The 125,000-nt window shown below is 43.0% G+C and overlaps 10 protein-coding genes across 10 annotated transcripts in view; 6 read left to right on the top strand and 4 right to left on the bottom strand.

Annotated features, from left to right (window-relative positions):
- LOC134098470 (uncharacterized) overlaps positions 1-1,000 on the bottom strand; it is a 1,568-nt gene extending 568 nt beyond the window's left edge. Inside the window, exons 1-3 of the mRNA XM_062551522.1 lie at positions 891-1,000; positions 139-453; positions 1-53 (exon numbers count right to left, since the gene is read on the bottom strand). The exon at positions 1-53 is cut by the window's left edge and continues 61 nt beyond it. Coding sequence (XP_062407506.1) covers positions 1-53; positions 139-453; positions 891-960 — 438 coding nt within the window. The 5' untranslated portion in view covers positions 961-1,000. The remainder of the gene's footprint in view (positions 54-138; positions 454-890) is intronic.
- A 16,717-nt stretch (positions 1,001-17,717) lies between these two features.
- On the top strand, positions 17,718-22,360 carry LOC134098281 (NACHT, LRR and PYD domains-containing protein 1 homolog). Its single transcript, XM_062551301.1, has 5 exons — positions 17,718-17,721; positions 18,793-20,500; positions 21,405-21,485; positions 21,672-21,736; positions 22,353-22,360. The coding sequence occupies exons 1-5, from the start codon at positions 17,718-17,720 to the stop codon at positions 22,358-22,360; spliced, it is 1,866 nt and encodes a 621-aa protein (XP_062407285.1).
- Positions 22,361-27,418: 5,058 nt separating this feature from the next.
- On the top strand, positions 27,419-36,821 carry LOC134097983 (uncharacterized). Its single transcript, XM_062550934.1, has 9 exons — positions 27,419-27,512; positions 29,375-29,446; positions 29,736-29,885; positions 30,003-30,155; positions 33,657-33,746; positions 33,965-34,105; positions 34,186-34,338; positions 35,542-35,670; positions 35,991-36,821. The coding sequence occupies exons 2-9, from the start codon at positions 29,403-29,405 to the stop codon at positions 36,235-36,237; spliced, it is 1,107 nt and encodes a 368-aa protein (XP_062406918.1). The 5' UTR covers positions 27,419-27,512; positions 29,375-29,402; the 3' UTR covers positions 36,238-36,821.
- Positions 36,822-39,595: 2,774 nt separating this feature from the next.
- LOC134098188 (cytospin-A-like) lies at positions 39,596-44,336 on the bottom strand. Its single transcript, XM_062551175.1, has 8 exons — positions 44,270-44,336; positions 42,495-42,594; positions 41,868-41,955; positions 41,648-41,705; positions 41,146-41,242; positions 40,819-40,935; positions 40,120-40,179; positions 39,596-40,014 (listed from the first exon to the last, which is right to left on the bottom strand). The coding sequence occupies exons 1-8, from the start codon at positions 44,332-44,334 to the stop codon at positions 39,925-39,927; spliced, it is 675 nt and encodes a 224-aa protein (XP_062407159.1). The 5' UTR covers positions 44,335-44,336; the 3' UTR covers positions 39,596-39,924.
- Positions 44,337-44,857: 521 nt separating this feature from the next.
- LOC134098282 (uncharacterized) lies at positions 44,858-49,453 on the bottom strand. The gene is made up of 5 exons (XM_062551302.1): positions 49,265-49,453; positions 48,450-48,548; positions 47,055-47,534; positions 46,223-46,303; positions 44,858-44,871 (listed from the first exon to the last, which is right to left on the bottom strand). The coding sequence occupies exons 2-5, from the start codon at positions 48,487-48,489 to the stop codon at positions 44,858-44,860; spliced, it is 615 nt and encodes a 204-aa protein (XP_062407286.1). The 5' UTR covers positions 48,490-48,548; positions 49,265-49,453.
- Positions 49,454-53,268: 3,815 nt separating this feature from the next.
- On the top strand, positions 53,269-62,757 carry katna1 (katanin p60 (ATPase containing) subunit A 1). The gene is made up of 11 exons (XM_062550586.1): positions 53,269-53,416; positions 53,911-54,073; positions 54,182-54,324; positions 54,901-55,090; positions 55,488-55,603; positions 56,057-56,162; positions 56,510-56,668; positions 58,611-58,737; positions 58,979-59,110; positions 59,582-59,708; positions 60,898-62,757. The coding sequence occupies exons 2-11, from the start codon at positions 53,912-53,914 to the stop codon at positions 61,094-61,096; spliced, it is 1,461 nt and encodes a 486-aa protein (XP_062406570.1). The 5' UTR covers positions 53,269-53,416; position 53,911; the 3' UTR covers positions 61,097-62,757.
- A 930-nt stretch (positions 62,758-63,687) lies between these two features.
- ginm1 (glycoprotein integral membrane 1) lies at positions 63,688-68,399 on the bottom strand. Its single transcript, XM_062551304.1, has 8 exons — positions 68,260-68,399; positions 67,769-67,831; positions 67,564-67,660; positions 67,288-67,445; positions 66,873-67,032; positions 65,608-65,816; positions 65,002-65,165; positions 63,688-63,844 (listed from the first exon to the last, which is right to left on the bottom strand). Exons 1-8 carry the CDS (start codon positions 68,338-68,340, stop codon positions 63,688-63,690), a joined length of 1,089 nt encoding a protein of 362 aa, XP_062407288.1. The 5' UTR covers positions 68,341-68,399.
- A 1,685-nt stretch (positions 68,400-70,084) lies between these two features.
- On the top strand, positions 70,085-71,661 carry LOC134098285 (nephrocan-like). The gene is made up of 2 exons (XM_062551305.1): positions 70,085-71,004; positions 71,250-71,661. Exons 1-2 carry the CDS (start codon positions 70,085-70,087, stop codon positions 71,659-71,661), a joined length of 1,332 nt encoding a protein of 443 aa, XP_062407289.1.
- A 650-nt stretch (positions 71,662-72,311) lies between these two features.
- On the top strand, positions 72,312-95,489 carry nus1 (NUS1 dehydrodolichyl diphosphate synthase subunit). Its single transcript, XM_062550540.1, has 5 exons — positions 72,312-72,836; positions 74,343-74,474; positions 82,891-83,043; positions 88,690-88,789; positions 90,668-95,489. The coding sequence occupies exons 1-5, from the start codon at positions 72,470-72,472 to the stop codon at positions 90,756-90,758; spliced, it is 843 nt and encodes a 280-aa protein (XP_062406524.1). The 5' UTR covers positions 72,312-72,469; the 3' UTR covers positions 90,759-95,489.
- A 19,289-nt stretch (positions 95,490-114,778) lies between these two features.
- Positions 114,779-119,018, top strand: LOC134098289 (pepsin A-like). The gene is made up of 9 exons (XM_062551319.1): positions 114,779-114,807; positions 114,986-115,133; positions 115,653-115,770; positions 116,128-116,246; positions 116,930-117,126; positions 117,268-117,384; positions 118,177-118,306; positions 118,505-118,597; positions 118,715-119,018. The coding sequence occupies exons 1-9, from the start codon at positions 114,779-114,781 to the stop codon at positions 118,862-118,864; spliced, it is 1,101 nt and encodes a 366-aa protein (XP_062407303.1). The 3' UTR covers positions 118,865-119,018.
- Positions 119,019-125,000: the final 5,982 nt, after the last annotated feature.

Genomic DNA, 125,000 nt, shown 5'->3' on the forward strand with positions numbered 1-125,000 from the left:
TATGTTGAACTGCCCAACGTTTACACCACTGGTTGAGGTTATGGGACTGGGCACTACAGTGGAGAGTTAGAGGTCTTTACTATAATACTTTATTAATCAGATTTATCAATGACTTTTAAGTGCAATACTGGCAATCACCTCTCTGCTGGTCCATATCAGATTGCAGAGGAACTGGCACATGAACTGATCCAAATACTGGTATTAAGAGAGGAATTATTTCGACTGGCATAAGGACTTCATCAACATTTTCCTGATAAAGGTATCCCTGGTCTTCATCAGCATGGTCCTGATAGAGGTCTCCAAGGTCTTCATCAACATTGTCCTGAAAAAAAACTGCTGGGTCTTCATCAACATCGTCCTGATAAAGACCTGGGTCTTCATCAACATTGTTCCGGAAAAAGGCTTCTGGGTCTCCGGCTGCCCGAAAGTCTTGTATGGCATAGTTATGATCACCTTAAGACACACACACACACAAACACACACACACACACACACACACACACACACACACACACACACACACACACACACACACACACACACACACACACACACACACACACACACACACACACACACACACACACACACACACACACACACAGATGGGAATGTCAGTACACAATTACTGTACAATACTCAAAGCTACAGGCATCAAATATACTGATGACGTTGCCAATGGTGTGAGAGGGCTCTATATTAGCCCCATGTCTTCCATTACTGTGAGTTTATTGGCACTTCTAAGGCTGGAGTGCCTGGCACTGTACTGTACATGACCTCAGATAAGAAAGAAGCAACAAAACCAATGTAACTTGGAATGAAAGCATTGATTATCACTTCAAAAGTGCTTGCTATGGATATTAAATAACAAATTGAATGGGTTGACTCACCTGCCATATTTTCAGATTCCTTTTTGTCTTTGTAGAGAAAGAAATGTCTGAATAGACATATATTTAGCATAAAGTATAGATATTATAGATATGAATCGTGGCTGCTCTCCAGAACTCTCTAAGTGCTGCTCTTTGAAAATGAGATTTTAAGAAATGCCTCACAGCAGAGAATATTCTACAGGTAATGACATCACAATCTCAAGGTAAAAAAGCAATGCATGTTGGTTACTGTTGCTGTGGAAAGACCTGAAAAATGGTATATCGGCCTGTGACATAGAAAATGTGTGTGTGTGTGTGTGGGGGGGGGGGGGGGGGGTGCTGGTAGTGTTCAGTAGGCCAGAATGAAGGATTTCAATTTAATTATGGCCTTTTAAGAAAATGTATTTCTTGATTTGTAATTTTTGGGAAGTGATGGTACCAACATCGACAGACCCTGAGTTAGTTTTAGGCTTGCGTTTAAAAAAAAAAAAAAACCTTCTGGTTTAAGCCACTGAATTAGTTAAGTCCAGTTTTATGTACAACCACAAATAGCACACGTTGTCCCTGACTCTATACAGTAAATAATAATCCGAGAAATACTTGGCCTCTTAGCACACAAAATACTATTTTTTAGCGTGCAGTAGCCTGAAAGTTGTCAGTTCAATTCCCGGCCTTCAGTGTTGTGCCCTTGAGCAAGGCACTTAACCCCAAGATGCTCCAGAGACTATAGTCTCTTGTAATATACAAAGATACAAGGAGGTTTATTTGTAACATAAATAGAAATACTAACATAAAACATAGTTACATTTTGTTTGGCGTTCAGCTTTTTCTGTGTGAGTGTTTCTGTGCGAGTGTGAGAAGAAAGATAAAGAAATGTTTTTTTTTTTTTAAAAAAAACAGCAAGAGAGAGTACATTGACATGTATGTCACTTTGGACAAGAGAAAGTGTCTGCTACATGAAATGTAATGTAATGTACTGATAATAGCCTAACCCTTAACATATGGCAGTCCCCCATGATAGTCTCTTTTCTCATTCTCTTTGCTTACCCAAGCAGCTTGCCTCACACTTATTACAGCTCCTCTTCTGGCATTCATAACACTTCTCATTCATCATATTCACCCCTCTAGACCTAATGATGTTTTAGATATTTCACTTTCCCTTGAATTTGACATATTCTCCTGCACTGTATCCTCATAATCACATAGCCTATCCTACAGGAGGGTACACCTTTAGTGCTTACAAATGATAATAAAAAGCACTTCACTTTCCCCACCATCAGTTCACGTCCAACAGCCACACTCATAGTGTTAGTATCTGTCTACTCTGTACTGCGTCTACCTTTTCCCATATTCCTAACCCCTCTCTCCTGCGTCTTCTTCTCCTCTGCCCCCTTCTCGTCTCTTTTTCTGATCACCATGTGTTCAAATACATCTGCTTGCTTGTCAGAAAGTAAACAGACAAAAAAAGCGCAGCCAACAAACAAAACCGCTTTTAACTATTTTGCCAGCGATGCAGACAAACACAATCAGCTCGACGCGCTTCACACATCAAAGAGTCTGCGGCGCTCTGATGGCAGGAGGCAGTTAGAGCTGCCCCGTATCAGAGACAGCTGTCGTGAAAACAGATGCCAAGACGACAACGCTTTTGCTCCCTCAGTGTGTATGATTGGCTGATTAGGTGACTCCTCTAGCCCCGGCTTTGCTATTGATCTTAGACAACAACAGGGCTTTGTTTCTCTCGCGTGCACACACACCGCCGCGCTGCGCGCTCTTCCTCTCTCCGCTTGTGTGACTGTCGGACTCATTAGTGCAGAACTCCCTCCGCCGCCGCCGCCTCCCTGGTGATCCGACACGCTCGCGTCAGCTGCTGACACTTCTGAGCGGGCGGCTGGAGCAGCTGGTGCCGTAACTACGCTGTCGCTTTCCAAAAACGTCCCTCGTTTCATCTGGAGGATGTGATTAGCGTAAGCTTTGCTATCTGCTGCTCCCAAGATATGGCCTCTCTGCTGCCACTGGGAGCTAGGCCCTGCAACTGTCTTCGAATAGCCTACCAGTAGCCTACTCACTCTACGAAGGCAGAGCAACATCAAGACCACATAAACCAAAATCGGGCACCTGAGGTGGAGACACCTCGTATCGGAAAACTACCAAACTGTTAAACTGTTTCAGAGCCTTTAAAAATGATATCAGATTAGTAAACAGAATATGAATGGTTGCTGAATGAGCAATGTAGATATTGCATTAAAGATCAGCATTTATTTCTAAAACGGCCATTTACAATATTAATGATGAAGACCATAGTCTAAGTGAGCCCAAATTGGGGTAAACGGTAGTTTATATAGCCTACATTTCTTCGAATTTCTTTTCATTCCTTTAATTCAAATTTAAATTGTAGATCCTGTTTTTCACCTCAATTTTAGGAGTCATTCTCAATTCAATTCTGAATTTTGCACAACTCTGGTTGTTACAGTGCCAGCAGGTCTGCCCACACAGAGAGCAGAATGAACTCAAATTGTTGATGTGACAAAATTCAAAATATATATGTTTGGTTTACAACAGGGACTTCAATTTGAATGAGCAGGTGGACAGAAAATAAAAGTCCCGTGTAGGCCTATTTATTTTGTCTGTGGACTAAACACATGTGATATCAATAGTTAACTGATTTACCAGCTGAAGAGTTTTAAAGCAAATATTTGGTAAGATTGAAATTGGACCTGGGCTCAGAGGCAGTAATCATCAAGATTATGAACTCACAAAGAGCTGTTCAGAATTCATGAATTTGTTTTGCTAATTCAGGTAAACTCTGTAGGACAAAACACGCAGAATTTTTATTTTAAAAGGACCTTTTTTTTTTAAAAGGATTTTTTTTTTTAATATTACAGTTTTTCTCGATTGTTGACACACATTTTCTGAAAACATGCCTCATACTCTCAGAACTCTACACACATATCCAAAAACACACACACAATGGACAAAACTCCTCAATTCTCCTGCAAAATGAAACTTTACCTTCAAAACAATGTAGGCCCTACTTTCTCCTCAAAATGGTCTTTTGTTCTCAAAAGACACACACAAACCATCATATGTCAAGACATTTATAAGGACCAGTTGAACACTGATGTGCTCAGTGTAAAACACTGCGATGAATTGAAAACACTTCTTCTCCATTCATCATAATTACTTGGGCCTTTTTTTGTGTTACATTCAAGGCCGTAACCAGGATTTTTAAAATACCGAGGTCAGGGCCATCGCTAGAAATTTTGGGCACCCCAAAATTTGGGGGGTTCTTCCGAGCGCTCTGATCATTTTGCCAACGACATAGATTTGTTCATTGTATAACATGTTTTGTTCATAACTTGAACCAACACACTTTTCCACAATATTCTTTTTGTAAAGCCTCAAGAGCCTTTTCCCAAACTGACTTTGGTTATTTAAACTGGACCCTACTCCATCTGTGATTAAGAATGCTCTGCATCTCCTCATCAGTGTAGGGAATGCTGCATATAAACTGGAGGGTCATAGCTAGGGTTGGCAACTATGAGAAAATAACATAAGGAACATTCAATGTGAAATGGAGTGCAGGGGCGTGGAGATATTAACTTATTTAAGTTGAGGCCTGGTTATGGCAGACTTTGGGGTCATTGGGCTCACCTACACGTACCTACACCCCACCCCCCATCAAATCATCATTATGATGATCATTATCACAATTATACTATGCTATATTGTTAGACATGCACTTTCACTTCAAAGCAGTCAATGTTTGAAGTGCCAAAATTGTTCACAAAAAGTTTGTGAAAACTATGCACATGTTAACATGTCATACACATCAGAGGCAGGCATTGTTTTGGGATGTTCCCTCATACAAGCATATCATACTCTGATAGGCGAATGGAGAAAAAATGGATATGGTTTATAATGAAATTTCATTAGAATGCCTGAATGCAAGGATTCAGGGAACACAATACCAACTTTGGTCTATGGTAAACGGCCGTCCAGGCGAAAATCTGGAGATCTTTAAATGAAAGACTAAATCTTCTGACCATGTTCAAATTTGACAAAACAATACTCAATCCTTGATAAAGTATCTATTAACAAGTATTGTAGCCTACAGTCTCTGCTCTGTTTTTATGGGAGTTGCGAGAATCCACGTTGTTCTATTAAATGTCGTTAAATAGCCTAATTATAGCCTTCCAAAAGGTTGACGCAGAGCTTTGCCACCAACTTTAGGCTATAGTTTCAGTTTCTGTCACGCAAACGCGTACTCATACACGCATGCATTCAATGAACGTTCATACCACCACTTAATTGTATGGCTCTATGTTTAATCACATCAAATTAGCAAGCATTTCCTCCTGATTGCAGCAACGTTTGCTTTCTTTTTCTGTCGGTCCGCGGTTGTTTGCGCAGCAAATTATCAGGTGAAGCACCGGGCCTAATTTCACTATATGCCTCGCTGACCAGCAGTCTCCACGTTGCGCGGCCCATAGTTTGAGAAACTTTGCACAAGTGTCTAGCCTGGCTAACGCCTCCCACTTCTCAAATGAGACGTGGTCTGGCAACCAGACGTTCATTTTCTCGTATTTGAAAAAATGCCCAGATCCGTTCATTGGGCGCCACGGATGTCTATCAAATGCGCATAGCTCACCCAACTCGTTCGTATGCAACGCTAAGGGCTGCCGTAAATCCTTTGGCGTCGAATGTAGACGCAAGAGGGCAACGGAAACTTCTCGGATGTTCTGTGATTGGTTCGCCAACATCAGGCGAACATTAGGGCGTTAGTTTCCAGACTGGCTTAGCAGCGGGATTGAAATCACCGCGCAAGGCAGTATGGGAAAACCCAGGCTAACAAGTGTCACTACTAGGGTGTATAGCCTATGTTTAGGTTTTTTTGTGTGTTTTTCATTGTAGCGTGTGTGCATTGAGCAGTTTCTTAAAATACGGAACAAAGAGCGTTCCGTATCAGTTCAATACGGAAGAAGACTTTAACGTATAACCCTTATAAAACGAAACTTGAAGAAAAAAATACCGAGGACATGACCTCGGTGTCCTCAATGGTACTGTAGTTACGGCCATGACTACAAACAATACTACAAACAGTAGATAAGCTGATACAGTAAGTTGATATGCTTACCCTATCAATATTTTGAAATATCTCATTGTTTTCGATTATTTTTCTTTGTATTTGCCGTGATTTTATGGTGTTTTCTTCTAGGACTCAATGCTCATGATTTCAGTTTCCTGTTCAGGAGGGGTCATCCCTATGTTCCCCAGGTCCTATGTTCCCCAGGTCCTATGTTCCCCGCTCGGGGAACATAGGACCCTTTTTCAGAAAAAGGGTCCTATGTTCCCCATTTTTTCCCAAAAGGGTCCTATGTTCCCCGGTTGCAATACAAACAGGGGATCATAGGACCCTTTCTCTGAAAAAGGGTCCTATGTTCCCCAGGTCTCCCGGGGAACATAGGACCCTTTTTTTGAAAAAGGGTTCTATGTTCCCCGCTGTGAGAAACTGAACTTTACCAGTCTCACCCACTGCATCCCTCTTTGATTGTAAAATGTTTTGTGAGTGGTAGGTGAAAGACTCTCCTGTGAGGCAGAGTAAGTGAGTATTAGATAGATAGATAGATAGATAGATAGATACTTTATTGATCCCCAAGGGGAAATTAAATTCAATTAGGCTAATACTTTAACTGTGCATTGTTTGTGCTATTTTTGTTGGTAAAATTATCATGACCGCCCTACAGCGCAGGTTTAGTCAGATTTTTTTTTTTTTTTTTCCATGCGCAATTGTCAGTCAAGGATTCCCGGGACCGGGGTGCACGACAACTTGTTGGACATGTTGGACCAACTTTTTTTGTATGTTGGTCTTAAATGACCATATCAACCCATCCCATAACCACTCATTTCATGTATAGAGCCACCTAGTTAAAAATGAAAAAGCAAAATTGAGGCATTGTAATTGCAGGTATCTTTGGTTGACAGGTTCAAAACTGCACAGAAAATTACGACACCCTCTGAATGAATGCCAAGTTTTGTGTAATTGAGGTACGATACAATAAATTAATATGTGTACATTTAGCGACTGTACACTATGCACACGCACGCATAAACACATAAAGATACATGCACACACATGCAGGCACACACACACACACACACACACACACACACACACACATACATGTACATGTATACAGTGGGGAGAATAAGTATTTGACCCCATGCTAAAGTTGACTAAAAAGAGGAATATGAAATACCCTTTTCAAAATGTATCTTAATGCCTTAATTAAACAAATGAGTACAAATCCAACCTTTAAGGACATACATTTTCTTTGTGAATGAAGAATGTATCATAAATAGATAAATAAATGGTTTCCTTAAAACACAGGGGCATAAGTATTTGACTCCTATGTTAAATTCCCATAGCAGGAAGATTTTACATATGTTTTAATTTTTAAAGGCCAGTTATTTCATGGATCAAGTTTCCCTTTGCCTTTGGAATCAAAATAGCCCCACATCATCACATAACTCATTGAGCTTAATGCAAATCAAACAGGCTAATAGGCCTAGGCTAACTGAAAAAAAACACCATGCCAATCTCTAGGTATGGTGAAGGCTATGTGGTGATGTGGGGCTATTTTGATTCCAAAGGCAAAGTAAAACTTATCAGGATGCATAGTATCCTGGAAATAACTGGCCTTTAAAAATAAAAACATATCAAAAATCTCTCTGCTTCTATGGAAATTTACCATAGGAGTCACTATGCCCCTATGTGTTTCAAGGAAAACATTTATTTATTTACGATATATTCTTCATTCTACCCTCCTTCGGGGGTCCAGTTGAGTTGGCGACGGATCAAAACGAAAAACAATGGTTCCATGCTATGCTTGTGGGTCTACATGCGCACCAAGTTTCATGCACCCCGGTCTTTCAGTGGCCCGGGACTTCTTGACGGAAAATTGCGCATGTGAACCCCCCCCCCCCCCAAATCTGACCAGCCTGATCTCAAAACTGACCTACCCACCGCTTCACTGTGTGGCGGTCATAATAATAGACTGGGGAACATAGGACCTTTTTTAAAAAAAAGGGTCCTATGTTCCAACCTTTGTATGGGACCGGGGAACATAGGACCTTTTTTTTAAAAAAGGGTCCTATGTTTCCCCGGTCTCCTGGGGAACATAGGACCCTTTTTTTGAAAAAGGGTTCTATGTTCCCCAGTCCCATACTAAGAGGGGAACATAGGACCCTTTTTGGGAACAGTGGGGAACATAGGACCCTTTTTTTAAAAAAGGGTCCTATGTTCCCCGGTCCCATACAAAGTGGGGAACATAGGACCCGGGGAACATAGGTACGCTCCCGTTCAGGAGACAGAAGCCCTTGTGTTGGTAATCTTTAAGCTGCCAAACAAATAGTAAAATACTGTAAACTGTGTAGGAATACAGGAATACTTTCCCCAAGTACTTGAAACATACTTTATTTTTACAGTCCTACAGAACAGCCCACAGGCAATACTACATTGTACTGTATGGTACTATGCTGTATTGATACGCAGCATTGCAATGTTCTAGTGGCTCGGATCTCATCAGAGATTATGATATTTGGCCTCCCCGTCCTCCTCCTCTTACTCTGCCTCTGCCTGTACTACTACTGTAATACTAAAGCTCTGATTGCTTATTGTAAAACTGTGTGAGGTGTTAGCCCATCTGATGAGTCAGTGTGCATGGTAGGGCAGTTGGCTTTAGAATTTGAATGGCAGTATGTAATATTTTCTTTAGCTGAGGATTTGCCAAGGAGTTCTTCTGCCCCCTTGTGGCTATGTAAGCAAATGCACACCACCAGAGCAACTGGGGCACTAGAGCATTTCAACCTGTTACGTGGCATAAGAGATACTGAGTTGGCTGCCTATCTAGAACTCGGCGATACGATAAAGCACATGGATTTGTTAACAAGCTAGCGAAATCAAGTTTCCTGTTTCAAACAGGTTTATTGAGTTGAAATAGTTGCCAAGTTCCCCTTTCAGGCCACCAACACGGGCCCAGGTGTAGCAATCAGCAAGCCTGCAAAGACACACAGACAAAGACAGGGACACCTAGTGCCCCTGTGGAGCCCTGCGGACTCTAGAGGACAGTGGCACAGGCATGGTAGAGGGGCCGCGAATAAGGAGAATTCCCTAAATCTGTGCACAAGTTGCTCAATAGCCCCACAAGTACTTGCAGAGGAGGGTTGAAGGGAGGTCAAGAGTTTGGAATTGCCCTTAAAAACACACATGCATCATCTGTGACTGATATGATAATAATAATAATAATAATAATAATAATAATAATAATACCTTTTATTTACATAGCGCCTTTCAAGACACCCAAGGTCACTTCACAAGCGAATACACTATATTTGCTCACCTGTCTCGACTCACATATGAACTTTAGTCATATCCCATCCTTAATCCATAGGGTTTATTATGACATCAGTCCACTCTTTGCATCTACAGTATAACAGCTTCAACTCTTCTGAGAAGACTTTCCACAAGGTTTACGAGTGTGTTTATGGGATTTTTTTAGCATTCTTTCAGAAGCGCATTTGTAAGGTCACACACTGATGTTGGACGAGGCGACTGGCTCTCAGGATCCACTCTAATTGAGGTCAGGACTCTGTGCAGGCCAATCAAGTGTATCCACACCAAACTCGGTCATCCATGCCTTTATGGACCTTGCTTTGTGCACTGGTGCACAATCATGTTGGAACAGGAGGTGGCCATCCCCAAACTTCCCACAAAGTTGGGAGCATGGATTTGTCCAAAATATCTTGGTTAATGCTGAAGCATTGAGAGTTCCTTTCACTGAAACTCAGGGACCAAGCCCAACACGGGGATGGCCCCTTCCTGTTCCAACATGACTGTGCACCAGTGAAAAAGACAAGAAAAAGAAAAAAAAACCGACATGCAGTAGGCTAGGGTCAGCATCATAGACTGTATATATACTTTGATATGAGTAGGCTATCATGTGATTTCCTGTGAATGATGACGTGTAGCCTATTGCACGATGGAAATAATTTGAAGGAATCTAGCAGCAGTCTTGTAAATAGTGACCCACAGTCTTTGCAAAATCCTAATCTGAGACTGGCCTGTGACTAGACTGTGACTAAAACCTCAATGAATTGTCTTTAGATGTGAGAGGGTCTGAGACTGTAGTTTTTCAAAAATCTTTTCCAAATCTTTGCAAAGTCTGGCAATGTAAGGTAGGCTTAAGTGGCACGAACGAAGCTAGCTGTTTAGCTCAAGGTAGCTAACATTGACTAGCTGGGGTGTTAGCTCGTTGTTTCTTTGCAACTTGGATGCAATTTACGTGTATATTAAATTGCTCAGCCTCTGACCTGTGAAAGAAAATAAAGTGGAGCAAAAATGTTAACTGGCTTAGTTGTACTTCTATGGCACGAACGAAGCAAGCTAACTAACATTAACACTATTTACTACCTCGAGGATTCTTTGCAATTTAGCCAGAGAGGGTTAGCGGAGGAATGAAGGATCTTAGGTTTAGCTGCTACCCTAACGTCCGTGATATGAGGATCCCGTTGGCATTAACAGACCAGGCACATCCGAAGTTAATTACCAACAATGAGCCAAGTACGACTATCCATTTGCATAGGCATAGGCTATTCTTGGGTTTCATCAGGTCCATTTCCACAGGTGCCATGCAGTCTGCGCTGAAAGCCAAGGTGCTTGATTTAATACACCTGTGGAAAGGGACCTGATGAAACCCATGAGTAGCCTATGCAATTAACTTCAGGCGTGTTTGACTTATAAATGCCAACAGGATAGCTGTTTAGATGTGTAGATCTCGCATATGTATTGTATTTTTTTTTCTATTTCCGTACACAGGTGTTTGTGTGTATATGGCATGTCACAATCATAGATTTGTGTGTTATGTGTTAGATAATGTTTAGAAACTTTGCTCTTTGTGAACAGTTGAAATTTCCCCATATTGATGGACCCTACTTTATGCACTGTGTACAGTTATGCTGGTACACTGAACACAGGACTGAGGTGTGCTTAGAAATCAATCCTCATTTCTTTTTCTTTTTTCTTTTTGCAGGATCCTGAATTTAGTTTTTTTGAGAGGAGGGCGCACCAGAGCCTTTGAGGGCATGCATTGTAACGTGAGAGGTATGTATGTATCAACTAGGGGTGTCAACAATAATCGATTCGGCGAAGCAATCGCAATGTGGGGCATGCACGATTCAGCATCGATGCCGCAAAGTGCCATAATCGATTATGTCACTATTTATTTTCTGGCCTCGAGTAGCCTACAATAAAGTTGACGTTTCAATTAATGCGGGGGGGATTTCCAGAGCAATGTTGCAATGACATGCGCCGCCTGTACAGTGTTTCCCACACATTAGTCCATGGGCCAGATGAGATGTTGGTACCACTCAAGGTGGCAATCAGGGGGGCAAAGGTTGCTTATACTTTTTGAAAACATACATGTCTGTTGTTAACATTTTTGTATGATAGCCCTTCTGGAGTCACAGCTAAATTAGGGTTATCACCTGTTAAAGTTACGCTCCCCCATTGGGAAAAAAAACACATTTTGACACTGGTGCATGTCTTGGTATTGGCCTTTGTTAAAGACATATTTACATATTCTATTTCATTATGGTATCATTTTGAGGGGGACAATCTGAGCTTTCATTCAAGTCCTTTTGTGAACACTTTGGACAAGTACAGCCAACCCTCTTCAAACTTTTAATCATATCTTAAAGGGATAATCCGGAGTGAAATGCACTTTAGATCAATTTTTCGGACTATTGGGAGTAAATACGTTGAGTTGACACCAAAATCATGTCATTCGGATGTATTTTGAGAAAGTTCGAGCTCACCGTTTTTAGCCAAAACTCGTTAGCCTGGAGGTGACTCGGGCATGTCATTTCGCCGCTACAAAACGCTATTTTTATACCTCTTCTACTGTTCCAAACAACACTACACTTACGTGGTAGTGAGTAGAGGATCCCTAAAGCCAAACCGAAGTATCCCCACGCCTTTATGTGGTCGGATAGAGAGTCCAGAATGAATTTAATCGAGTCCATACCTTTCCGGAAATGTTAATAAAGTGTTGTTATAGCGTTGGCAGCTGCAACAGCGACATTTCCGGAAAGGTACTGACTCGATTAAATGGAAAGTAGTAGTGTAGTGTTGTTTGGCTAACGAGTTTTGGCTAAAAACGGTGAGCTCGAACTTTCTCAAAATACATCCGAATGACATGATTTTGGTGTCAACTCAACGTATGTACTCCCAATAGTCCGAAAAATTGATCTAAACTGCATTTCACTCCGGATTATCCCTTTAAAGGTATACTATGCAGGATTGGCGATTTCATCGCCGGTTTCGTTTTCACTTTTCGTTTTTGCTCGTTTTTGCTCGTTTTATGCTTGTATATTTCTCAGCAGAGCTTCCCCTACAGCTTTAGCGTGTATATTTTACAAAACTCCTCAAACGGTCAGTCTGCCGTGCCTTTTCATGGGACTACATGACACTTCCTGGAGTAGAGCATGGGTGCGTGCCCGAGGTCTCCTGAAGTTGCAAGTGTGGTTCTACCGCTACAGACCACTAGGGTGGCCGGAAAAAAACACCGGTCGACCGGTAATGACTCATTTAATCATATATAACAGTATGGAACGAATTGATTAACTGAAAAACTTTGCATAGTTTACCTTTAAAAATGGAGTGGGAGCATAAATGCATTGAATATGAGGCTAGTTTTTGCACTTCATGATGGGCCACTGATTTTTTGCCATCATTGAATGGTGATTTATGTGAGCCCTTTGCACTGAAAAGAATACTTATCACTGGCTGTAAAATACTTTTATTTGTTGTTAGGGAGTGAGTCTATGTTAAAAAATGCATTTGAGCATGAAAATTGACATTTTGTTCTTATTCAGAATTATTTTGCCGCTTCTCTCAAATCAGATGTGCGGAGCTGCGCGGCCACATTTGGCCCTCTGATGGTGATGATAAAAAAAATGTGTCCCTCTTAGTCCCTGGGCTAGACTAATTTGTGGCAGTGCACCACAGATTCAACACAGGCTGACACATGTGCGTTTTGTTATTCATTAATTTTTTTTACGCGATTTACAACACACATCGTATTCGTAAAGCTGCTTTTCCTTCCCCTGCTCTCCCTTTGTCTACAGTATTTCCACATTCGACTTGGTCTTAACATATCTGTATAATTTGCTATCGTAGGATCACTTAACTTAATACCCGAGTTAAGGCTTTGTGCAGCCTCGATATGTCTAGATAGCCTAGACATGTCTAACTTGCTTGGTGGATACCCCACCGGTGGCGACCTAAGCCTAGACCAAGAGCAGACGTCTTGATGTTATCCCTCAAAATGTCAACATTATTTTTTCTTTTTCATGATCCCATGCACCCAAACAAGGCTCTCTGTGCATGAGACAGCAGAACAGCCCCATAACATGATGCTCCCACCACCATGCTTCACTGTGGGAACTGTATTTTTATGGTTGTAGGACTTCCCTTTTTTCGGCAAACATAGGCAACATCCATGTGCCCAAACAGCTCCAGTTTAACCCTATGAGCCCTAAGCTGTTTTAAGGCCATTTTCACTACCTCTAGTTAGAAGCATTTATCCTGGTCATTGTAAGTGCCACATATTGTTTTTTTCAGCACAGTCTAGGCTACCAGATCTGCTACAATAACATGTATAAATACTTGCATTGATTTGATGTAGATTTTTAAATAATAAACATTTGAAAAGCATACTACACAAATTCTTACATTTTGATGTGTATCTCACCACAGCAAGCTGACAGCCCGACATGACTTGCATGTTTGTGTAGGCCTGACTGTCCTGAAAATGGCAATATAAGAACCATGGTGGAGGTATACTGTGGGGCTGAGTAATTTACTGAAATATGTGGTGTGTGCCTTCCAGAAATAAATGGCAATTTTTATTTAGTGCTGAGAAATTACTTTTTGACACTTTTTGCACTCCATATTTGTGACACTAGCTGATCTGACCTGACTTGTTTGCCTGGTACACACATGACGTGCACATATGATGATTCTCTATAATATTTTTTTACTGCATTGCAATGAACAAAGTAAACGCAAAAAAAGTGTTTATTTGTCAAACAAATTTGGATGCAATTGCAATATGAATCTTGAATTGGATACCATACAGGAGTTTGCTAGGATCTCAAATCCGTATTATGAACGTGACTTGCCATAGAGAAACACATGATGATTTTTTTCTCTCTAGAGATTGAGATATTTAGCATTTTCATGCACACCTAGGTTTGTTTTGCACAAATTTGGAACTCTTTATACTGTATAATGATGCCTTGCACACCTGTTGAAGAGACTGATGCATCTAGAAATTACAGTATAGCTTTCCGCCATAGTATAGGCCTCAATGACTTTCTTTCTGAGGTCCAGGCTGATTTCTTTCATCTTCAGCATGCCTGTAAAGGCAGTCCCCTGTCAGACAGGTGTTCAAGTGCCGGTAGGCCCAGGGGGTCAGGATTTGACTGATTAGCTTCGCCGATTAGCAAGGCACTTCCTCGTCGCCATTTTCCAGAAATACATCATGTCCGGTGCCGTTTTCCCATAGTTTTCCTCATGCTGATTGGTGGCTGTTCCACTCTCAGCTCATGCACGAGCTTAGTGTGGGCACGAGCTCTCCTTCTGTACCAAACGTCAATCAGTAACCTGGCACTTAATTGGCTAAGTAAAACGGCACCGGAAACAAGCCCCTTGAAACGCCATGTTGAAGCCTGAAAAAATCGTTCAATTTTGGCAATTTTCACTAGCCTAGCATTCCCATTGAAATGAATGGGGGCAGGACTTGTTCACTTTCTCCAGTTCTTATAATACCTCCATGGGTAGGCCTATTCATTGGAATCTTTAGGTAAACAGTCAATGCTGATTGAATGTTCTGGTGTTGTCTGGGCACTAACTGACTGCAAAGGTGTGGCTTGAAAGGTGACAGGCTGGTCGTGTGTGTTTAAAAGCACAAAAAAAAAAAACCATGGGGGCTAATCATTTTGACTCCAATTTTGACACAATTTGAGGTTAAGCATTCCTAATAGTAATATTAACACTCCAGAATGCACCAGATGCTACATCATAGCACTGGCGAATGTTTTATTTTTTACATTTTTATCAGGGATGAACATTGTAGGGAGAATTTTTGAGTAATGTTACAAAATTTCAGGGGGGCTGATAATTGAGGCCTCAACTGTATATCGCCTATTCCTCCAAGATGCTCAATACCCATAATACACCACCCCAAAACCACCAGAGCCACACTGCGCACCTACGCACACCTACAAATTACTGTGCGTTCAGACCAAAACCCTCAAAAGCGTCAAAGTCGCTGGTGAAGCTCATAGCCCGACGCTCAACCCAGTTCAGCGCTGAAAGCGTCAAAGCCATGACGTGAAACATTCGGACAAACCACAAGCAGCAATCCTGCGAGTTTTACATTCTGATTAGTTGACGCCGAACCGTGTCATAGCTAATTACCATAAAGTTAACTGAGGCTCAACTTTTTTTTGACGCCCGCGAAGCTCATGAAGCCACGCTCACGCCCAGAACGCTTTTGACGCCGGTAACGCCGACTCTCCATAGAAAATGAATGATTTCCGGCGCTCTTGACGCTTTTGACGGTCTTGGTGTGAACGCACAGTTATAGTGAAAGATGTTGAGTCTATAATGTATGTATGTACCTGTAGATTCTTAGTGTCTGCCCTTTTGTTTTTCTAATCAGTATTAGTGTATGAATGATTGTTTTGTTGTAGTGCCATAGTAATATTATTTTAATACATTATTTTTGTCTGTCCTTTTTCTTTCTTACTTTCACTCTAATTTAACAGTTCACACCACCAGAAGATGCAGTGTAACCAAGTCCACAAAGACCCCCCCAGTGCAAGCTGAAGGACACAAATGGCGTGACCGTTTGCATTGACGGACTCTTCTAAGAGTTGGTCGTTTTTAGGGTGTAACATGGCAACAGATCATCTTCAGTAGCCTATTATATATTTTTGGAATGCCTTTAAAGAGTAGATGTGATTTAAGCTATAATTAGTTATATTCCACCCTTCTATGTGCTTGTTAACACCATCTTTCAGTGGGACATGACCGTTTGCATTGACGGACTCTTCCAAGAGTTGGTAGTTTTTAGGGTGTAACATGGGGACAGATGATCTTAGGTAGCCTAAATCATATATTTTTTCCTCATTGTTTTTATTGTGGGAGTACAATTAATCACCAAAAGATTTGTTTTTATACAGGTTTTAGTAATACCCAAGGGTGCCAATAATTCTAGAGGGTACTGTCGCTATTGCTATTATTGTTAAGACAAAGTTGTACTCAGCACTAAGTTATACTCAATATCGCAGTGCAATACATTTGAATGTTAAACAGCTTGCTGTGGGTTTCACAGCCTTTTACATAGTAGCTGCTAGACTTTTGACAAGGTACTTTATTTGTTCATGTGAGTTCTCAAACACTGTCCACTTACCTATGTGGTGCACCCCTCAGCTTTAAGCTTGTACATCTAGTGGTTATGTTAGCTAACTGTATCTTAATGTGGTGCTATCAGAGCAAGATATTAGAAATGGTGTATGATGTACAGGGACTCGTAGTTTATTATGGTATTGCGGTCATTCGGTACAGTTACTACCATTTGCGTTGGCACCTCTGCCATACCAGAACAGTGTTTCGGTGCCCAACCAGTTATAATACATTGATGTGAATAAAGTGCATTCTTAAAATGAAAAATTGTCAACTCAAGGTGATTCTCTTTCACAGAAAACCTCGGAAGCCAAAGAAGTAGATGGGGGCTTGACTCAATGACACCCAAGCGAAAAACCCATTGCAGTAATCAACCCTACTGGAGATGAATACACCAATAAGTTATCTAAATCATGTTTTGCCATTTTGACCTCTTATGACTCTACCACTACACATGATTTGTGGAAAGAGAGGCACGCACACTCTTCAGTTCTGTTTAGTCTTAGACTTATGTGGTAATTTAAAAATATATATACACTCATGACAAACCCAGCTAACACACGACCATCTGGCAACGTTGCCTATAAGTTGCCATTAGGTCATGGCGACATTACCTTCTGGCAACGTTGCGGCAACATTGCCACAACGTTGCCTACAGGAAGTTGCCATAAAGTAAACAAATAACGTTGCCACAACGTTGCCGTTTAGTAATTTGATAACGTTGCCATAAAGTAAACAAATGACGTTGCCACAACGTTGCCGTTTAGTAATTTAATAACGTTGCCATAAAGTAAACAAATTACGTTGCCACAACGTTGCCGTTTAGTAATTTGATAACGTTGCCATAAAGTAAACAAATTACGTTGCCACAACGTTGCCGTTTAGTAATTTGATAACGTTGCCATAAAGTAAACAAATTACGTTGTTGCAACGTAATGGGCTGGTAATTTTGCTACATAGTAGCTAATGTTAGGCTACTGCAACATGGTCATTTACTTACCATCATACAAAAATAAAATCTAGGATGTCCCAGGATCACAACCTGGGTGGCCAACCCGGTCAATAAGCTGCTGTTTGTGTGTTATCACCCTTTTTATGCCCCATTATAAGTCTATGGATGAATATATTATGGGGTGAATAGGGTAAAAAATTTAACAAATAGATATTCCCACAAAAATTCCTCAGATGATTATTTACATTAAGGCAATACTTTTTTGTATTGCAAGTTTTTTTTAAATATCATGTACAAGTATGTAAATGAGGCATCATACACTTAAATGTACGCAATAGCCAAATGATCAATGTTTGGCCTGTACCTTATGGGTAAATACAGTAAGAAACAGCCTAGGCTGAGCCTAACCTATATATTTTCTAGGATCTTACACCCTGTAGATATGATTTAATATGTGCTATGACGAGTCTCACCTTCTTCCACAACATTGGACAATGCATCTCTCTAAAGTATTTGCATTGTATTGTAATGCATTGATTCTCAATGAACACCCATGTAGCTTTAGGTTAGTGTAACCCAAAATTGTCCCATGTTGACATTAATTTTTATATTCAGCATAGCCAGATCTTTCACAAAAAGTTTGTTGGGTTGATAGAGGTGCACTTTAAGCCCCCCAAGTCCAAGGTTATAAATGTATGCACATTTTGCATATTTCATTAGATAATGGTTCATCTACATGAATGTATAAAGTATTTCAGAAAACTTGCAATACAAAAAAGTATTATCTTACAGTGAGTAATCATCTGAGGAATTTTTGTGGGAATATCTATTTGTTAAAATTTTTACCCTATTCACCCCATAATATATTCGTCCATAGACTTATAATGGGGCATAAAGAGGGTGATAAAACACAAACAGCAGCTTATTGACCGGGTTGTCCACCCAGGTTGTGATCCTGGGACACCCTAGATTTTATTTTTGTATGACAACCTTTTACAGCAGCCCATGTCTGATTTCCCTAAAATAGGGGGTTTTGCCCCCTGGGTATTTCACTGCATTCTTTACTTAAGTAATCATATGCATGTGACAAATAAACCTCCTTGTATCCTTAAATGCCCCCCCATGCACTTAAATGCTTTTTGCAGCTTGCACTTACACCCCCCATATGCACAACAGGCAAAGGAACTGACAAATTTCACTACATTCTTTACATTAGTAAAGATATGCATGTGACAAATAAAACTCCTTGTATCCATGTATCCTTGTACTCCTCGGTGCTTCAAAATATGTCCCCTAATACCCCCTCAATATAGGTGGTCACCAACCAGCACCACCAACACGGTACTCTGGTGAGTAAATAATAGAATTGAGAATACTGACAGAATGATGAAATGTAGAACGTATATGCCTTATTTGAAATCTTTTTTTAACTTTATTTGCAGATCAATGTTTAATCACTGAATACAAAACAACTATCGTCACCTCCTGTGAGACTGTAAGAGAGTACAACTACCTCCCTGGTCAAGATGTGCTTCTGGAAAACCGTTACACTGAGCTCCTGATTATTCAGAGACACAGAGTTCCGAAGGAGAGAGAGGAGGAGCTCCGTTCAAGAGGTGACACCCTTCAGGATCATCTCCAAAACAGGGCCACTGAGGCACACATTGATCTCAACCAGCTGTTCAAGTCCAATGACCATGAACCGGTGCGGAGAGCGGTCATTCTCCAGGGTCATTCCGGTCATGGCAAGTCCTTCACTGTCCAAAAAATCATGCATGACTGGGCATCTGAACTCCTGTTCAAAGATTTTTCTCTTGTATTTCTTCTTAACTGCAAAGAACTTAACCTCCTCACTGGAGAGCACAGCCTGGTAGACCTCCTGGGGTGTGATCAGAAATTTACCCCAGTGATTTTAAAGATCCTGCAAGACTTCCCTGCGAAGGTGCTCTTTGTTATAGATGGCTTTGATGAGCTCAGGTTCTCATTGAATGAAATAATCTCAGTGCTTCCTAGTGATCCATCTATGCGTGCTCCAATCGAGGCCACACTGAGTGCTCTACTGAAGGGGAAACTTTTGGGCCAGAGCTTTCTTCTGGTCACCACCAGGTCCACTTTTGCAGACAAACTAGGTGAGCTGCTAAAAAAACCACAACGCTTCACAGAGATCCTGGGCTTCTCTGAGGACGGAATGAAGGAGTACTTCCAGAGGTTCTTTCATAATACAGAGCTCTCTGAAAAAGCTTACAATCATGTGAGAGCAAATGAAACACTCTTCACTTCCTGTGTCGTCCCCGTCATCTGTTGGATTGTGTGCACTGTTTTCAGAGAGCATTTCCAAGAATCGGTAGATGCACATGGAGCCTTTGAGACAACGAGTTCCATATTTATGCACTTCATCGAAACTCTGCTGAACTATCACTGTAAAGATTCGAGATGTTCTGACCTCACATCTCTGAGAAGTCTTTGCCAGCTGGCAGAGAAAGGAATGCAAGAACATCAGGTCTTGTTTGATGGTAAGAAAGTGTCTGAGGTGTTGACGGATATGCGTAACCCCTTCTTGTGCAAATTCCTGATGAAGAGGAAGGTCTCTCTTGAAACCATGTACAGTTTTATGCACCTGAGCTTCCAGGAGTTCTTTGCTGCACTTAATTTCTTCCTGATAGAGGATGAAGAAGAGGCCTGTGGGAAACTACAGATATTACTTAAGTCCACTACAGATGAAGTTCAATTTGTTTGGCACATCGAAGGAAATGGGAAGGATCGTGTTGTTCAGTTTCTTTTTGGTTTGTCAAATAGTGATGTTTCCCCATTTGTGAAAAGTGCCTCTTGGGTAGCTATTCAAACCCAGTTGAAAGAGTGGCTTCTGAGTGTAATAAAAATGAAGAGATACAGTATGCGCTGCATTAGTGATCCTATGTTGTTTACTCTGCACTGCCTCTACGAGATCCATGACAAGGACTTTGTCATGCATGTTATTGAAAGCTTGGAATGGATTGAGTTTAGCACTAATGATCTGCAGAGGACAGACTACTGGGTGCTGCTGTACTGCCTACAGTGCTGTCAGAGTGTCAGAAGCCTGAGCCTATGCAGGCTAACAGCAGAGAACCTGAGAATGCTGGCGCCTGGACTGTGCAAATGTAAAGAGCTAAGGTGAGTGCCATCGAATATTAGTTAGTTCTGATCGACTGGGCTATAATAAATATTGTATTGTGACTGATCTATGATAGTGTTGATTGTCTACTGGAGATTATGGCTTCCGGAGTCTTTTTGTTAATGGACAAATCTGTAACATTTTGTGTAATAGGTAGTTAATGCAGGCCTTACACCAAACGGATTTCAAGCAATTTCACTCAGTCAGAGTAAAATCATGAGTGTATGACAGGAGTTGTGGCGTATGTACTGTTTTACCATGTTATGATTGATGCTGGAAGAACTTACCTTTTGGTTTGAACAGTACCAACGTCACAGCTCCAACACACTAACAAGGGGGCTACAGCTGAAGTGCTCCATTTGCACAATACAAAAATAGTTTTAGAAGTCTATTTTTTTAGAAATCAATTTTTTTTTTCCTGAACGTACACGTCGCTATCACATTTGGTGTAGCCAGTTCCACTGATCATCATAGTGGAAGCTAATTGTTGCAGCATACAGTACACAACACAAACCGAACACTTCAGTTTTGTGCCTGGTGAAGCCTCCCTGTAAGACTAAAGAAATGTTAAATGTGTTTGACACAGGAAAAACATTGACCTAAAACACCTCAGATTTCCATCTTTCACTAACAGTTAAGATGATGAAAGTGTGCCACTGTCTCCAGTAGAACTTTGTTGGTTTCAGTCAGATTTTGGAGATTTTGGCAATGGTGAAATGTTTTGGTAAGGCCGGCATTATGTAATTGCTTCATGAGTTACTAATTGCTTGATGCCCACAGTGTATATCTCATATCTCATCTTTGTATATTGCCTGATCTTTGTGTAAAAGGTGTCAGATACATGGTACTTTTTTTATTGAATAAATTCTATCTGATGGTCATGAACTTATGATTTTCATGAAGGCTTGAAGTCGACCTGTCAGATGCTTATGTTGGTGATCTGATCTCAGCCCTGGGGGAAGGGAAAATTATCCATGAACTGAGGTATGTCAGTGGAGGAGAAAAAGTATTTTTTAATATAACTTTTACCGTCACTTTTCATTGTGTCATTATTTGCATAGTGGACACTTTCCATAGTGTCTCTCTCTCTCTGCCCCCCTCCTTTCTCTCTCTCTCTGTGTGTATGTTTGTGTGTGTGTGTGTGATAAACATTTATTTTTTCCTTTACAGAATAGAGAGCAGTCTGTCAACTGAGAGTGTGGAGCGTATCCTCAGGGCTCTACTCAAGCAGAAAAGTGTGAATATGATTCTACGTGGTGTGAAGGCTGTTTCTCTCGACATTGCAGCCCTGTCTGTACATCTAATCCAGACCACACATAAGTTGAAGCAATGTTCTAACAATCTGTGGTGAGATACTTTCTACTCATTCACCCTCCTGTTGAGGCTCAACAAATACTAAATGTCCCAAATCTCAGTGCTGCGGTTTTCAAATGTTGAGGCGGACCTCCCCAGGGGGCGCCAAAGAGCCTCAGGGAGGGCACAGCGCGGTTAGACAATTCAACATAAATTGTAAGCTGTCGTCTCAGGGGGGTCTCACATTCACCCAATTTGAAAACCCCTGTCTTAGTGTCTTAATGTCCACCATTTAGTCAGTTATGACAGGACATTTCAGAAGAAAGAAGGAAAAAGGTAAAAAATCACCGCTCATCCGTGTGAGGTGCAGGATTAAGAGTGACTGGATATCTAAGAGAAGAATCCGCACACTACAAGTCTTTGTGAAAATAGCTTTACTGATAGCTAGCTTTCGGTCTAAGGAAAAAGGCCACACTATTCACAAACGTGTTAATTGCAGAGACACATTTTGGCATAGTGTCTTCTTCAGTGTGCTTCAGGAGCCTGTTCCTACCACAGTTCTCTGAGGTCATGACATGTCTCATTTGACGTCAGAGAGAAAGGAAATAGTCAACACAAGGTCTGTCACATAATGAACTCAAAATTTTAGGATAGTTTACTTCACCGAGGAGCTTCAGTGAAGGGTCTTATCTATTTCTGGGTAGACAGCAAATAAGCTGAACCCTCAAAAGGTTGGTGTGTTTATTTAAGGCTGATTACTCCTCTCTCTTCTATGCTTTATAGGATTATGGAAGATTACAACACACCCAGACAAATAGACAGCATCTCTCGGTTTGTGTCTGTGAGTAAAGATGCCAAGAACCTCAGGTAATGTGCCCTATATATTTCCCTATAACAACAACTCATGTGTTGGTGACAACTTTTGAATGGAAGCAATATCTTGAACTTTGATAATGATCAAATAAGAGCTAAAAGGTGGAGAGGGTGCATCTCACGAAGTAAAGTGATCAGGAACAATACACAATACGACACCATAAGACATACAGTAGGACTCTGCCCACGTCCACGTTGTTTAACCTTTTTTCCTAACAAATTGCTATTTTGACACCACTGAGAATGATAACACCAGCCGTTCCTGAGAGCGATTACATTTAAAGCAAAACTAAAGCACTTTTCCGCTGTCGCACGCACGCCAATAACAATGTCCACAGACAAGGCAGAGTATGTTGCATGATTTTATGAAAGTATGATGTATTGCGACATCGAAGCAAGTCAAATTTGTAGTTTCTATACAAATTATAGATACACTACCCGAAGTTACATAGTGCGGTTATAGCCTATAGAGGACCGCAAAGTGAAAGCATAAGTGCCAGTCACCCTGTTAGGAGTTGATGACCCGCTGAATTGATTTTGGAAACATTATTTTAAGGTAGGAAAAACTCTTTAGTTATTAGTGTTGCTTTAAAGGAGCACTTCACCGTTTTTTTCATATTAAACTATGTTATTCCCATGGAGGTATTATAAGAACTGGAGAAAGTGAACAAGTCCCGTCCCCATTCATTTCAATGGGAATGCTAGGCTTGTGAAAAGTGCCAAAATTGAACGTTTTTTTCAGGCTTCAACATGGCGTTTCAAGGGGCTTGTTTCCGGTGCCGTTTTACTTAGCCAGGTTACTAAGTGCAGTTTACTGATTGACGTAAGGTACAGAAGGAGAGCTGGTGCCCACGCTAAGCTCGTGCATGAGCTGAAAGTGGAACAGTGACCAATCAGCATGAGGAGAAATGGCACCGGACATGATGTATTTCTGGAAAATGGCGACGAGGAAGTGCCTTGCGAAGCTAATCACTCAAATCCTGACCCCCTGGTTATTCCCTTAACTAAGACGAGTTGATACAAACCTCTCACGTTTCAATGTGTGCACTCACTGGCTCTGGCGCACGGCACAACTTTGATAGCACTTACAGTAGCTAGCCCAGTTCATTCATTATGATCCAAACAGAGATGAAGTTAGAAGCAACCAAACACCTCCATGTTACACGAGTAGTCACACGACCAAGTATGGTGAGACAAAGTAAAACGTGGTGCATTTCTAAGCAGGGAAGTTATCCAGTTTAGGTTTCACCTGGCTTGATGAGTCCGTGTCTGCTCATCCTGGCTTGGTCATTGAGCTCAGCTCAGTCACTTAGCCTGGATGTCTTAATCCTACTTTTGTGCAATGATCCCCAGGTATCCCTTGGTCAGTAGCGCAATGAATTTTAGGTAGTGTGCGATAGCAATTTTTAGACAATGCGGCAGACCCCTCCTTAGGTTGTTACTGTAAATGGCACACCCCTTGGTGCATTGCTCAATAAAAGATACGGGCATGGCGAAAGACTGGAGTCTACGATAGGAATAACTGTTGTGTCGTGATGATTATAGACTAAGAGCATGCTCACAGCTCAGTAGAGACAGAGACAGGAAGTGAGTGTCTGTGTGCGCTGTGCTTTAGACTGTCATGATAGGGCCCTTAACATCAATATAGTGTTTCATTCAGTCAATAGTCACTATGTGGGTAGTTGACATCTGGCCAAGAAAAAGTGCTTTTTTTGGAAAACATAATTTTAAAAGAAAAAAAGCAAATATTTATATAGTATGGAAACTGTAGTTTCTGAAAATAATAGTGGTCACTCATTTTGTCAATGACCTCACATGTTTTTTTCCACGTTTACACTCATCTGCACTGTGAATGTGTCCTATGGTGTGACATTTAAAAAGTACTAAGAAATGATATTGAATAACATTAAAAAATACATGAAACAGAATTGTTCACATTATTTAATCATTATTTTCTTAAAATTCTATTTATTTCAGATAAAAGTACTAATTACAATCATTTTCACCATGAATAGATGCACTTGATTGACTTTTTCCTATGAATGTCGATACATTTTTTTCCGCCAACCTTACAAAACTGTTTGAAATTGTACCTATCTAAGAGGAGCTATTATTGGAGCTCCCCTCATGCCAAACCTGGCTTTTTTTAAAGTATGTTTTGAAATTAAGGATGTTTTTCTGTTGTTTTATGTTTGTCACACTATAGGACAAAATGTCACACTAAAGGACAAAGATAGTTATTGCATGAAGTGAGTCAGAATATATGTAGTGTTTATTGTAACAGTGATAAAGGAGGACATTTGTTGGATAAGTGTTGCTTTTTCCAGGCTATTTTTTTGATGATAACCCATTGTCAGTCAATAGTAATAGTACTTAACTGTGTTGAACTAATTTGTCGACTATGAAACCACTGTGAAGTTTCACTTTGTCTATGAGTTCAAATAATAGGTGAGTGCAGATGCATGTAGGCTATACTCTGCTAGTCACAAGCAGGTTTTAGTAAACCAAGTTTTAGTGGAATCCCTGTTCCATATAGTCTTGTGTGCATGCAGATTCCTTCAAATGTGCTGCTGTGTGAAGTTGCATTGTTTGCTGTTAAAGGAAATGATAGATATTATTCTCATTGTTTTAAAGGATGTTACGCCCAAAACACACCCATGACTGATTAAGAGACATAAGAACAACCCTTTTGTGTCCAGCACCTGACAAAATCACACCATTAAATTAGTGAATGTGGACTGCCATGCCTTTAATGTCTATAAACGTTGTGCTTCTGACCATCCGTTTTTGATCGCCAAAAGAGGGACCACAATCCTCAATAGGGAAATTCCATTCTAAAACATTGCGTTACATTCATGAAGTCCACTCTATCTAAAACATCCCTACTGAAAAAATAGCAAGAAACCAATTTATGTTGGTAGCTGGTTTTAGCTGTTTTTTGCTGGTTTTTCTCCAACTATTGCTGGTCTTTGCTGGTATAACTGGTTAGGCCACCAGGTGGACATGCTGGCGTGACCATCTAAGGAAGCTGTTCATGCTGGTGTGACCAGCCTGTCGTGTGGGATACAGCTGGTGTGAGATGGTCATGCTGGTGACCAGCCTGCCAAGCTTGACATTGTAGGTGTAAGATGGCCATGCTGGTTTGCTAATCACCAACATAAGCTGGCATGACCAGTAAAAACCAGCAATGTAGACCAGCAACACCAACTAAAATGACCAGCGTGAGATGGTACGACAAGCAAAACCAGCAGAATTACCATCGTAAGCTGCAGGTATGTTTTTGCAAGACTTTTGCTGGTCTATAGCTGGTTAACCATCATAAGGTGGTCAAACAAGCTGGTCAACCAGCAAACCACCTTAAGCTGGTCAGGCTGTTTTTTCAGCTGTTAGAGCAGTTTTTAATCATACTTGACACAATTATCTACAATGACATTATATTCGTTGGTGGCAACACTGGAAGTTCCGGGGCAGGTTGGGCCACAGGTCCTGCAGGGAGGTTCTTTCTGTTATAAAAAAAAGTTTCAGATTTATGTACTTTATATTATAGTTATTTTAGTAACACTTCAGAACATTGTATGTCGTCTCTAAAACAGCAATAAATATTTGAATTTAAGTCATTATTAGGTGTCACACCAAAGGACATTTCCTGTCACACCAAAGGACATTTAAGCTTTTGTGGCAGTTAATGACCATGCTAATACTAACTGAGCTGTCATTAGCAACTGACATCATGCATTTGCATAATATTACATAGTCCTGCTGTTAAAAATACAAATTTGAATACAAAAATGGCATTTAGGGGTGTCACACCAAAGGACAATAAAACTTAACAACTTCAGTGGTCTGAAAACATAGTTGAATATTTGAGCAATTCTGAGAGAAATTCTCACCATGTTCACTGCTCCAGGGCTTCATTAGGGTCTTCAGTCACATGACCTTGAATGGGGTCTTTCAACTAAATGTAGTTGTCCATGATTTTGGCCAACTTAACATCAGGTTATTGCATAACACCAAAGGACATTTTTTTCTGTGACGAACTTTACGGAGTTCCTACCATTTTAGAAATGTATGTATGGGAAAAGTGATTGCCACTTAGTAAAATAGACACTTGCACAATTATGCCAGGAGCGTTCATTAACAATTTTAAGCATTATTTCCTCTATTTATAAAAGTTAACATTTATATAATTATGTTGTCTACCATCACACCATAGGACAATTTTAAGGTTTGGCTCAAAGTTCTGAAAAAACGATAAATGACTCAGGTATTAAAACAACAAATTCATGTAAAGCAAGAAAATGTTTAACCTTTTACAGTATTTTAAAATGTGAAAATGTGAAATTAATTGTGTTTTATCTTCTGTGACGGTGAAAAAGCCACGTCATGTCATCTACCCATATGCTTTGAGAAAATGTAACATCTGTGACCTTTCTGCATTTCAGCTTGACTCTAGGTTGGCGTCCAGCCATGGAGGACCCAGACCCCTGTCTTACCTTGGGACTTACCCTGCCAAACATGGATATCATCAACCTTAAAGAATATCTTCAAAAATGCCAAAATCTACACACGAAGTATTTTTTTTCTCTCTGTCTATCTGTCTGACTGAATGACTGACTTTGTGTATAATGACATCTGTGCCAATGTAAAATGTTTCTCTGTTATCTCTGTGTGTGTTCTGTGTGTGTTTAGTCCTCCTGCAGATGATGAGCGTGTGGTTGCCCTGTATTCCTCCTTGCCCTCCGGCGCTGATCTGAGGCACCTGCAGCAGAGAGTGAGATGTTTGACTCTGGGTCGGACTCTTGGGAGACTCTCCCTCCAAACCTTTCTCAGATTAAAGAATGTAACGTAAGAATTCTTGATGTGTTTCGTCAGTCTGCTATCGATCTGTTTAACTCCGTAGGTTACTTAAGCAATAAGCCCCGAGAGGCCGTGCGTTATACTGTATAATCGAACAGCTAAGGGGCGTTGTTAGGCACGACGCGAAGCGGAGTGCCTAAAACCCCCTTAGCTGTTCGATTATACAGTATAACGCACGGACTCGAGTGGCTTATTGCTTTTCTATAACGGTTACCACGTCGATCTAGAAAGATTTCATGAAACAAAGGCAGATCAACGAAAAAGTAACGATGTATTCATAGATAATCATTCTTCCGCCAAGAAATATATTCCCTCCATATGAATGGTTGCCAAGCAACAACAAGACGCAGCCACTGCTAGTTTTGTGCTAGCGCATTACTATAGAACGAAATGCGGTCAAGGTGTGTGTTTATCGTCTTATATACAACGGCATCGAACGCGATTCAGCCAATCACAATCAAGGACCGGAACTATCCGTTATAGAAAATTGAATATTTTGTTTTGTTTTGCCTGTGTATTCCGAAAGGGTTGTCAGTATGCTTCTGTGTTGAATTTCTGACAATATTTGACATGCTGATATTTCTCAGGTCAGGTATTTCTGGTCATTCTGTTGAGGATTCCAGTTGCTCAACAGTATGGGGTATTCTTAGTCATGTTTTTTCATTCCATTATGCACCTAATTGGACAAATCTGGACTGCAGACAGGCCATTTTAGCACCTGGACTCTTTATGTATGGAGAAATACTGTTTAAATGTGTGCAGAATTGATTTTGAACTGAGCACTAAAACAAGCACTAAACTGAGCACTAAAACAAGTTGGATAGGTTGGATACTTGAATAGGCCCTCTCCTCTTTTAGCCCAGATGATTCCATGATTTCCAAAAAAACTGGCAAATTGTGATTGGTCTAACCACAGGACCTCTTTTTTTCATGTTACCTCAGTCCATAAGACAGTGGTGTTCTCTGTTTCATGCGCCTCTGCACTCATTGGATAGACCTAACCAAACAGAGCAATGAAATAGCTTATAATAGCTGATATCTTCTGGTGTTTTTTTTAAAGTTATCGCTGTCAATATCTTGTACGACATCCAATAGCGAAATCTAAGACAACAAAATATGTATGGGGGAAATATGCAGGGTAGTCTATTTGGAAAACATTTCCCCTCCTTCGTTTTTAGAAATAATTCCGTTCAAACGGATGCTACAAACATGCTGGGGAAGGGTGTCGTACAGTAAACTCAACGAGCAAATGAAGATTTCAAACAAACGAGGGAAAAACATGTCATGCAAACACGCTGTTTTACCTTGATGAAGTGAAACCAGAGTTTTCCCACATATCCACTTTGGCCTAAATTTTCAGAACTAATCGTGTGATAATCAGTGACAAAACCTCAGTTTCATGTAATGAAAGGCCAAAATGCATGGAAATAGTATGTACCGGTATTTGTAGCCACGTTTTTGTTGCAAACAAAATCAACCTAAGCGTGCTCAGATGATAGACGAGGCACTGTTGCTCATCTGATCATCGTATAAAGCCCGTCCTGACAATTTGATTGGTCCGAACAGCTCTGGTTCGAGCATAGTTGCGCCACAGCGGAGCAATGCCAGACAGAACTTCCCGACCTCAAGTATTGTGGGCAGGGCTAACCCAAATAGTTTGATTCTATATAGTGCAAGGCCTTGGCGTAGTCTGGCGCAAAAGTTACAATAGTATTGCTGAGTTATCCTCTAGGAACATTATGTACAAACTGCACATCTGTCTTTGTAATGTGTGTACAAACTGTCACATCTGTCTAATGTGTACACTGCTGTAGTATGATGATGTGAATGTGTTTTGTTCTGGTCGGCAGGATCAGTGAGTTGCGAGGTGCACAGGGGATGGACTCCTCAGCTCTCTCTTTTGAAAGAGCCAACAACTGCAGGTGATAGTCAAAAAGTCTGTAAAATATTGCCTACTAATATCTGATTCATTGAACAAGCACTTAGAACAGTCTGCAAGTGCTTCTGATGTTACTGTAACAGACATTTATTTTCAAAATCCCAAAGTAAATCCTAGGTAAAGGAGATTCTATACAGTAGTATCACAGTAGTATCACACTAATGCTTTTTAGATCACTGGGGCCAAATAAGCAGCTCTCAAGTTACACAGAGTGAGGATACAAACATCGAAAGGAAGTCTGTGATTTTCAGGATTTTTTCTGTGTTTTTCAGGATGGACACCATAATCAGTTTTGGAGGATCAAGAGCATCTGACTCATATGTCTCAATTCGGCTGTCAGCCTCTTCAGATATGACCACTCTGGATTTCACTGACTTCATTCTGACTTTTGACACATATCTATTGGGACGTTCAAGGATGAAGTAAGAGCTTTCTCTCTCTCGCTCTCTCTCTCTAGCTCTCTCTCTCTCTTTCTGTATGTGTTTGTAATGGCCGTTTCTTGTACGTGCCTCCTACCGGATATGTGTTCTATACTTTAGCTGTACTGATGGAGGTGTGGAGTCTCCACTCTCCTCCCTTTGCTCTGTGCCTGGTCTGAAGACGGTGAAGATGGAGGTGAAGTGCATGACTCTGAGCCTGGCTGCTGGGAGCCTCTGCCTCATCCAAACCCATCCTAGTGTTGAGGAAATTAAGTAAGAGTTGTGTACTGTCACTATATGTACGTATGTTTGTCTGTTTGTGGTTTGTTCCAGCTTTCAGTTGTGAATCTAGCCTGGGTGTTCCCATGCTGCCTTGCGCGCGATTTGATTCACGCTGCTAAGGCAGCCTGGAAACTACCGCTCTATTTTTTGCCTGAGATAGGGGACCAATCACAGAACAGGAGGAAAAGCAAGACGATGATGAGCTATGCACAGACCCATTTGATAGACATCCGTGGTGCCCAATGAACGGATCTGGGCCTTTTGTTTTTACGAGAAAATGAACATTTGGTTCTCAGACCACGTCTCATTGAGAAGTGGTCGCACTAGCCAGGCTATTGTGAACCACATTTTCAGGTTACAATCAGTTTATTTTTAGTTTGAAATGACTTGTTGAAATGATTTGTTGTGACTTAGAACCCAAATGGAACATATTGCCTACAAATCAAAATATATACAGTGCCCTCCAAAAGTATTAGAACACATGCTTAAAGTTAAATATAAAATCGTCTTTTGGAAATTTATTTTAATGCCTTAAATGAAACAATGAGGAACTATTCAACCTTTAAGGACATTCATTTTCTTTGTGAATGAATAATATATTGTAAATAAATAAATGTTTTAGCTGTTAGCTAATTAGCTGGTTTCATTCTCATTGAGCTCAATGCAATTCAAACCAGCTAATTAGCCAACAGCTAATAACTGACATAAAGCATGCCAAACTCTTAGTATGTTAAGGGTATATTGTTGACATGGGGTTATTTGAATTCCAAAGGCCAAGGGGACTTTATCAGGGTGCATATTTCCATGAAATAACTGGCCTTTAAAAATACAAATAAAAATCCCCTAATTTAACATGGGCGTTCCAATACTAATGACCCCCTGTATTTTAAGGAAAACATTTATTTATTTACAATACATTATTCATTCACAAAGAAAATTAATGTCCTTAAAGGTTGAATAGTTCCGCATTGTTTCATTTAAGGCATTAAGATACATTTCCAAAAGATGATTTTATATTTAACTGTAAGCATGTGTTCTAATACTTTTGGAGGGCACATTTGGTAGATGTGTCTCCCCAAGATTAACAACCCATAGGAAGTGAGGTAATAGAGATTTTGTTTTGGACATGATCCATTTTTATGGACTTCTCCTAGACGATAGATCCGATTCATGTATATACGATGCCAAGATGCTGCTGATATTAAACTGCGAAACTTTTTTTGATATGTTGTAATTTGAAGAAATACCCTTCTACATAAACAATAAATGTGTCCTTAAATGTAGCCTATCATTCACCATGCATCGCTTAAAATGTTTTAAATTATACAGGTCATTGAATACCACGGCAATGATGATATTCACATGCCTATAATGGATTTTTTACATAGCGCCACCAACTGGCAACAGAAAGAATGGCAAATGCACTAATGCCTGTAACGAGCCAGTCTGGGGATAGACACGTAACAAAAGTTTTGAGGTTGAACACCTCTAAAAAAGGCAGACGGATGAAAAATAGCGCTCAATTTTAAGGATGTTTATTTACAAAAAAAGGTGAATATATGATGAAAAATAAAGAAAAGGTTAACTTCAGAAAAAATAGCAAAGTAAATTAGCAAAATAGCAGCATAGGCCAGAAACAAGGCCTAACGACGAGGCCTACGCCAAGGCCATGCCAGCCTCTCACTCTAGCGTATCTGGCAATGACGGCAAGTGCGGCTGGGTGGAACGGGACAGGCGAATGTGCAGAGCGAAGCTCCAAACAAAGGGAACAGCGCCCGTATACTGCGGCCCATCCAATCCTCAATGGCAGGAACAGAATTAATAACACCAGGATGTCCTGCAACACAGTTCACAAATACAGGACAGAGCAGGGCAAAGAGCAACACAAACCCACAGGACATAACAATGCCACACGATCAATTTTAACGTACTCCTCCTTAGACGGTTTGTCAGATTCATGTGAAATTGGGCACACCTGATGCCAAGATGTCACTGATGTTAAATTGTGAAGCAATTTTTGATATGATTTTGATATGATTTTAATATTTAACCACATAAACGTGTCATAAAATCACAGTGCATTGAATGAATGGTCTAAAACTTCTCAGGTTAATAGATATTATGGCGCCACCACCTGGCCAAGCAGTAAATGTGCCAGAAATGGGCAGTGCCCTAACTGATTGATCCGAAACTTTACAAAATATTGGATATCATTATTGTGATGAAATACACATGTGCAATTCACATGCCAAGCATAGCGCCACTATCTGTCCAGAAATATGGCAAACATTGTCAATGCTTTGATGGACTGATCTAGCCTGGGTTTTCACATACTGCCTTGCGCGGTGATTTCAATCCCGCTGCTAAGCCAGTCTGGAAACTAACGCCCAAATGTTCGCCTGATGTTGGCGAACCAATCACAGAACATCCGAGAAGTTTCCGTTGCCCTCTTGCGTCTACATTCGACGCCAAAGGATTTACGGCAGCCCTTAGCGTTGCATACGAACGAGTTGGGTGAGCTATGCGCATTTGATAGACATCCGTGGCGCCCAATGAACGGATCTGGGCATTTTTTTCAAATACGAGAAAATGAACGTCTGGTTGCCAGACCACGTCTCATTTGAGAAGTGGGAGGCGTTAGCCAGGCTAGGACTGATCTGAAATTGTACAAAATATTGGATATCATGATGATGATATTCATATGTCCTATGAACATGCCTGGCATAGCACCTTTTTCACTTCTGTTGGATATCACAATCAGATTTGTCAGATTAGGTCTATATCACATCTAAAAACCCAATATGTCTGTCTGGCGTACTGCCACCAGCTGGTCAAAGTCAGAATAGCTTTTGGAATTTATTACTATAACAAAATATTAGTTAATATAAATCTGATGATATCCACATGCCCAAACTTCTAACCTGGTCTGTTGCCACCAGCTGACCAAATAGGAAATGTGCCAGACATTGACAACACTTTGGTTAATTGGTCTGAAACATTCCTAAATATTAGATACTGGGATAAGGCAAGGCTGATACTGACATGTCTGGTATAAAAAACAAATACCACACTCATCAGATATGTGCATTTGACAAACGCATCCCATGCCAGTGCTTTGTTAGATTCCGATTAGATGTCACGGGTCCTGCCATTGCCACTTGCAGCAATATTTCTATATTTCAGTCCAGCTAAACCACCAAAGACTAGCAAAGACCTAGCCTGGCACACCCTCCCAATCAGGCTAGCGAAGACCATCTTAAACCAGCTAAAACTGCCACCAGCATTAACTGGGTTTAAGATGGTTTTTTTAGGTAACTGAAGGCTGAAGGTAGCCTACTGAAAGAGTTGTGAAGCGATTTGTTTGGAACTGGTTGTGTCAGTAATTATTATTATTCATTTATTTTTTTGGTAGCATGTACATTATCACACTGTACAAGTAGGTACACATTTACAAGGTTAGAGATGCTAACTGATCTGTCCTTTCGCTTGCAGGATTGTTCAGGTACAACCTTTCACTGATAATGAAGAGATAAGTTACCACTGCTCATCTCTTTGTTTTACTAAGGATTCCAACACCCAGAGGTAAAGCTCAGCATGTGAGCCAGCTCCATTAACATAGCCTAATATTACCATACTCTCTATGTCAGCTTGTTTTATACATGTGTCAATCAATCAATCAATCAATCGATTAATTAATCAATCGATAAATGTTTTGTGTAGATGGCATACTATTTAACATAATTGTGTTTATCAGTTAATAATGTTTAGATCACATCTTCTGTCATCTATTTGCCGTTTAGCCTGGACATTGGAATTGCCACAGAAAAGCCTCAGGCCGCAGCCTCATATATTTCACTCTTCCTGTCACGGTCCTCAGTGAAGAGCTTTGACCTCAAGGACTTTCTCTTGAAATTCCATTCTTTGGAATATTTAGATGAACCGTAAGCCCCCTTTTTATGTAATAGAGATTTGACTGATGTGTTACCGTTACTGATGTGATACTGATGTGTTGCGTGTGTAGTAGACGTTCACAGCTTGATGATGCCCTGATGTCTTCCCTGCACTCTCTGCCTGGTCTGAGGGAAATGGAGCTGGAGGTGGGCAGTCTGACTGTCCGCTGGGCAAAGAGGATTCTCTCCCTCATTCACTCCTGTCCCACACTTCAGAAACTACAGTAAGACTTCTGCCTGTTTTTGTGTTGTGTGGGTATTTGTGTTTGTGTGTTTATGCTTACGGTGTTTTTATTAGTGTCCTTGCTCAAGCACACAGCATTGCCAAGACCTGAAGATTCCAATATGAGTGCAGTACAGTGGCTATCTGATAGGCTACCAGCTATAGCTTGGAGCCATCTTAAACAATATTTCAAACCATTTTCTTTTCTAGAATTCAGCCTATTAAATTTATATGACCGTGAAGCTGAACCCCACTATTGAAGACTAATCTGCCAGTTGAAATGGTGGACCAGACAAATATATATATATATATGTGTGTGAATATAATAATGCCAATTTAGTCTTGAACTTCATGAACGGACAGATGATATATTTTAAAGGGGACATATTATACCTCTTTTTAAACAAGTTAGAATTGGTCTATGGGCTATTCAAAAGATGTTCATGAATTTCTTTGCACAAAATCACTCTCACATAAAGAGATTTCACCAGCTCTATTCTTGCCAGTTTCGGTCTCTTCCAAATTGAGCCGTTTAAGGGCTCTGTCACTTTTATGCAAAGAAGCTGTTGCTGGCCACGCCTCCGGCTGTGTGTACTGGTTACACTGCTCGTTTCACACGTGAAAATGACTGCAAACTGAGCCGGTATCCAACCACATATGATAGACCCTGGTGCCAGGGTTGGTCTATGCAAATTCCCTTAGTTTGACATCACAATAAGGGAGCCATCCAAATGGCTCACAGCAGCATACTATTCTTGACACCAAAGTCTTTCTACTGACCTACAGAAAACGGATGGATGTTTTTTTTTCGCGTTTGGAGTGTTTATAAGAACAGTAGAGGCCCAAATATGAACACAAAGGCCCGCAAAAAGTGAGTTTTGCACAATATGTCCCCTTTAAGGGGTTACCACAACAGGGTCTCGTGCATATCTCTACTGACGGAACCACTCTGTAAAGACAAGTTCCGAGACCATCTGTGGGGGTGAACAATGACCTACTGTACCTAGGAAGTTCAGCCCCAATAAACTCCTGCAGTGGTGAACAAACGAGGCATGAGTGAAAGATGACAAGCACATTTTTGTCTAAACCCAGTCAAACCTACGTAACAGCATTTCTAGTTGAATTATAGATTAGGCTACATTTGAGATACACGAAAAGTAAACAGGTTTGTCAATGCATTGGCTGACATTTGTTCTGCTTTCAGTGTGAATGCTAGCGGGTGGCGATGGACTCACAAAGAGTACATCGTGGTAGGTGGCTTTTTGACAAAGGAAGGTGTCCGTCTACTTAAGACAGCACCGAAGCATCCAGACTTCACTCTGAAACTTCATGGGTATGTTTGATTGGCTAAATTAGTCCAATTGCCTAAAAAACACTCTGTTTTTGACACACTGTAGGTGGTCAGACCACAGAGAACAACAACAACAACAGCAGATGTGTGCACTTTTGGATGTTGCTGTAATAATGGCAATAATTCAATTCAATAATTTCTATTATTGAACTAATAATCAAACTGTAATAGCCAAACTTTAATCAAGTTTTACATGATTGATATTACATTAACATAATTAACACAATATTATGATTCCTAATAACCAGATTTTTGAATGTGGTGAGTGTGATGACTATGCACCTCTTATTTTCCTCATGCAGGAAGTGGTGCAGCAACACCACCAGCCAGTGCACTGAGGCCAAGGACTGGCACCTGCGCTGCAACCAGCAGGTGGAGATTTCAATACAAAGAAAGTCTTTCCAGATGAAGAACACAAGTGAGCTGTATGACAGGAAGGGGATGAAACTGAGGGTGAAGAGGAGGAGACGAAAGAAGAGAGGCAGGAGGCGTGATGGACAGAGTGAAGAACACGACTGTTCAGATGAAGAGGGTGAGGAGGACGAGTGAGTGAGACGGCTGCTGATGATGAAGACCGTGAGGATCATGGAGGGCCGTGTGCAAAACGCTGGATGATGAGGATTGCAGAGCTGGAGGATCAGAAGCGCACTGATCTTCCTCAGTGCTCATAGAGTGTAAGAGCTTTGCAGGAGATTCTGCAGTGCAGGAACAAATCACTCCGACAGAAGGATAAAGATCTCCGTATGTGGCCACTTATCATGAAGGCATCAGGAATTTACTGCAGTTTTGTTGGTTTCCTCAGAAGTTTCCAAATGTACAGTTTAATTTCCTGGTGTTCCCTCAATTGCAACAAGAACTGTACTTCACTTAAGGAGTACAGGAGTTTGTTTTTTAGATAATTATGCACATAGTAATGACGACTGTTGAAATTGACTACATTTGATTGGCCTGAGTGCACGTAGTAGGTCATGTTCCAGAACTTGAACTCCAGACCTGGGGTGCGTTTCCCGAAAGCATCGTAAGCCTACGATGATCGTAAAGTCCCTCTTACGACCGTCTTAAGATTTGCCGACTGTTTCCCGAAACCATCGTAGCTTAAGAGCATCGTGAAAACACTCGTAGATCTACGAGTGATCCAGAGTGCTCGTTACTGACTAAGAGCGTCGTAACGCTATGCCTCAGTGGAGTCGCCAGCAGGATATGCAGGGGGATTACAACTAAGATTATAATGATCCAACTTACGTTACCATTCTTTATTGTATTTACTTGTGATGATTCAGATTTTAGCATGCAAAATAGCATTCATTCAATGGACATAAGGATGTTATCAAAACCGGACAGAAATAGCCTACAAACAAGTTAGGAAACGAGACGTCGCCAGAAAAGTTTGCCATTATCTTTTTGTGTAGCCTTTTATTTTTTATGTTTTATTAGGCTAATGAGGTAAAAACAGAGAAAGGAATATGTGGCTATAGTCTGTGCTGGGTCAAAATCTAAGCCTAGGCTATGTTATTTAAGCCTATACATTTCCTCATTTTCTTATCAACCTCTTTATTCAAACGTGACACCTCAAAACATTATTGCACAGGCAGCACACCGTGCTCTCACAAGTAGGTTAGCAAAGAACTGGCATGAACGATGTAGGAATAGGCTAGCCGAAGCCTAATATGTTACATATCCTATGCAACAAACATAAAAACGGGGCAACAATCTAATGTTAAATAATAAAAAGTATGTATGCCTGTGTGTGGTATATGGCCTAGGCTACTTGGAATGCTTAGGCTACATGCAGATGTCAAAGGTTTTCTATTCTCGTATTGATGTGAATTAATGTATAGATCCGAAGTTCAGACGGTAGGCTTAGCTGTGACGTGCAGTCACCTGACATCACCATCACTCAAATTAGGGGATATTTCAGAACTTTTCTCGTGGACAGCTCCCTTAAGAGCATCGTAAGATCAATGCACGCGCGTTCACGCTACGAGCATGTTCGGGAAACAGTCGGCAAATCCTAACGATCGATCTTAAGATGAATCGTAGAAAACCCTCGTAAGAGTGTCTATCCATCGTTATCGGGAAACGCACCCCTGACCTGAAGACCAAAGACACAGCCTGACCAGTGGTTTTATAAGGAATTCTATTCATCACCCTTTTGGATGGTTGCTTTCATCCGGGGAAATTACCCTGAAATTATTGAACAGTTTTTATCTTGGAATACATATCTTGGTCATTGAGTTTGTACTTCCTAGTGAAATGATACTGTATGTTTAATCTCAGATAGCCTAGGCTAGCTTAACCTACATGTCACCTACTGAAAGTTTGATTGTAACAATGATCTCAAAGCAAATGGTTGCCAAAAATGATTTGACATTTAATTCGGTCAAAGAAAATAAAAGGCATAGTAAACAACAATGCTCAGTGAAGTTCCTTTACTTACAATTAATTGCTGTTGTAATGTGACCCTCATAAGTAAATCATTTTGTTTTGTAAAATAAGCAAAACGTCACATTTTGTCAGTATGTCTTGAAAGCCTGTTTGTAGAATCTCCATAAATATATCCCAGCCCACCTCCACAAATGTCCTCTCCCACTCACATTAGTCTGTTTATTAAATGTGCAGTCAGGGATTGTGCAGGAAGTCACGTTTGTGTGTTTATATTTATATAATGATATGTCCTCTTACCAAACAACAAACATTATACTGTAACCAAGGACCAAATTAAACATGCCAGGGAGGCATCTTGCCCCTCCCTTCAGTATTCCCAGAGAAACTCTGCACGCAGGGCTTTGGTTTTGTTTGGGGGACAGGCTGCCTCCACTTTGCTTGATTTTGGAGCCTACTGTACACTGCATATAAACCTTTCTTTACACTGTGCTCACAGAATGGGCAGCTATTGGGTCGCGAGGAGATGATTGCTTAATGTGAACAAAAAAATGTTACAGGCATGAAGTTGTGTAAAATCGCTGACTGCTCCTTTAAGCGCATACATCACTTTATTAAATAAATACAGTCCTTTTACTATAAACCCTCCCAAACAATTATCTAGGCCTATTTATTTCCAAGCAGCACTATAATTTGGCTGCAGGACTGTATACAATGCCTTGTGCCATGATTAGGAATAATAGTTTTCCATATGTGATAAAAAAAAATATAATGATAATAATAATAAGGCAGGTTAATATTGCATATGAAAATGGTCATATGGCTCCAAATCAGGGGTGTGCTAGGTGTCCGTAAAAACATGGACAGAAAAAGAACAGCTTCCCATGGGACAGGCTTGGGCTTTTTCTAGAGGGTGATTATCTTTCTCTGTATCAGGAATATTTACTTTCGGTTGGATGTGTGAAATGTTTATCCTTCAGGACAGTGATTAAATAACTTAAAGGAACACTTCACCATTTTTTTTTTTCATATTAAACTACGTTATTCACTTAATTAAGACGAGTTGATACATACCTCTCACGTTTCAATGCGTGCACTCACTGGCTCTGGCTCGCGGCGCAACTTTGATAGCACTTAGCTAGCCCAATGCATTCATTAGGATCTAAACAGAGATGAAGTTAGAAGTGACCAAACACCTCCATTTAAAATACAGTTACACGAGTAGTCACACGACCAAGTAAGGTGAGACAAAATAAAACATAGTGCATTTCTAAGCAGGCAAAAGGGATAACTATATTGTGTGGCGGAATAATATTGGGAGCACTTAGACTCTGCGCAGTAATATCCTCACTCCAAAGTGAAACTGAAAGTGCAAGAGTGAGGATATTACTGCGCCACACAATATAGTTATCCCTCTTACCTGCTTAGAAATGCACCACGTTTTATTTTGTCTCACCTTACTCTAGGTTCAACTCGTCTTAATTAGGGGAATAACGTAGTTTAATATGAAAAACGGTGAAGTGTTCCTTTAAAGAGCCCACATTTCCACCAACTAATGCAGAACCATCACAGTGCATCAATATAAAGTGCCTTCAAGAGACTTCTTCATTACAGTTCTGTTGAGTAGTGTATCTTTTACTCCAGATGGAAGTCTCAGACTTCTGAACAAGAGTCCTTGCTTGCTTTGGTCAACAGTAGACAGTTCCCATATCGAGCCAGCAGGCTGCTCCAAAGTGCAACGAAACATCAATATAGTTTTACTTCACTTAGAGAAAAGAATGAGATAAGAGAATAGGGATCGGCTGAAGACGCCCGTCAAGTGGTGTGAAGAGGTTCCAGGGCACACTTGTCATGTCACATTTCAAAGTGACGGAACATACTCTCCACGTATTCTAGAACTCTCTGCCAGTCTGGTCCCCCCACACTCAACATCTCTTCTGCCGTCTGGTAAACACAAAAACACACACACAAACAAATGGATGAGTAAATAATGTCCAAAATAAATCAAATGATGAAATATGTAAAGGTATACAGTAGCCTGTAACTAACCAGTGTAGCTGCTACGCCCACGCTTTCTCCAGTCCTAAACGCCAGATCCAGATTCTCCCTCTAAAATCAGACACAGTTAGGTTAGGTATATTATGTATACCATCTGTTTTATATTTCATGAAAAAAAAGTGTTTTTAACTTTTTAACGTACTGTACATTTACGTTAGAATGCCGTATGTCTTGGGCCTAGTTTCCTGAACATACAGTATGTGATCTACCATATGCATGTCTGATGGTGTGTACCTTATTGTCTGGGCTGAGTGTACTGTAAGGTATATGAGTGGGAAGGTAGGTGTGTACCTTATAGTCTGGGCTGAGTGTGCTGTAAGGTATATGAGTGAGGATGTAGGTGTGTACCTTATCATCTGGTCTGAGTGTGCTGTAAGGTATATGCGTGAGGATGTAGATGTGTACCTTATCGTCTGGGCTGAGTGTGCTGTAAGGTATATGAGTGGGAAGGTAGGTGTGTACCTTATAGTCTGGGCTGAGTGTGCTGTAAGGTATATGAGTGAGGATGTAGGTGTGTACCTTATCATCTGGTCTGAGTGTGCTGTAAGGTATATGCGTGAGGATGTAGATGTGTACCTTATCGTCTGGGCTGAGTGTGCTGTAAGGTATATGAGTGGGCAGGTAGATGTGTACCTTATCGTCTGGGCTGAGTGTGCTGTAAGGTATATGCGTGGGGAGGTAGGTGTGTACCTTATCGTCTGGGCTGAGTGTGCTGTAAGGTATATGTGTGGGGAGGTAGGTGTGGTAGACTGCACAGAAGGCTAAACCATCTTCCCAGCTGGTGCTGAAGTTTGTGATGTCAATATTCTGGCAACAGAAAACCCACACTGTTTTTAACCACAGCACCACCACAGCAGCTTACAAGCAACTATACTGTGCATAAATACAGTACACAACGCAAGGTAAAGCACACACCTTAATACACCAATTGGCTATTCAATGGGCTATTTAATAACCTCTTCATGGACACATGGGGTAAAAATATGAGTTCAAAGGTTAATCATGTACACAGCTTACCTTGTAGCCCTGAGTTCGTCTCTGACACCAGCGTAGGAGAGAGTTCCGTCTAGAGCCACCATGGCGGCGCAGCAGCATACTGAAGCTATCGTCAGGCCTGGGGGAGGGGGGGGGGGGTTATGATCATTAATGCAGGACAAGAGGGGAGACATGCTGAGAGAAAGAGGCGGCTCCCATGACACAGACAGGGCAGAGAGGAAAGGGGATGAAACATGGGGCAACAGTTTGAGCAATGCTCTTGAGCTGAAGTTCTCTGGAAAAATACCCCAATATCAATGGAAAACCCCAAAATAAAGATACTCGGGAAGACTGCCCAGCAACATTTCTCCTGGGTGTCACTGTCTTTAGTAAGTGTGTGTGTGTGTGTGTGTGTGTGTGTGTGTGTGTGTGTGTGTGTGTGTGTGTGTGTGTGTGTGTGTGTGTGTGTGTGTGTGTGTGTGTGTGTGTGTGTGTGTGTGTGTGTGTGTGTGTGTGTGTGCGTGTGTGTGTGTGTCAGCCTCACCTTATTTTACCGACGATCACTGAAGACATATCAATGTTTTGGTCATCATCTGGTTTACCTGTGAGATACACATGCACATAGGAAACCATTTGAAAGTCCTAGCCTTCCTTAAAACACACAAACACACACACACACACACACACACACACAGACACACACACACACACACACACACACACACACACACACACACACACACACACACAAACATACAACACACTTGTGTAAAAACTGGACCAGCTGTCTTGGCGTTGCAGGAGTCGGTCCAGTCTCCTTCCTCTCCCCACTCCTCTCCCCGCCTCCTGGCCCTGAGGACAGAGACCCACCGCAGCTGTTTAGAGAGCGGACTCAGTCATTCAAGGCTCGAGAGAACAAACTGTGTATCTGAGTCTGCCAAAAGCTGCCTCAAATGTTTTGTTAAAACTCCCTGAAGGAGTTTGTTTGTGATAAACAAACAGGCCCAGATAAAATGATTTCTCAGTCAAACATTCTTCTCATTTTCCTCACATACACACACAAACACACTTGTTTAGACACAGGTGTACACCCAAACTGACAGGTAGCCCATCTCTGTTTATCTTTGGCCTCAACACACTTAAGCCCTCCACACATAGGCAGCGATATGAGCGAGAAACACGCCACTTTTAGACGTTCAGTTACATTAGATGAGATAGATTTCATGTTTCGAAAACAACCACACACACCACCACCGAAACCTTTCGCCGCCGCCTTGTAGATTTCGATTCAGTTATTTTCATCAGCAACTCTCAATAAAACAGTGTTTCGCCACACTCATGTCGATGACGGCTAGACACAGAGCAGAGGCCCTTAACTACAGCTGCTTCACCTGGTTAGCAGGTCCCACCACGTCCGGCGCCGTTTGGGTGACACCAACACCATCACCACCAGGGGGCGACTCCGATGGAAGGGGCAGCCGGGAGAGGCTCCTACATGGGACACAACATGGACAGAGGATCACACCTACACATCACATAAGAAGGAAATCACTGAGCAGCAACTAAATTGTTGTGTTATATGTTCCAAATGTAAAGCACTTTGTTCTGCATTCTGTGTATGAAAGGTACTTTACAAATAAAGCTTATTATTATTATTATTATTATAAAAAGTTGAGTAAACTACTGAAACTATAACTGGCTTAAGCAGAGAAAACAAACAAAAGACAAGAGCTGGACAAGACAGATTACACCTACAGTGTTCATGATCAGTAATACTTTGATACGTTGATGTTTGAATATAATCAACCCTCTAATGATGGCGATTGAAGAGGAAATGCTTTGATAATCAGACACACTCCCTCTCATATTCCACTGACTCAAGTCAACCCTGTTGTGGTTGTTACAGACAAATCAGTCATATTTTCCTTTAGCTGCAGTATGGGACCCTTATTCTTGGAGAAAAGCACCAATGACTATTTGGTGGATATTTGGACCACTAATTTAAATATGCAAAGGGTCTCCACGTTTACTTCATGTTTGCTTGATCCAAAGGCGGACATATTACAGGAATGTGAAGATCATGTTTGAAAGTTTAAGTTAAAGAAAAAAATAATAGAGAACATATACTGTAACAATAGAATACATACTGTAATTATTTGTCACACAAAACACTTTCAGCGATTGCAAATCACAGCTGTGAATTACAGTATTAGGGTATATTAGATTAAATACACATGAAAAATTAAGCGTAAGTTCTGGCAGGCAAGTAGTCAAGACGCTGCTAACCGCTATGGGTGTCAGCACATCAGCTGGTCAACTCCCCTCGCTTCTAAATGGCTACATCCAAACAGGGCGCCTTATTTAAATACCTTAGGTAAAAGGGATAACTATATTGTGTGGCGGAATAACATTGGGAGCACTTAGACTCTGCACAGTAATATCCTCACTCCAAAGTGAAATTGAAAGTGCAAGAGTGAGGATATTACTGCGCCACACAGTTGTATCCCTCTTACCTACTTAGAAATGCACCACGTTTTATTTTGTCTCACCATACTTGGTCGTGTGACTACTCGTGTAACTATTTTAATAGGGAAAACATGGAGGTGTTTGGACGCTTCAACTTCATCTCTGTTTGGATCCTAATGAATGCATTGGGCTAGCTAAGTGCTATCAAAGTTGCGCCGTGCGCCAGAGCCAGTGAGTGCACGCATTGAAATGTGAGAGGTATGTATCAACTCATCTTAGTTAAGGGAATAACGTTAATATGAAAAAACAGTAAAGTGTTCCTTTAAAGCTGCTTAGTTGTTCCTAACTGCTTGCTGCTCGCATTTATGCAACCCACCTCCTCCCCTTCTCCACCCTGTTGTGTATGGCATTGGCTGGCATTGTGAATGGCATAGGCTGTTGCTGCTCAGTTCATATGGGGGGAATAGTTTAAACTTAAACTGTGTGAGTGCCCCCTAATACTGCTGCTGTCCCCAGACTCTCTGCTCTTTCATGGTGCTCATGAAAAGTCTGGGTACTCCTCTGAACAAAGCCATACCGCCAAATTTAATTCATAATATATTAATTTACATTTCCAAAAGAAATGTTATTGTCTGTGTCGTTGTTGACTGTGTTGTTGTTCCTGACAGAACTACAGATTAGACTTGTTGTGCAGGGTCACCTGGATCTCTCGGAGAGCATGACGATCTTCCGCGGATCCTTGAGTCCGAACCCTGGCAGCGTCATCCTGTCGTAGTCCACCACTCCCCTCCCGCACGCCCTCGCCTCTCCTTCCCCCGCCGACCCCCCCTCCCCTGGCCTCCTCTCGCTCCTCGACTCCATCTCCTCCCTCATCTTTCTTCCTCCTCTCTCTCTCTCTCCATCTCCGTCTCCGTTCTCCCCATCCTCTGCTTTCTCCCGTCCACCGGTTTGGCTGCTCCCAGAGTCCTGCACAGGTATCCTGGACGGAGGCCTGGCCTCTGCCATCTCCACGGTTGCTGCCCTGGTCTGGGTGCTCTTGTCCAGCCGCGGCGGTCGGCTCTGGGCCCTGAGCCGCTCCTGTTCCAGCCGCTGGCAGGCGTCGGCGTGCTGGGTCCTCAGCGCCTCGCGGTTGCTCTCGGCCTGCCGCAGCAGCGTGCGCGTGGCCTCCAGGCGCTCTAGCGCCTCCTGCTGGCCCAGACGCAGCGCTCTGGCGCTCTCCTCGGCCTCCGCGCGCAGCCGGTCGGCCACCGCTACTGCCACCTGCAGGTCGGACTGGAACTGCAGCCACTCACTCCTCTCGGACTGTGCAGGAGACATCACACATAACACACCATTTGCAAACGCCTGATGTCCTGTCATGCACATGAATAGTGAAACGCATTCTATCCTGCTGTGAGGCTGTGGCGCCTTCTCTCAATTTGTGTTCAAAATACACAAATAAATATACATTATTTCAGATATGATCAGATAAAACGTACGCTACTTATCCTGTAGTATATCCTGTATACTGTGTGCACAGATACATATACACACACAGTATACTCAGATACATGTATGATATATGATATACAGATATAAATATGCCCACAACACAAAACTACAGTGCACCATGGTATAACTGAATTAAAGGTACAGTCTGCCATTCTTACTACAGGTTGCTGTTATTTGAGCTCAACAACCCCTCCATCCTCCTAAAGCAAAGCATTGATGGGCTGAAACAGCTTGAGGTTCACAGGGAAGCTACACCAGGCGCGTAACTGAAGCGCTCCATCCGCGAGTCGCGACGCGTATGCCGCAAAAGTTAATAATCACAAAAATCAATGGAAGTAGCTACACCAGACACGACAGTGGCGCGTACATTCGAAAAAAAATAGAACCGTCTTCTAAAATGGATTTTACGCGTCGCGAACGGAACGCTTCAGTTACGCGCCTGGTGTAGCTCCCCTGTCAGTCTAAACCATTCTGCTTGTTTCTCCTTTACAGTGCGAACACTACAAGGACAGCTAGAGGACAGTGTGGAGCAATCTGCTGAATTTGACAAAACGTGTCTTGCATTCTAATCACAGACTGCACCATTAATGGCTAATGTCAGGCAAGTTAGGTCAGCTGTTCAGGCTGTCGGTTAGATGTCAGAGACAGGGCTGATTTTCTATTAGCGGAACATGCAAATACACTCTTCAGACAAGAAATCAATACTCCTGTCTCACCCGCTGTAAGCCTAGTGTTTTGTGTTTCAGCTCGTGTGTGTGTGTGTGTGTGTGTATGTGTATGCTCCTGTAGTTTCATGATATTTCTGTGAGCTTGTTCTTAAGTACTATTACTCATGGTCAGGTGACGTAGGGAGGTGTTTGCATGGGGTTTTGCCAAATCACCGGTTCATCTCACCACAAACACACACTCCTACGATGTATGCATTCAAGTCACTTCTGATTAATTGGTCTACTGAAAGTGACTCCAAGTGTGCGTCATTACTGTACACTTCTGGCAGAGTGTCTGTACACAAGTGAGTAATGTGGTCTGTGTGTGTCTGTGAGTGTGTGCGTTTGTGTGTGTGTGTGTGTGTGTGTGTGTGCGACGCGCGGGCATGTGTGTGTGTGCGCAAGTATGTGTGTGTATGTGAGCACCATGCTGTGGTGGAAAAGTGTAAAATAACCTCTGACCTCTAGAGTCCTCTTGAGGCTCTGAACCTCCTCTATGAACTCTGCCCTCTCCACCACCAGTCTCTTTAGAACACCTAATAAACACACACACAAATACACAGCTACTCAAACTCACACATGACTAAAGTTCACACTGAACTATACAGACACACTCACACGTATGTGACACAGACAGACACATAGTAGCCCTTTGTGAAAATTTTAAAACTTATCCAGTCCATTTCACTTCTGCTGTGACTAAGGTCCTGAGCTGAAATGTCTGTTCAACGATTAGAATGAAACTTACAGTACATATGTGCAGTGGTGTATTCTAGTTATCTGTAGTTAGTATACTGTGGTGTAGTCTAGTTAGTTGTAGTTAGTACACTGTGGTGTAGTCTAGCTGTAGTGTGTGTACTGTGGTGTAGTCTAGTTAGCTGTAGTTAGTATTCTGTGGTGTAGTCTAGTTAGCTGTGGTTAGTATACTGTGGTGTAGTCTAGCTAACTGTAGTGGGCAAACTGTGGTGTATTCTAGTTAGCTGTAGTGGGTTAACTGTGGTGTAGTCTAGCTGTGGTTAGTGTACTGTGGTGTAGTCTAGCTAGCTGTAGTGGGCAAACTGTGGTGTAGTCTAGTTAGCTGTAGTGGGTAAACTGTGGTGTATCAACCCCAAATGTAAATACCTATCCTTGTCTTTTTCCAGTAGGTATACGAAGATGCTGTTTTAAGTGGGTATACTGCGTAGTCCTGCATATCACATAGACTACACCACTGTGTGTGTGTGTGTGTGTGTGTGTGTCTGTGACATAAATGAAAGTAATGGGACATAGCGAGTAAACGAGTCCTACCTAAGACCTCGGCCACTCCGTCCTGCCCGGTACAGATGCCCAGCGCTGCCCGGTGCTGCTCCAGCAGCTGCAGGAGTGCCATGGCAACACCCTCTGTCACCATGCCTTCCATGAGCCCACCCATTGCCATGGCACCGGTGACCACTCTCTCCGGAGGCTCGCCGATGCCGCTCCTGGATGCGGCCCCTAACGGACTCCTCCCGTCCGGCCAGACGAGGGGAAGTGAACCGACCTCCGTCCGGGAAGAAGCGCAGGCCCAGTCCGCGGACGGCTCCAACATGGCGACATCGGCGGCAGCGGCTTCTTCCGCCAGCAGGGCGTCCTCCGCCTGGCTCAGGGAGGCTGTCGCCGTGGCAACCCCGGATGCGGTCACCGTGGGCGACGGCGGAGCGGAGAAGGAGAGGGACGGCCGGGACATCCCAGGGAGGTCCGGCGCACTGGGGGAGGAGGGCGGGGTCTGGAAGAAATCAAAGTGCGATCCTGGAACGGAGGAGAGATGCGTGCTGAATGCCTGAGAGAGCCGCAGGCAGAGACAGATACTCCTGAGGCTACAGCACTTAAGCTGTTTACATGGGGCTCCAACATGCAGAGCATCTGTATGCGTTTCAAAACCAAACAAGGCTGGCGCCCGAGATGCTTACCTGACCTTACTGATACTAACACAAGCCCCACCAGTGAGCTAAAAACACTCTCAGCCATGCTGTATACAGGCAGCTTACTGCTAAACAGTGGAGACCACAGCCAATAAACACACCCATTACAGCAACACGGAACACACATCCAACCAGCAGGCAACCTAGCAGTCTTCTCTCTCTCTCTCTCTCTCTCTCTCTCTGTCTCCTTCACTCTCTCATACACACCTCTTCTCCCAAGGAGCCTGTGTGCCTAGCTGCTTGCCCTGTGCTTAAAGCTGTGTGAGTTTGCTGAGTCATCGTTTGACTGGCAGAGCATGAGCTGCTGCGGTAACCAGTCTGTGAGTGGCAGAGACTCCCCCTGCATCCCTCCTACTCAATACAAATACAAGTATCTCCCTTAGGGATGGAAACATTCACAGACGCTCCACTGATCAACACAAAGGGCAGGTGATATCCCATTGTGCATTGTGCCGTCCCACTCCTCAAACAGCACGCCACAGAAGGACAGATGGTATACAGTGCCTACATGTAGACTACAACGAATGCAGAAATGTCCTCTAGTCTTCTCAGTAGAATTTTGTACACAGCTTGTGTGTGTGTGTGTGTGTGTGTGTGTGTGTGTGTGTGTGTGTGTGTGTCTGTGTCTGTGTCTGTGTGTCTGTGTGTGATAGTGTGTATGCTGTCATTTTAAGCTTGTTGTTTTGTATAATACACACTTTGGATCATAACATAAGCATTAGGGGATATGACTTTTAGTTACCTGAGGGGCCAAAGCCATCCTTTCCAGCGAAATTACCCATGAGTCCCTGCAACAAAAGTGGTAAGGTTCAACTGGGTTCTTGCCTGGCGCTTGGCTGTCCTAAATACATGTACATACATGCGCAAACACACAAACATACAAATATAAAAACACTTCAGTCAATGCTTGATTGATTAACTTACACTTGAAATAAAAAAACACGCATGCCTGATTCTGCCTTTTATTCTCAGACCTCACTTGTTCAGAGACCTGCCAACATTGATACATAGGCTGGACACAAGCCTATTACCGCATTATTCATCAATATATCTGATGAATAATGCTTGAATGCTAGAAACGCCTAACACCAAGGGCTACAAAAATGGTAGACTGTGTAGCAGCCTTCTGGGGTCTTTGCAAACGAATTTCTTAATCGGTTATACTGCGTCTACAAGGCTTTAAGGCAGCTGCCATCGCAATTTTCAGGATAAACTCACAATCGTCCTGTGTGCGTGTGTGCGATAAGATCTACCTTCTTGGATTATTATCCGGGATCTATTTATAGATGTGTTATTCCAGATCATCCCACCCGCAGCGTCAAGTTTACCTATACAGTACAGGTATTCATGCTGAAAAATGCTGCTGCCATTGGCAGTCACAGCTACCAGTCGTGATTCTAAAATGCACAGGACACCAGGCAGAATATTGTTGGTGATGTGACGTTCGGGCTATTCAACTGTCCTCTCAGAAAAGAACGCACAACATAGGATATTTCAATTGATCGTTTGCGCTATCGCACATCTTCAGACTTAATTCCGTTCAAGTTCATTACTCACCTCTGAGGAGGGGAGGCTTTCACCTTTCCGCCGGACGTTGTGTGTGGGCGTTCATATTATATTCTATGTTGAATCTCTCCAGTCCTGCTCTCTCCAGCACTATAACATGAACAGGAAGGACAACACTTTCCACTCCTCAAAGTCAGTAGCCTAACCAGCTCAGTGACTAAACACACGCTAGTTGGCTACAATAGCACAGAGCACTCGGCATCATACGTGGACGCCTGTGGTGCACGCGCGCGAAAAGCCATCCCAATTGCAGCTCTGCCTGCCCTGCACGTCAACAGACGGTAACGGCATAATTTGGGCTGCGCCTATTCATCCCGTCTTCAAATATGTACCAGACCGTAAATACAATTCCTATTGACATAATCCACACTAAAGTAAAAAGCAATAAAATCCCAGATCATGCGGGCTTATGCCATTGTCAAATGGGATAATATGGGTTAAGAAGAGATGGATATGATGGATGCAGTGGATACTGCACGTCTCTCTGTGCCGCATGGAGACCTAGAACCGACAAAGATTTTAGGGCAGGATGGCATGCACATGTTGTGGCAGATGGATGAGGAGAAAGGCAAATTGTATAGGTTATAATTAATGGGGGGCATTCTCCCAGAATATTCTTACTCTTAAATCTCAACACTGAATCATGGAAGCCATCTTAAACTATGTTTTTCTGATAGCATATTGAAGTGGAGGATAACAACTCAAATTTGTATTTAAAGGTTTTTTTGTCACAACAAAACTGAGACACAAAAAAAGTGCTTTAATAATAAAAAGATAGATAAATAAAACATCTGCAAAGAACAAACTCCTAAATCAACCAGTGGTTCTCAACCCTTTTTGAGCAAACACCCCCTGCCCCCCAACAGCTTTTTTCCATAGGCCTACATGTGGATAAACTATTTATCTCACTCCCACTTATGGTATAATAAATTACCCCATCACTTAAAATGCTAGGCCTATTTATTTCAGTTACTCATTTTTAAAAAATGAAAAGATTTTCAAAAGAAATTGTGCCGCTCCCAAGGCACATGATTTGATGATTTTGGTGTTTTATTTTTTATTTTATGACCTTCACTTTATTTGATTTTTGTCATGCCTTAAACCCACTTTGGTGCAGTCAGTAGTCAGATAAAATAACCTTCACTGAGTTACATGATGACTATCTTTTTTGATCCCATTCCCCACATATATATTTTTGGTTCTGATCTGATCAGATAAAGAAAGGTTATGTGACTCATGCCTAATCAGAGAATGGTATTTTCCCTTCTAGACTTAACAGTAAAGTCCCTTTCCCACATAACTTCTAGAAGTTACCCGGACATATTTACCCGGTAGAGGCACGACACGGACGTTTCCCACATGAGCTTTATGTCCGAGTGAGATACGGGTAATTGTGTTCACACTAGACCCGAGTAGGAGCCGCGAGGGGTGGGGCAATGTCAGCACTTGCAGGGGGAGGGAGATGACGCTAAATAAATGCGTTGTTGTGCTTGTGATGCGACCTTACATCAGATCCAAAACATCATGAAACAACAGAAGTAGTTAGCTCGCTAGTCAGCGGGAGCTAGCATAGAGGAAAAAATAGCTAACGCCAGGACCACAGTATAAACAAAGCTCTACTTCAACCCTCTCTGGTATAAACATCCAACACAACAAATTAATAGAAAATAATGACACACCTGGAAATATAAACAGCACACAGAGGTCTGAGGCTCCTTCCCAACTCTTACAAAAAGCAACAATGCTAATTAACAGCGACGTTAACTATTAGCTGTTAATTGCTAACCACTGTAATAAACAGCTAGTTGCAAGCTAATCGACAACACTTCAAGCTATTCACGTTTGCAAGGATAATCCTGCCTGTCCCGCAACAAACACAACAACGTGATTGCAGTTTAAATTTTTATTGTAGGCCTACGTAGAATTCTACACACCAAAATGTCACTGTTTTCTGTAGTCTACTCCGGTGTTCTCGTCTGTGTTCATACTCTAGGGCAATGTTTATTGTTACCATGGCAATTTGTACTTTCTGCCTCGCTCTGCAAGCTGCAAGCAAGCAGGCTGCAAGGGCGCATTTCTATACGTCATCGGTACGCCCCCCATCTTTACCCAGAACTGTGCCGGCTGCGTTCCCACCTAAGCGCACCCGGGTAACATCTAGAAGTAGTACTAGGGGGCTAGTAGGGTGAGTTCCGGGTAAGAAAATACCGGAGTTTTGCGTTCCCACATACAGCCACCCGTTTGATATCCGTTTGACATCCGGATGTCTCGCTCATGTGGGAAAGGGACTTAAGAGAGCCACAGCCTGTCGTCTAACCAGAGCCCTATACTGGAACGATGCTGACCCCTTGTGGCAAGTTTCTATATGCAAGAGAATGCTAGTGAAGCCCAGCTGGATGAGATGTTAAATGGCTTGTGGATTTGGAGTGTGATGATCCTTGATGCAGAGTTTTGGATTAATTGGAGCCGGTGTAGGTTATTCAGAGCAGGGCAATGGGACAGTGCAGCTGAAGATAAAGGTGTTGAAATGCAAAAGCTCTATTTTCTCCACTTAAAACATGTCCAACATGTCCTTTTACAGTAAGCACCATAAGCCAATAAGAGAGAGTGGTGCAAAGGTCCATTATATGCATGTCATGATAGGCTAATTAGGACAATTAATGACAAAAAAGATTAAGATTAAGATTGACATAATTGGTTAAAAAGAAACCTTTTTGAGGCAAGCTTGTGAGGGTAGAAACCTCCCGTGGAGCAGAAGAGCAAAAGCTCGCTTGATCTTGATTTTCAGTATGGATACGGACTGTGGAAGCTGGTGAACACAGGTTAGCTCGAGGTGGGCACGGTGACCGGTGGTTAAGGGTGCTTGTCCAGAGTTGGGCGTGGCGAGGTCCAGGGTGGTGTGGGCCGATCCCTCTGGCCGGGGTAGGCCTGGCGGTCTGGCCCTGGGCGTTTGGGCTGAGTAGGGAAGTCCTGTGGTCCAGGTAGGCTGTGAGGCAGCGGAAGTCCCCCTAGAGGTCCAGACCAGCAAACGCTCCAGGGCCAAGACTTATTTATTTATTCCTTGGTGCGCCATGGGTGTCAGAGAAAAAAAGAAATACTCCAGAGACTCAGTCCAAGCCGCTTGAGCCGGAGGGGCCCCCGCCTAGCAAACAACGCCAAACTTGCCATTGCGCTTACTCGTGCGGTAAACTTGTTGGTGGGCACTGTGAGATTTGAAATTCAACTTTAGCCAAAAGTTATCTGAGCTTATATATTACAGCTGTATGCGATATTTGTTAGTTAATTATGTAAAGAAGATATAGTCTAGTTGATAGTGCATAGGCTAGGCTACTGACCAGGCGCCTGAGACCAAAACTGGGGACATAGGCCTAATCCCAAAACAAATTTCAGTTTGACTATAATCTGATTGACATACAAGGTTTATCTTCTTAAAAAACGGCCACATAAATAGTTTTTCTTTTATTTTCCGGGGGACAGGTAACCAAAAACGGGGACGCCTGGTCACCCTAAAGTAGACATGATCTAACAAAATGTGGTGTAACAACATGGAATGTGTCTTTGAAAGGAAAATGATCCATTTGGCCAATTGTGTTTTGTAGGCGTGAGTCTGTGTTAAGAGTTTAGACACAACATATGTTGTTGTAAACATATAGTGAGATATGCAAGTGAGATAAATAGTTACTCAGATCAACCCCAAAACAACCAAAAACAGCATATAACAGACTAGTGATATGAACCATATCACACAGGCACATCCAGAACTTTCAGACAGCAATAAATGCAAAGGCAATGTGTGTAGGTGTAGCCTTCATTTCGAACTGTATTTCTTTGATTTTGTTGGAAATGCAAAATGTATCCGGTAATAACCGTGCTCTCTACCAAGTCGTTAATAAGTCATTCCAGAGGCATTCTCTCCTAGAGCATTTCTTTCTAATGCGAACTGTTAAAGGCGTTATCCAACAGGATATGACGCTCGCTTTGCCTTCAAACCTCCAGAAGCGGGTGCAGTTCCAGAGACAGACGTAGCCTACGCTGGAGGACAAAAGTTCAGTAATTTTGTACATTCGTCAAGGAAACATTTTAGATGAAACCGCGTGCGCCCTGAACGACTTAAACTAGTAGTGTTTTGCAATACAACCAAAAGTAAGTCATTAAATGCATTTACTTCCGTTAACAAACTACTGCTCGGGCTTCCACGTTAACGTTAGCATTCCATGATGGTTTTCCCGGCTTCCGCGTATTGCGTTGTATAGCTTTGACAAGCAACAGGTCGAGAAGGCAGGAAAGTAGAGTAAGTTATTTGGGTTTGGGTTGTTGTGGTTAGTTAGGGTCTGAAATGCCGTTTTTATTTCCAACCAGGCTAGCACCAAAACTTTGTTAGCGAAGGAGCTAAGATTGTCGAACAAAACAAGCTAGATGAAAGCGACGCATGATGACGTCGACTACATCATTTGTGCAGTCCAGAAAGTTGGCTATTATCCATTTAGATACACTAAACAAGTTCAACTCTTGCTTCAGCGTAATTACAGAACAGTGCACAGGCTTTCTCAGGCTTAAAATGTAGTTAACTCATGTTGATGTTTGCTGTCTGTAACCAAACTAACCCCAGAAACTGCTCTCTCTATTTGCTTTACCAGAATGAGTTTATTCGAGATAAGTGAAAACGTCAAGCTTGCACGGGAGTATGCCTTGTTGGGAAATTACAGTTCTGCTGCTGTGTGCTATCAAGGAGTCCTCGAGCAAATCAAGAAGTACCTTTTCTCTGTTCGGGATACAGCACTTCAGCAAAAATGGCAACAAGTGATGTCCTTGATATTGGCTTTCCTCCACATATCCCTATTTGGGTACATAAGCCGTAGCCATGTGGATATATGAAGTTGTGATCTTAAATATTTTCTTTTTGTGCAGGTGTGGCAAGAAATCAACGAAGAGAGCAAACATGTGCGTGACATCATGAATACTTTAGAGAGCTTTCAACTGGACACTGCTCCCTCGAAACCCACTAACACTAATCAAGATAATGATATCTGGCCAGTCCAAGTGGAGAGAAGGTTGGTGAAAGGGTCTTGCAAGCGCACAAAGCATCCCAAAAATGACTTGAACAAGTTTGGCTAGTTTGTGCTTGGCTTTGTCTTTGCTTATTTCTGAATATTGAGCTTTGCATTTGAGTGTGGTTACTGTTTTCTCGCAACACAAGGATCAACACAATAGTATTTGCACATGCCTTGTGTGCAGGATATTTGAAAATGCCTAAGAATTCTACTCTAAATGCCCTTTAGACCATTTGTCCGACTTCAGAGGCGAGGAAACCCCTCAGTCTGAGAATGTTTTTGTCTGGAGGAAATGCCCTCTGAAGGCTGAGTCATATGATCAGGATTACTACTTGTTATTCTCTCTCTCTCCCTCTCTCTCGCTGTTGCTCTTTGATTTTTTTTTTTTGTTCTCTGCAGAGTTGATGCAATTGAGAGGGAAAAGATCTAGTTTGATCCCCTAGCAATATGTTATTACATAATTTGACCACCTTGAAGGACATTCTGTAAGACCAGTTGATCTCTTCCAGTTGTAATGATTGAAAGAGTACTGGTAATGTTGTTGTTGTTTTCCTTCTTGTGTCATAACCGCTAAAGGTCCTCCCCCTGTCCTGTGAGGAGGGCCCCAGCACCGTACAAGGACAACAAGCAGCACAACAAGCGTCTGAGCGCGGGCCCCCGAGCACAGCACCACCAGACACCACGCGGGGCCAACGGCGACCGGCCCAAAGCCGCCAAAGGGAAGGAGAAGAAGGACGCCAGCAAGGTCAAAGACAAAGACGACAAGGTGCTTTTAAGTGCTTTGTGTCATGTGCTACTAGGCGCTGGTCTTCAGGACAGTTGCTAGCCTTAGGGTTGCATGGTGCTGCTGTTTAAGTGTTATTTTTAATATTTTTTTGTTACTTCTCAACCATAGAGGTCTAACTTTTACGATTTGATACAGTTTTCCCATAGAATAGCCATGGTGCTATGGTGTTGACTCCTGATACACACCATCACTCACTCAAAAGAGGGTTTTGCCCTGTTGTTTACCAAATCTTTCTTTGTCAGTGCACACATCCAAAGCCTGTTTTTCCAGTTTTGCTACCGGGAGCAGAGCTCTGTAACAGGCAAACAAATAGGCAAGCATCCTGTTTCTTTCCCTGTAGAACAAACCAATGAGCATCCTGTTCTTTTCCCCACAGAACAAATCAGATGTCTCTGAAACAGAGGTGAAGAAGTTTGACAGGGGAGGTGAAGACAAAGATCTGGTGGACTCTCTGGAAAGAGACATAATATCTCAAAACCCCAATGTTAAATGGTACAGCGCTCTACAACAGAATACACAGGGTTCCCACGGGTCAAGGAATTTCTGGAATATTATGGAATTTTGGAACATCTTGTCAGGGGATTTTGGGGACAACGTCATGGAATATCAGGGAATTTTGTTGTAGCAGTTGAAAGTCTACTTTCCAAAATACAGTAATACTGAATACTTAGTTCAATTAATATTCATATCTGGTTATTAGCTTGATTGCTTGCTTGAGTAGTGGTGGTTTGTCCAACTTTGTTTATTCAATGCCTATTTATTAATCTCCCTCTCTGAAAAAGTAAAAGATTCTTGAATGTTACGCAACTGTTCCAAAGTCTTTGGTCGGTATAATGTACCTTTCATAGTAGTAGGCCATGGATTTTTTTATGTCAGGGTAAATTAATGGAATTTTAAAATTAAATTGTAAATTAAAATCACAGTAAAATTGGGATGTTTCTGCAGGGACGATATTGCAGACTTGGAGGAAGCTAAGAAGCTTTTAAAAGAAGCTGTTGTCCTTCCCATGTGGATGCCTGAATTTTTCAAAGGAATCAGGAGGCCTTGGAAGGTACAGACCCAGCTCACGTTGATCACTTGTTAAACCCTTTCAGTAATGATGGTTAAGTAGTATATTTATGCACAACATGCATGCTATATGGGACTTATCTTCCTTGAAACAGAAGAAATAATGCCCATATATATATATGTACATACTTTGCATATGTACTGTATGCACAACATGTTATGCATGTTACATAGGACTTATCTTCCTTCAAACAGAAGAAATAATGGTACCATACTTTGTCCTGTTATGTCCCCCCCTCTCTCACTCTTTCTTTCTTTCTCTCTCCCCCCCCCCCCCCCCCCCCTTTCTCTCTCTCTTTCTTTCTCTCTCTCTCGCTCTCTCTCTCTAAGGGAGTGCTGATGGTTGGGCCACCAGGGACAGGCAAAACCCTGCTGGCCAAAGCAGTGGCCACTGAATGCAGAACCACCTTCTTCAACGTCTCCTCGTCCACCCTCACCTCCAAATACAGAGGGGAGTCAGAGAAACTGGTGCGCCTGCTGTTTGAAATGGTAAGTGGACAGCCTGGATAGAAGGTTGGTGAAAACGGCCATGCAGGCGCACAAAGCATCCCAAAAATGACTTGGAACAAGTTTGGCTACTTTGTGCTTGGCTTTGCCTTCGCTGATTTCTGAATATTGAGCTTTGCATTTGAGTGTGGTTACTGTTTTTATTTCAACACAAGGATCAGCATAATAGTATTTGCACATGTCTTGTGTGCAGGATATTTGAAAATTTGGTCTTGGATATATTACTCAAACATGATATAGCTGTCTACAAATGAGTCGGTTTTAATAACAGGATGGTTGTAGGATTTAGTTTCTTAAACGGATAGTTCAGGTCCTTGATTGTGATGGCTGAATCGCGTCGATGCCGTTGTAAATATCACGATAACCTCACACCTTGACCGCATTTCGTTCTATAGTAATGAGCTACCACAAAACTAGCACAAAAGTTAGAGTGGCTGTGTCTCGTTGTTGCATGGCAACCATTCATATGGAGGGAATATATTTCTTGGCGGAAGAATGATTATCTATGAATTATTCATAATTCATAATGATTCATATTCATAAATATGATTATAATCGAACAGCTAAGGGGCGTTGTTAGGCACGACGCGAACCTTTAACTGTTCGATTATACAGTATAGCCCACGGCCTGTCAGGGCTTATTGCTCAAATCTTCACTTGGACACTGTTTAATATAGTATGACATCAAGCCTTACTATGTAAAGTAATGGCCAATATACAGTGCAGGAAACCATCTGGAGTGGTACACATCAGCTCAGATTGTGTTTTTTAATTATCGCACCTGTTAAACTCTCATGGTGGCAAAAATGTCTGAAATGAACTTGCAATGCAACTTGCTATAGGTAGTTAGCTTCAATTAACACCTGGATCTCCATATATGGGCAAAGATGGCAGCTTCATTTTTGTAGGCAAACTATTCTGTACACAAGGGTGCGATACTATAATTTGACATGCTAAAGGAAGCAGTCCTGTACCAGCAGTCCATTCCACATGTACAGTATGCAGTTGATGTATTTCAGATTTAATGTATTGGTTTGACATGACAGAAACATTAGAGAAATGTAGTATTTTTACAGTCCTAAATTTAGTCAAACAACAAAAATAAAACTCCTAATCAAGGGCATGTATAAGACATGTAGAAGTATATTACTTATTTTTTTGATTGATTGATATTGTTAATTTAAGTGTCAAACACCTTTTTTTTGGTGCCCAGCCCACATGTGCTTATTAGACACTGAATCAATAATTATACAAACTATCTCCATATAGCCATGTACACAGAGATACCCAACATAACATAACTAAACCACACAAAAAAATTCTTACAGAGAAAGACAACTTATCAGACTGGGTACAGAATACGTTGCCTCAAATACCAGGCCTTTTCTATACATTTTGCCAAAGCAAAAACATCATATTCAAACAGCCAAAACTCTCCTTCATATTGCCAAAATATATCAGGATTTTTTAACTGAATTGATTCAAACAATGAGTTCCTTAGGTTGCAGTATAAGGGACAATAAAAAACTAAGTGAAATTCATCTTCCTCCACCTGGAGATCACAGAATTCACACAAACGTAAATGTTCATGTGTACCTTTAAATCGGCCCACTTCCACTGCCAGACATAGTATATATTACTATATATACTATATATATATTATATATATTACTTATAGTATAGTTTAAGAGCATGTGTGGGATAAAAAAAGAGTTGATGTTTTTTGGTTCTGCTCCTAGCTAGTTCATTGTTCTCTCAATTAAGTAGACAGTTGTGGAAGTCTCAATGAGAAACATATGTACTGTATGTAGAACAGAAGAGGTGGCAAATGACCGTTACTACCATGACAATTACTACCGTGACAAATAGCTTAGTCAAAGTCATTTCTGTTTAAAGTCACTGTGTATTTCCCCCTTATCCACAGGCTCGGTTCTATGCCCCCACCACCATATTTATAGATGAGATTGACTCGATATGCAGCCGTAGAGGAACGTCGGAAGAGCATGAAGCCAGCCGGAGGGTGAAGGCCGAACTCCTGGTGCAGATGGATGGTACAGAAGTTACCGATACTTAGTAATCATTTAAGGATCTTTGTCTTTAAACAAGAAGAGGAAAGAAAACATTAAATGACATATCAATTATTATAATAATGTTACATTATACATACACGATAGAATGCATTTATAGACACAGTTGACTTAATCATCATACTGTATAAATACAGACCACTGTGGCAGTAATACACTAATACAGTAGAAAGGTGAACAATTACAATACGCCTTGGCTCCGCAGGTGTTGGTGGTACTATGGAATACGACCCATCCAAAATGGTGATGGTGCTGGCCGCCACTAACTTCCCGTGGGACATTGACGAAGCTCTTCGTCGCCGCTTGGAAAAGAGGATCTACATCCCTTTGCCCTCAGGTACAGATCTGCGTTCCTGTCTCTACAGGATGTGCAGTAGAACTGATATTTTGCGTTGCGTTGGGGTCACAGGCAGGGTGGTCGCTTGAAATCACCTTGTGTGTGAGAGAGGACGTTTTACACCTCATTAGATTGTACAGTGCACTGGCTTGAAACCCTCCTTTTGGCATTTTTGTAGCTTTTCGAAGTGAAACATTTACCTACTATTGTATTTTGACCATAAGCGCAGATATAAAGCACATCCATTGTTACATGAAAGGAAAGCTGATGAACATTAATCCAGTCCTTGCAAAATTGCTGTGCCATATGTGTTTTGTACAGCAGTAAGATGGATTAATTTGTGTAATTCCATTGTTTGAGTGCGTATTGCTTAGTCCCAAACTTAATCAAAGGCATGAACATTTTTTTTTTTTTAAGTTGTTATGTTAGTAATTAGGTAACTAAATCACTTGTATATGTGTGTGCCTTCAGCCAAGGGAAGAGTAGACCTCCTGAAGATCAATCTGAAAGAGCTGGAGCTGGCTAATGACGTGAACATGGGTAAGATTGCTGAGCAGATGGAGGGCTACTCCGGAGCAGATATCACGAATGTGTGCAGGTGAGGCTCTTTTTTTAGCCTGGATATCTTTTTTAAAAGTATATTTTTGGGGGCTTTTATGCCTTTAATCTGACAGGACAGTGTAGAGAGACAGGAAACAAGTGGGAGAGAGAGTAGGGGTGGGTTCCGGAAAGGACCACGGGGCGGGAATCGAACCCGGGTCGCTGGCGTGCGGTGCAGGTGCCCCAGCTAGTCGCGCCACGGCTGGGGCCAGCCTGGCTATCTTTTGAGATTGAACATTGGTCTCTGGGGAGTCTGCACTGCATTTCTACTGCACAAGTGGCGTGATCAATGGGCATAGTTGAAATGACTCTTGTCATTTTTCTGTTACTTTAAGTTATTCTTGTGAAATATCTGCACCTGCAGTATAATTTATCAAGGTGCACAGGCCCCCCACTAGCTACTGTGATTCAGGGGTGCGTTTCCCAAAATCATAGTTGCTAACCTGAAAGGTGCCCCAAAACTGTAAAAGATATTGACCAAGCTGACTGTGAGTGTTCCCCCTCTGTACCAAGGGGGCAGGCGAACGTGCGGAGAGCGTAGACAGTATGGCGGACGCCATGGTAAATAGGAGACCAGCTCCAGCTAGCCATTCCATTGAATCCAATGGGGCGTTAGCACCACTTTTGACATCAAATAACATTACAGCTGAAGCGTTTTAAGCCCTTGTACGAACCTTTTCTATAGTAATAGAGTAATAGAGTAATACAACACTGAGATTGGCGTCATAACCTCGTAACTGTCTTTTCGGCTGAGTAATAAACGTTTTTCCGAAATCAATGTTAAAGTGACGAAGGTTAGGTAATGCGCATGCGTCCAGAGAGAGTAAAGCGTCGCCATACGTCAGACCTCGGTCAGACTAAGTGCCTACGTCACATGTACGCCCCCTGAGCCTGCGCAGAGAGACACGTAGCCCAACAGAAAAACGGTTGAAATTTACTTCATTGGTCTCTGCTGTCGGCTACGTGATAGCTCTGCCTGGGTTTTGCCTACAAATCAATATTTCAGACCAGGAAGAGAGTGGTATTTATCGAGTTTTGAAGCTAAATAAATTATTTAATTAATTAACTTAAACTATATTTGAAGAGCATTCACTCACCATCATTATCTCACTTTTGACCGAAGTGGCTTTTAGAGGCTTTTGCATCTGAACTCTTCATATCTTCTGCTGTGTATGCTCTGCCCCCAGGGACGCATCGCTGATGGCCATGAGGCGCCGGATCGAGGGCCTGACACCCGAGGAGATCAGGAACATTTCCCGCGACGAGATGCACATGCCCACCACCATGGAGGACTTCGAGGCGGCGCTCAGGAAGGTCTCCAAGTCCGTCTCGGCGTCGGACCTGGAGAAGTACGAGAAGTGGATTGCAGAGTTTGGGTCCTGCTAGTGGAGGCTACTTTGTTGTCAAAGCTGATCGGCCGCAAGTTAAAGGAGTTTGAACATGTCTCTTAAGGGTTGTGAGATTTACTCTACTCCCAACAAACTGCGTGAAGATGAAAACACAGACTGGCAAGTCCTGTTCCTTCCTTTGAAAAATGAACAGACATGATACTGAAGGTGATATTTCTTTCATGAACTTCGCACATGGACACTCATTGCCAGCATTGAAGAGTCTGTATTCTGACTTTGCTCCCCAGTAGCTTTTGAACCATACTTTTTGGCCAGATGTTTTGTGCAGCTGATCACGGAGTGAAAACACTAAACCCAGCAGCACTGCCTTGTCAATGTTGAACACATGGACACATTGCACTTCAACCCAATCATGTGATGAGCTATATGAAGTGATGTTGAGACTTGAGGGACAATGAGACAAAAAAAAAAAAAGAATAGCCTTACCTTGACCAATGGGATCTCTTCTTTGGACAATTGGGAGCTATGCACATTCCGTTATTATTCATTGGTTGATTTTGTCCGACACTGACCACAGAGCTAAGAGTCGATCTCTCTAAACGTAGGAGCTCTTACCAGCACGGATCTTCTGCCAAAGCACTTGACAGCCGGAGGTTCACAACCTTTGGTTTTTAATAGTGATATCGGGATCAGTCCGCGCTTCAGCACACTGCCTGATGACGGGTCTTCACTGTAGTGTGTACTAGATATTTTATGCACCATTTGTCTTATGTATGCAATATATATATAACGGGCCATTACTATGAAGATGTGGACAATCGTGATAAACTAATGAAGTAAAACTGAATTTGAATAAATTTAAACTTAGTAGGAAAATTAAGGTTTTCTTTTTTTTAATCAGTGATCATACAGAGAAGCGACAAGTCATCGTATTTTGGTAAACAATAGCAATTTATTTTATTGTACAGAGTTCAAGGTTGTGAAGTGTCATTAACCTTTATATGGAGAACACCAAAAACATGCTGACATGCTTTCGTGGCATACATAAATACATTTATGGGTAAAATAAACAAGGCACCATAGAAGCACGAATGAATCAATCTGCTTATGGTTATGTGCGTGATGACTTCACCCAGCACCTTCTTTAGGGACTGGGTAGAAGAGCAGGTGCTATGAACCGCTGGATTTTGCACAATATTAAGCAGCGCCCGAAATCTACTGCAAAATAGAAAATGGAATAGACAGAACTTCTTGTCAAGGCCAATATTCCACTTGTGACAAAAAATATCCTCTCACAATGTTAAATTATGTTTCATGAAAATCAGTCTCAACGTCTTTGTGAAATATCCACTGATAGAGGAGCAAACCAAGGGTAATGAAAACCCCCACCCCCCCTGGAGGAGGTAATAATTATATTCATTGTTTAAAACTAACACTGATGCCAGCAACGCAATAAGCAGACAACCTATAGCAAAGATTCTAGAGAGCGCTGCTGTGTGGTGGTCTATGACCTAGAACCTTCTATACATCATTGGTCAATGCTGTGATTGCAGTGAATAAGTGCTCTGTTGAATAGCTTGCTGTTCACACGCCAGCGAGATGCAACTACTGCGATAATTTACTCATTCTTTGTACATGTACAGCCACTGATTTTTTTTTTTTTTTTTTTTTTAAAGCAAAAAAACATCCAGTACGTAACAGACAATAATAAAAAATAAAGCAGCAGACATGACAGCCCACATAACTGTAGCCAGAGTAAGACCCCTTTTTTTTGTTTTAGCGTTGAATTTTAACAATCCCTCACATTTCTTCACACCTCACGCAGTGCAAAAAGGTTTTGGAATCAAGATGATTCATAGCTTTAAATTATGAACTAAACTAAGCCACCTTGTTTTTATTTACAGCTGAAGTGTGACCACTAGTGATAGCTAGCATCACTGTGTAAAATGCTTCTCATGAATTTGAAATAGACATGCACACATCTCGTTACGGTTACGTCTCATACCACCATGAATCTTATTATACAATAACTCCTAAGAATTGGGAATTCAGTAATGCATGTTAAAAAACACAAATATATCAAATCAAAGGTGGGGGAACCAGATGGATAGCCATTTCATGGCTAAATTGCTAAGATGCGACTCCAGTTCACAAAATAACAGTATTCAATACGTATTTATCAGCTGTAACTATAAATGACATTGTAACAATCATCAGATACATCCCACCCTTTTTCCAATTTACAAAGTGTTTTCTATAGGTTTTTTTGAGTGTTATATTACCATTCCAAGTTGTGTCATAACAAAGGACCATAATTCCTGGTCATAAAGTCAATCAGGAAAATGTTGATCTATACATGTGTTTTTTAAAGTGCTACAACAAAGTCATTGGTTTCCCTTAGCTCTGTGTTTCCCAATCCTGTTGCCACACCCCAAGGTACTCCAAGCCGTGTATGAGCGAGAGAGACAGAATGGACTTCGCCTTGGCTCGATCTCTTTGAGTTAAGCCAAGTATGCTGGGAAAGACCCCAAACCATGCAGAGCTGTGGTGTTGGCCAACAGAATTGGGAAACACTGGCATACCCAGACGAATGCCGCGTGTCCCCCGTGGGCAGATCCACAGCTGTCCCTACGCCTGCTGCTTCTCCTGGGCCCCCGGCTCCGCCCCTGCCCCCACCCCCTCGCCCTCCCCCCCCTCCTCCTCCAGTTCCACTTCGATGTTCTCTAGCAGGGTGCATTTCTCATCCTCGGGCATCAGTGTGGCAGGATTCAGATGGAACACCCCCCTGAAAGTCATGCACAAAAAAAGGAATAAGTCAGGAATGGTTGGCTTCTCCCGACACAGCAAAGAAAATTCATACAAGTATCATGTTGGTCCTTATGTGTTTCACGGTTAAATCTCAAGTCCTTGGTAAATTCCCATAATTATTTGCCTTTTTCCCACCTAGGGAACCTTTACCAAGGTTTTTGTGGTGGTAACCATTACAACACAGCCCTGAGTCCTGACGGCTAAATAGTCCCGGTTCCCCTTTTGCACCAAAAACAGCGGTAGGTGGAAAACCTCAACCTCCTTCATCCACTTTGACTAGTACTTACGATTTCGTCCTCTAGTAACAGTATTAACAAATGCAGCAGTAACTCCTAGCTAAGGTTTCCTCTGCACTGCAGCTTAAATGTTGTTATACTCTTCTGTAAGTCACTCTGGGTAATAGCCTGTACAGACAACACAATTATCGGCCCCAGCAGTGGCGCGACTGACTGGGGCACCTGCACTGCACGCCACTGACCCAGGTTTGATTCCCGCTCCGTGGTCCTTTCCGGATCCCACCCCAACGCTCTCTCCCACTCACTTCCTGTCTCTCTACTTGCCGCGTCTTGGTCGTAAGACTGGCCACATCACAAGCGTATCGTGTCGTCACAGTGTCACAGGAGATTCCCCAAAAATGTTGGGTCGTTGAATATGTCACAATTGTCGTTCCCGACTTTGAATATTCGGACTCGACAATGGAAATTTGTCGGCCACATCTTGGCAAAATCGGGCTGAAATTGGTTAGTCTGTACAGGCCATTACAGTATCTGTTGAACTAACAAATGTTAGTTTTCTGTTAGTTAACAGAAGGCAGAAAAGGTTCGCACTCTGAAAAAAAAAACATAAGTCTTTGCTGAAAAAGATTTTACTGAGCAGACGTTTCAGCTATTCGGCTATTCTCAATGCTCGCAGTGGACAGCAGACTGCGAGCATTGAGAATAGCCGAATGGCTGAAACGTCTGCTAAGTAAAATCTTTTTCAGCATATTATCTCCTGATATCTTTTGGTTTGACGCATCTGTTCAAAAAGACCTTCATCTAGAGCGCAACAGTACTCCAACTTCAAACTAATAAATGGAAACGTAAAGCCACACTGATGAACGGGAAGGACGGACAGACAGAGAGAGGGACTCACGGGTGCTCGCAGGTGGGGAAGATCAGGTCCAGCACGCGCACGATGACGGCCGAGCCCACCACGCCCACCACGACCACCCACATGACCAGGAAGAAGACGGGCAGGGACTCGGCCCAGAAGCGCCGCAGACGCTCTCGCAGCTGCTCCACCCACTCACACATGGCCTGGAGGACATGAACAGACACAGAACATGACTGGGCAGAAACAACAGAGCATGACTGGGCAGAAACATCAAAACATGACTGGGCAGAAACAACAAAACATGACTGGGCAGAAACAAACCAGCAGAGGACGATCACACACAGCGAATTTGCAGAGGAAATGCGTTTATGAAAAGCTAATGCATCAGACAAGCCTCATGACAATGAAGCAACACCGCAGTCATAAGACAACAAATGCGTGGGTAAACACTGCACTTTAAAATCATTCAAAATAGTATGAAGCATTTATTTTGTTTCATTGAATTATTCCAATACATTTGCAATACATATATGAACATGCAGTTAAGTTCAGAGATAGTGTTGCCTGTGTGCAAAGGAGGAACAGTGAGTATTATGATTATGGTAACTCGTATGCTTTTGACCAAAGTGACTTTGAAAAGCTTACGTTATACGAGGACATGGACGCCCGGAGGGATGACTCTGGCAGCAGGTAATCAGATATAGCCTCCTTCTCCTCGCTGTCATAGAGCAGGTCAGGGTCCATGCGCAGAGGGGTCTCGGGGAGCTTGCCCGGGGCGGCGGTCTCCTCCTGGGTGGTCTCAGCGTGCTTGAACGGATAGTGGCTAGTGGTGTGCAGCACAACCTGGTCCTCCACTGAGGAAGGTAAAAATGTCAAATGTAAATCAGGCATCATGGCCAAGCATACTTGAGTATAGAAGGAATTTGGTCTCTGCATAGATCCCATCTGTGAATTAGGGAACACACACAGTGAGGTGGAGCACACGATAACTCGGAGCAGCGAGCTGCCTTCATACAGTGGCGCTCAAGGAACAGTGAGGGGTTAGGTGCCTTGCTCAAGGGCATGGGAGAGCAGTGCTCAACGGGACAGGGGTGCGTTTCCCAAAACCATAGTTGCTAACCGGTTAGCAGCTTAGGGCCTCACACCAAACAACTTTGACAAGATTTGGGAAAGATTCTTGACCGATTGGAATCTTTAAACTAATGCCCCCCATTCAAGTTTTACTCAAAAGACTACAATCTTTCTAGCCTGGGTGTTCTCATGCTGCCTAGCACGATTTGATTCACACTGCTAAGGCAGTCTGGAAATTACTGCCCTAATTTTTGCCTCAGAGAAGGGACAAATCGCAGAACAGGGGAGACAGCAAAACAATGATGAGCTATGCACAGACGCATTTGATAGACATCCATGGAATAAACGGATCTGAGCATTTTTTTTCAAATCTGAGAAATTAATGTTTGGTTCCCAGACCACGTTTCATTGAGAAGTGGAGGCGCTAGCCAGGCTACAATGTTTCAAGAATCCTTCCAAAATCCTGTCAAAGTTGTTTGATGTAAAGAGGCCCTTAGTTGGTTGGCAGTGGGAAATTGCATTGCAACCAACAAACTTAGCAACTATGGTTTTGGGATACGCGCCCCAGGTAGACATACTTCAAGAGTATGGTGTTGCTAACAACTATAGGTATGAGAGAGGGGGGTGACGAGAGTCCCTTCTTAGTCTGCATGTAAAGATCTATGGGGAATACTTTTATCTTAATCTGGTCAAATATTAGTGTAATAGGTGTGCCTGAGAAATTACTCCGAAAGACTATGTTGTCAAAACATTGTCAATTAAACACACTTGCTTAAGCTGAAATGACCATCTAGAAATGTGACTTTCTCAATGAATGACCGGAAAAGTGTGCTGCTCACCTTTCTTATTAATGGAAGGATTAGTCATGACAATATCATTCTCTCTCGATATCCAGAAGAGTTTGTTCTTGGACATTGGGTATATGTTGATGAACTGAGTTAGGGACTCCACGTTTTCATTCACCATCAGTTTCACTTCGCACACGTCTTGCTGTTGAACCTGCAGTGTCATAAAATAAAATGACACTAAAGATGCATTGCAGCACAAACCAAATGAATCTAGTCTCATCTAAAAAACGAAATCAGTAAACACAATCATCATCCAGATTAATATATTTAACTGTGCTGCTCAACTGTCCACTTAGCTATTTCCTGCTCATCATCAACAGACATTAATAGTTTTACTATCAAAGGCAAGGGTATGACATCTGTCACATTTCCATATTAACGAACTGTATATTCGGTAAAGTCTTACCCCTTTCCCCTCTAATTCGATGACTTCCTCATTCAGCACCAAAACCAACACATCTTCCCCACCGTCACTCCTCAGATGCAACTGGTCCACAAGGACCCGCATCACACAGGACGTGTAAAGACCCGAGACATTCGTGGGGCGGCTGTAGTTGCTGTCCACTGATAGAGAAATAAAAACAATGTAAAGATTGCTGTTGCTGGCTATGACACGGCATACAGGCAACAGAGGTAGACCAAAACGACACTAAACGTGACCAATGAGGCTAACATTACTTACAAAGTAAAGCTTGACAGGGTAGTCTGGTTACATCCGATGCAACAGGAATATCGTTAATGTAACTCTGGTTGGCTACGAAAGTAAAATTCAGACTAATCTGGGAAGAAAAGGTCAGATTAGTTAAAATACATAGCGCAAAGTTTATCCAGCCATAATAAACATTGCGACACTGATTACTAGTATGGCGATGGCATGTCATACTTACTTGTAGATTTTGGGTACTTTCATTGTGCTCACCAGCTGTTGTAACGTTGAGCAAAATATGTTCCTGTTAGACAAACAAATAGTAAGTTCTTTACAGCTACAACAGTTATTTATTATTAACGGTAATAAACCAAGCTGACGTTAGCCAGGGACTGTGCTAATTAATGGCTAAAGTACTTGTTAGCTGGCTATCTGACAAAATCCGTGATAGATCAGCATGACTCTGAAATGTCAATTATTTGACTCATACATTGTGTTATTCTCTAGGTTACATGTAATTAAACGGCGTTACATACTAGATTCATAAATGGCAATAACCTGCATGCATTTGCATCTTTCTAGCTAGCTGGATACCGCTATCTTGCAACAATAACGTACCGCTGGCTAGCTACCGTCGAGCAAACAAGATGCTACTAATGCGAATTAGACCCTACAGTAACACACACACACACGCTAACATAACAGTGCTGTGATATTTTACGAATTTCATACCGAATTGAATTGGGTAAGAGCTCCTTTGGTCAAATATGACAATGAAAGTAAAAAGAAAACTGATGTTATTAGGGACGCCATCTTGTTTCTAAGTTGTTGCGTGCCTTCAACGCGCTGTAGTGCGTATTCACGTGGGTCGTGTGTTCTGCGAGTGCGAGAACGGTGACAGCGTAGTGAGCGTACACAGGCAGAGGCGAACCTCCCGGGTTCAGAGAGTAAAAGTCCTGCCAAGTATTTCATCCACCCATGTAAACCAGCTCATCCTTAGCTGCCAGGCGGGTAGATCAAATAGGTATTATTGATATAACAGTGCACAGGTAGAAATAATATGGCAGGACTTTTACTTTCTGGACCAGAGATGTCCGTCTCCTTTTATTTGCTTCTACAAGAATGGGTAGCCTATTTGTTTGCATTAGGCCTAGGTCGTGCATATCAGCTGCGTACAATTTCTTGACCTGCCGCTTTACACACTGCCTTCATGCCGTTCGTAAACTAGGAGGACCCGGCCGCCTTTAAAAATCCTGTCCTCAGAAAAGAATGTATTCTTGAGACAAGCTCGGACGAATACTGTGTATAACAAGTGGCAGATCAACAAATTGCGCAGCTGTTTATGATTGGCATGCTGCTGCTCAATGTATTTAGCAGCATTAGGTGTGTTGACTGCATGTTTGTTATGGCACTTGGCAAACATTTTTTTAATGCTGGCATGGGAATTCTGATAATGGGATGGTTTCTGCTTCAGTGGAATGTGAGCTAGTACCTAACCCCAACCTCAACCCTAGTAGAATAACAATGGGGGTACAAGTAACATGCGTTTTTTGTTGTTCAGAAGATTTAATGCAAGGGAATGTCAATATGGGCATTTGTAGGCCTATAGCCTACTACGCCCTCCTTCTATTAGCCTATCTATAAAAGTGGATCCTTTCTCTTGGCAGCTGTCAGCTGCTAAGCTGCTGAATAATATTTTTATTCTATTTTAATTTGTAAGTTATGGTCCCCATCGCCTCAACATTTCGTAGATATTATTTAGTTGAACGTAACTGTTTACAGCCCCATATGCCTTAGATTTCATATGTGTGGTAGGCTGTAGCATTTATCAATGGACTTAAGAGACTGTGGGGGCATTGTATAGGAGCAGGAAATTGCATTTGTTAGAGAATGGGGCTGTAAATTGTTTATCTGCAAGTTTCTCACGTCCCTCTAAACAGAGAGACAATCTATTACCATTTATGCCAGTTCCTTGTCAGTGGCAATGTTGTTTTTTAACCAAGATAAAAATCTCAACCCATTGTTCCAAATAAAGCCTGGACGGACCTGGGTTGGCTCTCGCTTGGTTGAGCTATTTAAGCGCTGAGGTGCTGAAGATCCTCAGGAAGGCTGCATCCTGTTCGTACCTAATGGGAAAGACTTCTCATGATGTGGGTGTACTGGTTATTCACTAGTATTGTTGCCTTTCTTAGTATTAGCTGTGTATGCAGTCATGTGTGCCCAAAGAAATGTGTGTGTGAGCATACAAAGTCAGTGCAGTGTTTCAGAATACAAGCTGTACCCACTGGTATCTCATCGGATGTGACTAAACTGAATGTGGCCTACAACCATATCAAGGAGATTAAGGTACTGTTATCTCTACATTATCTTTGTGTTGTACAGCACTTTGAAAACCTTTTGCTTAAATTGTTTGCTTAATTTGTGCTATATAAATAAAGTGGATTGGATTGGATTAACCATTGTATATAACCTTTCCATTCAATTTTTAAATTGCTGTGTGTACTTTTTCTTTTTGTGTGGAATAACAAATGCTTATGTTGACATGTCCTTTCTGATAATGGGTAATTCTTCTCAGGGTAGAGACTTCACGGGTCTATCAGACCTACAGGAGGTGGGCCTCTCGTCCTGTGGCGTGGAGCTCGTGGAGGTCAACACCTTCCAGGCACAGTCCTCTTTACGGGTTCTGGACCTACAGAAGAACAAGCTCCGCCACGTGCCCCGTGGTCTCCCGTCCAGCCTGGAGGTCCTGCGTGTGGGCCACAATCATATCCATGCCCTGCAGGGGGCTGCCTTCGAGGGGCTCCATCGTCTACGAGTGCTGGACCTCCAGAGCAACATGATCACTACCCTCCGGGCCAACAGCCTGTCCGCCCTGGTGAAACTTGAGTGCCTGTATCTGGACGGGAACCGCATTGAGGTGGTCAACGGCGCCCTCCGGCTACCACAGCTGAACCTGTTGAGTGTGGCCAGCAACCGCATCTCCTCCTTGTCCTCTGCGTTCTTCGCCTCCCTGCAGTCGCTCAGAACTCTCCAGCTGTCGGGGAACCTCCTGACGCGGGTGCCTCACGACCTCCCCAGGGCACTCCTCCACCTTGGCCTGGACCGCAACCAGATCCGGGCCCTCCGGAACCGGGACATGTCCCATTTGAGGAACCTCACGGTGCTCTCTGTCTCGGCCAACAAGGTTTCGTCTGTTGACGGGGGTCTCCGCCTGCCCAACCTGACCTCACTGGAGCTGTCGGGGAACCAGCTAAAGGTGCTTCCCAGCAGGCTTGCCGTTAAGCTGGAGACGCTCGACTGCAGGCAGAACGCCCTGCAGGAGATCACCCATCAGCACCTGTCTGGGATGCGACACCTGAAACATCTGTTTCTGGAGAACAACACCATCAGGCATTTTGAGGCCAACGCTCTGAAAAACTGCCTCCAACTTACTAACTTAGCCTTGGAACAGAACCTCCTCACCAGCATTCCAGAGGGGTAGGAAAAAACATCTGACATTTACATCTGAATATCTTGTGATCTGTTACAAAATGTATCCCTGTATTCAATGTAGGCCTGTTGCATTCATGGTACACAAATGTAGTACACAAATACGCCAATTTTTGTAACAGGAAATGGTAACTAAAAGTGAATGGAACATATCGATGCATATCAGGCGTACCAAGATGATTTTTGTCTCTTTGTGAGCTAAAACCCTGTTCCCCATTTCTGCCACTATTCAGGCTCCCTGACACATTAGTTCGTCTGGACCTGAAGCAAAACCGCATCTCTGCCATCCGGGAAGAGGAAATGAAAACCTTGAAGCGTCTGCAGGTCTTGAACCTGCGGAACAACAGACTGTCCTCGCTCAGCCAGAGAGTGGTGTCTCACCTGCCCCGCCTGCAAAGGATGTTCCTGGGAGGAAACCCCTGGAACTGCAGCTGCGAGCTGTTCCGTGTGAAGCATGCGCTGATGGTGCGGGAAGTGGACATCGGAGAGGAGCTTTGCGTGGAGCCTGCGCCAACGCTGGGGGAACACTGGCGGGCATCTCTGCTGGAGCAACACCGATGTAAAGAGGAGACCGTGGAGGATGCAGTGGACTCTGACCCTGAGGAACAGACAGAGAATGAGGAGTATTATGACTACGATGTGTGACCACAGAATCAGCTTGTTGATTATTCAGTGGTTAGGCCAGTGGTTAGTGGTTATGAATCTGTAATGTTGTGTTGATGAATTGATACGCGTCTTAATAAAAATGTTTACATTCCATTTTCCTTATATTGTAGGCTGGCATTGCTCAATGCAAATCAAATCAGCCAATAGGCTAACTGAAAAAACAAAAACAAAATATACACCAAGGCTAGGTATGGTGAAGGGTATGTGATGAGTTTGGGTTATTTAATAATAATAAATAAACATCTGCCTGCCTCTATGGGAATTTAACATAGGGGCTCCAATATTTTAAGGAAAAACATTTATTTATTTACGATAGATTATTCATTCACAAAGAAGGTGTGTGTGTGTTCAAATGCTTATGAATATGAAGGTCACTGTAAATTATCTCCTTTAATCCTATGATTGAACGGGCACTGCACTACCAAAAATTATTTTAGAAACATGTTACAGTAATGTCAAAAAACTGCTAAGGGTGCATTTAAAAAAAATGAGTGTGTCTTGAACTGTCCCCTAGGGGGAGACTGTCAGCTGGGTTCCAAGTATCCCTTTCGTAATCAAATAGTGTGGTCATTGCCCAATCAGATTGCTCCATGTAACACTCCGAGTTCAGAGTGTAAAGGTTGGGACAGAAAAAATGGCAGCCGGCAAAATGAAGTGTTGGCAGTGAGAGTGATGGCATATCCCCGGTAGCTTGGTATGTGCCTGTCGCCCGAGGATTTGGAAGGCGACGGTGTAGTTATTTAAGATTATTGTATGAAATCGTTGCTCTGTTTTGAAGGACTGCATCATGGCACTGGTATTCGAGTTCGTCTGGCGGGTTCTACATGCCCTTCTCCACCTCCATAGAACGCTAGTCACCTGGTTCCGAAGCCATCTCTGGAAGTGGAATGGACGGATATGGAAAAGGGCTGTAGCCGCTCTACTTGTTCCAATAGCACTGGGTTTCCCGAACCACAAGAAATTGGCACCTACGACTGGCAAACGTGTCGGTCGCCGTTTTCGCTTTGGCGCGGACGGGAAGGCGCTAGAGAAGCTACCTCTACATGTTGGCTTGTTGATAGCCGAGGAGGAACCGCGATATTCGGACATAGCTAACCTGGTTGTCTGGTGCATGGCAGTGGGGATATCATATGTTAGCGTGTACGATAATCAAGGTAAGGTTGGTTCCAACTTCCAAATAATGAAGCGCATACCAATCAAGTCTGAACATTTTATGGCTTAGTAGACTAGTGTAACATACCATGACAGTCACGTGCACCCTCGTCAGCCATATGCTCCAATACTAAATATTAGCTAACCTGCAACGTTAGCGGTTTTCTAGTTTGATCCCTAAGAAAGCCGATGCCGCTTTCTCTATTTTCAGATAGCCTACTTTGTGCAGACTGTAACCTGTTTGAATTGTGAGTGGGGTGTGGTGAATGACACAGAATCGCATGGTATACTTAGCCAGATAACAGCCATTCTGTCTCAACTTTGAGCTCTTCCTTAGGCTAAACCTGTTGATGATGCATCATCATTACCGTCCTCTACCTTTTCTGGGTTGAATGGACAGTTGGCTCCCCTCTCCCAATAGCCCCTGGCACCTCTGCGTACGTGATATCCATGGGAATAGCAAAGCTGGGACTGATTGGTGTTCTTGAGCTATTATGTCAAAGTTGGGACTTGGGAGTAAAGAATGCTGAATAATAGTAAACGTTTTAAAATACAAGTTTGGTCTGAGGAAACGTTATCTTTAACAATGGGGTCTCCTTAGATCTCCTCTGGTTTTGGGGGTGTAGAAACTGGTTCGCCTTGTGATTTCGTGAAGTAATCTTGTCGTTTTCTGTTGTGGGCCAACATGGTTATTCAGTCATCGTCTTAAGGGACTTAACTTCTGGTTTCAAACTGTCCGTTGAGTTATGTTATTAGCAAAGTACAGGCATGCCATGTGAAATCTCTATCTCCTCCGTCTTAATTCACCCAGGAATGTACGACATGAATGCCAGTTTCCTCTATTCTAAGATGAGTTGTTGAATCTGAAGTCTTCCCGTGTTCCGCTTATTTCAGCATGTGACTGAGGACTTAGTAGAATGGATCTCAGGCTTGTGGGTAAATGAAGTGTCATGGAAGTGCTCATGTTATTCCACATCCTCCTGACAGTGTATTCATATCTATGATGTTATTCACGGTGTGAGGTGTTGGGAGTCTGCAGTCTCAGCTGAGCGGTGACTGGGACGCCACGTGACAGTGCCCACATGAGTTAATGTAAGAAACAGCTGGACGCATGGAACAGTTAGAAGAGCAAGGATGAGCAGATCTCGCTGACATTTCGAATTAAGTTCCTGAATGAGTGGGATTAAGACATATCGCAGTGTAGTAGAAACGCTTTCCCTATCTGAACAATCAGTCCTCAAGCTCTGAAATTTGTTCCATTGTTGTCAGTGTGTTCAGAATATTTAACATGTCTTTACTGTGGCTCAATCATTCCTCTAACATCTCTCGATCTCTTTCTCTCTCTCTCTCTCCTTTATTTTTATTTATTAGTCCTCTTCTGGATTGGTTGTGATTTTAAAGATGTAACTTGATATATGCGTTTGTAAAATAAAGATGTTTGTCAAATTCAATTTTCTCTCTCTCTCTCTCTCTCTCTCTCTCTCTCTCTCTTTCTCTCTCTCTCTCAGGTGTGTTTAGGAGGAATAACTCCCGGCTGATGGAGGAGATCCTCAAACAGCAGCAAGAGCAGCTGGGGGCAGATGGCTCCAAATACTCTGTCGAGTTTTTAAGTAATGGCAGTGACAAACAAGACCATCAAGGTGAGAACACACAGACACACAGACACACAGACACACAGAAGGTACAATAGACATATGCCTGTTTGAACTATTTGTTCTCACGTTACCCGGTACTCCCCAGTCCCCACTAATTAATGATCAGTTTTAGAATATCCAGGTTCCCAACTCTGTTTCAATAAAGCATCAGATTTGGGTGAAAGGTACAACTGAACGAAACATTGAGCAAAAGTTGTGAAATCATCTCAACACCACCCAATAGAAACTGGTTTTCTCATCCTCAGTGATGATTCAGATATCTTCACTACAATGGGCAGGGAAGGGACAAAGCTAAACCCTACTCAGGTTACACCGGAAAGACTTGATGGTTTGCAAGAGAATAAATGCAGTTCCAGGCTGTAATCTGTGTTTATGTGCATGCATGTGTATAGTAGTCTGGGTCATTAGCTGATCTCTTCCGAATGTCTGGGTGGTGTAGAAATGAAACGATTATATCCTCTGTATCTAATTGAATCCTAGATTATTTAAACCGCTTGTTTAATAAGGTCACATTTCATATAAGAGCATGTTTCAATTAGACTGGGTAAACCCAGCCCGATCTGCCGGCGATTGGATTTCACCCTGCAGCTCAGGCTGGAAACCTGTACGTTTATCTCCTGCTTCCCGTCCACTTTTGCTAGAACCAATCACAAACCGCACCCTGGTGGTCTGATTGGTTGAAGGACTATCCAATCGAAGAGAGTCATTTGAAATACAGTGCAGACTCCTCAGACTAATGTTCAATATCAAAAGATTGAGCTTAGTCTGGTGATAGCCAGGCTATGTTTCTATGGAGGATGTGGGGAAGTTGTATTAGTCAGTCAAGGCTTGCCTGTGTATTGCGTTGATACACTCCCTCTGCTGCAGATATGTATTGGCACACAAGAGCTATGCCTCGAGCCAGCCAGCCTGGTGAGCACCAAGCACAGAACATACGGGAGGCTTATTTTTGATGGCCTCACAGGGTTGTGTGTGTGTGTGTGTCTCTCTCTCTCTCTCTCCTCTCTCTCTCAGTCTTTGTATGAATGTCTGTACAAGTGGTCACCCTTATTGTTCAAGGCAATCGCTAAATATTTTGGAAATCGTTTGGAATGTTGAGTTGTGTTTGCTGGCTGGCTTGCCAGCTAGTGTGTCTGCAGATGCCGGCCTGTTTGTCTTGGGTCGATACCAAACAGCTGAGGGTCTTATTGAGATGAGATGCTTGAACAAAAATATAATCCTGCCCCTAACCAGATGAGGATCACATAAAACAAAATCTTAGACTTACATGTGCCAATTATATTCAAGGGCCTTTGTCCCTGGAGAAACTTGGGAGTTTGGAAGCTGGGAATTGAACCCGACTTTATCTGTCTACTAGTACTTGACCACTACGCTACCACCGCCAGGCAGTTTTATAGTCCGGGAAACCTTATTATAGTGAAAAGAAATGCTGTAAAACTGACTTTTGTAAGTATGACAAAGGAATTAACTCCCTAGAGTGTATAGGGAGCTCTTTACAGGCCTAGCTATACATGAGTTTGCTTTAAAAGGTAATGGTGTCCAGTCAGTATTTATAAAGAGGGACATATGCACATATGTCTTCAGTTGGAAGTGTCCAGCGCCCAGTTCATTGTGTGTTTGTGTGTGTGTGTGTGTGTGTTTGTCTCCATCTCCAGTTTAGTACGCCAAGACTAGATGTGCTTATCTGTATGGCTGTGTTAGTGAATGTTACAGAAGTTCATTTATCCACGCTCGTTTTCAGTCCAAGGCCTCAGGCAAAGTGTGTTTGGAGTTTGTATAGTGTCTCTTTCTGCCTAATCTGAATCTATAGCTGCTGTTGGTGTTGCATAGAACTATTGTTTTAGTAATTGAGAGTGTTTTAGTTTGTGAAGGAATTGTTAATTAAGCCAAGAGGGGTGTTTCCTTGTTTGACCGAATACCATTATCATCGAAGTGATGTATGAAGTTAAGATGAGACTTTAATGTCTCGGTAACATCAATAACACAGAGACATATAAATATAAATAAAAGCAAACTTCACATTCACACACACATAGCCAACACCAACCCTCCTCCGCACACACACACACACACACACACACACACACACACACACACACACACACCCTCCCACTCGCACCCAAACACATACACATACTACCCCCTCCCCCCACACCCACCCATACTCCTGCACCTGACAAGTTAATATTGCATATATGATATTGCATAGTCTTGCATAGGTTGGTGGGAGATTGTGTAAGATGTCTTTCACTGGAAATGGAAGAGTCATTTTGACCCTATATGTTGTCATTAATCATTGCCATTGCTTTGATTGCAGTAGGCTGTATGAATCCGTACTGAAGTTAAAGGGTACCAGTGTCTCTGTGGATCCTTACTGAAATTAAAGGGTGTCAAGAGTGTTTGTGGATCCGTACTGAAGTTAAAGGGTATCAGTGTTTATACAGTTTCCACTGTGAGCTGGCAGAACAGTTTTATAGGAGTCCGGGAAACCTCATTGTAGTAATAAACAAAAAACACCCTAAAACCGAAGGCCATAGGCCATAAGTAGAAAAAGGAATTGATCTAGTAGAGGGAGATACTAGAGCTATGCCAGATTTGATTTAAAAGTTAATGGTGTCAAGTCAGTATTGATAATGTGGACAAGAGTGAAAACTTACTTTTAGTTGTGTCCTCTCAAGTAGGACTGTGTGTCTCAATGAAATCCTGTTGAGATGGAAAATTATGCACATGTGTGTCAAGTTGGTGTGTGTGTTTGTTTGTGTGTTTGTGTGTTTGTGTGAGTGCATTCTAAATGACATTATCTGTGGGCTTTAACTGCAGTCTTTGTGTATGGGGGTGCGTGGAGTAGTATAAAGGTTCGTTAATTACAGTACATGCCAGTTGTTGTGATTTATTGCACTGCGTGACTCAGGGTTGGTATCTCTCACTTGTGGCTAGTTTGTTCACGTCCTTGAAAACTGCATCTAGGTTTCCACACCCAGTGTTGGTGAATTCATTGACAAAGCTACAAGTTTTACCAATCCTAGGGCTCTTAGACTGCCACTAACTGTTAAGAGCATGAAAGTATGAATTTGATAAACTGGGCTTTAAGCTGTAAGTTTAAGTTGTATAAAGCAGGGAACATTGGAGGAGGAGACTATCATACTTGAGTCCTGTAGGTGTTGAAGTTTCTGTTCTGTTTTGTTACCTCCGCTAAGGAGGTTATGTTTTCATCGGGGTCTGTCTGTCTGTCTGTCTGTCTGTCTGTCTGTCTGTCTGTCTGTCTGCGCGATAGCTCCAAAAGTTATGGGTGGATTTCGATGAAACTTTCAGGAAAGGTCTGAAATGACCCGAGGAAGAAACGATTACATTTGAGTGATCCGTGATTACGGGAGTGATCCGTATTACAGTCTGGATGCATGAGGCGGTTATATGTTCGCTTGGCGGAGGTTTGCGCTCTCTGGGTGCTTTTCTAGTTCTGTTCTGTTTCTGTCCCATCTTGGGCTTTGTTAATGTGTGTGCTGGGGACAAAGGAACCTTGACAAAGGCCGACAGGACGAAGCGTTGGTATCAATAAAAAAAAGAATGAGAGTTTGTGTGTGCGGTGACCAAGTGTTTATGTGCTGTAGGACGTCCCAGTATGGTGTGATGGGCTACCTAGAGAATTCACATCTTTGCTTCTTGTGTCTGTTAGATTGTGGCTCATTCCACCTCAATTCAACGGATTTTGGAGAAAATTTCTGCTTGACCATCTCAGATTTGCTTCAAACTTTTACCATCTAAAGAGTAACCATTTAAACTAACTTAGCCAAAATATTAGATCGGTATACCTAATACATCCAGAGAAAAACATTTTTGAACATGGTACCCCCCTTCTGATTTTTGGCACATTGGCGCCCTCATCTAAATCTGCAGCAAAGTTCAGATGTCATTATCTCAAAAAGTGTTCAAGATAAAGACTTCAAATGTTCTGTGAATGATGATTGCTACCTATAGATTCCACATATTCATTTGTAAGTCGTATGTGTTGACATTGACTGTGTTTCAATCTTGTGAAATCAGAAGAAAAATTGCAGATTTCTGTCTCACCCCCACATTGGGTGCCCCATTACACAATTTGTAAACAAAATGTTTGGCAAATGGTTATGTCTCTCTACAGAAGTGTTTAAGCTGTCTTTGAAAAAGTAATGAAGAGGTGTCTATATTGCTTTTTTGTTGGAAGTATTGTAACACAAAACTGAAAAACAATCAATTTGGATAATATTGTATCTCCCCATTACAGAGGTATGACAAGCTATACCAATGAATTGAACACATCTCCAGAAAGAGTATGGAATGGGCTTTCAGACTGTGAAATTTCAAGATGGTATTATGGCTATGGTTATTGAAATGTTATTTTTGAAATATTGGTCTACTATAACAACACATTGCTGATATCCATGAACAGTGACATCTAGTGGCATTAAATAGTGACAGCAGCAATTTATTTCGGAAATACAGGAAATATTTTATTAGTTCATCACTCAGCAAGTAAATGAAAATATAAATGTTTAACAGTATGAGACATAAACATCTGATACTTAGGAATAAGACAAGGATTATGAAATCATTAAATACAGTAATAGCACAAAAAAGCAACGCTAATTGTTGTAATAGACCAATATTAAAAAAATGTTTTTTAATAACTGCAGCCATAATACCATCTTGAAATTTCACAGTCTGAAAGCCCATTTCATACTCTTTCTGGAGATGTGTTTAATTCATTGGTATAGCGTGTCATACCTCTGTAATGGGGAGAAACAATATCATCCAAATTGATTATTTTTCAGTTTTGTGTTACAATACTTCCAACAAAAAAGCAATATAGACACCTCTTAATTACTTTTTCAAAGACAGCTTAAACACTTCTGTAGAGAGACATAACCATTTGTCAAACATTTTGTTTACAAATTGTGTAATGGAGCACCCAATGTGGGGGTTGAAAAAAAATCTGCCATTTTTCTTCTGATTTCACAAGATTGAAACACAGTCAGTATCAATACATACGGCCTACGAATGAATATTTGGAATCTATAGGTAGCAATCATTATTCCCAGAAAATTTGAAGTCTTTAGCTTGAACACTTTTTGAGATAATGACATCTGAACGTTGCTGCAGATTTAGATGAGGGCGCCAATGTGCCAAAAATCAGAAGGGGGGTACCATGTTCAAAAACGTTTTTCTCTGGATGTATTAGGTATACCAATCTAATATTTTGGCTAAGTCAGTTTAAATGGTTACTCTTCAGGTGGTAACATTTTGAAGGAAATGAAAAATTGAGGTGGAATGACCCCTGTGCATGTTGAGTCTCTCTGACTATGTGTGTGATGTTCTGCCAGGCAGTTGTATGTTCACTATGTTGACTCTGACCTGTGTGTGTGATGTGTTCACGAGAGATGTTGTATGCTCACTTTGTTGACAGTACAGTATATGTGTGTGTTTTTTTTTTTTTTTTTTCAGTGTTGTCGTCGTGCCATGTGGTGGTGTGTGTAAGAGACATGGTGTATGTTGAGACTCTGACGTGTGTGTGTGTGTGTGTGTGTGTGTGTGTGTGTGTGTGTGTGCGTGTGTGCGTGCAAGAGAGACAGGGTATGTTGGATCTCTTTGGCCTGTGTGTGTGCAGTGTTGTCGTGCCAGGTGGTGGTGAAGGTGCTGTCTCCTGTGTGTGTGTGTGTGTGTGTGCGCAGTGTTGTCGTGCCAGGCGGTGGTGAAGGTGCTGTCTCCTGACGTGTGTGTGTGTGTGTGTGTGCAGTGTTGTCGTGCCAGGCGGTGGTGAAGGTGCTGTCTCCTGACGTGTGTGTGTGTGTGCAGTGTTGTCGTGCCAGGCGGTGGTGAAGGTGCTGTCTCCTGACGCGTGTGTGTGTGTGTGTGTGTGTGTGTGTGTGTGTGTGTGTGTGTGTGTGTGTGCGCAGTGTTGTCGTGCCAGGCGGTGGTGAAGGTGCTGTCTCCTGACGCGTGTGTGTGTGTGTGTGTGTGTGTGTGTGTGTGTGTGTGTGTGTGTGTGTGTGTGTGTGCGTGTGCGCAGTGTTGTCGTGCCAGGCGGTGGTGAAGGTGCTGTCTCCTGACGTGTGTGTGTGTGTGTGTGTGTGTGTGTGTGTGCAGTGTTGTCGTGCCAGGCGGTGGTGAAGGTGTTGTCTCCTGACGTGTGTGTGTGTGTGTGTGTGTGTGTGTGCAGTGTTGTCGTGCCAGGCGGTGGTGAAGGTGCTGTCTCCTGACGTGTGTGTGTGTGTGTGTGTGTGTGCAGTGTTGTCGTGCCAGGCGGTGGTGAAGGTGCTGTCTCCTGACGTGTGTGTGTGTGTGTGTGTGTGCAGTGTTGTCGTGCCAGGCGGTGGTGAAGGTGCTGTCTCCTGACGTGTGTGTGTGTGTGTGTGTGTGTGTGCAGTGTTGTCGTGCCAGGCGGTGGTGAAGGTGCTGTCTCCTGACGTGTGTGTGTGTGTGTGTGTGTGCAGTGTTGTCGTGCCAGGCGGTGGTGAAGGTGCTGTCTCCTGACGCGTGTGTGTGTGTGTGTGTGTGTGTGTGTGTGTGTGTGTGCGCAGTGTTGTCGTGCCAGGCGGTGGTGAAGGTGCTGTCTCCTGACGCGTGTGTGTGTGTGTGTGTGTGTGTGTGTGTGTGTGCGTGTGCGCAGTGTTGTCGTGCCAGGCGGTGGTGAAGGTGCTGTCTCCTGACGTGTGTGTGTGTGTGTGTGTGTGCAGTGTTGTCGTGCCAGGCGGTGGTGAAGGTGTTGTCTCCTGACGTGTGTGTGTGTGTGTGTGTGTGTGCAGTGTTGTCGTGCCAGGCGGTGGTGAAGGTGCTGTCTCCTGACGCGTGTGTGTGTGTGTGTGTGTGTGTGTGTGTGTGTGTGTGTGTGTGTGTGTGTGTGTGCGCAGTGTTGTCGTGCCAGGCGGTGGTGAAGGTGCTGTCTCCTGACGCGTGTGTGTGTGTGTGTGTGTGTGTGTGTGTGTGTGCGTGTGCGCAGTGTTGTCGTGCCAGGCGGTGGTGAAGGTGCTGTCTCCTGACGTGTGTGTGTGTGTGTGTGTGTGTGTGTGTGTGCAGTGTTGTCGTGCCAGGCGGTGGTGAAGGTGTTGTCTCCTGACGTGTGTGTGTGTGTGTGTGTGTGTGCAGTGTTGTCGTGCCAGGCGGTGGTGAAGGTGCTGTCTCCTGACGTGTGTGTGTGTGTGTGTGTGTGTGCAGTGTTGTCGTGCCAGGCGGTGGTGAAGGTGCTGTCTCCTGACGTGTGTGTGTGTGTGTGTGTGTGCAGTGTTGTCGTGCCAGGCGGTGGTGAAGGTGCTGTCTCCTGACGTGTGTGTGTGTGTGTGCAGTGTTGTCGTGCCAGGCGGTGGTGAAGGTGCTGTCTCCTGACGTGTGTGTGTGTGTGTGTGTGTGCAGTGTTGTCGTGCCAGGCGGTGGTGAAGGTGCTGTCTCCTGACGCGTGTGTGTGTGTGTGTGTGTGTGTGTGTGTGTGTGTGTGTGTGTGCGCAGTGTTGTCGTGCCAGGCGGTGGTGAAGGTGCTGTCTCCTGACGCGTGTGTGTGTGTGTGTGTGTGTGTGTGTGTGTGTGTGTGTGTGTGTGCGTGTGCGCAGTGTTGTCGTGCCAGGCGGTGGTGAAGGTGCTGTCTCCTGACGTGTGTGTGTGTGTGTGTGTGTGTGTGTGTGTGTGTGCAGTGTTGTCGTGCCAGGCGGTGGTGAAGGTGTTGTCTCCTGACGTGTGTGTGTGTGTGTGTGCAGTGTTGTCGTGCCAGGCGGTGGTGAAGGTGCTGTCTCCTGACGTGTGTGTGTGTGTGTGTGTGTGTGCAGTGTTGTCGTGCCAGGCGGTGGTGAAGGTGCTGTCTCCTGACGTGTGTGTGTGTGTGTGTGTGTGCAGTGTTGTCGTGCCAGGCGGTGGTGAAGGTGCTGTCTCCTGACGTGTGTGTGTGTGTGTGTGTGTGTGTGCAGTGTTGTCGTGCCAGGCGGTGGTGAAGGTGCTGTCTCCTGACGTGTGTGTGTGTGTGTGTGTGTGCAGTGTTGTCGTGCCAGGCGGTGGTGAAGGTGCTGTCTCCTGACGTGTGTGTGTGTGTGTGTGCGTGTGCGCAGTGTTGTCGTGCCAGGCGGTGGTGAAGGTGTTGTCTCCTGACGTGTGTGTGTGTGTGTGTGTGTGCAGTGTTGTCGTGCCAGGCGGTGGTGAAGGTGCTGTCTCCTGACATGTGTGTGTGTGTGTGTGTGTGCAGTGTTGTCGTGCCAGGCGGTGGTGAAGGTGCTGTCTCCTGACATGTGTGTGTGTGTGTGTGTGTGCAGTGTTGTCGTGCCAGGCGGTGGTGAAGGTGCTGTCTCCTGACATGTGTGTGTGTGTGTGTGTGTGCAGTGTTGTCGTGCCAGGCGGTGGTGAAGGTGCTGTCTCCTGACATGTGTGTGTGTGTGTGTGTGTGCAGTGTTGTCGTGCCAGGCGGTGGTGAAGGTGCTGTCTCCTGAGGACGGGCGGCAGGGCATCGTGGAAGCGGCGCAGAAGCTGTGCCGGGCGGTCGAGCAGAGGGAGCGAGCCGCCAAAGACATCGACGTCACTGTGCTCGACTCGCTACTCAGAGGTGAGTTAGACCAACACACACACACACACACACACACACACACACACACACACACACACACTGCCAATCTTCACTGTGCTGTAGTGTCATGTTCACAGTTTAGAGACTGACACACAGATACAAGTAGAAGGCTTCTCTTCAAGCAGTCATCTCAATGAAGACTAGTGCACTGGGAAGTAATGTATACATTCAAGTCACCTGTATGGATGCAGACACATCTTGTGTTGGTTACTTCCCCAAATATCATATTTGGAAGTACTGTGCTCAAATTTGATATTGCATGTTCTTTCAAGTCATGACCAGTCTTCATCGTCAGCTGTGTGTTTGTGCAGAATCTGATATTAAAGAGACCCTATGCAACTTTTTCATAGTCATAAAATCGCTTAGAAATCGTTGTTTTGCTTGACTGACCAGTTTTATCGAAAACAGTAATATTTCCTCCCGCCCCCAGTGTCCCTATCCGCTATTGCAGCCTTGCAGTTTGTGCAGGAGGCTATCGCTCCTTGTTTACATCTGGAAGTCTGAGATGCGTAAGGAACAAGAAGAACCACGCTTGCAATTTATATACAGCCTATTTATGTATAAATATACACGCTAAAGCTGTAGGGCAGGGGTCGGCAATAGGCGGCCCGCGGGCCAGATGCGGCCCGCAAGCAAAAACATCTGGCCCGTGAGATCTTTTGAACCAGAGAATGAAAAAAAAAAAAAAAACTTTTTAAAAATCGGACTGCCAGTCTCAAAAATGCTCTTTATTTTGAAACGTAACTTTCCAGAACAGAAGAATTTCAATCAATCTAAATGCTAGCTATTTGTTTCATCTGAATACGAGTGAAGAAGCACACAGCGAGGTGCAGCGTGAACGCACAACATGCAAAAACAAATGAAGTCAGTGGACAGCGCTGGTTCTCAAATTCCAAGCTAGTCCTGTTATAGGCTTATGGTGATAATTAAAACACGACTTCTTTTAAACAGGCCTGACATCAAACACGCACATAGAACTGTGAAAAGTAAAACACGAGTTTCAAACATAGCGTGCGTGCTATTTAGGAACGCAAAATTAGCATGCCTAGTTTCGTGGTGCCGTCTTGTACTCCTTGCATGCAGAGACACCCTCGTTAGTTGTTACAGATCAGGCATGTGGGCTTTGCATTAATAAAATTAGGGAGGATGAAGGCATAGTTCTCTGTCCATTCATCATTAAAGATCCTGTTTTCGCTGTAAACTTTTCTCTTCAGGTTTTTTGATAGTGCCATTTTTGACAGCTAACAGCAACGCGTGGAAATGTTTTTCTGTTTTTTTTTTTTTTTTTTTAAACACACAGGCATATAGGCTAATAGCGCCCCCAATGACCAGTCGACAAATTTAACCTACATCAGCCTGCTTGAATGTCTCTGCTCTGACATTTCAAGAGCGCCTATCATTTTTACCTCCTCCGATATTAATTAATTAAATTAGCCATTGTTTTGGTTGTGAACTTGTGGCCCGCTATGTAATGGCTTGGAAAATATCTGGCCCGAGGCCAAACTTAATTGCCGACCCCTGCTGTAGGGGAAGCTCAGCAGAGAAATATGCAAGCATAAAACGAGCTAAAACCGAAACCGGAGATGAAATCGCCAATCCTGCATAGTTTGTCTTTAGTTACGCTGATTAATGAATGATTAATGAATTAGTATCATGCAGACAGGAATGACAAATGTGAGCTTAGCAGTGACCGTGGTGAGCGTCCATGTCAGGAGAGTAGGCTGTCCATATTCTGTTGTCAATACTGGCTTGAAATGGTGTCCTTGTAAAAATAGGGCTCGGGCACATGCGTTGCATTCTAGGAATATTGCCGCCATGTTGGTAGCGCACCGAACGTAATAATCCATTCATTCAGATGCAGAAGACAAGAAGCAGAAAAACTATAGTGTCAGTGATTCTTTTCCTCTTGCGATTGTGGGTTGCACTGTTACACCCCACTGCACAGCAACATAAGACCAAGAAGGCAAAAAGTAACAGGAACACACTAACAGGCGGGAGTAAATCCTTACAAGGCGCATAGTAAACTAAGAGGTGAGGCTGCCAATATGGCTGCCCGTGAAGTTTTCACGTCACGATCCTGAGCTTATGTCAAGTGGTGAGACGGATCATTAACTGCCAGAGAGGATGTCTGGACTGCTCCTGAAAGGAAACAGTTGGTTTAGCCTCCGCTCCCAAGGTGGGGCCATCTAATCTCATTTTAATGCAGGCAGTGAACTGGTCAGCCGCCGTGGCTTTCAGGACCCTGCGGTAAAAGGGACTGGGTAATCATCTCGACCCCTAAGTAGCTTGTCTCCACTCGGGTGCTTAAGTCTCTGAGTGCGGAGTCAGTCGTTGGCTAGTTGCCGCCCCGCATCTTAGCAACAGAGCCAGGTTGTGTCTTTTAAAGAGGAAGAGGGTCATTAGGTCAATCCTGTGCTGAGACCTTTCACACTTTCACCCAGAGATCCAACACCGCCCCAAACTAACTTTTCAGACTCCGCTTCTGCATACTGATTGGGTGGTTTATTACCTCCGCCAAGGAGGTTATGTTTTCATCGGGGTTTGTTTGTACGTTTGTCTGTTTGTTAGCAAGATAACTCAAAAAGTTATGGATGGATTTCGATAAAATGTTCAGGAAAGGTCTGAAATGACCCAAGGAAGAAGCCATTACATTTTGAGTGATCAGTGTCACCGTCTGGATCCAGGAGAGACGGTTATGGTTTAGCTCCGAGACCTTTCACACTTTCACCTAGAGATCCAACGCCACCCCCAGACTAACTTTTCAGACTAATGTTCTGCATACTGATCGGGTGATTTATTCTCCCTACTGTGGAAAACGGACACACTGAGTCATTGTGTTGTTACTTATTCTAGTCATCACTGGCAGTAATGTGCCTGGTAGTCATACTTAAAGCAGCAGTAAGCTTTGGCATGCAACAAGTGAGCTAACTACCTGCAAAACTTCAGAGACAATATTGCACAGCAGACATCCAGAAAATCTTAACATGTTTATAAGATATAGTTACTTTTTCAGGATTTTTGCATACTACATAGCCAGGGTAGCTGGTATTAACAACCGCTGTTATTTGATGACAAACTGACACTGTTGTTTGCTGACAAACTAATTTGAATATGATGCGACAGTCTGTAGTGTAGAAAGACACGCCTGGGAAATGTGTCGATGCCTGTGCACTGTTGCTCTTAATACGACTCTGCAATGGTTCAGTTGAGGTTACCGTGTCTGTTGACATTGACAATATGGGCCTTTTTGGGACCACCTGCCCAAGATTATCAGCATGCCGGTGCATACCACAGCAGCCAGCCGTCACACAGAGAGAGTCGGGTACCTGCCCTCCTGAGAGTACTGTTTCCACTGAAACGAAGGGAAAAAGGTTTAGAAACGCATTACATTACCATGAGCCATTAATGCTGGACCACAGTGCTGTTCTCTCCGAGGCTCCCAGAAAGGCTAATGGATGTGGCTGTTGAACCTGTGAGTGACTTCTCATTCGTTATCCCAGGTATCCTGTTGCAGCCAGTGCCACCGTTTTCGCTGGAGGCGGCCAAAAAGTCTGCCGAGTACCTGGAACACGAGTTGCAGCACGGCAATGAATTCATTGTTGTCTGTTCCAAAATGAGGAACTGCGAGGAATTCTGGCCTTGGCTGCGGGTAGCGTTCCTAGGAGACCGGGATCAAAGGAGGCTCTCACAGGGAGACTACACTATGGTGTGCAGCTGAAGCGCTCTATTCGCGTCGCCTCACGTCTGGTGTAGCTGGTCTCAGTCGTTACAGCAGAGGCTAATCGTTGCAGCAGACTCCAAGCGAACAGAACGCCTCAGTTATGCGCCTGGTGTAGCTGTAGCTTCCCTGTGAGATTGTGTGCCAGTGAATGGACCTTGTAGATCTCAAATTGGAATGCTAGGCCTAATGTCCGCTGCTTGATCTGCCATGCAGCAAGAGATGTGTGGTTGTTGTATCTCAGGATGGTAGGGGTATGTGCTTTATAGTACCCAAGTGATTAGGTCACTACCCGCGCAGCACGCATACTGGGGTTTGCATACTACATAGCCAGGGTAGCTGGTAGCTGTTATTTGCTGACAAACTAATTTGAATATGATGCGACAATCTGTAGTGTAGAGAGACACGCCTGGGAAATGTGTGAATTCCTATGCACTGTTGCTCTTAATACGACTCTGCAATGGTTAAGTTGAGGCCACTGTGTCTGTCATACTGATTTCATACTTGTAATGTAAAGGATCTGTGTGTTTGTGCTGTGATGATTGAAAAAATAATACAAAGAATTAACTGACACACGTCATGGCCGCAATGTTGAATTGAAGTTGAGTGCAGAATTCATGGCGAAAAATTCATCACTGACTTGGGTCAAGATAAGATAACAACAAGCCTTGCATTGCTCTTGGCGCCGGGTGATGGGGCATGTGTGTATGTTTGAACACATTCATTTCCTGTGTATTAGCCACATTGTGTATAAGCTGCAGGACAGTGTTTTATGCAAAGAACGTTTGCTAAATGAATGTGTGAGCTGCGGCTGATAGTTGGGGAATAACGGTAGCATGCGTCCATCCCATAAAAGCGTAATTTAGTTGAATGTATATTAGGGCTTTGACTTTTGGCCAAAAATCATATTCGAAGTTCGTTTGTTTATTAATATCAAACTTCGAATGTATTCGAATATTTGTTAATAATATTTTGACCATTATTTTTAGGCTACGCTATTGAAAAACACGCAGCATTCATTAAGCTGAATTTCCTTTCCCTGCTCTCCCTCCGTCTCTCTATCACTCATGCGTCTGTGTCTCTCTCTCACACACACGCGCGCGCGTACACAGCCCACTCCGTGCACACCGCGTCTGTCTCCATGAAAACAAGACCCCTTGAAGCTTGATTGCAGCGACATAACGCTGCTCGGGTGGAGGCACTATGCATACAACTTAACCAAACAGTATTTAAGTAGGCTATAGCCTAAACTCATTCTCCATGGCCCCCTTTCTCTCGTCCTCCCTCGTGCGCGCTCAATGGACACCCGTCCCTCGACATAAATCCTAAACATTCACAATCGTGAAAGCAATGACGCATAGAAGACAACAAGCTAAATTATCCGGTTAGCATGATTAGTATGCTGCACAGATTAAAACTCTTGCATTCAAGTTGACTGACCATCTCAATACCAATGTCTTCCAACTCCAAGACTTAAAGGGGCCTGTCCCAATGAGGAAGTTACTATTAGCTTACCTTGAAACTTACACACACGTGGGGAAACTGAATAGGCTAGTCAAAAACCACTCGCTAACATCACCTACAGGAGCCCAGATGACTAGCCTTTGCTAATGAGCTCATGATTCACGACTTTACCAGATGTGAGAAAGCTGCTGAATCTGAAAACAACGTTTGCATGCAAACACATGTACAAAGAAATGATGCTCATAACAGGTTCGAATATTAAGAGCTGCCTAAAATTCGTTCGAATATCATATATTTTTCAAAAATTCGAATTATATTCGAATAACGAAGTTCGTAGTCAAAGCCCTAATGTATATTAATGCTTGTATCGGGTGGGTTATGCAAATCTTAGATGTTGCCCAAGCTCCGGGTTCTAACAGTCTCTGCTCATTTGTCCGTTCTAGAGTCCAGGAGCATCCCAGACCCAGACCTGGTGCTGAAGTTTGGAGCGGTGCAAAGCACCCTGGGATATCTGCCCTGGCACATCAGACTGTCAGAGTTCATGTGAGTATTTCCTGCCTGTGTGTGTCTCCATGGGTGTGTGGGTGAAATGGTAGCCTACAGCTACAGTAACTGTACAATACTCCCTTCAGACAACGACAGACACACAGGCAGACAGTCATATTGCTACATAGTGCTAGCAACAGGTGCTTGCACCCACAGGTGCAAATTTGCCTTTCTGTTTTCTTGTCTCATTCATTTCAGACCCGACTGGTTATTTACATAGCGCTATTAACTTTCTTTTTTAAGCTTATCTCCTCGCGCTTTCTAGAGCCCCAGGTTTGATCTGCCGACCTGTGTTCAGAAAGCTGTTAATAATGTGCGACAACGTGCAGAGAAGTAGTGATTGTTTATTCTATGTGTCACTGAATAAACAATCACTACTTCTCTGCACGTTGAGTAGAAGCATGATTATGAGAGGCTGCACACTGTGTGATTGAGCATGCAGGTGTAGACACACCTGTGTTTGTGTGTGTGTGTGTGTGTGTGTGTGTGTGTGAGAGAGAGAGAGAGAGAGAGAGAGAGAGAGAGTGTGTGTGTGTGTTTACACATGTGCCCTCACGCCTGCTCTCTGCAGTGAGAGGAGTGGAGGTATGCCTGGAGGGTGTAATTACCAGGGCAGATTAATAGTTAAACACGGCGACTTGCCTTGCCACACACGCTCAAGTGGCCTGTCGCCTCCATTACTAGAGCCCCTCCTGCAGTGCCAAGCCCCTCTACAGGAATACAGAGTGCTGGAGGTGTCCTAGCACTCGAGGCAAATAAGCAAGCATCCACAGCTAGACTCTGCAGTCATCTGATAGAGCAGTGCAGCTGTGCAGTGTGTTTTGCTAACTATTACGAGTTATTATTGGGTTTTATCTGTTGATGTTCAGAAATCAGTGTACTTCAGGATCTCGGTAGAATCATCCATTGCTAGTGATATTTTTCATCGTGTTTCATTGCTGTGTTTGGGTCATGATCATTTTTGTATCTACCTTCATTAGTAAGTATGAATAATCTTAAGTAGGCTACCTCAATTCAGCAGGGTAATCCTCTTGATTAAGTAATGACCAATTCATTTTCTGATGTGAGGTATCAGTAGAAACTCAAATAAATCAGCACTTCAAATTGCCACATGCCACCACTAGATGGCAGCCTGATATCAGTATTGCATTCCCAAGTTAATGCCCTGAAGCTGCACTTGTTGAGATTGGGCTGAATTTCTAGTGGTTATGTAATTCACACAACATGACACTTTATTGACGCAGCTCTTGCGGCACAAGGGAGTCCATCAGCACTCATATGCGATGTGATGAAATGTGGATTACAGACGCGGACCAAAGTAGAATCATGCAGAACATGATGTTTTGGATGCGTTAATGGAAGGGACAGCAGCACATTGTTGCACTTTGGGAGAGTTATTGCATCATACACTCAGGCTTGCACACAGAGATGGCCAGTCTGTAGTCTTGTGTCTGAGCAGGTCACTAAATCAGCTGGATTGTTCTTCATTCTGTAGGTTGGATAAAGGGGGTGTGTAAGGAGGGTAAATAGACACTGGAAATCAGTGTATTCTTGTCCATGCAGTGTGATATGACTACCGACTACCGTCTCTGGGAGGCGGCGACCTTTGACCTTAAACGATTTCCTCTCTAGAAGTGATGAGAATGTCAATGTATGGCTGTTCTATTCTATAGCGCCCTAAGAATAGGTTAGCATTGGTATATTGTAGCCATGGAGATGTAGTAAATGTGATGATGCGTGATATGACGATAAAATGGGTTGTAATATGCTTGATGATGTTTAGCTATATATTTTTTGTTTTCTTTCTGGGCACCTATGATACTTATACTGTGTGTGTGTGTGTGTGTGTGTGTGTGATTCTTTCTCCGGCAACAGCTCCTTGCCCACCCACGCCAACATCTCCTATGAGGACCTACTGGGTGCGCTCCAGAGCTTTGCTGGCTGCGAGCAGAGGTTTGGCAAATGAACAGCGCCCTCCTGTGGGCGAGAACTGGGAAATCACATGCAGGGGCAGCGGAGGACAGTGCTGGAGGACGAACAACAAGAATGAGAGCGAGAGAGGAGGAGGAGAAGGAGTGGAAGAAGGAGGAGAAGGAAGAAGAAGGCCTTGGCTATGTGTGTTTCCAAAAGTGCTCTCTTCAAAGTGCAAAGTTTACAGTGAGAGCACAAGAGATCCAGCGCCTGTCTCCGACCCCTCTCTCCCTCATCGCTCACTCACACTGGGCTCCTCCGGGCCCCCCTGCCTCTCTGGGCCTGGGGCCTTGGGGCACCTCCCTCTCTCTCTGCTAATGTTTGTTCTATGTCTGTTTGTGTGCAGAAAAGTGTGTGTGGGTGTGTGTGGGTGTGTGTATGTGTGTGTGTCCTGTCTAAGTCCTGTCTTGCCCAACTTGCCCATGTGAACACAGTGAACATTGTCTTGCCCACAGGAGAGCCCCCTTCCCTCTCATTCTGCCCTCAACACCCCACCTAAATCCCACCCCACCTTTGCTGTCCTGCAAACTCAGCAAGTAAGGCGAGGAACTCAAGGCTGCATAATTTTTGAAGGGACACAGTTGGACACAACATGGTGTTAGTTTTCTGTCATCTCTCGCTCCCGAAACTCTCTCCTGACCTGACCATGGAGAGAGGGACGCGACATTGGAGGACGCTTGCTGCTCTCAACAGACTGGTCTCTTTGGGACTCTGTTCTTTATTGATTTTCATTTCACGCTTTCTTTTTGTTTCTGTGGCCTGGAGTAGTGTTTGTGAGCTGGTGACCGGATCCTCCTGAGAGCAATGCGCAGGAGCAGTAGGGTGACCATGAGGAAGGGATCCCACAGAGACCCACTAGGGGCTCCAGAGGCAGCTGCAGCACCAGGCTGGATCTGCACCACACACGTTAATGGAAACTGTTGCTGGAGAGAAAAACGTATTACAAAACCGCTGCTCTGATTAAGTACTTGTTGGGGGTTTTAAATTTGTGGTGTGTGTGTATGTGTGTGTGCGTGTGTGTGTGCGCGCGCGTGTGTGTGTGCGTGTGTGTGGGTGGGCGCACGCCCGCCCAGCAGTGACTGTGTGTATCACACTAATCTTGCCTAACTCCCAGGGTTGTAAATGTGAGGCATCTGAAATGATTACGCTAAGCTAGTCAGCAGATTTCCTACTTGTAATCTCTCATTCCCTCACTCCCACTCACTTTCTCTCTTTTTCTCTCTTGCTCTCGCTTTCTCTCTCTCTCTCTCTCTTTCTCTCTCAATTGCTGTTGCTGTCTTTGTTAAGTCTGCTGTAGCTTTGCATCGATCTGTCGCGCTGTCATTATTTCTCCGTCCAGCAATCCAAAAGGAAATGTTCCTGTCACCGTGTCCATCTTTGTGATTGTATGCTAACGTTTGCAGATCTGTCAGCAGAGATTTCTCAGTCTCTCTGGGCCTCTAACTCAAGTTGGAATAAACTAAGCATGCTTGTGCAGGATTTACACCAAACTACTGCCGTTGGGCCCCCATGTGTGCAGTTAAGACTTGCTAATGTCAAAATTGCTGGCTAACATGGCACTGGTAAAACGAAGCAATCTGCTTTTTGTCCGTGTGAATGAACAGTTAAAACAATAAAAAGTTACTGAAACAGTCAGCTTCTACACCTGCCCAGGCTTCTTGGCTACCTTCACCCTGTACCAGATCTCTGGTAGCTTCCATCTTGCTAAATGCGACGGCCATTTTTTGCCTTGTTGTTAATATGTCTCTCATTGAGACATTTGCTCGCTGTCCTTCCAGAGGACATTCGACATGACACTAGTTTAAACGGCTGGATACGTTTTTTTTTCTGGATTTTAATTTTCAGGATAGAATGTTTAGTAAGGGAGGTAGAGTGAAGAAATGCCTTTAGGTCGAGTGAAACCGGGTGCTCTTGCTTTAAGAGGCCATCTTTTCTGAGTGTGCGTCTGGCTGATCTCTGCTTCGGCACCTAGCAGGCCTTGCCAGGGAACATGGACGAATTTACAGAGTAGGAAGAATCTGCAGTCTACATGTCAAAGGCCTCAGTACTGTGTATGCCTATTGCCCCTCCATGCCTTTGTACTTCACCTAACAGCTAACACATCTTGCATCTCATCACTGCAGTAACAGTCAGTCATCGTTATTGTGTTGGACAATCTACATGCATTTTACTTGGAACGATTTCTTTCATGTTCTGAAAGGATATTAGTACATATGTCAGTGAACCCCCAAAATGTGTGTAACCCAGATTGGGTAATCAAAAAAAAAAAAGACTGTTCTCATGGTGAGGACCTGTCTATCAACTGAAAACCCTTGGCACACACAAACTGCTCCTCTCAAATCTTGGGGGTGATGCGGCTTTGATGTCTGGCTGGCAGGCTTGTGTGATGGCTGCCAGACATGCTACTCTATATTCTCGCTCAGCCAACACGGCCAGTATCTTCCAGAGGGGAGGGGGCATGGCACAATTCAAACAGAAAGAAACATCACAGGGCCGTGTCTACACAGGGGAAGCACCCATGTGTATGTGTGTAGGGGGGGGAGTGGGCAGCATATCTGACTGTTTGGATTATTCCGTGGTTCTCCTGAGCTAAGCACCCTCCGAGAGAACAGCATCGCAGCATCCCAATCAGTAGCAGTGATGAATCCGAGCTCACAAAACTCATCTCCAAGACGTCCGAGCACTTAGGGTGTACGAGAACCCTCATCGTTATTCCGGGCCCGCCGATTAGGCCGTGGGGTCTTTTTTTGCCTATGTGTGCTCTCTGAGACTGAGGTAGTGGAGTCTTGAGTGAACAGCACCCGAGGCTGTCGGCTTTTAAAGTCCGCTCTGATTTGTGATCTGCACTTTTATGGTTTTAAGACATGTCCGCCAGGGAAGAGCCTGTTTATTTGACTTTTTACAGGAGAACACTAAATGTCTCGCTTCTCCTTGTCCTACACCACGCATTCAAAGTGAAAGGTGCACTTTGCATCTACAAAAAAATTCCAGGTCTATTTCAGGAGTGTTATTTTTATGGTAATCTTGTCCCGTGTGTGTCTTTTCAAGTGCACACCATAAACAAAGCGTTGGGACTAGGAGTGGGAGGCAGAGACTGCTCTTGTCACAGTTGCCATCGACCTTGATTCTTTTATGTCCTGTCGAATATTTTGGAACTGACTTTGCCAACAGACTGAACAGGAGAGGTCTGGTGGCAGGATGGGCACTAGATCACGTTCGACTCGCTGGTCTTGGTATGTCTGAGGTGCCATCCAGGAGGGTGCAAAGGGATTTTGATTGTCTTTGTAATTTCCAACTGAGTTAAAACACTTGAAGCGAAAAGCGAAACTCCCAGTTCATGTTGCTTTTTGATCCAGTTTACTCTATGAAAAGCCATATACAGATGTCATTCCAACAGTGATGAATCTGGTTTCAAATACACCGTGTGTGTGTGTTTTCTTTTTTTCTTTTTTTTTTTTTCTCTAGGAAAGTAGCATTAGTTTGGTAGGAGGACCACAGAATTACGTTTGTTAACCACCTTGAAACTGGATTTGAACCAAATTATGAATGCATTCTGTACAGTACAATGAATAGCAATACAGTGATTTTCCACTCATCATCCAATGGGCTTGTGTCACCTTGAGAAGTGCCGATTGGTCTTTTGTTGCCGTCGCCACGTTTGCTGCTCTCAGATGCCCTGGTGAGGGCTGGAGCCGTCAGCCTTGTGTGACATCTAGGTGGGAACATCATCCCCAATTCTGTGAAAGATTTGCGGGATTTGTCAAGAATTACAGCAGATCACGTCGCCGGGCCCCACATAACACCCGCACAAAAGTGAAAGGATTTGCAGCGCTGTAAGCTCCTTAAGAATATTTATTAGCTCATAGCTTTTGTGTGCGTGTGTAATTTCTGTTCCAGACCGGGCCAGGCTCAGATATACTGTAGGTGACTGGCATGTCCGCCTTTTTTTTTTACATTTTAATTTGTGTTGAGAGGCAATACCACCATTCCCCTGAACGTGTGCATATCAGCCTCCGCGGAGCTGCTCTGGGCAGTGAAGGAATCACCTGAAGAAGAGAGAGAGAGAGAGATGGAGAGATCCGAGACTAAATGATCACATTTAATACAACCACAAATGCTCCACCATTTTAACAGCTGAGGGGTTGTGAACTTGCTACAAAATGATCAACTAAAACTCCATGACGTCCAAATGGAATTGGATTTAATCTCCTCGTACATCACATGCAGTCTACTACATCTTGTCAGCTGTGATGAGGCTGGATACTGAGCAACTGACATACTGAGCTGCCATTTTGTTCACCAGGTACAAGACGCCTGTTGGACTGCCCATCTGGGCCCCGCTATGTCAGGTCAGCATCGCACTAACCAGTCGCATTGGTGCTCCAGCACATCTGAACTGACACTGTCTGCTCCTCTGTGACCCCAGTGGTTCCAGCGTTTCACCATGGACATCCTTGAGTGGATGTGGCATCAAAACTGTAGCCAGCGAGATTAAAGAGAATGAATGACAAATAATAACAACTGAGAGACAGAGAGAGAGAGAGAGAGACAACAAACCAATATGTGGAGGAAGAAATAGTCTAATAAATGTGACTGTTTTAAAGTTGTATTTGATTTGTTTATCATTATTATTATATTTTTTTTCCTTCAAATTCAAGCAATTTTGAAACTGTTTTGTGGTACTGGGGTGAGAGGGAGGGTGACACTGTGAGGGGTCATGGATCAGTTGGGGATCATGGGTGGGTGGGGGGAGAGGGATAATCGGGGCTGTGGTTCTTGGGGCATGTTGCATCGTGAATGTGTTTACTGTTTTGCGCTGAAGTAACCCTGGCTACCTGTCGTTCATCTTGGTATGATTGTACATAATGTGTAAAACAAAACAACAGAACAAATGTTTTTATTGATCAATATGACATAGAAACAAAAGGAATACCGTACATGTGTACCTATTTGAAATGAAACTAGACATTAAATAAACATTGTCTATTGCCACAGCAAATCAACACTGGTATGTTGTTTCAGTTAGGCATGTTTTAAAACATTTCAATGTTATTTTTGTTGTTCTTTGTTTTGTTTAGATGGATGTTGTTTTGCAATAACAACATAATGTTTTGTTATTGCATAAAATGCAACAACATTACATGATTCCAATTAAACCGTTATTCAGAGTGGTGGGCTTTATAATTAACTTCACAAGATGGGGTTTTCAACCCCCTCACCTACCAAGCAAAGCTGTAGTTAAATGGAGCTCCCTTATGCTAAAAGCTCAATATCTGAGCAAATATACAAGGGCAGGAAATGGATCAGTGGTGGATAACAGGGGCGCCTGCAGGAATTAATGCTATGGTACGCACACCAATCAACACCCCCCCCCCCAACCCCCCCGAAAATATTTTGCTGATATTGTACAATATTTGTCCGTTTCTCGGTTTTAGATTTGTGCATTGGTCTGCAAAAAAGTAGGCTATAATATCCACATGCAATAACACAATTAGAAATTTGAAAGTGTTGAAAGTGATAGTAGCAGTGGTATAAGCGGGATAATCAACTCCGCGCCGTGCGTTTATAGGAAAATAATGCACTTATCGAAGTGTAGGCTATAGTCCCCTCCGCCTGCGGCGTCGGGTCCTTATTACCACTTCGAACGTGCATTATTTTCCTATAAACGCACGGCGCGTCGTTGATTATCCCTTACACAATACTCATTTGGACAACGTTACACAGCTAAGTTACTGCTAAGTTACGTTTAGTTTTGTTCAAGCATTAACGTCTGATGTTAAACAGTGTTGTAATGCTAGTCTAACGTTCCGGCAAGCACACAATTTGTGATCTTTTCGTTGTTTAAAAGAACTTGCGATATCCACGATGAGTATTTGAGTTAGTGATTTAACGTCACATTGTGTTCTGATAACCATAATAGATAGCAGAGTAAAAGAAAACAACAAGTAGCCTACTTGCGCGCCTGCGTGCGTAATCTCTCCTGCTCAAATGAAATATGTGCGCGTGGATATACAGTAGCTCTGCTTTAAGTTAATTTTGATAACGTGTTGACAAACTTCATATAGAAAATTGTAAATAGCCTGATGGCATGGCATGCAGCTAATGGGATACTCTGCATAGTTGGGAAGTTATGGTAGGCCAATTTGATGTGAATACACACGCACAAGGGTAATTTTCTTTCCTTGATGAGTAGTCTCAAGGTACGCACAGTGCGTACGGCCGTACGCCTGCAGGCGCCACTGGTGGATAACCCACACCCCCTCAAGTTAAATGGATAAATATTGCAGAGGGCTGGCAACATCTAGGTAAGAGATCAATTTTATCAAAGGAGCAAATCGAAAATGCAGCACTGCTGTCCTCTATAAATGATTCAAAGTTTTTTTTTTAGCAAAAGGACAACCCAGCCGCAAGGTAGCCTATCTGTGGAGGTGTATATGAGCCAAGTCTTACTTTTTACGAGACCTTAGCTCAGAGTATTCTGCTTTATTGATTTGTACAGTGGGCTATTTTGAGTGCAGGCACTACCAGGTCTTTGTATTTATTGATCTGTTTAGTCCGTTGTGTTTAGGCTGCCAGGCTGCTTGTTGTGGCTGACTACCTCTCAAGGAAGCTTCAGTGGTGATGACACTGGACTCCTGTCCAGTGGTAGTGTCTGAATTTTGATGCTTTGTGCTGTCGTTTAATCACTGTCTTTGTCCATAGATGGGAATAGATTTGACCTCTGATAACCCTATAAACAATAGACAGTGATCTGATAATGATGTGCCACTGTGTTTTATTCAGTGTAATAACCAAACCAGAGAGGCATTGTGGATTACAGCCTATTGAACAAGAGGCTTTGTGAACAGCTGCAGACTGTAGATTTGACTGTTTTATCCCTCTACTGATTAGCCTTTGTGGTTTGTGCTCATCAATGTCAAGGGGCTTGCCTTAAAGTATTGATATCCAATTGCCAATCACATTTGTTCTTGATAAAAAAAAAAGAAATAATGGGGAATGCAATGACATGGCCCAACAACCACATATCGCCTGGTATTTTTGAGAAACTGCTCAGTGCACATACACAAAAACTAAAAACCTACACCCTAACAAGTACACGTGACGTTAGTGTAGCGTTTCTCAAACTATGGGCCGTGACGTGGAAGCGCATATCTAACAATAGAGTATAATAATAATGGTGATAATGATAATCATAATGATGATTTGATGGGGGATGGGGTGGGGGTACGTGTAGGTGGGCCCTATGACCGCATGCTGCCATATCTGGGCCTCAAGCTAAAGAAGTTTGAGAATGGCTGCGTTAGTGTTTCTCTTCTTTTTGTGTTGAGATAAATCCCCCCCCCCCCCCCCCCCCCCATTTCGCATTGAATGTTCCTTATTTTCATTTTTCATAGTTTGGCAATCCTATACTTACCTCCCAAGCAACAGTAATGCAATAAGTGGCATTATTGCATTTGCAGTAGGCTATATAAGATTTAAAGATTATTCCTGATGAAAATGTCATAGGGCTATGGGGGTAAAGACTAGGCTGAGACTTTGCCTCTTCATATCTAACACACAGGTGTAGGGCGTAAGGGAAGATGAAGAGAAGATGGCTCTCACCCTACCAAAAAGGAGGGATCTAACCTGCACTGAAACACACACACACACACACACACACACGTGTCCGGTAATATCAGCTGCTCCTCCTGATCATGTGTTTCCATGACAACATGGAGAAAGTGAGAGTGTGAAACGTGATGGTGTAGTTCTAGAAGTGTGTCTGTATGGTAGCATTTTATGAACACCATGTTCATGAACATCCACCTGAGCCCTGACTCCCCTCAAATGACCATGTCCCGCATCCCATGGGAGTTAATGCCGTCATACACAGACACACCCCCAGGAGTTGAAGAGATATCGCACAACTAAAACACAGAGGAGGGTGAAGCTATTCACCTGAATCTGATGTGCTGGAGTCCCGAAGGCTTGGCCTGCTTTTGGCTGAAGCTCCCAGGAATCGAGCTCATTATCCACAGGGAGTTATTGAGCTGAGCGGGATCGATTCGACCGAGTTCTCTGGACAAAGAGCAGGACAGCCAGGAGGCAGGTGCTCTAATTTAGCTCCTGGGTCTCCAATATCTCAGGTCAGACCCCTGGAGAGGCCACTGTGTTATCTGCAGGTATCATAGACAACAAATAGTAGACCTGTATAGGCAATGAGGTATAGAGGTATGAGTCTGTTACCTTTGTATAGAGCACAATGCTGTGATCGAGGTGACTTGTTCCACAATTGGAACAAAGAATTTGATTTATGGGAATAGATTCCTCCCCAGGCACACAGGTAGATTTACAAAGGTGTTCTTAAACCTCAGAATTGTTCACAATTTGTCACACTGAATCATTATCATACTGAATCTCACTTCTTCTGAAGTTGAAAGGGCATGCCCCTTCTGGAGCATAAAGGCCCATACCTCTCACCAATGTAGAGTTGAGTTCAGCATTATACGGTTACTGTTACTGTCAACACATAATTTATAGATATTGTGCTTACAATATTTGGTCCTATAATACCATCAAGTCTGCTTAAAACCCGCTTTCATATTATACGCGGCATGCGCTGCGCTCACCGCTTGGTTGCTCTTGGTTCCTGGTCCTGGTTGAGGTGATGTCCCAAAGATTTTTGTTTTGTTTGCTGCCAGGCTCAGTGCAAAAGACCTATGATTTACAGTGTGCCGCGGTCAAAGTTCAACATGGTTCAACTTCGACTGTGGTATGAACGTGCGCAAGAACGACTAAGTGGCAAAATGCTCAGTGCAGCAAGCCCTAAGGCCTTTTTGTCACAAATGACAGTGTCACGAAAACTTCCACCAGTTTGTGACCAAACACGCTCAATAGGCTTGTTCTGTCTCTTCTCTGTCACCCCAATTCTGATGCCCATGTAGCCTTGCAAGTTGTATAAAGAGTTCACTCCTTGAGTTCAGACAGGGAACATCCTATTCTTTTTTGTTGTCAAAAAGATTTTTGAACCATTTTTCTTCCAACAAAAGAACTCAGAATACAGTAGAAATGCCTCATACAATTGTAGTGACACATCCAGAGCATGAACTGTACTTTGCACTGAAGAATATCACTGAGCAAATGCCAATGTCAAGTGATCATTTCTTAAAAGATGCAACACGGTCCAATTTAAAACCGCCTCAATAGCTAAAATCCAGTCTGAATAATCTTTTGATTTCATCTGTCAAATCGAAATATTAGGCAATTATGAACAGAGGATGCTGCCCCCGTAGACTATATGTCCACATCATCACCCTGAGACAAGTCACTGCCCTGCCATAGGCTGTGTCCAAAAGTCAAGCGTGCACGCTGGATAGTATCTTCTTTCCAGTAGTGTCTCAGTTAGCTTGCTCCTCAGTATGCGTCCCTACCTACATTTGGACAGCACTAACTAGTTGGCGTCACCTGACTCGGGGAGGGGGGTGTGTTGACGATTTGACGTGTGGAGCTTGACCTGCGCTGGGCAATGGATTATGGGATATCTGAGGCCAAAAAAGATGCATGGATGCACGCTTGGAAATCACGCCAAACGAAGTACCCATCTAGTAAGAGCGCTTGCCTTTCGGACAGTATTCTGACATAACTTCCGGAAAATGCACACTGCCCAGCGTGTGTACTTATGTTTCAGACACAGCCTTAGCCTGCTGCCTGTGGGAAAACTATTTGTCAATGCCAATGTCAAGTGATCATTTCTTAAAAGATGCACCACAGTCCAATTTAAAACCGCCTCAATAGCTCAAATCCAGTCTGAATCATCTTTTGATTTCATCTGTCAAAGAGAAATATTAGGCAATTATGAACAGAGGTTGCTGCCCCCGTAGACTATACTGCAGTGGTCGGCAATAGGCGGCCCGCGGGCCAGATGCGGCCCGCAAGCAAAAAACATCTGGCCCGTGAGATCTTTTGAACCAGAGAATGAAAAAAAAAAAAAAAAAAACCTTTTTAAAAATCGGACTGCCAGTCTCAAACATGCTCTTTATTTTCAATTCAATTTCAATTTAATGTTGCTTATAGAGCGCCAATACATTACACATGTCTCAAGGCGCTTTACAGAGTGTTAGACATTCAAAGAGAGCCCATGAGTAACAGGGGCAAGGAAAAACTCCCTAGAATTGGAGATACATATAGGAAGAAACCTCAGACAGACCCACGACTCAAGGGCCCAACCCATCTGCCTTGGGTCAGTTAAAGTACAGTCATTTGTAGTTTGAAAGTTACAATGACAATAAACATTTGAACATGCAAAATCAAATGAAGTCAGTGGACAGCGCTGGTTCTCAAATTCCAAGCTAGTCCCTAAAACACATGTTGTCATTCAAACAACGGACAAAGGCTTATGGTGATAATAATTAAAACACGACTTCTTTTAAACAGGCCTGACATCAAACAGGCAATTTACACACATAGAACTGTGAAAAGTAAAACACGAGTTTCAAACATTAATAGCGTGCGTGTTTTAGGAACGCAACCTTTAAATTAGCATGCTTACTTTCGTGGTGCCGTCTTGTAGGCCTACTCTTTGCATGCAGAGAAACCCTCGTTAGTAGGCCTAGTTGTTACAGATCAGGCATGTGGGCTTTGCATTAATACAATTAGGGAGGATGAAGGCATAGTTCTCTGTCCATTCATCATTAAAGATCCTGTTTTCGCTGTTATCTTTTCTCTACAGATTTTTTCATAGTGCCATTTTTTGACAGCTAACAGCAACGCGTGGAAATGTTTTTCTGGTGTTTTTTATCATTTTTTTTTTTAAAGACACAGGCATATAATAGCGCCCCCAATGACCAGTCGACAAATTTAACCTACATCAGCCTGCTTGAATGTCTCTGCTCTGTCATTTCAAGAGTGCCTATCATTTTTACCTCCTCCGATATTAATTAATTAAATTAGCCATTGTTTTGGTTGTGAACTTGTGGCCCGCTATGTAATGGCTCGGAAAATATCTGGCCCGATGCCAAACTTAATTGCCGACCCCTGCTATACTGTATGTCCACATCATCAACGTGAGACACGTCACTGCCCTGCCTTAGCCTGCTGTCTGTGGGAAGACTGTCTGTCCGCATCATCACCATGAGACGTGTCGCTGTCCTGCCTTAGCCTGCTGCCTGTGGGAAAACTATTTGTCCACATCATCACCATGCGACATACTGTCCTGCCTTCTCCGTTCCCCTTCCACTGAACTAAGGGAACACCCTAACTAAAGGGACGCATCTCTGTCATGCCAGTGTCCACTGGCAACGGAGGTTAGTTAGAGCTGCCGACCTTCTCTTTTGGCTGTGAAGACTACAGTGCCCTCGGTGGTCAGGTCTGATCAGGTGTAGTGAGCGGGGCTGTTGCTAGGCGATCAAGTCTTGGTCAAGCAGAGCTGTGTGGACCACGGTTATCTGTATAGGGGGCATGAAGCAGAGGGCATGAGCAGAAGGCAGGAGCAGGGGGCAGGAGCAGGGGGCAAGAGGGAGCTTCTGGAGGGATGGTTAAATACAATAAAGATGCAACAGGCCAGAGTGAGATTCTGATCTGTACTGAAAATGATATGCTGAAATTCAGTAGATGCTGCTATAGCTAACCTGCACCGAAAATTAAGCATGTTAATATATGGATAATTAATGTCACGGTGGATATTCTCTAAGCATGGCCCAAACACAACCTATTGTCAAATTATATGAATTATTGGTTGTTTTGACTTGTGTAAAAGTTAGGAGACGAGAGGGAAATAACAAGCGAAGGGCCCTCAACTGAGTTAGAGTCTAGATGTGACACTCACTGTGTCAGAAGGTTCACACTCTGTAGCCTATGACCCTGCAATTTATAAATGCAACATTCGCTACTCTGACGAGGAGAAGCAGAGCATTCTTAATAACAGATGGAGCAGAGACCAGTATAAATACCCCCAAGGATCTTGAGATATACAGGTGCATATAAAAGTCTATGGTTCTACGTCGTTGGCAAAATTATGATACCCCTGCCTTTATATTTCAGCCCTCTCTACTAGGCTACTTGGCTAAATGAGCTCTAAGCATAATACGCTGTATTGTGAGCGTGATTTATGCTATAATGAAATATATTTCTGTCAATGTATCAAGTAATTTCCACAAAATTCACTAGAGGTCATGATTTAAAGGTTTATTTTCTTCTTCTAACACCTTACCTCAGTATTTGTAAAATCCTGGCCACAGCCATAAGACCATCTGAATGGCAATGGTTGCAAATGGATCAACTCTCACAGCAGAAAGGAAACAAGGCTGAAGATGTCTCCATGGGAAGTAACATCATGCTACTTATTCTCAGTATAAAACGGCAGCCTCTCATCCAACAGCCTTCACAGTTGCATGTTTTTTTCTGTAAGCTATTAGTCATGGAACGCAGAGTTTAATCTGGGAAGCCTTTGATAATGCCATCCACTGTGCACATTTATGAATATATATTTATAAACAGGATGCCTTTGCCAAGAAACTACTGACAGGCTTTTACTTGTGGGGCTCCGTCTGGTTGAGTGACAGCATCAAAAGGAAGCCCATCTTCTCCAGGGTTGGGTAGAGCGCAGATACTTGGCAGCCAGAGGGATTATGGGTATGGGGGAGTGAGAGTGTGAGCGTAACAATAGACACACTAGGAGGTGAGAGTGTGAAAAAAGAAAGGGTGAGAGAGAGGGGGAGAGAGAAAAAGAGAGAGAGAGGGAGAGACTGCAAGAGAATGTGTGAGTGAGGAGGCGGCACAAGATCAAAACATGGTGTGAGAAAGTCAGTGATGTCGAGGTGAGAGCAAAGAACAAGTGCAACCTGGAATCTGATTTGAAACGTGCTGCGTGGAGAAGGGATTATCAGATAACCATACCAGAGTGCCAAGAGGCATTTGAGTACCACGGCAAGGAAAAAACAAACAAATCTGAGCCGTGATTTTTGTGTGTGTGTGTGTGTGTCATGCATTGTGCAGGAGTCAGCACCTCCATGCACTGGTGCCCTTGAATAATGGAGCACCTAACATTTCACCTGCTATCAAACATGCCAGTGTTTTCATATCAAAACCAAGTGCTTTATCTCTTTATTTATGGTTTTATTTTCAACCATGAAGCAGTGTGGTGCAAACAGCAAGCCATGTCACCTCACTTTCACACCAATTACGACTTCAGACATGTGAGACACAGGAGAAACACTGTTGCACGGCACTGTCTGTGCTCGTCATGTAGCATACCACAAATAGATGCTAAGTGGCGTCACGTGTAATGGTGCGCTCCTCGCCATTTCCTGTACAGCTTAAGTCGACAAGAACTGGGGGGGGGGGGGGGGGTGACAGGGGTGACAGTGAGGAGACAGAACAAGTCCATACCTGGTCACGACCTGTTCAATTTTTTCATAAACGGAAGACGTGTCATATCTTTTTCCCAATGACAAAACAACTTAGGCTGCCAAGTATTTGAGCCAACCATTTAGTAAAAAAGCTCATCCTAATTAGCAGCCTGGTAGATCAGATAATTAATGATATCACCTGTGTAAAGCATTGTGCATTTACATGTTCCATTGGGACATGTTGAGTGTACATTGTCCCTCTCTTAAATAAGTAAATAAATAAAGTGCACAGGTAGAAAGGATATATGATAGGACTTTTACATTCTGGATAACAGTGCCAATACATTGCATAGTAACAGGGTAATATATTGAACTAAGAGGAGTCTGTTTATTCAACTGCAACACAGAGGTAGAGCTAGGAAACACAGAGACAACAACACATGTAAACAGTACCTGCATTTAGCCTGGCTAGTGCCTTCCACTTCTCAAATGAGACGTGGTCTGGCAACCAGACGTTCATTTTCTCGGATTTGAAAAAATGGCCATATCTGTTCATTGGGCGCCATGGATGTCTATCAAATGCGTCTGTGCATAGCTCATCATGGTCTTGCTTTCTCCCCTGTTCTGTGATTGGTCGCCAACATCAGGCGAAAATTTGGGTGTTAGTTTCCAGACTTCCTTAGCAGCGTGAATGAAATCACCGCGCAAGGCAGGATGGGAACACCCAGGCTAACCAGCATTAGGACTTCTGTTACATTTAGACTTGACAGAAAAACTGCCACTGACATTTGAGGCAGAATTCCTGGACTATATGTAGGAGTTCTGGTCAGCTTCCACGTTTCTGGACTAGTTAGGAGTTCTAGTCAGCATCGCTGGTTCATCTGCTCAGTCCGAGGTGTGTCTCCATCTCTTCCTCAGTCTTCTTCTCATGTGAGGGGGAAGTGATGCTTCCTGTGAGGAAATCACATGAACATGAGATTGTCTAGGACAAGCAGCTACCAGTTAATACCTAAATTAAACTAATTAAATACCTTCATTCATAAGTTTGAAAAGGCCATCTTATTCTTCATCATCAGCTTGGCTTTCTGAAGGAGCAGCTTCGTCGTGCCATGGTTGTCTTGACCGTTTCTGTTGGAAGCTCTGCTCTTGGGCACTACACTGAAGAAAACTCCGCCTTCAGATTCCGGGTCTTAAGGAGTCAGGTGCTCAGCTTTCTGCGTTATTTTAATCCCTTTGATACTTGACTTTCAAATCTTTGATGCTACTGATAACAAATGAAACAACGAAGAAATAGTGCCCTGGCTCTTGATACTGTCACTGAATACTAGTGCAGATTATTGAAATACAGCATGCAAGTTCTTTTTTTATGCAGTTTCAGTGAGTGATCTGTGCTGTACATAAAGACTTGCTCAAGAGTAGTTTTAACTCTACAGAACTGCTTGACTTAGGGATATAACACTTTAGTTCAGGGAACTCATGTAAACAGTTGATATATAGCCTAATAGTGTATGCATTAGTGCTCAACAAGGTCTGTATCAAGCATCATTTCACATTTATAAGGTATTTATTGAACAAGTTCTTAATTGTAGTGAGTCATCTATTCTTGGTAAATAAATAAATACAATTAGCCTACATTGTGGTTCCTGTACACTAGCAAAGTGGGCAGCCGTGGTGTACTGGTTAGCGCATCGGGCTTGTAACCGGAGGGTTGCCGGTTCGATCCCCGACCAGTCCACCACGGCTGAAGTGCCCTTGAGCAAGGCACCTAACCCCTCACTGCTCCCCGAGCGCCGCTGGTTGGGCAGGCAGCTCACTGCTCTGGGTTGTGTGATTCACCTCACTGTGTGTTCACTGTGTGCTGTGTGTTCACTAATTCGGTTAAATTGGGTTAAATGCAGAGAACTGAATTTCCCTCACGGGATCAAAAAAGTATATATTCTATTCTATTCTATTCTATTCTATTCAAAGCAGCAGTTCATAGCTCTTGCAGACTCAATTCAATTCAAATCTAATCAAATCCAATCAAATCAGGCTTATTGGCCAAGTATACAGCACTTGCTTTTACAAGGAATTTGGTCTCTGCGTTTATCCCATCTGTGAATTAGTGAACACAAACAGTGAGGTGAAGCACACACTAACCCGGAGCAGGGAAGGCAGTTCTTACAGTGGCGCTCGGGGAGCAGGTGCTCAAGGGCACTTCAGCCGTGGACTGGTCGGGGATCGAACTGGCGAGTGGCGACCCTCCTGTCACAAGCTCGAAGCCCTAACCACGGCTGCCCTGTGTAATTATTAATTAATTAAGATATTTCAAATCATATTATCGACCAAATGGTAGAGGCCTTCAATAGTGAACCAGGGCCCGTATTCACAAAGAATTTTAGGGCTAAAAATAGCTGGCGAATTTAGGGAGGAACTCCTAAAAACTAGATGTACCGCAAAGCGATACACAATATCAATCACGCTTGTGTTTCCATCGCCTACTCCATCCCTACTGCAACTTTTATGTATTGTGTTATGAGTGTGTGCATGTGTGCGCTTGCTTTTGTGTATGAGTGCTTCTCTGTCTAGTGTGAGTGTGTGTCTGCTTGTGTGTGTGTTTAATGTGTCTCTGAGTATATGTTCACTGTGTTCTCTACCGTCACTGTCACTCCAATATCAGATAACACACACACACACACTCACATGCGCGCGTGTGCAAAACACACACACAAACACACATACACAGGCACACACTCACACACGCACACAAACACACACTCACACACACACACACACCCTTACACACACACACACACACACACACACACACACAGGCACACCCAGAGAGAGAGAAAGAGAGAACACACACAGAATACACACAGATAACACAGACACAGAGAGAGAGAGAGAGAGAGAGAGAGAGAGAACACACACAGAACATGCACATACACACATATACACACATGCAAACACACAGATGGGCACACAGAAACGCACCCACACACACAGGCTATAGTACATCACACACACACTCACTTCTCAACTCCGGTGGTCTCACAAAATGTACTCAAAGATGTGTGTGTGCATGTGTGTGTGTGTGTGTGTGTGTGTGTGTGTGTGTGTAGGTGTGTGTGTGTGTGTGTGTGTAAGGGTGTATGTGTGCATGCGTGTGGGCGTGTTTGTGCATGTGTTTGTGTAATGTTTTATGTACATGTGTGTATGTAGTGGTGCATGTGTGTGTAGGTATGCGTGTGTGTGTGTGTGTGTGTGTGTATTTATGTGTGTGTGTGTGTGTGTGTGTGTGTGTGTGTTCCTGCATGTTTGTTGCACCCAGAGCAACAGGACAAAAACTAGCAGAGATTGAGATGTTTGGAACAGTTTTTGAAATCCCCAGGGGGGGATTTAGACTCCAGAGGGATATCACCATCTACTGGCCGATGGGTATACAGTCCTGAATGTACACATAAATCCATTTATTTTATAGCCCCCCATGGATGAAATTCCACAAAACGTGGCATACTCCCAGAGGGTGTCAGGTTAATCATACACATGACATTTGGTGCAGTTCATAACATCTCATCTGAAGATAGAGGTAATTAAAGCAATATTACATTGCATTTTCAATTTTTACGATGGGGGGGCAAATCACAAATGACTGGTTATAAGCTAAGTTGATGCAAGCTCTAGAGAACAACATACCATAAACATTTTGTCATCCTCGGTGCCACGGTTCAGGTAGTTATGTAGGAAAAACTGTCATTTTTGGGCTTCGGGCGGGGGCAGCGCGGGGGTGGAGTGACCCCCGGGGACGAAACGAAAATTTTCCATAGAAGTCTACTGGGGCTACATGCCCACCAAGTTTCATGCGCTCCGGTGTTACGGTGTCCCGGGAATCGTTGACGAAAAATGACGGGAAAAAAGAATAAAAAAATAAAAATAAAAAAAAACTTTGACGACATAGCGCACGCATTCTCACCAGCTAAGACCTAACACCTGTCACTCAACTCGTCATTGTAGGGGAGGTTTGCCATCATTCCCGCGTTATAGGCTAATCACCAGCCAATCAAGGTGGTCACTTTCATCAAGCTCGTGCATGAGTAATGACGTCAACCATAGCAACGAAGACTCACTTTTAGTTTAGGAGTGGGTGTTTCTCCTTACTAAGTAGGTCTGAAAGGCTTTGTGAATAACTTTTAAGGGAAAACTAAAATCTTCTAGCGCGATTTAGGAGTAGGCCTAGCCTACTCTTAGTGGTAAGATAAAATGCTTTGTGAATACGGGCCCAGGTGTCCAGCTTGACAGAGTGACTCGTTTAAAGACAAAAAAAAGACCCTATAGCAAACTTACTCTTTGGATGAACGAAAATATGATGTGATTTGGGAAAACTGTTTACATGGTGCAATTTTACCAACTTATGATTCTGGGCCCGTATTCACAAAGCATCTTATCTTACCACTAAGAGTAGCCTACTCCTAAATCGCGCTAGAAGATTTTAGTTAGGAGTTTTCCCCTAAAAGTTATTAACAAAGCCTTTCAGACCTACTTTTAGTAAGGAGAAACGCCCACTCCTAAACTAAAAGTGAGTCTTCGTTGCTATGGTTGACGTCATTACTCATGCACGAGCTTGATGAAAGTGACCACCTTGATTGGCTGGTGATTATAACGCGGGAATGATGGCAAACCTCCCCTACAATGACGAGTTGAGTGACAGGTGTTAGGTCTTAGCTGGTGAGAATGCGTGCGCTATGTCGGACTGTGAAGGATGGAAGATGATGAATAAATGGGCATAGCCTTAATGAATAAAGAGTAAAGCAAGCCTAGGCTTAATGAAACACTATGGACTGGAGCAGTATCTTTGCAACATGTTTTAAATTAATCTGCATGAAAACACGTAGCCTATATTTGCAAAGAGGAGAAGCGATTTAATTTAATTAGGCACAATGAGACGTTACATTTAGTTTACATGCAATGGTGGTTTTGGTTGTCGGTGGCATTATTGCATTTGCATCCTTAGTTGCAATGCACATTTATTCCCTTGCATGACAGCGAGCTCCTGCACTGCACGGTCATTTCAAAACATCGCGACGTGAAATGCCACTAAAAGCGGGTTGTGAATAGGTCTTAGTGAGTTAGAAGTCCTCTCGAGTTCTTTTACACTGTCCTAGACTTAGGAGCTACTTTTAGGCTTAAAATGCTTTGTGAATAACTTTTAGTGAAAAAAATTAGGAGTCATAAAGTTAGGAGTGACACGCCCATTATTTTTAGGAGTTCCTCCCCAAATTCGCCAGTTAGGAGCTACTTTTAGCCCTAAAATTCTTTGTGAATACGGGCCCAGATCACATCCTAGCAAGATTTTGGGAGGATGTGATCCAGGGCCCGTATTCACAAAGCATTTTATCTTACCACTAAGAGTACTCCTAAATCGCGCTAAAAGATTTTAGTTAGGAGTTTTCCCTTAAAAGTTATTCACAAAGCCTTTCAGACCTACTTTTAGTCAGGAGAAACGCCCACTCCTAAACTAAAAGTGAGTCTTAGTTGCTATGGTTGACGTCATTACTCATGCACAAGCTTGATGAAAGTGACCACCTTGATTGGCTGGTGATTATAACGCGGGAATAATGGCAAACCTCCCCTACAATGACGAGTTGAGTGACAGGTGTTAGGTCTTAGCTGGTGAGAATGCGTGCGCTATGTCGGGCTGTGAAGGATGGAAGATGATGAATAAATAGGCATAGCCTTAATGAATAAAGAGTAAAGCAAGCCTAGGCTTAATGAAACACTATGGACTGGAGCAGTATCTTTGCAACATGTTTTAAATTAATCTGTATGAAAACACGTAGCCTATTTGCAAAGAGGAGAAGCGATTTAATTTAATTAGGCACAATGAGACGTTACATTTAGCTTACATGCAATGGTGGTTTTGGTTGTCGGTGGCATTAGGCCTATTGAATTTCCATCCTTAGTTGCAATGCACATTTATTCCCTTGCATGACAGCGAGCTCCTGCACTGCACGGTCATTTCAAAACATCGCGACGTGAAATGCCACTAAAAGCGGGTTGTGAATAGCCTAGGTCTTAGTGAGTTAGAAGTCCTCTCGAGTTCTTTTACGCTGTCCTAGACTTAGGAGCTACTTTTAGGCTTAAAATGCTTTGTGAATAACTTTTAGTGAAAAAAATTAGGAGTCATAAAGTTAGGAGTGACACGCCCATTATTTTTAGGAGTTCCTCCCTAAATTCGCCAGTTAGGAGCTACTTTTAGCCCTAAAATTCTTTGTGAATATGGGCCCAGGACTTTGCTAGAGGACAGTGTCAAGAATGTTACTGGGATGGTATCAGGGGCCGGATTCACGAAATCTTAGATTCCTAAGAAAATAAATAAGAAGTCCTTATGCATGCGGATTTCATTCACGCTGCTAAGGCAGTCTGGAAACTACCGCCCTAATTTTTGCATGGGATAGGGGACCAATCACAGAACAGGGGGGAAAGCAAGACGATGAGCACAGACGCATTTGATAGACTAGACTAGACATTCGAACTAAAAGCACGTAGGCTAGTTCAGTTCGTTTTCGTTGGTGTGAAAGCATCAGTAGCACTCGGGTCCGCACTAAATCAGACAAACTGAGATCGCCAAAAAGAGGTAGTCTTGGTCCACTTGCCTCCACACCAACTGTCAGACTCTGGTGCGGTCCCTCTGGTGAGAACGCGGACTTGGGTCCAAACTATAGACTGTAGGTCAAAATAGTGAGTCAAAATTGGCACTCTTAGTCAATCTGAGTTTAGCAAAATCTTAGGAGATCAAATGTCTGTTAAACATGACTTGCCTGGGCAGTGCTGTGGCGCAGCAGGCTACAGCGCTCGTACCATATGTGGGTCTGTGTGCCCACGGGGACCCAGGTTCGAATTCAGACTCCTGTCCCGATCTCACACCATCTCTCTCCCCCACTTGTTTCCTGTCTATTCTTCACTGTCCTATAACAATAAAGGCATTACTTTAATACTTTAAAACATGACTTGCCCTCCACTGTGGCCCAGGGGAGCTGTTTTAGTCCTCTGTTCTTTTCCCTATGCTTCTGCTATAGGAAACATAAGTCAGCATAATGTAAACTTTCACAGCTATACAGATGATACCCAATTCTATATGTCTGTGGAGAACACGAACCCATGTGGCCTTTGCTCCCTTATCACGCTTAACCTCCATTAATCAGGGTATGAGTAACAATGTGTTCAGATAAATAATGTCAAAACAGAGGTACTTTTGGTCGGACCAAAATCAAAGCCAAATCAAAGCCGTTCCTAGTAATCTTGAGAACTTGGCACACCAGGTCAAACCAAAAGTAACAAGCCTAGGTGTTATCTTAGATACAGAGTTAAGCTTCAAGCCCCATATCAGTAAAGTTTCGGCTTATATTCACCTGAAAAACTTTGCAAGTGCTGCTGTTTTAACTCAACAAGATGCAGAAAAACCAATCCATGCCCATCACTAGGTTAGACTACTGCAATGCACTATTTACTGCCGCCCGCCCCCCCCCCCAAAAAAGAAACTGGAACTCATACAGAATTCTGTTGCTAGACTTTTAACTAAGAACATACTATCTCTCACTTTACCAGCTCCTTTTCAAAGTACATATGACGTGAGATCTTGACTTTCCTTCATAAGTCCAGTTGGTAAATGTTCTTAACAGTCTTCTGCAATATACTCCGGGTTCGATGTGTATGTTGTTGGAGACCCTGAGCAAGTTACTGATAAGGTTTGTCATTTTGAGCAATGGTTAAAATGCTATTTGGGAAGCATTTAGTTCAATACCCTTAGCTATCCATTTTTATTTCCGTTTGGGGCTTTAAAGAGGACCTAGAATGGATGAATTGAGTATTGCACTGTGTTCTCTGATGTTAAAATAGTATATATTCAACTTTGATTAAAAAAAAAAAACTCAATTGCAATTTTACAAGACTAATTAAAACCATATATTTAGGCTGAGTATTGAAATGGTCTGTTGGACTAAATGGCGCCCTCTTTGGCAACCCCAATTGAACTTCAATGGCTTTGCGATGTCTGACATCACAAGCAAGCAGTTTTGCTGAATCGCCCATTTTTTAGTGTCTATTTCTAAGTTCAAGATTTTCATATGAAGGAGGGCACAACCATGCCTCATGTTCATGATAGCTCTTTGTTTATGCACAACCTCTCATAATTCATGAAAACCAAGAAAAAATGATTTCCATTCTATGTCACCTTTAACGTACACCATGCAAGCTCTAGTGCTTGATCAACGGAAAATACTGTCTCTGCAGCTTATTTGATTTAATGCAGAGAAAGACCCTGGGGTCAATGTCGCCAGAGTTACACTTTAGGCTTGACGGTGCAGCGTATCACCTAGACTTGACAAACTGACAATGAAAAGCATCAATAGTCAGGAAACAATGTATGTGTCTATAACTTAAATTTCTGGATTTTTACAACTGCATTGTTTGATGTCTGCAGGTGTTGCTGCTTCTGTTTATCACAATAAGTTTAGTTTTCATCTTCGTTTTCATCTTCCCCTCTCATTGCTGATTAGCCAGACATTTTTCTTGTCTGAAAGAAATGGTTATGGACTATGGTGTTCCAGACTAGGGCTTTTTCCAAAAGTCGAGCATGCTTCCTTGATAGAATGCTTCCTTGCGAATCGGGTGCTATGAAGATGAGGCTTGAGGCCTCCCTAGCGCTCCTGGTCTCTACTTTGGTACAGACCAGCTAGTGTGGACGTGTACATTACCGCAGTTTCACCTGAGCGTTTCCGTTTTTTAACGGAGGAATAGAGGAGTAAGGGTATTTTTGTTCACCTGAGGACCCACAGATGCATCCTTGAAAATCTTCAGCACAAAGGGGCGCAAATTTTGGAATATTCTTGAAATTGGGCCAGTGCTCTGCGGTGTATGATGCTGTGGCGTCCTTGAAAAGGTGGCCAGTGAGTATGCTTCCTTCACTTTGGGAAACAGCTAATATCTCCCTGAAAGAAGATCTAGGTGGGCGGAGCCAGGCTAAACTAGCCCCGCAACTTTGTGAAGAGCAGCAATGAGTTTACCTTGGTTGTAGAAGGCACCAAGAGGATGAATCGTGGCGAGAGAAAAACACAGCTGCCACCAGTCTATATAAGCTCATAATTCCTGGGTTTGCAGAGTTCACACTCTCCAGTCTTTCAGACGTAGACAACACACACCGGCCCCTTCTCCTTCGTCTTTTTATCTATCCTCCCTTCCTTCCTCAGTCCTCGTTCCCCATGATCTACATAAAGAATGATTGGGCGGCAACAATGGAATAGTAGTCTATCCAGTGTTCTTTATAGATCAGAGGGAACGAGCTGGAGGACCAAGGAAGGAAGGAAGGGAGGATAGATAAAAAGACGAATGAGAAGAGCCCACAGTAGTCTACCGTGTGTTCAATGCCCAACTCAACTTCTGCTCAAAACCGTCCAGTGGGGAAACCACTCCCACCAGAATCAAAACACTCAAATGTATGTGGAACTAATATCCAATATGTTAATCATTCACCATTACACTGACAGAATAATGGAGGAACATTAAACAAAACTATAATATAATAAAATAATTGTTTACAATAGTAACATATTATGGCAATGTATTAAAAGGCTAAAACATTTCTGTTATCACCCAAAATATATATCAGTAACCTTATTGGCAAGTCATTTCAATTGACGATAAGGAACTCAAACACAAAAATTGCAACTTAATTGACCAATAGGCCTACCGGTACAATCACTCTAAGTTGTTTGATAACAAATTATCATAGTTAACTAAACAAACTGAGATAAATGTTATCTAGTATGCATACAAGGAGCTAGCAATAAAAATGTACCGTACTTCATTTCATCTAAGAATGGGAATGGGATCAAAATAAATACTGGATAACAAAACGGAACTACTCGTTTACATGTGTCTTTGGAACAGCATCTAGTTTATAAGTGGCTGATACTTTTCCTTGTAGATAGATTAAAAGTGTTGTAGGTTAAAAAACACACTTTAAGGTTACAAAAGGCCTAGTGCACTAATCCATCAGTGACATCTGATGCAGCAGTTCAGGTTTTCCACGTGAATACAACCCTTATAGCCAACAATTTGTGCAGCAATTCAATCTCTAAACCAGCACATCTTTGTTTCGGCAGATAATAGCTAGTGCTTCATACTTAAGCCACTTAATTGCATCCCTCGGAGTCACTGAGAAGTCTTCAAACACACGTACATATAATTTACTTCTTAGCAATTGGACTGATGATTGTAAATAAATTACAATAAATAAACAAATGTTCCATTTGTCATCGATGTCTTAACATTGGATGCTTTTATTTGTATCTATTGCTGTAGATATTTAATGTTCAATGTGGCTCCCTTGAATGCAAGACAAATTCCGTTTGGAACAATGAAAGTTTCATTCATTCAATTTAGAGTTGTGTCGTATTGCGACTTATTTAATCTAATCAATTGAGGTTCTTCAAATATTTACCCGAATAAATCACCAACCCAAGGACATGGCCCTTCTCCCGCTTCCCTTTTTGGACACCTTATCTGTCATTGATCTTATCAAAACGATAAAACCTGAGAGGTGGTACTGAGACGTTCTCTATATAAAGTGATTTGAGTCGTAGCCGTTCACGCAGTCTCAGCGGATCTCAGGACGGACAGCATCATGAAGTTTGCCATTGTTCTGTGCGCTATGGTCGCACTCTCTGAGTGCTTGGTCAGGTAAGACAGTTTGGTGGCAGTTGATGTCAGTCTCAATATTACATTTGAACAATTATGTTTTAACATACAATTTAGGTGTTACAGTATTATTGTTATTGTTGACACTGTAGCAGGTGATACATGTGTTTATGTGTCACTAGAGCAGGTGATACATGTGTTTATGTTTGTGTTGTGCCAGGGTGCCCTTGATCAAGCACAAGACCATCAGGGAGGACCTGGAAGAGAAGGGTGAATGGGAGAATTTCAGGAAGAGATTCCCCTACCATCCCTATGCCAAGTTTGACCAGACTGTGAGAGGAGCTGAGCAGATGACCAACGATGCTGACGTGAGTGGTTTACATTAATGTGCACAGCATTCACAAGCCTATAAAAGGGTGGCTGTTTGTCTTTTGATATGAATCAGAAAAGAACACAACACTTGGCACTCTGCTCCTTCTCTAATGTTGTTGCTCACACCAAAGGGTGCTTTGCAGTTGTAGCGCGACGTCTGTGGGCCTCAGCATTGAAAGTGCTGTGTCCACCTCGGTGTTTAAAACTAGCCTCAACACCCACCTCTCCTCGCTGGCCTACCCAGCCTCCTTACCTTCCATCTGATGCTCTATCTGTAACTCTGGCCATGTCCCCAACTGTCTTTGGGCTCTTGTTGTTTTATGTTATTTTACTCTTTGCTGTTTTATGTCTCATACTGAATGTATATGTTTTGATATATTTTGTTTCATTTTGTAAAGCACTTTGGTCAGTGAAAGCTGTGCTTTCTAAATACATTTGATGTACGTAGGATACTTTACTTCCAAAGTGTTCTTCCTCAACTTACTTACAATATGCTGTGCTTTCTCTCCGTATAGCTTGCCTACTATGGAGTCATCTCCATCGGCACTCCTCCTCAGTCCTTCAAGGTGGTCTTTGACACCGGCTCTGCCAACCTCTGGGTTCCCTCCGTCTTCTGTAGCAGCCCTGCCTGTGGTAGGCATCACCTTCAAACACACTCACTCCAGCCACTGTCAACATAACAAAATCAAATGAAACCTTTGTATGGATAAATAAGTACACATACTTACATACATGCATCATTTAGCAAACCAGATCAGACCTATAACTTATAATGAATGCAAGGCGATACGCAAGATTCCTTAACTTACTGTGATATCAGTAAGAACAAAATGGTTTATTTAGGGTAATGGTTATAGTTTTTTTCAAAAGTGACTTACAAAATAAAAACAAAACAATAGTTAATTAAAATATAAAAAACTAACAGTGAAACAATAATGTCAATGCAGGATCAGTGATCAATAGCCTAATGAAAATGTTATTTGTTGTTAGGAAACCATCTGAAGTTTGATCCCTCCAAGTCCTCTACCTTCACCAGCCTTGGAAAGGCACTTTCTATCCAGTACGGAACTGGCTCCATGGAGGGCTCTTTGGGAACGGACAACGTTGAGGTGTGCTAATGTCATTTATACATCTGCACTGGCAGTGACAGCCATATTTATGACTGAATATAATGCTTATTTACAGTATCAGTTTGTATAAAACATCTATAACAATTTAAATGATCTCAAGGTACTTTACTCAGACTCTAAGGCCTGAACTGTAGACAACACTGATACTATCTACAGCAGTGTTTCTTAACTGGTGTGTCAGGACCCAAAAAAGGTCGCGGAACCATTCTGGGTGGGTCGCAGAGCTTTTATCCAAAGTGCTACCTTATCATATCTAATGTTGTACCTTTATTTTAACAGACTTTATTCATAGCCAATGTCAGTCATTGCCATGGACATAAACAATGTAACCGGTCATGTTAGACATCATTTTAGTGGTAAACGCAAATGTAATGCCAAACATCTGCATGTTCCAGACAAGTAGGTCTACAGGCAATTTGTATGTTACCACGTAGCTCACCATATCCGTTGACTTGAACGCTAAATAAATATATAGGTCGCGACTTTATGAACATAGGAAATTGTGGGTCCCAAAGCCAGACCAGTTAAGAACCACTGATCTACAGTATATCTAATGGGAGTAGAAAAGTGGATTACTAAAGAGGAAATTAACTATATGATAAGTACTACTGTGTTATTGTGTACAATTGTTTGTTTACCTCTCTGACTTTGGTGACGTCTAGGTGGGAGGTCTGACTGTGACCAAGCAAGAGTTTGGATATAGCCAGTACGAGGCAAGTTTCATGTACTACATGAAGGCCGACGGTATCCTGGGTCTGGCGTACGCCAACATTGCTGTAGAGGGAATCACACCCGTTTTCGACAACATGGTGTCACAGGGAGTCATTAGTAACGACTACTTCTCAGTTTACCTGAGCAGGTAAAAAATGATTATTGGAATTCTCTTTAGAAACTTCATCAACACTAATAATAATCGATTTGTTTGCTAAAATAGTATTAATATTATTTTGAGTGATTACATCATTTCACTAAAAAAAGAGTCAAACTTGCTCTGGTACAGGAGTCCTGCCACTGGAAGTGAGGTGGTCTTTGGCGGATACGACCCTGAGCATTACAATGGCGATCTCAAATGGATCCCCCTGTCCTCCGAGACCTACTGGCAGATCACCATGCAGAGGTACGTTAGGGGCCACCGGAGGCAACATTTTACTGCAATATTTCACAACACAAAAATATGCTATTGAATACTAGCCTGGCTAGCTAGCGCCTACCACTTCTCAATGAGACGTGGTCTGGGAACCAAACGTTCACTTTCTCGTATTTGAACGAATGCCCAGATCCGTTTATTGGGCGCCACGGATGTCTATCAAATGTGTCTGTGCATAGCTCATCATCGTCTTGCTTTCCCCCCTGTTCTGTGATTGGTCCCCTATCTGAGGCAAAAATTAGGGCGGTAGTTTCCAGGCTGCCTTAGCAGCGTGAATCAAATTGCACGCAAGGCAGCATGGGAACACCCAGGCTAATTGCATACAGGAGTTCTAATCAAAAAGATAGTGAAAAACCTATTAAAACCTCAGTGCAGAGATACAGTGGTCTATCGTAATTATTGACCTTTTAGTGTAGCATAATTGCTGACCACCCAAAGCGCTTTACAAAGCCATGCCTCACATTCACCCATTTACTTGCAAACTCACACACCGATGGCGGAGGCTGCTCACGGATACTTATACTTTGACAGGGTCAGGAGGAGTTGGGCTCAAACATTCTAGTCACTCGACGACTCCTCTTCCTCTTGAGCCACTGCTGCCGGACTTTTAATGAACTTCATGTCAAATTTACTCTTGGGGGATCAATCGACTTTGGCTTCATAGTTTGCCACATCTTATACATAATCTGACTGTTAGTTTACCAGCATATATCAGAGATGCTATCAGTCATCTATTTCACCCTACAATGTGTTCAATTCCAGCATCACCGTCAATGGCAAAGTTGTTGCTTGCGCCGATGGTTGCCAGGCTATTGTGGACACTGGAACCTCCTTGATTGTTGGCGGTGAGGTCAACAATCTCAACCAGGCAGTGGGCACTTCTAACGGAGTGGTAAGGACAGAGTGGTCTGCAACAGAACTGGTTTTTTTTTTATCCTTTTCTAAGGTTTATTTTACTTTACTTGAAATGATGGAACATTGCAATGATGTTATTCCATATCAACATATTCATGCTTTTCGTCTAAAATTATCATCACATCATTTCACATCATCATCATGTCAACGTGTATCTTGCCATGGCCTTCTGTAGGTGGAGTGTGCTTCCCTTGAAAGCCTGCCCGAGGTGACCTTCAACATCAATGGATACGCCTTCACCATCCCTCCCTCTGCTTACGTTCGTCAGGTATGGATCTCTGTAACTGAGAAAACAGCTGTATGGTCAGCTGCATATTACGTGCGTATCAGATGTCTGTTTTCTTGTTTAACTCAATGACTCCAACTCAATATATTGCCTCTACAGCTGAGCTCTGGTTGCTACACTGGTTTCGAGAACAGCTTCAGCAATGGCGTTGGCAACGGCCTGTGGATTTTGGGAGACGTCTTCATTAGGGAGTACTACACTGTCTTCAACATGCGTGATAACTATGTTGGCTTTGCCGCTCTTAGGTAAATACCTTCTGTAGACAAATACAGTATCATGATCTTGGGCATGTTACATGGCAAGTCATCTTCACTTAGCCTCAATCCTGTATTCATTGTAGTATTGATGTTTTTTTTTGTGTGACAACCATGTGAGTTAAAAATGTTCTTGAATAAAAGTTACTGCATCCAAAAATGTTGTACATTCTCATCAAATGCTTCATAAGAGGATCCATATAATTCAGAAATAGCTACTTTTCTGGAATATTACAGTAACTACGTGCGCAACTGGTTCATCTTCTTGATGAGCCCTGTTGCCATAGTATAATCTGAAAAGAAAGCATATCTTAATGTAAACCTATATTCTCTTTCTCTTCTGTAAATGTATTCCCAGAGTGAAAACAGAAATTTAATTGGGGGAAACTTCATAATGAAAAGCAATTACTACTACAGTTACTCTGCCTCAAATCCATTTTCTCCCCATTTTCACTCCATGAGAGACGACTCCCTCTGGTGGCTAGGCTGTGCACGTGTGTTTCCAAAAACCAAACGCCTTCCAGCTACGGCAGTCTGTAACTGGCTTTTGGATACTGCACATTGTTGGAGCGGAGGTTCTCTCTGAAGATATTGCGGGAGCAGAGCGCAGGTGCATTTAGCATAATTCTGTCGTACGGTGCAGTCGAATAAAACACCCGAGACAATCTTACACTTACGTTGGAAATACAACCAAATCATACTCTCACCTGTGAACATGGATTGCTGAGGTTGTGCGCTGGAAGAGGGAAGACACGGATCCTATCTCCCGTGGAGTAACCTAGTCCATCCTGACCCACCGTTCTCTTTGGCAAAGCAGAATGCCCTCTTGTTTCTGATTGTTATATTTCTTTTTTCTAAATTACAAAATGATTCCAGAACACCAAAACCATGTTGTTACAACAATTGAGACAATTCCTCCGGAGACCATCACAACGTCGCCAACGCTCTATCAGAGGATAAGGAAAGTGTTTAACAGGTAACGTGGACATCATTACCATTTTCTATTTGATCGAGACATGTCGAAAGTAGATTATTACAGGTGGTCAATGGAAAGATTTCATTACAGGAGCTGCATGAGTAGAAATAGCCTATAGTTCTTGTGACATGCATTTATGCAACTCTCTCCCCCTTCTGTGGATAACTTTAAAATGCTCTGCACGTTTATCAAAACGTCATCAGTAATCTACCGGTAACAGCAGCTAAAACGGCGATTCGTTTTCTTGAGAGCGGTCTCACAACTGTGGCTCTGAACCGACGTGCATCGCACGTTTGAATTACAGACTAGCCCCATAGCTCCATAGTAAAATATATTTTTTGGCACTTATTTTTCTGTTTATCCTTGACGGTCAGTCTGTCAACTCGTCAAGAATGCTGTATCAAACAAATATTGTGTATAATATTGTGTCTCATGATTTATGCCAATCACTCGTCAAGTGTCAAGCTATTGTCGTAGGGGCCAGCTGTTGGATAGCACAACGCCGTTTTCTTTGTTACTCTCCTTCTGCCCAAAAGACATCTATGAAGTGAATACGGGTTGCGCTCAAGCAGGCGAGCTTATTATTCTTGATAAATGCGTTTGTAAAGTCACTCCTGCGTAAAGCAAATCAGCACATTGCATAGTAGCCCAGTCAATCACGGGAGATGTACTGTAATGTACTGTAACTTGGAGATTGCTTTTGTTATGAGGCTCAGCTCCAGTAGACTACCTTTGTTCGGGGTTTGTTCAGTGTGGACAAGCTTTCAATCAATGTTAGAAATGTGTCCAGTGTCCATAGTTGACAGGACTAGGGAGGCACAATAGCTCGATTACGTTGACCCAACAATTCCATACAACTAATCACGCTCTCTCAAACAGTGTGTCCCCATCTGCCTCTTTCGTCTTTCCTTTATAATATGACGCCTCCTGCCTCATGTTTGTAAAGCTAAACTGTATTTTGGGTTAAGATGACGTGTAGTTCAAAACAACTACTACTATTATGTACCTAGTCTAGTGTAGACAACAGTTAAGGTGAAATCGGAAACGCTCTCACTAAAATGCGTGCCACGCCTCTTTTGTGTCCGTGGAATGCGTCCCCATCAAATGCACTCTTTACTGATGCGCTAAGCAAATTGAAGGAAGCCTATTCAAGCGTCCTGATGGGAGACCTGTTGGCCATTCAAAACGGAAACAAATGCCCCCATTCAATTTCACCACCCCCCACTCTGAGGAGGAACAGAGCTGTGCTGTGATTCATCACTTAACCACTTCATCAGGCAGAGAGCGTCATATCCTTCAGATTTGTGCCTGTGTGTTTGTGTCATGTGTGTGTAGGGGCACTTTGCAGGGATCATGACAAAAATCACATCCTTGTCGCACAGGCCTGGTGATTGTTGTTACTCTGGATCTATCCTCACTGTCGTGGAATGCATCTCCAGACTCCAGAGAGAGAGAGAGAGTGGGTGTGTGGCACAATCTTTGTGTGTGTGTGTGTGTGTGTGTGTGTGTGTGTGTGTGTGTGTGTGTGTGTGTGTGTGTGTGTGTGTGTGTGTGTGTATGTAAGCCATCAGTTGGATGACAGCTGGTGGTCCTGCATCGGGCCGTCTCTCACTCTGTTGCCTCTTTGCCATCTGCTGGGGCTTTCATCCCCGCAACAGGCCCTTTATGCCCCAAACAATGTGCAGCGAGGTGTTTTTCTTCCCCAACCTGGCTCGGGTTGCCCCGTGGCGCTTTTGTGGTCAAGCAGAAAGAGAGAGAGAGAAAGAGAGAGAGAGAGAGAGAGAGACGAGGCTGAGCCACCAGGGGAGAGAGAGAGAGAGAGCGAGAGAGAGAGAGAGAGAGATGAGGGTGAGCCACCAGGAGAGAGAGAGAGAGAGAGAGAGAGAGAGAGACAGACAGAGAGAGAGAGAGAGAGAGACAGAGAGAGAGAGAGAGAGAGAGAGAGAGAGAGAGAGGGCTGGGCCACCAGGAGAGATAATAGACAACAGAAAGGCCGGGAAGTCAGAAGAAGTGAAAGCCTGAGTTAGAGACAGGAGGTAGACAGCAAAAAGTGAACGACTGCGGCTGTTAAACGAGTGGATAGAGTGAACGACAAGGCAGTTTAAGGAGTGGATGGAGTGGGAGTGAGGAAAAGAGAGGGATGCAAAGGCCACGATGATGAAGTGGAATGTGAGGATGAGAGAAAGAGCGACTGCCTGGAAGACAGTGAAGGGAAGAGAGGGACGATGCTCTCGCTCTCTAAAGAAAGCCCAGTCTGTCTCTGTTGTCTTCTTTATATCTCCCACACATGCACACACACACACACTGTGCGAGCAGCAGCCTACGGGATGTGCTGCTCTCAGAATGTTAGATCTGGAGAACACTTGTTTGATGACAAATATGCACACTGCACACACAGCACCCTTTCACTCAGTCCCCCAGAAATCACTTCTCTCCCTCTCTCTCTCTCTCTCTCTCTCTCTCTCTCTCTTTTCTCTATCTCTCTCTCTCTCTCTCACACACACACACACACACACACACTGACTCACACATACAGACACAAACTCACTGACTCAAACATATAAACACACACACACACACACACACATGCACAGATTACACACACTCACACTCTCTCTCACACACACACACACACACACACACACACACACACACACACACACACACACACACACCCACCAACACACTCTGGGAGGGGGGACAATACAGGTTCATCAGGGTCCCAGGGGGCATTGCATGGTGTGCCCCTGGTGTACAGATGGGCATTGCATGGTGTGCCCCTGATGTTAAGACGGGCATTGCATGGTGTGCCTTGGTGTATAGGTGAGCATTGCATGATGTGCCTCTGATGTTAAGATGGCCATTGCATGGTGTGCCCCTGGTGTATAGATGGGCATTGCATGGTGTGCCTCTGATGTTACAGTAAGATGGCCATTGCATGGTGTGCCCCTGGTGTATAGATGGGCATTGCATGGTGTGCCTCTGATGTTACAGTAAGATGGCCATTGCATGGTGTGCCCCTGGTGTATAGATGGGCATTGCATGGTGTGCCTCTGATGTTACAGTAAGATGGCCATTGCATGGTGTGCCCCTGGTGTTAAGACAGGCATTGCATGGTGTGCCGGAGCAAATGTGGTTTGGTGAAAGTAGTGGGCCATGCCAGCGTGGGTTTTAGAGGGTGGAAGTAGCTGGCCATGCCAGCGTGATTTTTGGAGGGTGCTGCTGGCATGGCGTCTGCGTCTGATGTATTATTGTTAGAGCGGGCACGCATTCTGAAGGAATCGGTGATGGAGGGGACGCGGGCATCTCCGTGCACTTGGCACTCCGGAGGCTGTTGGTGAAGGCTGTTTGTTTGTTTGTTTGTTTTTTTAATGCAGTGAAAAACATCTCTTTCAAGCTGCAGTAATTATGGTTTCTGCAAGGAACAGATGGAGCTATTCATTTCTAGCTAGACTTGAAAAGAGCGTGGCCATCCCTGATGGAGGACGATGGTAACACGCATGGTCTGGTGTTATTGGATTCACAGAGAAATGACAAGCTGCCAGCACGGTACAGAGCAGAGATGGGAACAGGCTGGCCAAGGTTTTTTGGGGGAAATTATGAAAATTATTGGTCCGTTTTCTTACGTTTCGGAACGTTTTCACAGATCAGTGTGACTTCATAATTTCACCTCATAATGGCACACAGTAAATTCAAATTGCTCCAATTATGAATGAATGACGCTTTAACAAATAGTTGGTCTCCCAGTCTTATGACAGAGTCTTAGTTTTTTATGTAAGGAGTCGGCAGGTAGAAGTGCTGATGTCTCTAAAGAAGCCTGCCTTGTCTCCAGGCAGCCTTTTAAACATTTCATGCCCATTCGGCTGGACCACTGTAACTCAGCATTCACTAAAATGTGAAATGAATCGCGGCGAATGTGCTTCTCAAATCGGCGATGCCCCAGTACAGAAGGCAGCCATAAGTGAAACATAAATGTATTGCGCAGTCGGCGAGGCACCCAGCCAAGCACCAACTAGGTGATGTGCTCTGTAATATCTCTCGGATAGAGGGCGGCCATTTTCAAGGCATCTTCTGGGGCCTTCTCTGATGAAGAGAGCGACAGTTAGGGTCCTCTCCCTGTCTCAAAATGGAGGAGAAGGAGCAACAAAAAGGAGACAGAAAAGTTAAAAAAGGCTTTTGGCTGGGTGTTCCAAGACTCTTTGTTTCAATTACCCACCTGGCAGAAGTTTCTCCTGGCCCTGTGTCTGAAGATGTATGGGCGGCTCTTCTGGTCACAGTAAAACAGCGGGATTGTTTCGTAATTACACTTTTTTGTGGCCGTGATCAATAGAACGCGTGTTTGACAGACTGCTGCTGTCTACGCTTACGTAGATGGATGTCTGGTGGAACTGCAGATCTCCATTATTCATGCTCCGTTACAAACACTTTGTCAAACTCCATAGAAGTGCTGACTGCTTCATTGATAGACATGTCATATGGCTTTGTGTGTGTGTGTGTGTGTGTGTGTGTGTGTGTGTGTGTGTGTGGGTATTCACACATTTGTACCCCCAGTGTAAAGTAAGAGAAATGGACACATCTTGGGTCTTGCTCACAATCAGATTCAAGACTTGTAAAAGGTTCAGTCTGAGTAATGGCACCTCGGAAAAAATCGTTGGTGTCTGAATGTTTGCTTTGAGATGGGCTCCTTAAAGGGATATTCCGCCATTTTTGGAAATACGCTCATTTTCCACCTCCCCTCGAGCAAAACAATCGATATTTACCTTGTTCCCGTTCATCCATCCATTCTGTGAGTCTGGCGATACAACTTTTAGCTTCAGCCTAGCATAGATCACTGAATCGGATTAGACCATTAGCTTCTCGCCTGCTAGCTTCATGTTTAAAAGTGACTAAGATTTCTGATAATTTTCCCATTTAAAACGTGTCTCCTCTCAAGTTAGAAAGTGCAATAAGACCAACTGAAAATGAAACCTGCCGTTTTTCTAGGCTGATTTGACATGGAACTACACTCTCATCTGGCGTAATAATCAAGGCAACTTGCAAACGTACCATAGGCGCAGTGATATCGTACGCAGCATCTGAAAATAGTCCCCATAGACATCAAGCAGTAGTAGTGCCAGTAGCTGCAAGTTGCCTTGATTATTACGCCAGATGAGAA

Source organism: Sardina pilchardus, chromosome 12 (assembly GCF_963854185.1).
Source record: "Sardina pilchardus chromosome 12, fSarPil1.1, whole genome shotgun sequence".
NCBI lineage: Eukaryota > Metazoa > Chordata > Actinopteri > Clupeiformes > Clupeidae > Sardina > Sardina pilchardus.

Bases quoted from the DNA above. Each gene is read 5' to 3' on its own strand.
- LOC134098281 (XM_062551301.1), top strand. The intron at 20,501-21,404 runs GTGAGTGCCATC...ATTTTCATGAAG, and splicing joins TGCAAATGTAAAGAGCTAAG to GCTTGAAGTCGACCTGTCAG. The intron at 21,486-21,671 runs GTATGTCAGTGG...TTTCCTTTACAG, and splicing joins AAAATTATCCATGAACTGAG to AATAGAGAGCAGTCTGTCAA.
- LOC134097983 (XM_062550934.1), top strand. From the start codon at position 29,403: ATGGACTCCTCAGCTCTCTCTTTTGAAAGAGCCAACAACTGCAG. The intron at 29,886-30,002 runs GTAAGAGCTTTC...TCTATACTTTAG, and splicing joins TTGGGACGTTCAAGGATGAA to CTGTACTGATGGAGGTGTGG. The intron at 33,747-33,964 runs GTAAAGCTCAGC...TTTGCCGTTTAG, and splicing joins AAGGATTCCAACACCCAGAG to CCTGGACATTGGAATTGCCA.
- LOC134098188 (XM_062551175.1), bottom strand. From the start codon at position 44,334: ATGACGCTGCCAGGGTTCGGACTCAAGGATCCGCGGAAGATCGTCATG. The intron at 41,243-41,647 runs GTGAGGCTGACA...CCCCTCCCCCAG, and splicing joins GTGATCGTCGGTAAAATAAG to GCCTGACGATAGCTTCAGTA. The intron at 40,180-40,818 runs GTACACACCTAC...GTCTGATTTTAG, and splicing joins CACTCAGCCCAGACGATAAG to AGGGAGAATCTGGATCTGGC.
- LOC134098282 (XM_062551302.1), bottom strand. From the start codon at position 48,489: ATGGGTAATTTCGCTGGAAAGGATGGCTTTGGCCCCTCAG. The intron at 47,535-48,449 runs GTAACTAAAAGT...CCTCCGTTCCAG, and splicing joins GGATGGCTTTGGCCCCTCAG to GATCGCACTTTGATTTCTTC. The intron at 46,304-47,054 runs GTAGGACTCGTT...TGTGTTTATTAG, and splicing joins CGGAGTGGCCGAGGTCTTAG to GTGTTCTAAAGAGACTGGTG.
- katna1 (XM_062550586.1), top strand. From the start codon at position 53,912: ATGAGTTTATTCGAGATAAGTGAAAACGTCAAGCTTGCACGGGAGTAT. The intron at 54,325-54,900 runs GTTGGTGAAAGG...TAACCGCTAAAG, and splicing joins CCAGTCCAAGTGGAGAGAAG to GTCCTCCCCCTGTCCTGTGA. The intron at 59,709-60,897 runs GTGAGGCTCTTT...CTCTGCCCCCAG, and splicing joins GATATCACGAATGTGTGCAG to GGACGCATCGCTGATGGCCA.
- ginm1 (XM_062551304.1), bottom strand. From the start codon at position 68,340: ATGGCGTCCCTAATAACATCAGTTTTCTTTTTACTTTCATTGTCATAT. The intron at 67,832-68,259 runs GTATGAAATTCG...TTTGTCTAACAG, and splicing joins CTCTTACCCAATTCAATTCG to GAACATATTTTGCTCAACGT. The intron at 67,033-67,287 runs GTAAGACTTTAC...ATGACACTGCAG, and splicing joins TCGAATTAGAGGGGAAAGGG to GTTCAACAGCAAGACGTGTG.
- LOC134098285 (XM_062551305.1), top strand. From the start codon at position 70,085: ATGGGTAATTCTTCTCAGGGTAGAGACTTCACGGGTCTATCAGACCTA. The intron at 71,005-71,249 runs GTAGGAAAAAAC...GCCACTATTCAG, and splicing joins CTCACCAGCATTCCAGAGGG to GCTCCCTGACACATTAGTTC.
- nus1 (XM_062550540.1), top strand. From the start codon at position 72,470: ATGGCACTGGTATTCGAGTTCGTCTGGCGGGTTCTACATGCCCTTCTC. The intron at 74,475-82,890 runs GTGAGAACACAC...GTGTGTGTGCAG, and splicing joins TGACAAACAAGACCATCAAG to TGTTGTCGTGCCAGGCGGTG. The intron at 88,790-90,667 runs GTGAGTATTTCC...CTCCGGCAACAG, and splicing joins ATCAGACTGTCAGAGTTCAT to CTCCTTGCCCACCCACGCCA.
- LOC134098289 (XM_062551319.1), top strand. From the start codon at position 114,779: ATGGTCGCACTCTCTGAGTGCTTGGTCAG. The intron at 115,134-115,652 runs GTGAGTGGTTTA...CTCTCCGTATAG, and splicing joins AGATGACCAACGATGCTGAC to CTTGCCTACTATGGAGTCAT. The intron at 117,385-118,176 runs GTACGTTAGGGG...GTTCAATTCCAG, and splicing joins TGGCAGATCACCATGCAGAG to CATCACCGTCAATGGCAAAG.